This window comes from Cyprinus carpio, chromosome A2, assembly GCF_018340385.1.
Source record: "Cyprinus carpio isolate SPL01 chromosome A2, ASM1834038v1, whole genome shotgun sequence".
In the NCBI taxonomy this organism is placed as follows: Eukaryota; Metazoa; Chordata; class Actinopteri; order Cypriniformes; family Cyprinidae; genus Cyprinus; species Cyprinus carpio.
Window position 1 is genome coordinate 4,781,997 of NC_056573.1, and position 141,956 is coordinate 4,923,952.

Here is a 141,956-nt window from a genome sequence, read left to right on the forward strand (position 1 = left end):
CTGATTTCACTTCATCGCTTGAACATTTTGTAATTCTCTGTTGGCTCTCTTTTATATTTCTTTTTGGTTCCAAGGATCCAGATATGTAATAAACACATTTTCTACATGTCGAGTGTAATACAGAACTAACGCGCAGTGAATTCACGAGCATTTACCTACTTTGAGGAAAATCAGGAAGTGGTTTAGTTCAACAGAGAGGAGCCTCCCATCTCGTGGATTTTCAAAGATTTATTGCACATCCAGTTCTTAAAGCTCCACTTCTTTCACATTTTAGAAATGTGTTTTTCACAAAGAATGTAGTAAAATCAGTCATTTTTATATGCATTATGTCCTTATTCTTTAACCACGTTGTTTTTAATCTTCTGCCTTAAAGCAGCTGATCCAAATAATGCAACTCATTTTTTGTTTTACTGCCTTTTATCTCAAGTTGTCTGTTGGATTTAGAGGAGTGACACGGTCAGGTGATTACAATAATGTTCCTCGGCTTTCTCGAAAAAGAGAGATAACGAGACTGTAGACAATGGGTGTGCCTGCCAAATGATTGGCCTGTAAATATTAATATCTAGTGGCTTTGTTGTGTCCTTGTCTGCCACATGATCTGTCCTGACATTAATGACAATGAATGTCAGCAGTGAATCACCAACCAGTCTCTGTGAAAAGAAAAATCAACAGCATTTAAGTTTTAGGTTTCATATAATTTGTTAGATGTTTAATGACAAAATTTGTCTGAAACAGCAGATTCTATTGTATAATTAAGATGAATCAACAGCATTTAAGTTTTAGGTTTCATATAATTTGTTAGATATGTTGCACTGCACATTCACGAAAAAAAATTCCTATATGTGTAAAAATGGAATAAACTGACCTGATGGGGAAAGTGGTAATTTTTTATAATTTTGTTATTCTGTGTTTTATATAAAACAAAAGTTAGCTGTTTTGAAAAGTTAAATGGTTGTTTTTTTTTTTACTGTGTTTTATATTATTGAGCTTAGCTAATGAAATGGAATAGAGTTGATGATATTTAACATTTTATATTTAAAATTTGCCTATAGGCAACGTGTATAGGCAAATGAGAATCAATTTTGACCCATATTTGGGGTATTAAAACAAAATCCCTTTTTTAAAGTTCACCCAAAAATGACACGTCATCGCAAACTTGTATGACTTTATTTCTTTTGTGGAACGTAAACAAAGATATTTTGAGGAATGTATAATGGGGGTCCATACAATGGACATTAATTGTACCATTAGAGTTTATATCAATATTTTGAATTAGTTTTTATTTTTACATAACATTGTGTGGGTTTCCATATTTATTATTAATTTTTAAATGTCTATATAGTTTTCATTTTATTTAATTTTTCAGTTTTCGCTGAATCTATCCCTTTAATTGATACTTTCCTGAAATATCAGAACTCATCATGTGCAAAAATAATACAAAAAGTAACTAATTCATGAGTCATAACGATGAAAAAAAATTCCACATTTTATCTTAAAAACTATGCGATGCTTGAAAGCAATTACATCTTGATAATGAGACTGATCTGGCGGTTTCACATCAGAGGGTCTATTTTCGTCCAGCGTCGCAGTGGCGGTGGTGAGTCGTCTGCGCGGAGGGATATAGCGCGGGACTACACCCAGGCGCTGTCTGAGTCCGTCGGCTTTCTTTCCTGCCCGAGCTGAGATTTCACACAAGCCGACGAGCCGGACAGCACAGGAGACGCCAAAACCCTCCATCCGCGCAACCCTCGCTAGACCTATAGCACTTATAGCGTTATATCCACTCCAGTGGGTGTAGTTCGTCCTATACATCCTTTCAAAATACAGAAAAATGTCTTGGCAAAGCTACGTGGATAATCTGATGGCCGATGGCAGCTGCCAGGATGCCGCCATTGTTGGCTACACGGACGCCAAATACGTCTGGGCATCTTCAGAGGGTGGTACTTTTAGCGGTATAACGGTAAGATTTTGCTAGATTAGCACCCGTTGTGCGGTTAACGCTTCGTTTTCATTGAATTCGGGGTGTAATTTGTGTTGTACGGCGAGCGGAGGGATTCGGGTGTTAGCAAGCTAGTCAGCTTTAGCACGCGTGCACGGGGAGCCGGTCTCGTGCCCAGCGCGAGCTAACCATTTCAAGCGTATATCTTAATAAAATCAACACACGAGTTATCGTGTTTATCATTAGCAAAGCTGCAGCGGTACAACAGAACCTCGCTTTTTTCCCACAAAAGCGAAAGAATGAGTGAAAGAAGTGTTTCTGCTGAATGGATCGAGGCCCAGATGAAGCACAGGGCTGTGGCCACGGCCTCTAGACTTCATTACTCATATCACAATCAACCACATTATGCTTATCTAACGACCCTAGTTACAGTGCAACCGCGGTATAACCGAGCGCACACAGCACGTTTTCTTTAGATTTCGACGACTTTCACTGGATGCAGACGGGTCCGGCTCTGATTAAATCACACATTTCCTTTCGCATTATTCAGCAATATCGATTTCCACCATATCTACGCGGTGTGCATTGTTTTTATATGTCACAAGTCCTTCAGATGCACAGATCCCCTCGCTAGATTCTCCCAGAGGTCGGACTCGCTCTGATCAGTCTTGAGATAAGCTGCAGTCTTAGGCCACGAGAGGAGAGCAGAGGAGGAAGTTCAGACAGTGGCGCTCGTGCTTCAAGTTTTCCCTTCAGGAGCACAAAGATGGCGTCCCGTCGCCTGTGAAGGCTCACTCAGTGTTTGAGCACACAGAGCCTGAGTTGTGCTGTTATCATTGTCATGCTTTAAAAAAACAAACAAAAGGTGCCTCAACCTAAATTGCTAGTTTGAATGGGTCAGATTGCTTGCACTCATAGCATGCTGATGCATGCAAATAATCCATTCAGGTTTTCTACAAAAGTATTCCCATCTTGTGTGACCTGCATGATATTAAACCTCACTTAACGATCTGACTATTTAAACAAGTGTCTTTTTTTTAATTTTTTTAATGCTTCATTTTCAGCCTGATGAAATCGATGTCATCGTCGGCAAAGACCGAGAGGGCTTCTTCACCGGTGGGCTGACTCTCGGGAAAAAGAAGTGCTCTGTGATCAGAGACAGCCTTCCGTTGGAAGGGGACTGGACGATGGACATCAGGACAAAGAGTCACAATGGAGAGCCAACATACAATGTTTCCATAGGCAGAGCTGGCAAAGGTAAACTATGAGTATTGTGTTTAATTTAGCACCTCCGACAGGCATTTCATTAGATATGTGTCTGCTCAGAACAAGTATTAGTGTAGATTAGCGTGGGAGAAACGTCTGATTCCTTACTAGTTTTTAAATTTTTCACATAAGCTAATTTAGGACGATGACCCTTAATGCTGAGATGTGCCCACTCATACAGTCTGCCTTTGTGGTCCTCTCTTTGAATGTAAGGAAGGTATAGTTTCAAGCCGGTGTAATCTTCTGTCCCCCACTCCTCCTCTTTTCTGAAAAACACCCAAGTGCTGGATTTCAGCGCTGTGCATGTACAAGCTTTTCTTGATCTAACAGGTTCCTTGAACCGCGTGTGAGGTTTTCCTTCTCCCTATCACTGTTTAATGAATTCGGGCCTGAGCTATCAATCATCCGGTTGTGCGGTAAACACCCCTCCACACCCTATTATCTAAGTTAGATAAATCAGCAGGGCGCAGGTCGAGTAGAAACTTTGTACAATCCCTGTGGTGAGTTTTAAAGATCTGACATTCATAACCAAAGTTGGGTTGCTTGTATTACACCACAGCACACAGTGTGTTTTAGCACACATTCAATACACAACATGGTGTCAATGTGGGTCCTGTGAAAGTCTCTCAGAGATATCGTAGAGAGGTAACCGTTTCTAAAGGATTTAGTGTGTGTGGGGCGGGTTAAAGGTCCTTTGGAATGTGGCAGCGTCAAATTCCCCTTCCTATTTCCTCTTTCCTGTACACTAAAATATGTCACTACAAAGCTCAAGCAGCCAGCTTCAGACCTCTTTGTCAAATACTCTGAATAGCTTTCCTCTACTTGGTTGCTTATAATGGTGAAGCGCATGTGCATGCAAACACTTCTGATTGCAATTGTGATTCTCTTTCTCCTCTGTTTCATGATTGTTCCCTTTTTTTCCCTAACCACGGCACTTCTCAACTCTCCCCTTCTCTATTTCTTCTCTTTCAGTCTTGGTTCTTGTAATGGGCAAAGAAGGGGTCCATGGAGGTGGATTGAATAAGAAGGCATACTCAATGGCAAAATACTTGAGGGATTCAGGGTTCTAATGTAATTAAGCTTGTTTAGTTTCACTTGAGGGACAGAAAGAAGAAAGAAGTTTGCTGTTAAGCTTTCTCCTTCAAGCAGTTAATGTCTTGAAAAAATTTAATAGCAATCAAGGAAAGAATGGTGATAATATCCTATAATGTCCCCGTGTCATCGGGGGGAAAGACTTTTTTTTTTTTTCCCTTTTCTTTTCAGTTTTGTTCATTTGTGGTCTTTTTTTCTTTCCTTATGTACTCCAGTGTTGGTTATAGTCATGGGAAAGGAAGGTACCCACGGAGGATCGCTCAACAAGAAAGCATTTAGCATGGCTGAGTACCTGAGGAAAGTTGGATACTAAAGCAGCCCCTTCCCATCCATCCACACAGCAGCTCACTTTAATACACCGCACCACACTTCCCACCCACCCCTACCCTCATCCTCGCCCCCTTTTTGTCAACTTGACAGCACTACCAGAACCCGTTAGTAGATGCATCATTGTCTTTCTCCAAATCTATCTGTCCATTTTTTTTTTTTTTTATGAAGTTCTCCTTTTGTTTAATGCTCCATGTCCTTTAGTTTTCCAAGTTCTGACATCCGTTTTGTGCCACAGTAAATCAAGCATGTTGGTTTCATGAAGGTTCAATCACAAACACTACTGTACATAACCGATGTAAAAAAATGAAGATTTTTTAAAAAAAATTGGACGACCCAAATTGTGTAAATTCACAAGTAAAGGCACTACATTGTCCAATTTTTTTCCTTAGGCACTGCTAATGAACAGCTTGAGATAGATTGATGCCTCTCGAGTGCTTTGAGCCCTTGCTGAGCTCTCATGGTCTTCCTTGTATACAGCATGTCCAGGATGGAAAAAGTGCATGCATATCTTTTAGGTCAATATCATCGTTTTCCAGTAAGTAACTACACCACCTTGTCTCAGCTTTGAGAATGAAGTTAACCAGTCATGTAACACTTTTTATTATTATTATTATTGTTTTTCTTGGTTTGATCCTGAATTCATTTAGTAAGCGCCCCTGCCCTTGTGAACTGCACCACCTTCGGCCCAGCTTCTATTATATGCCCTGTACCTTCTTTACTTTGAAAACCTTATATCAAATGCTTTTGCTGTTGTATTTGGATGTGGTCTTGTAAGTCATTGGTCTAATGTTGGAATATTTTGAATGTGGTGGCAGATCAGCATTTACAAGGTTTGGGTTAAGTTGTTCCCCAAGAGCCTTTGCATCCCGGACTCTGTATGGACATTCCATCGCTGCAATAGCTCAGGCACTTATAATTGTTGTTTGCCAGCTCCTGTAAAATGTTTTTCTGTTTGTTTGTCCTTTTTTTTTTTTTTTTTTTTTAGACAAAAAGTGCTGCCATCCCAATGTACCTCTGGTTCTGTCCATTTCACTTTGGGTTCTCTAATAGGACCAATTTTTTTTTGTTGCATCCGGTGGGATTAACAGAATTGCTCCAAACTATTGTTGTGAAGGATGACTGCTAGCTTCATCTGTTGCCGACTTTGTAACACTACATTTTCAACACTTCAAATACACAATGTAACACCAAGCTCATTTGTATTAAACACTATTACTGGCTAAACAGTTTGAAATTAAAAATCAAATGTATAACTACCTGAGAATTCCTCTCATGAATGTCTTGAATAGATGAAATGGCAGTCTTATTGTTAACATGTCACCTTAAACATTTTTGACTTTTAATCTGTTATTTTCAAGAATGAAATCATCTGGAAGTCATTGCCTTGTAAACTACTTAATTGCGATGTATCAAACTGTCATAGCACGGTACAAATGCTTCATTAAATAGACAAAAAAAAAAAAAAAGATACTGAAGTAAACTGTGTACACTAACTTTTTCTGGGATATGGTGGTATTAGTTGGAAAAAGATCACTAGTTGAAGTCAGTTGTATTGTGGAAACTTGTTAAATAAAGCTGTGTATCCTGTGCCATAATGTAGATCTGATCTGTTGCTACTGTGAGACGGATTTTAACTCCTGCCCTGTGAGGAGTCGATTCTTCAGTGGCACCTCTGGGATATTTGGCATCAATTCAACCTCCAGGGCGTGTGGAAAATGTACAGATTAAAGAAATGATAAAATTGTGTAATTCTCTCCCTTCTTACATCTGACCAGCTGATATTCAACTCAATTTACGTGGAAGGAAAGAAAAAAAAAATGCCATGATTTAACCACCTTGTTTACAGACAGATCAAATAAACCTATTCCAACCAGAAAATTGATTTTGTTCACTTGTGTGTCTTCAAGCATCTTCCTATCAATTTGTAGAAAATGAAATCTACAAACGACGGTGTAGTAGGGCATGGTAGGTATCTTTTTTTTCTAAGCAGTTATCAGTTAGTATGTGAACTTCCAAGTTGATATTAAAGAATATCTGTTTGCTTTCAGTACTCACTAAGCTCATTAATTTGTAATTGACATTGGTAAGCCTGAAGGGGTCACTATAATCACATAAACATACACAACCTGCTGACTCGGTTTAATCTTAATGTTTTATCTAATGTAAAGAGTTTGAGTATGTATTACACGTCACAACTTAATTTGACACTAGAAGATGCCATATAGTTTAAAAACCAGCCTACATATACATTATTATAGGCTACGTACATGCACGCACACTACTTAGAGCTGTAAGACTGTTTAATGTTTTTGAAGTAGTCTCTCGTGCTCACCAAAGCTGCATTTATTATAGAATATGTGGTTGAAAATAAAATTATTACTGACTCTAAACTTTTGAACAGTAGTGTATAATGTTACAAAAGCTTTCTAAAAAAATCAACAGAACAGTTGGTCAACAGAAGAGACTACTTCAAAAAAAAAAAACAATATATATATATATATATATATATATAAAGAATACTAATAATAAAAAATAATTCTTACTGTCTAAAACTTGACTGTAGTCAAGTCTCACACACACAAAAACAGGTGGATAAGTTCACATACTCATGCACACTGCACAGCCCTTCTTTCCCCTCACTAGGCTTTTCAACAGGTGCCTCTGATTTGCCAGACGTGCCCTAATTGTAGACGTAAGATCTTGTATATTTCAGCTGCTCGAGGTGGCCCGGGGTTTCGCGACACACTACAGTGGTGTGGTGCGTGTGCAAAACGGCCTTGTCGAATGGCGTTTAAAGAGAAACCAATCCTGACGTGTTGTATATTCATTTGGCTTAGTTTTATTAAAATTAGTGGTTTTGCGGTATTTAATGAGGAAAAACGTTTCGATTCAGCGGGCTCTTTTAATAAGAATGCACGAACAAGAGAGTCATTGGATCGAGGGGAGCAGAAGCCGAAATCTGGAGCACAGGTTGGGCGCCTTCTCATTTGGCAAGACCAAGCTTCAAAATCACAGGGTGGTGGTAGTGTCCGGTTTTCTTCGGACTTCAGTTCTCGCAGTCAACCCGATGAGAACGCAAACCAGTCAGATGATTCAGGTAAAGATGTCCTTGTGATTTTCTGAATGCATATGTATTGATTTAGCCTAAGTCACTAAGTTATAGAATAAAAGATTAGGTGGTTTCTGATGAATACTTGTAGTTGTTAGTCTCTCAAAACGTCTTTGTTTCTTGCACATCCTTGCAAAGAGATTTCGTTTTTAATAGCATGTTAACTATTCCAATGTGGCGTAGTCTTTCTGTTCACATTTTCTGTATCTTCTTTCAATAGGCTGGATGAGGCTGCAACCTCTTTGGGAACAGGTTTATGGTCTAAACACCTTGTATACTCCAACAGTGGAAAGGCTACTTGGAATGAAACCCAAGGTGGATTGTGTTGGAGATTTGATGAAATTGACAGTTCATGGACGAGAGGCTCCTTTTGGGTCCAACTTTCTTATTGATCGAGGTTTGCTTCGTCATTGACTGATTTTTATTTTTTACTTTACATATTATTTACCTCCCACCCAAAAAATATTTTTGTTCTTCTGTAGGAAGCATCCCACCGCTTCCATTGGTACAGTTGCCCTCGGAATGTGACCATATATTTTTGAGAACATGGAGAGACTTTGTTTTCATTATACCATATAATGGATGTTACGTATCACAAGAGGTTTGTTTATATTTTAATGTAAATGGAATATAGCATTTATGATCACTTCTGACCCCCCCCCCCCCCCCACCCTTGTGATTTCAGAAAGACACTTATGTTCTTCCTTTACTTTGGTGGGGATTGCCTGTGAAAATGTCTTGTTCCTCCCTGACTTCGGCAGAAAGTGAGCCAATGGTCTCCTGCTACAGTAATGGCATGATTGTGAGGCTGAATAAAGGAGTTTCTGAAAACCTGAAGATCAAAGGTAACGCAAAGGTTCATGTTTGTTTACATAGATTGATTTGAGCTTTACAGATCTAAATTTCCTTAATTCTGCTTAAACCCAGGAATGAATGAATGGCAGCCTCTTCTGAAAGTGTCAGCTAGATGTGGATACAGCCTGGTGTCACATCCAGAAGGTGTTGTCATCCATGCCCCATATATGCCATGCATGGAGCAAAAGGTATTCAACTTGTTCTACATTTCACCTGAATTTCATTCAGTCACTCATCTTGAATACACTAAGCTTTTGCCTTACTTTACAGGATGGGATGTTCACTCTCAGCATGGCAATAGAGAGCGAGTTTAATCTGTCCTGCCCAGCACTTTCGCATAGTTTTCCTATAAGTGCACCTGATCTTGTACGTGAAAATGAACGCATTTCTGTACCTCATGCTCTGATTTCAACAAAACTCCCTCCCACCACAATTACTACAACTACTAAAACCACTCAGCCAAAATGGGCTCATACAAGTTCAAGGACTTCCACAAGTTCAGTTCAAAAGTTGGCTACTCCTCCCTTCCCTTATTACATCCCTGGCCAACCTGTTCCTCCTAATTACCCTTTCCTCCTTTTTCCTCCAAACATACCACCAACGATTCTTCCTCAAGGTTCCAAAATTGTGGGTCCCCCAACTGCTATTACCCAGAGGCCACAAGCACCGGTTTACACAAAACGTCCTCAAACTTGGTACCCTTGGTACCCTAAGCCCAGCTTGGTTCTTACCCATGACCCCAGTCATCAAAGTGTAGCTGGGCCACATTATCCAAGAAAACCTCTGGTAGCCCCAATCACTCCCCGACTAAAACCCACAGGTAATCCTCAAGATAAGTTGACTTTCACCACTCCCATTGCCCCTCCTTTGCAGTGGACTTCACCTATGTTTCCTCCCAGGAATATGGTATATCCTTTATATCCTGGAAAATCTGAATTTGTGTCTCCCCCCTCAGCGGTCTTTCCTCGAGTTCCCTACCTACCTCATCACTCCCAAACCCTACAAAGACCGTCTGAACCACATTCTCCACCAAAACCAGAGTCTAAACCACCTATACCTGCCCCTACAAGAAAGACAGGACCGCAGCTCCTCCACTCACTGTGGTACAAACCCTTCCTGCCACATCGTTCAGAAATGCCATCTGTTCCTACAAAAGTTCTGCGGAGTAATACAGTTTCCACCTCTGGGGCTGTTACTTCCAGTTCAACCACATATTCAGAAGAGTCTGAACAAGCTGTAAAACCACGAGCTTTTGGGCTTCCGTACCAATCAGTTGTAAAGCTTCCTCCTAAGAACTTTCAATTTGCTTTAACCCCAAGCATTAATTCTACCCCTTCACTTCCCAAATTTCCTCAAGTTGTTCACACCCCTACCCCAATAAAAGCTGCCTCGACTCTAATTAGTTCATCCCATGCACATTCTTTTCACTGTCCAACTTTCTGCCCTAGACCCCCTTCAATTTTCTACCACCACCACAACCATCACCATTTTGCTCATCCTGCTCAAATGTCTAATCTTGACATTTCTAGTATGATCAAAATTAAAGGCCAAATGTTGTCATCTCCTGTTGAATCTCCTGGTTCAGCCCTTCTTCCCCTTATTCAGGCTATGGGTTATAATTATGGCCCACTTTCCTCAAAACATACAGTTGTATCACCAGCTTCAGATTATACAGCAATGCAATATTTGGTGGAGAATCCCCTCATTAAGGATACCGATGCCCCTGGTACTTCAAAGTATTTGACAGGGCCAACCATGTGGCCCTACATTTTTAGGAAGATGGAATCAACTGCTGCCTCTCCACGGTCTACAATGAAACCTGCGAATGTTGCTCCTGTTATACATCCTTCGGGACCTTCTAAGCTGCATTCTAGACTCTTACAAAATAGACCAGTTGCTGAACCTCTTGCTTATTCAGACCGAAGCCCAGACCCTGCAGTCAGCCAGGCTGAGATACAGCAGTATTTCTCCCTGTGGGGCCATGACACGCAGCCAATGTTAGTTGCTCCAACTAATGCTCCCTCTTTTGAGAAAATGGTCCAACATGACATTTCTTCCAAACCTACAATGCCTCCAACTCATGGCAAAAATGTATTTATGAATTACTTGTATCAAGCTGCTAATTCGAATGCTAAGTCCCCCATGTCTAATTTTCCCACAAAAGACTTTTTTTCCCAGATGCTGTTGCCTCAGCCCTCCAATAATCACAATCCATCTGAGCCGTCAAATCAGCCACCTCAACCAGAGCAAAGTCTTGGTAAGAACCCTCCACTGCAGCTGAATTTTCATCCCTTGAAGCAGATTCACAACTCTGTGCCAGTAATTAGCCCTCAGCGGCATTTCCCTCCAAGTGGAGAATCTGTGGTTCCTGCGTTTAGGAGCCCAAAATTATTTGAGACTCGCTGGGTTCCTGCGGTTCAATCTAATGAGGATGCATCTGCTGCACACTGAGAAATGTGGGGAGCTGGAAACAGTGCTAACTTACAATAAAAGAGTTTAAGTGGAAAAACTGTTGTTGGCTTTTCTTTTAGGTTGTCACGCTGTGATTTAATTGTGTTATTCATCAGGCATAAGAAACGTGTACAAGAGGTTGTGGGTGGGTTGAATGTTTATAGCAGCGATGTCCAATCCTGTTCCTGTAGAGCCACCTTCCGGCAGAGTTTAGCTGAGAAATGTGATAGGAATGGTCTGTATATTCAGTGTCATCTCTACCAGAAACCCTTCATCACTTTCTTAGATGAGAAAGCTACAGAAAAATAATTGATGCTTCCATACCTCCGTTTGCCTTACATCTTTAGCTGTTTTTATTGTAAAATGACCATTTAACAAAGAGTTAATACGTTTTGAATAGGCTCAGTATTAGAATGGGTATATTACCTATGATACACAAAATGGCATTGTAAATCCAGCATTTATAATAAATACTAGAGAATCTCTGTCCCACTTATTTGAAGGTTGTACAGGCCTATTGAGAAGGGGTATTTAAAATATTCAGTATTCATGAACAGACTTTTTCCTCAAAGCCATTTCTGTGAAGAGTGTGATAAAGATATGGCCACCATCCTGTGACAGAATGACATCATTAACTGATCATTCCTTATGCGAGATATTCATTGAGATCTTATGATGAAAATCTGCACTTGAACCTTTCGAACTATTTTCACAATTCCATAAGGTGAAAACACTACTTATTAAAAATGCACTAAACACAGACTCATAAACATTTACATTTTATTACAGCACCACAGTAACAGGCACAGTCTTTATTCCTTCCTTAACAAAAAGGTCCGTTTTGTTTATACATGTGACCGACTGCACTTATGAGTTTGGTGGCTACCTCAGAACAAGATGAGTTAATGTCATCTGTATATGGTCATGAAATTTGAGCAGGTCAGAAATGTTTCTTTTTTCCTGGACAAATGGGAGCAAGGAGAATCGGCTTTGAAAGAACAGGTGTTTTTTCTGACACTGCTGCATCTACTGCTGGCCCTTGTGTTTCAGCGACCTCCCTCTTTACAACAGGAGCTATTTTTGGCACCATCACCACCTCGGCTGATTCAGAGGATTCTGCCGAGAGCAGACCGCTGGCCGAGGGGTCATGAAGTGCTGTCAGCTTGTGATGTTTGAGGCCGTGGATGGCAGGGTTGTGCTGAGGTCCAAAGGTGTGTGCATGCAGAAGTTTTTGGACTTGTACTGTGGCATTGCTTGCTGGATCCACAGCTTGGGTCTGTCATGAATAAAGGAATTATTAAAGTTGTATAGTGTGTCTAACTTCAGCTTAATCTGAGTTTAAGGTTTAAAGGTGAAGGATGTCATTTCTATGCCAATAATGGTGCCAAATGGAAATGCAGTCTGTTTGGTGGATGACTGCGCCAGTCATACACACTCAGAATTTTTTTTAAAAAGTTATCACTGGGATGTTACCCTTTCACTACATGATTAAGATTTAACAACATCTTTATTTGCATTCATTTAACTTGTCCCAGTTACTTACGTCATGACTATTAGATTTAATTTTTGATCAGTAATTAAGTTCTGATAAAGAACAAATACAATAAACTTACCACTGCAGGTTGTGTCTCTGATTTAATATAAATCAAATTACTGATTAAAGGCAGTCATTGCATTTTCAACATTTACAATGATTTACATTGTAAGTGCACATTGTGTCAATGTGAAATAATAAAGAGATATTTACTGGGCCAAAGATTTTGCAGTCAACATCATTCAGTTTGGCAGAACCTTGAGCTAGACAGAGGCCATGGATCTAAAAATAGTCACAAATATGGATTAGACATCAACATGAAAGACGGTTCGACTCATTTTGCTTCTGTAATCTGATGTTATTTCTAAGCAAAAGAGGATATTCAACAGGAAAAATGTAGGTTGAGGCTTGATTTTATGCGTGGGATTTGACTGGATCATGAAAAGCGGGCATGCAGAATGAAGAGAGGCAGTTGGACGGGGTGGGGTTTAAAAATGAAGAGGACTTGGTGAAATCACTGAAAAGTAAAGTCGCTTCAAAGGTTTAGCACCAAGGTCTTATGCACAATAAACCAGGAAAGTGTGTTCAGAAATTAAATAGGGTCATTTGGTTTCATGATGACTTTGAAACAAAGCCAAAGCAGTCTCTTTCTCTCTCAAAGATTTTAAAATTTTCTTACAGCAACATTGTGATTCTGAGGGATGCATATATCATCATCTTGACTTGTGCAGTTTGTCCCAATAATGGCATATTCTGCAAAGTACCTGGGTCCACCACTGACAATCTGCAAAAAAAATCAGAAAACAGCACCATATTGTCTATTGGGAGCTTTATCGTCTAAAGATAGTTTTTAGTACTCCATGTACATTACCTGGGATCTTATGCGTCCAATTTCAAGGAGAGCAAACTTTGTGTTTAGAGCATTATTTTTATTGAAATAATCTAAAGAGGATTCAATGAGTTGAAGGCCATCGCTGTCATTTAAAAGAACAAGTTGAGGGCAGCCTAAGCATTCATCTGATTCTAGATACAACAAAAAAACAAAACATCTCCTCTCTGTGATCAGATGACATGTGAATTTGTTTTACAGTGCTCTTTTGTCCTCTTACCTGTCTCAGTTTCACACTTGAATGCCACAACAGACAGACCTTGAGTTGTATTTTCCAGTACAAAATCACAATCAGCCTCAACTGCCTAGAAGAGAACCAGAAAGATAATTAATTAATTGCTATATAACTTTTCCGAAAGTACACATAAATAAAGTTAGCTCTCACCATATCAACTTTTTGTCTGACTGGACAAAGGCTCACTGGCGTTGGATCCAAGACATGACACGTAGTTTCCAGCAAATCCAACTCCAGATGATACGTGTCCGCTTGAGGTGGCTTCAGAAAGACATTTGAATCTTAAAAGCCCCATTTATACCAGGAGTTAAATGTGCTAAGTGATGATTTTGATGTAAAAGAAACCTTTTTTGAATTGTAGTTTAGATATAAAAACATTAGTTTGTAGAACAAATTTGATCACAATGTTACATTTTCAGAAGCACATCACAAGTGTGCAACAAATACTGTATAAATTCCATAAACTGGATGTTATGTTTCATCCATTTCAGTGGACGAAATAATCATATAATATAATATCTATATATTTTTAAAGCCAATGTTACCAACTTGCATACACCACATGACTGGTACAACCACCATCACACAAGCATTATTCATGATCATCCATTATCTTACCATGGAGATGAACTTGATTTCGTCAATTTGATTGAGGGCATATTTGTAACCGTGTGTTTGCTGAGCATTGAGGAAATCCTGTGCCACCAGAGCCGCTGCTTCAGCCTCCGGGGAATCGCAGGGAGGGAAGCTAACGGTGGGCATCACCCCCTGTGCCTGTGACCCCATTACCAGGAGCCCGAGAACAGTGAGCGTAGCGCAGAGCTGCATGCTGAACAGTAATAACCCGAAATCCTAAAGCGAATATGCGGACAGAAGGTAACTGCGTTTGGTTTGCTGTACTTTGGTCTTGACTACATGGTCAATGTTAAGACATGCTGGCTTCTGTTACGTAAATGAATCCAAAGAACCAACTTTGGGTGCCAAAGTAAACAAGACTGCAAGTGGGTGTTCAAAATAAAGTTGGGTTTGGGGAAGCAGGGGTGCTTTTAAACTTTGACCACGTCCTTGATGATTAAACTAACATGAATGGAGCCTGAATGAAAACCCTGCTTCCCATCCAGTCAAGTTTTTTTTAGAATGAGTTCATACATTTTCAACAAAAATAATCAGAAAAGTGAAAGCCTTTGATTTGACTAACTTTTTTGCATAACCCAATCCCTACCCCAAACCTAACCCTACCCATAATTTATTCCTAAAATCAGTGTGAAATGATAGCTGATTAACAAGAGTGTAGAAGCACCTATCCCTGATCATAAGCCTAAAACAGATATTTCCTGAAAAGTTATCTCTCAATTCTGATTGGTTGATTGGAATGTTGTTCCAGGATCAACAAGGAACATGTTGTACTTGGTGAAATCACGCTCACCTTATCGAACACCCAGCAATGCAAAGCAAACATAACCATGCAAACTTGTTTTTCTGAAGTGACTCTTTGCTGGACTATTGTGGAAATCCAGTTCAACTACTGCACAGTGGTCAACAATATATCAGATGTTTGCAAACCTAATTTGATCAAGAGTTCCATAATTAATATGCTATTTTATGGCCTATATTTCCCCATAATTTCATTTTAAGAAAGAACTTAAACTCTCATGCAGTTTGAAACGTCATCAGTCTCAAATTCATAAAAATATACACAGCTGCTGGCTATAAAAATATGATTATGTTTGTTAGTTTATTGCATTTATTACAAAAATATTGGTGATGCTCTTATTTTTGTAAATAGTTAGATTTGCAAAAGAAGTCTTCTATATAGTTTTGATAAGTAAGGGATAATGTACATCCAGCCGCTTTGCGTCGGGGTCCTGATTCTGAGATAACAACCGGCTGGATGTACATTATCCCGCTTATTACATGGCTAAAAAAGCGTACAAAACAATTGTAGCAAAATGGCAGCAGCTGCATTTGTATGAAACGAGAGTGAGTCCAGGATGACTTAAATAAGTGTACACCATTTTGAATCGAGTTTTAATATTTTATTAGCTAAACAAACGCAAAGCTTGCACCAAGAAAAAATAGTTCAAGCAAGAGTACAGCGGATGAGCCTGTGTTATTAGCTTTTACAGGTTGTTATCAAGGGATAACATACCTCGGAATGTCGCAACTGACCAATCAGAATCAAGTATTCCACAGAGCTGTGTAATAATGGAAAATAATAGTAAAATAATGCAAAGCTGAAGCAGTCATTTGATCACTTAGGTATAAAAGTCCAGGATTAAATATTGACTCCAGAAAAAAAAGAAAAAAGCATTTAATGATGTGCAAATCCACGCTTTCCTTATCATCAGAATATGACAGTATTTCATAACATTGGGGTTATATACACATTATGATTAATCACATTTGTTCTAGTGTTGTGCACATGTTATGAGAACATTTTCAAAAATAGATATTTATTAGGAAAAGGAAGGCACATGTAAAGCTTTTCACTATCAGATGCAGCAATGTGTACAGATCTGAGATTTAAAAAAAAATAGTATTATTCTAAAATGTTTCATTTTCTCCGAATTATTATTCAGAATATGCTGTTTATAGTGCTCCACTAGCAGACAACCAATCACATTTTGGTATTCTCAATGAATGTTTCTTAAACTACATTATTGCGACTTCCCATAATGACCTTTAATAATATTTAAAGGCCTTCATGTATTGTATCCATCAGCCCACATCTTCCTCAGAGTATCTGGGAAGAAGCTGCTTTTGGTCCTAGTCATCATTGGCTGCATTCCACTCAACCTCTGGGTCATCATCTAAACGCAAAATCAGGTATGACAACAGCTGGAAGATGTTCTGCCACAGGAGCAGGAACACATAGACGTAGAAGTCACTGACGTCGATCTGACAGTGATCACCTGCAAAGCTCATCTCACACACACACTGGAACCTGTTGATCAGGTTGCGGCAGAAGCCTCCATTAAGGCAGGGGTCAGATGCACATTCATCCAGCTCCAGCTCGCACCTGTCAAAGAAAATCAGTCATTTAGATGGAAAGAAGACCAGTGAAGGGCAGTGCTTGAAGGCCATCTCATGGCACATTCCAAAAGTAGGCAGAAAAACTAGATGATTACATTTTCTGAAAAAAGTTTGTAGCTTCCTCCTTCTATACTAGTCTATGGGATTTTTTTTTTTCCTTTATTTAATCAGCTGCCATTAAATCTGACTGCCAATAGCACACTTCTCTTTGATAAGATGCACTTTAAAGTCTGTGTACAAATAGTGCAGGACTAGTTCTGTGTTTATTCAAGTATTATAAATAATAATAGCTTTATTATAGCTAATGTTTCCTGGCTCAGACAGAACCACTAAGATCATTCATAAGATCATTTTGGCCAAATTTTCAATGCACTCATTCAGAATGGGACATAAGATAGTCCTTAAAGTGAAATGGACTATTACAGTCAAGATCTGTGTGTGCTAGGTATTTTTATGCTAATCATATCTTTTTTAGTATATTTATTTGTATGTGTGTGTATATACACATTAACCTTCAAAAAAAAAAATATATATATATGTATTTTTTTTTTAAAGAAATTAATCATTTTATTTTCTGAAGATTTTCATCCTGTTCACTGTGGTAACCTCTGTGGGTTCATATTCTTTCCAGTGAATCCAGGTAGACAGTCACAATTATCCTCTACAGAAGAGCAATTCCCACCATTGAAGCAACTGTAATTCCATCTCTCATTCCCACAGAAAGACACAGGAAGTTTAGGGTATCTAGAAAAAGGAGAACACTTTTTAAAGACATGTTCCTGCTAATAAGTAAGATACTACAATATAAGCAAAAAAGATTCTAATAGAGAAAAGCATATATTACAGGTTTTTATTTTACTTCCCTATTTAAGAGGTGAAAACAGTATGTGAAAAGACTAGTATGTCCGAATTCACAGTATTCAGAAAACAGCAGGCCAAAAGTCCCTGGATGACCGCATATCTGAGCGAATGTTTACTATCCCATGAGGTCACGGGAGTGGAGTTGTGAGTGGCAGTGAAGTGATGCAACTGTGATGAACGTGGATTACAGTCTTACTACACACATTCATACTACATAGAACATTTTTTAATAATTACCAGACATTGGCTTACAGTAGGGATTTTTAAACTTGTGGATGCCAAAGAAATTATGATCAAGTGTGGGACCCTTGCTAACATGTAAAGAGAGCTATACATTTAAATATTAATTGATAGAGTTACAAGAACGACAATATATTGTCCCCTAAATAAAATAACTGCCTTTTATATTGTCATGGTACTAAAATCAAACAAAAGAATGAAAATAGCATCATAATAGAATTTAAAAAGTTGTGATTAATACCATTTGTGATCTTTAATAAATCAGAATGAAGCCATAAAAATTAAGGTTTGGTAAGTGTTTGTTGCCGTATGTCCGTCTTGTCTGAACTTGTTCGTTGGTCTATGCACAAAGCCATTTGTGAGGAACTGTTTTGTTTTTAGGAAGTGTTTGTTTTAAGAAGTTTTGAGTTATTTCAATTTAAATCAATATTTCATGTCTAATTATTTACTGATGTAAAATGGGGATGCAATCACCATGTGAGGGTTTATTCTGCAATAACTACTGGTTGGATGTACATCCCTTTACTTATTACTATATTAAGTACATGTAACATGCGTAACCATGCTTTTTTAGAGACTTCCAAGAATCTCCTTCTAGCCCCCAGTTTGATAATTAATATATATTGTAAGAAGTCAGACTCACGGAAACCTGTCGATATACCATGGAAGCTCTGGAACTCTCTCCCTGAAACAGAAATGAAACATTACATGCATGCACTTCTAAAGAAGTCAGCATTTCAAGACACTGCTGAAGACTTCATCTCTCGAGATGCATTGCATTGGTGAGCATAGAAAACATATTCACCTGCAGAAAGGACCCGTCGTGCTTCTTGGACAGAGACATGAGTAATGTTTCAATCCTCTTAGGCATGTTCCGCCATTGCTGCACTTGTGATGGGCGCATACATCCACCTCCGTTTCACAGCGCCGGCCGGTGTAGCCTGCATCACACGAGCACTCGTATCCAGATGAGATCGCTCTGCAGGCTCCGTGAACACACGGGTTTGATGCACAATCATCTACAGTGAATTCACAGCGCTGGCCATCCCAATCAGATGGGCAATGGCATTTGAAAAGGTCGAACAGATCTTCACAAACCCCTTCATTTTGGCAAGGGTCAGGCTCACAGACATTAGATCCCCAGCAGCCGAAGTAGGGAGTACCAGAAGTCCTCAGAAACTGCTCTTCCTGGGGTCTGGGCAGGTTCATCTCCACTTCACTGTAATGTGGCAATGCAAGGCCTCCGATCTCCACTGAACCGAGACAGCCAATGAAGTTACCCTCTGAATTGGGTCCCAAGCCCCCTAAGATGATGTCCACATCTTCTCTGAGGAAATCCAGATCTCCTGAGGATGTAAACGAGATGGAGGGTTTCTCCCAGCGCTCGTCCAGAACTATTCTCCATCTGGATGACTGGAGGACTGGGCTGTCCATGCTGAAGTCTGCTTTGTGCCACTGACCATCACTCACCAGATCCAGGCTGTGGATATATACATAGGAGGTTTGTTTTTCTCCCTGCAGCTCTAAAACCAGGTGTCCATCATGGATGGAAATGGTAATGAACTGAGAATCCCGCTCAGCATGCAGTAGAGTCGCATTCTGCTGCCTGGTACGGAAATGCATTGAAATGCTGCTGAGGTATCTCTGTATTTTTCCATTGCCACGATATGTGATTATGTGGCTGTCGCTGCGGAGGCTAACATTGACCAAACCTGCAAAGTGGTCAGGAAACACGCATCAGTGCATCACATGCATACTACTCACAAATAGAAGATTAAAAAAAAATATTATCTTTTTCGTTATAGCTCATTATCTGTTAACATTTATTTTAATGTTTACTTGATGTTTTTTAATGGTTTTAGTTGTAGTTTAGTTAACTATAAAATCCTGTTCAGTACTTTAATGTACTATTAAAGCATTTATTTTCTATATGACTCAAGTTTAAATTTAGTAATTGTGTCTCAAATTTCCTTCAGTCCGTGTTTTCCAGTCCATTTTCCTAGAAAAATCATCTTAAAGGGATACTCCACCCCAAAATGAAAATTTTGTCATTAATCCCTTACCCCCATGTCATTCCAAACCCGTAAAAGCTCTGTTCGTCTTCGGAACACAATTTAAGATATTTTGGATGAAAACCGGGAGACTTGTGACTGTCCCATAGACTGCCAAATAAATAACAGTGTTAAGGTCCATAAAAAATATGAAAGTCGTCGTCAGAATTTATCAAAGGAATTGTTGAATAAAGCCATTATTTTTGTTTTCTTCAATTACAAAAAGTGTTCCCGTCGCTTCATATAACCCAGATTGCACGTCTGATGGCAGATGGAGTATTCTGACGACGACTTTCACATTTTTTATGGACCTTGACACCGCTATTTGTTTGCCAGTCTATGTGACAGTCTCAAGCCTCCAGGTTTTCATCCAAAATATCTAAAATTGTGTTCTGAAGATGAACAAAGCTTTTACGGGTTTGGAACGACATGGGGGTATGTGAATAATGACAAAATTTTCATTTTGGGGTGGAGTATCCCTTTAAAGTTACATTGTCACTTTCATGCAAACTATTACTCAGGTGATGTGCAAAATCTTTAAAAAAAACAACAAAAAAAACAAGAATTTAGTCTGGCATTCTTGTTTTCATTCACACTCCAAACAAGTATAAGAACAAGTATACACATTGAATATATGAGGAAACCTAATTTTAAAAGTCTAATTTTTAGATCCGGAAAAGAAATGTCAATTAATAAAATCTTATAACTCAGTTGGCATATTTATTGGGTACAAATTATGTGAGTTAAAATTTATTTTTAAAAGTCCGTATCCTTAATCCTTATTCAGCAAATAAGATAAATCAGACAAGTCTTTGCGCCTTTCTGTAGAACTTGGAGTTTAAAAGTTTGAGAATCATTGCAGCAGACCTCCAAAGTTCCAAATTCCTCTAGTTATGTTTATTCACATGAATGTTCCACAGGTCTAAGATCTCAGATCTGGAAGACTATATCAGGTGATACATGTTTCAGCAAGCGTGAACAAACAGACCCTTATTTTCTTTTTACTTCCAAAGTGGAACACCATATTAAATTTCTTCGCTGCAACATATGGTTATGTCATTAACATGCTCCAATGCACTGTCTCAGGACAAGCACATATGGCATGGCAAATCCAACAAAGGATAATCTTTCAAAGCTTTCATAAATCCCCAGTATAGCTACACATGACTATTATCAATTATATAACTGAACTGAGGATAGGCACTATAGTATTAATGCTTAGACATAATCAACCTTTTCTTTACCGCTTTTAATTAGAAAAATTTACATCCAACTTACATTCAAACCCCTGAGTGTGGGCTTGACACGCAGCAGAGGACGGACATGGAGACAGTTCACACCACCTGACCTCCTCACAGCGCTGTCCCGCTATATTGGGTGGGCAGCTGCACGTGAAATCATCCCACAAGGAGTAACACACACCTCCATGTAAGCAGGGATTATTCTACAACAGATACTCACAATCACTCATTACAGTACATACTCTCATTTTAAACATTAAAGAATCGTCTTGAAGAAGACTTATTAAAATATTATTTTGTTATTTAGCAGTGCTTCTTAAACTGCTGTCTACAGACCCATGGAATCTGTTTCAAACAGAGAAAGGGTATGGAAAACTCCCTGAATTATGAACATTGTGACTGATGTAATAATCCATAATATACAGAAATTTATCACATTTTTAATAATATTTAATAATATTTAGGAAGTTTAGCAAATGTCTAAATGTAATGCAATCATTCATAAAATATTTATTAATATATATATATATATTATATATATATATTATATATATATATATATATATAATATTAATATTTATAATTTTTCCAAAATATCTGAAGTTTGCAATATATTCAAACATATTAAACATATTTAGAAAGTTTAACAAATTGGAAAAAAAAACTATGGTTCAAGCCAAGCATTATTATTCCAGAATTGTGAACATTGTAAATGATGCAATCATTCATAATATTTGATTATTAATCAGATTATTCAAACATACAAATATTGATGCTGATAATGTGATTGCAAAGTTTAATTAAACCCTTAACTGTCACTCACATTTTGAAACAGACTTGTAAAGTGCATGACCAAACTTAATTTTTTATAATTCTTGATCGAAAACATTTTGTAACATGATATTGATGTACCATTTTCATGGTAATGCAATGTCTGATTTTAAAAATGGGTTTCAAAGGAGGAATTTTAAGATTTTAAGGTTTCAGTTGATATATAATTTCTGATTATTTCTAAAGTGTGATAGAGAAAAAGGCAACGAAAAAGTCTTTTTTTGACAAAGGTCAGAACTCCTGTTATGATGTACATTGAGGGTGCACTCTTGTCATAAATTAAACTATTACTTTTCCTACATAATTTTTAACAAAAAAACATTGGTAAAATATCTATTTAGTAGTCTCAGACCTTTCCAACGATATATAGTTTGTCGTGATTAGATTAGGATTTAATTGTAATATAGTGAAGTAAATTTAGGCTCCCGTATACGGTTAAGAGAGTGCTATTTGTTTCTGCTGTGAAATTGTCTGAACATCTGATGCACATTTCATGTCAATCAGATCAATCTTTCCTGTCAATTGGGCATTTCATGGCCAAGAATAACATGCAAACTGAACAAAATTTTATACCAGTACCATAATCATGGATGTGTAAATGCTTACAGTGCAGGAGTTGTCGCCTGTACAGCCATGCGTGACTTTCATCAAGCTCTGGAGCTGGTAGGAGCCCACCGGGACACTGACGGGGTAGAACTGCAGGCGTCTGCTGTTTATACGGAGGTCTTGGATACAGCCCTTAAAGTAGCCGCCGAAGGCTAGCGATGCACGGCGATCCGGTAAACCCCCCACATACACCGCATCTCCAGCCTGGACCAGCACACTGCGGATGGGGACGCGGCCTTGGCTCTTAGCAGACATAAACAGGGACAGGGATTGTGGCTCCACAAGCACAGTTATGAGATGAAAGTGACCATCACTGACTGTTTCCATTCCTAGAAGGCTTTCAAAGTTGTTGATCTGAACTTTGACCTTTCCATCCTCTAACCAGACACGCAGATACTGACTGGTAGTGTTGGAGAGGACCAGGAGCAAGCCCTGTGAGCGGCGCGTGCGAACGAACATGGACACGCTGTTACTGTCGCCTGGATTGTCTTCCACTGTGAACACAGCATAGCTCTCCAGATCTTCACTTCCAAACCTTGCAGCTACATGCTCTGAGAATACAAAGTGAACAGCAGTGTAAGAGAAAGGTACAATACAGAGCATGCACAAGATAGCTTTTTTTGACCAAGAAGATTGTTTCTATGATTGCTGTAGTGTTTATGTGTTCAATAAATGATATGAAAAAAACTATTTTTAGAGATATTTTTCTGCTTTTTACACAATTACTTATTAAATCAACAAAAATGCATATACTACAACAATAAAAACATAATATGCATTATAAATATTTTGAATATTATGAATAGTATTAACAACAACAATAACAACAACAACAACAAAATATATGCAATTATAAAAATATGTGACAAAGTCAAATATAAAGAAATTTAATATTTCTAAATATGGAGTTATTAGTAGTAGTAGTAGTAGTACTAATATCAAACAAAATAGTATGTGATAATTCATATATGGACATTCATTACATTTTCATAATTGTTTTAACTATATATTCAAAGATATTCAACATATTTAGAAAGTTTAGCCATTTTTTTGTTCAAGTCAAGCATTATTATGCCAGAATTGTGAACACTGTGAACAATGTAATCATTCATGTTATTAATATTATTAATTATAATAATAAATAAATCTTAATAAAATCTGATAGTCAAATATAACAAAATATATATTTTTTATTATCAGGATTATTATTATAATATGTTTCATTACATATATATTATTTAATTATTGTTGTTGATGATGTAATACAATACATACAATAACATGCCATTGTAATAACAATAATTCAATAAATATGCTGGGTTGTCCACCCATTCCTAACAGAATATGTTTTGCTCTCTGACACTGAACATAAGATACGTCTCAAATAAATGACTGGTGGTTTCTTTCTTAACAGGATCTGTCTCATAAAGATAGCATGGATTAAATATGCCTGCTAATATCACGTTTCTTTAAGACACAGTTCAGTTGTGACTGGTTTTAACTCTCCGTTTGCAGTCGGTTTGCTTTTGCGTGAGTGTATTTCTGGGTGTTTGTAGATGCCTGTTTTCTTTAGCACTCTAATCTCATTTTATGTCTCTGCACTGAATTTGACCCTCTAAGGGGCACTAAATTTAGCTTCTCTGCTAAGCAGTTTTATCAATGACGTTGTGGTAGAGATAATGGCGACCAAGAAAGATGAATGTTCATTCTAAATTATTTAAAATTCTATCTTGGTTTAATCAGAAATAGGCTACTTTAAATAGTAAAAGAAAAAAAAAGAAACAAAAAAAGAAAGAACTTTCTGCTCAAGCACAAGATGTCATGAAGAAGTTTGTGTTGTTTTAAATTATAATCCAAGAGACATATTTTTCTATGTAAAGAAGCCTTTGGTCATCTTTAGGCTGTCAAACCTTAGTGGATCAAGTTCAGTTAATGTGAGGAACTACACGTGTAGTTATTCTGTTAGGACACCTATGTGAACTTGAGGAGAACATCTTCATATCTACTAAAAATCACTGCAACACCAAAAAAACCATTGCAAAATGCCTCAAAAAGCTCTCTTTTAAAACTCTTAAAAAACATCTACGGTTCCATGAACAACTTTTAACATCCGTGTAATCTTTCTATTGGACAAAAGGTTCTATACAGTGGAAAAGGAGTTCTTTAAAATATAAAATGTTCTTCATACTCAGAAAAAAAAATTTGTTTAAGGATTGTTTACTGAAAGGTTCTTTGGGGAACCAAAAATGGTCCTTCTATGGCATCACTGTGAAAACCCCCTTTAGAACATTTAGTTTTAAAGGTATCAGAATTTGTTTGCAGGTGACACTTGGTTCGATATTTTGAATCTACTGCAATGGCATTCAGACATTTCAGAATGTGACTTAAAGAGACAGTTCACCTAAATAAAAAAAAACTATGGAAGTCAGTGGCTACCAGCAATTGTTCAGTTACTGACATTCTTTTAAAAAATGTTATTTTGTGTTCAGTAGAAGAAAGAAACCAATACAGTTTTGGAACCACTTTTGATTTTGAGTAAAGGATGGCAGAATTACTATCCCTTTAAGGGTCTAAATCCATAATTCTGTTCATTCTATATGCAACTAACCTAAGTAGTATAATGTAAGAGCAATCATACCATCTAAACAGTGCTCGCCCTCATAAGGCCGATGGCATTCGCAGCTAAAACTTCTCCATCCAGTCTTAACACATCTGCCTCTGTTCTGGCATGGGTTTTCCTTGCAGCGGTCCCAGTCACTGCAGCCCTGTTTCACATTAAGTTGATTAGCAGGACTCCTCAGCCCCAGTCCGGGCACCACTATGTGTGAATCCAACCACACATCCCTCATACATCCCAAAAAGCCTGAAGCAGTCTCATTCTCTCCTCTTCCACCTATGTAGAGATTCTGGATCACAGTCAACTCAGACAGACCTGAACCCAGTTCGGGCTCTGCTCGATCAATCTGTACTTCCATATGACACATGTCCTCAAGGCAAGATGGTTCTGTAAGACTCAATCCGAGCATGTTGTTGCACAGCGAGGCCTTGACCGTGTGCCAATGGCCATCGGAGACCATCGGCGGGAGCTCTAGAAAAACGCTTTCAGTGTCCTGGGCTCGCTGCAATGTATGCCGTACTCTTCCATCCACTAACTCCAGCATAAGAAACTGATCTTCAACTTGGCACTGGAGCAGAGTGGCTGCTGCCTGCAATGTGCGGAAACTCAGAGTGACATTCAAAGGTTCGAATGCATTAGTGAGTTTGGTTTGGACCTGCATGAATCCAGTTTCTTCAAAGGAGAAGGTGGTGGACGTCTGGCATTTTGTTCCAGTGAAACCCTCAGGGCAGATGCAGCTGTATCGATGCCGTCCTTTGTCCAGGTACGGATAGCAAGTGGCACCGTTCTGGCACCAGTGACGTTCACAGCCGAGCAGGACTACTGTGCAGTACGGCCCTCCATAGAGATGTCCATTATAGCTCATTTGGGAACAGTGACATTTGTATTGTCCATCCTGATTCTCGCACATGCCACCGTTCATGCACGGGTTCATATCACAACCATTAATATTCTCCTCACTGCAGACTCCTGAGGCAGAGAAGAGAAGAGTTTCAAGACTTTTTACAGTGTTGTGAACCTCACTGACAAATATTAGTTAAAGGGATAGTTCACCAAAAAAATTTTAATCTGCCATTAATACTCACCCTCATGTCATCTCAAACCTACAAGACCTTCATTCATCTTCATAACACAAATTACGGTATTTTTGGTGGAATCCAAGGGCTTTCTGACCCTCTATAGACAGCAATGTAACTAAAGGCCCAGAAAGGTAGTAAGGACATCGTTAAAATAGTCCATGAGAGATCAGTGGCATAATTTTATGAAGCTACGGGAATACTTTTTGTGCGCAAAGAAAACAAAAACAGCAACTTTATTCAAAAATTTCTTCTCTTACATGTCAGTCTTCATATCACACGCATGCGTCATGGTACTGTCGTGGACACGCGTCACATGTCTTTTAGTTACATTGCTGTCTATGGAGGGTCAGAAAGCTCTTGGATTTCATCAGAAATTTTTAATTTGTGTTATGCAAATGAACAAAGGTCTTACGGGTTTGGAACAACATGAGGGTGAGTAATTAATGACAGATTTTTCATTTTTGGGTGAACTATCTTTCTAACTTTATATCTGTCTCAGATATCACATTCACTCAAAAATGAAAATTCCGTCATTTACTCCTCATGTCATTCCAAACCTGCATTACTTTCTTTTGTGGAACACACACACACACACACACACACACACGTATTAGATTACAAATGATGAAAAATGCTGCATTTTTTTTTGTATGTGTTTTGAGTGTGTGTGGTGTAAAATATAACTGTGGTTTTTTTTTGTGTGGAAAAATATTTTGAGATTTTTTTAAATATATTATTTTTTGTTCTATAAAAGAAAGAAGTCATTCTGGTTTGGAACAACATGAGGATGAATAAATTATGAAATAAATTTACATATTATGTACAAAACATATTATGTTTTTGATCATATCAATTTGAGTGAAATGTTTAAAAAATCAACAATAATTTCATAGTATGTGGTATGTTCTTCTTTTTTTAAAAAAAACAAACAAACAAACAAAAAAACCTTAAAATAGCAACTTAAAATATTAAACATCATGTATTTACAATGTCGAGTTTGTTGTTGAGGGTTCAACTAACTAGCTGCGGAACATGCTCAGTTTGCTCACTGATGATATAGCTGAATAATTTGTCTTTTGGGGCAAAATATGGGAACACTTGGCGTAAGCTTTACTTAGATTTTCACTCTGACATTTTTAGAAAAATGTACTAATAATTATGAAAATAGGCAATTAAATGTGAAATTTTGAAGTAGAATTGCTGGTGTCTGGTAAAAGACACTCCAATCTTTGCTTTATTTACAACTTTGAAAAAAAAATGTTTTACAATGAACTTATAAAGGATAAATATTTAAATTAGTTTATACAACTCATTTTGGTGTATAGAAGTACTTAACTTTTTCAGTTTGTCCAAAAATTCTAAAAAGTTCTGAACATTCTAAATCACTATTACATGATTTATTAGCTTAATTTAATAAGCCTAATCACCTTAATTTCAAATGATTGAACTTGGATGTACAAACATTAATATTTCTGAGTTTATATTAGTCCAATAAAATCACAGATCAAAGTTGATAGACACAAAGTATACTGTTAAGAATACTATTAAAGGGATAGTTCACCCAAAAATCAAAATTATGTCATTAATGACTCACCCTCATGTCGTTCCAAACCCGTGAGACCTCCGTTCATCTTCGGAACACAGTATAAGATATTTTAGATTTAGTCCGAGAGCTTTCTGTCCCTCCATTGAGAATGTATGTACGGTATACTGTCCACGTCCAGAAAGGTAAATAAAAACATCTTCAAAGTAGTCCATGTGACATCAGAGGGTCCGTTAGAATTTTTTGAAGCATCGAAAATACATTTTGGTCCAAAAATATCAAAAACTAAGACTTTATTCAGCATTGACTTCTCTCCCGGGTCTGTTATGAGCGCGCCGTTCACAGCACATCCGGTTCGCGAACGAATCACTCGATGTAACCGGATCTTCTTGAACCAGTTCACCAAATCGAACTGAATCGTTTGAAACGGTTCGCGTCAACAATAAGCATTAATCCACAAATGACTTAAGCTGTTAACTTTTTTAACATGGCTGACACTCCCTCTGAGTTCAAATAAACCAATATCCCGGAGTAATTCATTTACTCAAACAGTACACTGACTGAACTGAGCCAGATAACGAACGAAACATTGACTCGTTCTCGAGTCAAGAACCGGTTGCATCGGTTTTCGGATCACCGGTAGTGATGGGAAGTTCTGTTCTTCTCCGCGAACCGGTTCTTTTGATTCAATAAACCGGTTGCCGAAAACGGTTCACCAGTTCTTTTGCGCTCGACGTAATGACTTCATTGGCGATGATTGCCCTTGATTCAAGCCTTCGGTTTACCCGCGCTCATAACATTAGCACAGAATCAGTTCAGAATCAATCACCCAAAAGAACCAGTTCAGTTCAGACGCGCTGTGTGTCAGTCTGAATCACGCATGCGCAGTATCATCAGCTCCTCGGTTCTCGAATCGCACGCGTCCGACAGAAACGGTTCTTGACTCGAGAACGAGTCAATGTTTCGTTCGTTATCTGGCTCGGTTCAGTCAGTGTACTGTTTGAGTAAATGAATTACTCCGGGATATAAATCTAAAATATCTTATACTGTGTTCCGAAGATGAACGGAGGTCTCACGGGTTTGGAACGACATGAGGGTGAGTCATTAATGACATAATTTTGATTTTTGGGTGAACTATCCCTTTAAGTATACAGGTCCTTCTCAAAAAATTAGCATATTGTGAAAAGGTTCATTATTTTCCATAATGTAATGATAAAAATTAAACTTTCATATATTTTAGATTCATTGCACACCAACTGAAATATTTCAGGTCTTTTATTGTTTTAATACTGATGATTTTGGCATACAGCTCATGAAAACCCAAAATTCCTATCTCAAAAAATTAGCATATTTCATCCGACCAATAAAAGAAAAGTGTTTTTAATACAAAAAAAGTCAACCTTCAAATAATTATGTTCAGTTATGCACTCAATACTTGGTTGGGAATCCTTTTGCAGAAATGACTGCTTCAATGTGGCGTGGCATGGAGGCAATCAGCCTGTGGCACTGCTGAGGTGTTATGGAGGCCCAGGATGCTTCGATAGCGGCCTTAAGCTCATCCAGAGTGTTGGGTCTTGCGTCTATCAAAATTCTCTTCACAATATCCCACAGATTCTCTATGGGGTTCAGGTCAGGAGAGTTGGCAGGCCAATTGAGCACAGTAATACCATGGTCAGTAAACCATTTACCAGTGGTTTTGGCACTGTGAGCAGGTGCCAGGTCGTGCTGAAAAACGAAATCTTCATCTCCATAAAGCTTTTCAGCAGATGGAAGCATGAAGTGCTCCAAAATCTCCTGATAGCCAGCTGCATTGACCCTGCCCTTGATAAAACACAGTGGACCAACACCAGCAGCTGACATGGCACCCCAGACCATCACTGACTGTGGGTACTTGACACTGGACTTCAGGCATTTTGGCATTTCCTTCTCCCCAGTCTTCCTCCAGACTCTGGCACCTTGTTTTCCGAATGACATGCAAAATTTGCTTTCATCCGAAAAAAGTGCTTTGGACCACTGAGCAACAGTCCAGTGCTGCTTCTCTGTAGCCCAGGTCAGGCGCTTCTGCTGCTGTTTCTGGTTCAAAAGCACACGCCTGTGCTCGGTGTCTCTGGATGTTTCTACTCCAGACTCAGTCCACTGCTTCCGCAGGTCTGGAATCGGTCCTTTTCCACAATCTTCCTCAGGGTCCGGTCACCTCTTCTCGTTGTGCAGCGTTTTTTGCCACACTTTTTTCCTTCCCACAGACTTCCCACTGAGGTGCCTTGATACAGCACTCTGGGAACAGCCTATTCGTTCAGAAATTTCTTTCTGTGTCTTACCCTCTCGCTTGAGGGTGTCAATGATGGCCTTCTGGACAGCAGTCAGGTCGGCAGTCTTACCCATGATTGCGGTTTTGAGTAATGAACCAGGCTGGGAGTTTTTAAAAGCCTCAGGAATCTTTTGCAGGTGTTTAGAGTTAATTAGTTGATTCAGATGGTTATGATTAGGTTAATAGCTCGTTTAGAGAACCTTTTCATGATATGCTAATTTTTTGAGATAGGAATTTTGGGTTTTCATGAGCTGTATGCCAAAATCATTTATTTCAGTTGGTGTGCAATGAATCTAAAATATATGAAAGTTTAATTTTTATCATTACATTATGGAAAATAATGAACTTTTTCACAATATGCTAATTTTTGAGAAGGACCTGTATATACTAAGTACTCTCAACTGTCAACTTCTGATTTTTTTTTTTTTAGATTGTGTACTGCATGAATGATTTTTCACAATCATACTGGAATGGGATGAATGCTTTTTTGGGTAAAATCTTTTGATTTGCTTAAAAGCTCTTGCTATAATGGAAGCAAGACAACCACATATCTTTCCAATTCTATTAAAATCACATGTGTGAGGATTTATGGAACAAAAGCATTATGCATTCTAGGCTGCAATTAGTTTCATCAATGCCATTAATAGGCCTACTAACAAAAACCTACAAAAAGTATGAACATGCACATTTCTCATGTAATCCCACAAGACAACATTGTAATGAAAATTGTTACCTGCACAGAGCAACAGTACAATCCAGAAAGAAGTGCCCAGTCTTGACATGATTTTGGTTATAAACAAACTAAACAGACAGGAGACCTAAAAGCAGTTTTGTAAAACACCATTACCCTCAGAGAATTCCTTGGCTCTTTCTCATTCATCTGTGTTTAGGATGGACTGACTTCTCAGTGGGTTCACCGCAACCCTTGGGATTATGTTAATGCACTTACACGTCTAATGAACTGGTGTGAGGCCAGGGACAGGAGCCACGGCTAATCTGAGCGAGCTCACGCATCCTCACCGTATGGACCTCTGAAACAACACAAGACAGATCTGAATGAAGCTATTAATAATTCTTATACAGTAGAACTCTATTATAAAGGCATAATCCACTATTTAGATTAGGGTTAGGGTTAGTTAGGGTTTAATGCTGATTATTTTTAAATGTGAAAAATAGTGAAGAATAAACAGAATCAGAATAAACCAAGGAACTCGACTCGGCAGGAAACAGATATAAGCATTTTGGTAAAAAGCCTTATATCTTTGGAACATTAAGTCTTCAAAACTTCTCAGGCACCTTCAGTACAAACTGTTAATGATCCATAACCAATTTTGTGCAGATATGTATGAAACAATCAGGGTAATTACTACAAATTTCTAAGCAAAGTACAGGAAATCAATCCAATCCTGGAAAAAACTTGGCATTCATAGACACCAAGTATTTTACATATGAGCAAAAATGACTATTTTTCAGATTTCATGACCTAACTTGGTGCTGTCACCAAATAAGATGAACTAAATTCATTTATAGGACAAAGGTTTCAAAAGCTCTAATTTAAGGAAACAGGTGGTATAGAGCTATAGAGTTTGTCCTAAAGACCAAAATTGGTCAGAGTACAATTACAGTTCAAGCAGGCCTATGTCGTTTTCCTACTAAGGGTTCAGTGGGTGATGTTATTGGTATTGTACAATAAAAATAAACCATTCACAGGCTCAGTGTTGGATATTGACACAGTGACAGTAAGTGAAAACAAAACACTTTTTTTTTTACCTTCTGCTACAAATGCAAAAAAAATATTTTGTGTTGAAAAAAAGGCCTATGACACAAGAGTGGGACACAATCATGCTGGAACAGGATATTTCTGGCGGGAAAGTTACATATATAATGCACACACAACTGCTGACTCTATTCACCAAATAGCTGACTACATTACCCACAATGCTATGCGTCAGCAGGACGACTTCGTGGCACGTTTGTTGTTGTTATTGTTGATGTTATTTATAAATTAAAACACATACACTATTAACTTTCATTAAATTTCATGTTACATAAATGTTATTTTCGGAGGATTAATAAGCTATTTATTTTAACCTATGAAACAGGAAGACGTTTCGCTTTCAGCCAATGACAAAACAGCTTGTTGAGACGCGGAACCCTGGACGATGGAAAAAGGACACAAGCGTCTAATAATCCGAGAAAAAAAAAACTGTGTTTTGTTATTTGTATACAAAGGCTAAATAAGTGACCTGTTTAAAACCCACCGCATGTTTATTCTCTTCAAAGGTAAGACTGGAACTGGGAAATAAGTCACTGCGTGCAATCCGCCACGGGCCATTTTGTGGTCGTTTGTCAACGCACTCCTGTTCTGGAGGGGCCCTGTGGGCGCACGACCATATAATGGGGGGCCGTAAGGGGTAGTTCGCTTCAGATTTGCATTGTCCTCTTTCGTAGGGCGCTACATTTTGGAATCGCGTGTGCAGTGTAATTAATTCTGAGTGTGTTATAATGCGTTTATTTCGTTGTGCCTCTCTCCTCGACGCAGTGTGAAACTGCAAGCCAAATGTCATCGAATATGGGACTGTCAATTCTTCTCTCTCTGAAGTTACAGGCTGCATGTCACTGACTCCACACACAAGTTCATGCGTGATAATTTGCCTTATTTAAGAAAGTTGCATTAGTAGTAACACCACAAAAACAAAATGGCAATGAAATTAATGTGTGAGACACAAAATATGATTTTGCCAGCACCGTAAACTCAACTCCAGACAGCTCGAAACCATAATGTATTCTCAATTAATTCTTAAATGGACTCGATTTATCCATATTTATAATAAACTACACGCCAGCACACATTTGTACTTTGTACTCAAACATAATACAATACCGTGTTGAACAAACTGATGCAAAAACATTGTTTTGCAGTTTCTCTTCATTACTGAATATTCAGTGTTTGTGTAACAGTGCTATAATGTTATCTCACGGACTCTTTTCAGTGGAGTTTTTGTGTTGAAAACCCTAAACATGAAGAAGAAAGTCAACGCACCTCAGCAGACAAAAGTGAAAGATATCAGCAGCAAAGGAGCAGCATCTGATGGCAGCGGCGATGTGGACGGGGACACTGCAGACTCTTCACAGGAGAAGAGGCATCTGATAATATCCCAAACTGATGGCTGTTTCCTGAAGTTCTTGAACGAAGACCGGCAGAAGCTGCCATCGTTCTGTGACATAACCGTCACGGTCTGTGGGAAGATGTATCGTGCACACAAGGTGGTTTTGGCTTTTGGCAGTGGCTTTTTTCATGCCAAGTTCAGCGAGAACCCTGAACTGCAGCATGTTACCATCGATAACATCGAGGTCTTTATCTTCGGACATTTGCTCAGCTTCCTGTACACGTCTGAATTTGAAGTTACAGAAAGCCAGATTCCCGCTTTGGCCGAGGCTGCCTGTTTTCTGGAGATGATGGAAGCTGTAAATCTTTTAGCGAAGTGGGCGACACCGGCTCACGCTGATGAAGAAAGTGATGTTCAGCAGGTTCCAGCGGAGACTCCGGACGTCCAGACTTCAGCGGGAGCTCAGTGCTCGTTTTGCAGTCGTAGCTTCTGCTATAAGAAGTCTCTGGAGAATCACCTGGCTAGGTCGCACAGCGGTGCTGGTTGCCAAGTTGAGGACGAGCAAAACATGGCGAGCACATCTGCGGTCACCACCCGGAGATCTGCCCGCCAGAGGAGGACCCCTGCTAAATTTGAGAGCGAAAGTGGCCATGTCCTGTCTGGAAACTCTGGTCAAAAAACTCCAAAGCATGATGCCGCCGCTGCTTTTGAGGAGGAGGAGGAAAGTGAGGAAGAGCAACAGTATGAGCAGGAAGAGCAGAGTAGTAAAGAGGGGCGAGAAGAAACGGTCGAGGAGGAAGAGTGTGAAGACGGTGAGAAGCAAGAGGAGGAACGTGTGTCTGCACAGCAGACTGAAGCCCAGGAGGAAACCGAACCGACATCCAGCCGTGCTGCCGAGGAGCACAGCCAAACCACGAACGTGTTTCCAGAAGGACTGGCTCCCGTTATGATCCAGAGCGCTAACAAGAAGACGCTCAAGTGTCCCAAATGTGACAAGACCTTTGATCGCATAGGTGAGAACTATGAAGGCTGGCGGATGGATCAGTGACATGCCCAGCATTTCCTCTTATCTGTTTATGTATTAAAAAGTCTATTAATAGTGAAGTTCATACACTACCAAAAGTCTGAGGTCAAATTTTAAATGTCTTCGAATGAAGTCACCAAGGCCGCATTTATTTGATCAATAAATACAGTAATATTATGAAATATTATTATAATTTAAAATAAGTGATTTCAATTTTTTGTGTTTTAAAATGCAATTTATCGCTGTGATGCAAAGCTGAATTTTACTCCAGTCTTCAGTGTCACATGCTCAAGAAACATTTATTATTATTATCAATGTTGAAAACAATTGTGCTGCTTAATATCTTTGCCAAAACCATATTCAAAATCATGATTTTTTGATAAAAAGAAAGCATTTATTTGAAATAGAAATCTTTTGTAACAATGTAAAAACTTATTTTAATGTGCCTTTGCTGAATAAAAGTAATAATAATAATAATAATAATAATAATAATAATAATATCTCACTGACCCCAAGCATTTGAACATGCTAAGACTTGAATACACCTGTTCAATGATGAGCATGTTTTTATTTCTGTATTAAAATCAGTTTTGATATTTTTGGGGCGTAACGTCAAAAATATCATGCCACGGTGGTACATCTGTCCTGATTTCATTAAGGAAGGGAATGCCTTTAAATTATTTACATTCCTGAAAAGAAAACTTTATTAAGCAGTTTGGCTTAAACGTTTTTATTATTATTCCTTACAAAAAAATTAAAAAACCAAATAAATGCTGTTTTTTGTTGTTGCCGTAATGGCATACAGTTGTCTCTGTCTGAGTCACTGCTTTGCTTTTTCCTGATTTTGTAGGTAAATATGAGAGTCACACCAGAGTACACACGGGAGAAAAACCTTTCCAGTGTGACATCTGTCTCCAGTGCTACTCCACCAAATCAAACCTCACTGTGCACAAGAAGAAACACGACACTGATTCACCCGTCCAGAGGAAAGAGCACAAGTGTCCCTTCTGCAACAAACTCCATGCCAGCAAGAAGACTCTCAGCAGACATGTCAAGAGGTGGGCTTCACAAAACCTGTCCACAACATATCCAGCTCATATTCCACACAGAAAAGAAAGAAATGTAATTTTGCATTTAGAAAATCGAGCCTATTCTATTAAGATTGCTTTTGCATTGCGACGTTAATTTCATGAGCTTGTTTCTCAATAGCATGATGCAAAAAATGTATACTTTAATTTATACATTCATGGCCTAAGATACTGGCAAACTAGTTAAAAATATTTCTATTTCAAGCAAGTGATTCTTGTGTACTTCGGATTAAATTCTCCGGTTGCATTTCCAATCACATATATGTGATGAGCCAGTTTGAATAGAGAAAGTGGCTCATTCTCCAATTTTGTGACATTATGTGTACTGCAATGAGCAAAAAAAAACAAAGAAAACCAAAGCATTATCTGAGGCGCACAGACACAACATTATAGCCAGGCATGGACACTCTCAAGGCTACTTGATGTTCCTGTGTCCACCGTGCATAATGTTATCAAGAAGTTTCGTGGCAGTGTAGACAGCCTCACTTGATGTGAAGGGAATGCAGTGCACCCCCAACTTTAATAATCATCATTGAGATATATTAAAAAAAATAAAAAAAAAAGTACAACATATGATTTTTTTTTTTTTTCGTGTAAAATATCATTTTGGTTTTCACAAGTTAAAGCAATGTCAGGGTCATACCATCTTTGGAGTTTTTTCTTATGTGGAACACAAAAGAAAATATTTTGAATAATGTTAGTAGTCTAACAATTGACTCTCTTCCATTATATTTTTTGACCATACACTAGAAGATATTGGGAACCAAAACTGTTTTGTGTTCCACATTTCAAAGTCATACAGGTTTGTAATAGGGCTGTCAAAATGACAAAAAAACTAAATTTGAATTTTGGACTTAAATATTATCAAAATTCTAATTATAATTGAATTTAAAATGCATAATTTCAGTAAGGGTGAAGAAAAGCTTTTTGCTTCTCTCCTGAGGCCACAAGAGGGTGCATCGAGCAAAATATTACTGCACGTTTATTCAAAGCATATGATGATATGACTATCTATAAAGGAAAAGTGCATAATGTTTAAAATAATGTTTATAAACCAATTATAATTAAGTTGCTTAAACAACTCTAAACAAAACAGCATGTATGCAGCATAGTTTAATACAAAGGGCCGAAAGCCAATCACACAGAATACATTTTTCATTTAAAAACGCACGTTGCAATGGAATGAGGAAAAAAACTGCCATGAAGTCATAAAGGCTGCCTCCTTAACGCACACCTAAAATTCAAATGCAACAGTTTTGCATTCGAATGTGGATTTTTATTTCAAATTCGATGAATATTCGAAATTCGATTTTTTTTTTTTTTTTTTTTTGACAGCCCTAGTTTGTAATGACATGAGGATGAGTAAATGATGACAGAATTTTTATTTTTAGGTGAACTGTCCCTTTAAGAGACGGCATTTATGTACTCCGTGTCTACTAAATTAATAAATGGAACATTTTCACAAACAGTGATTATATCTTTCCACAGTTATTAAAATTTTAAATTTAGTACATCTAAAGTTTTTGTATATTTTATATTTTTTTATTTAATACACATTTATTATACTGTACTGTGTGTCATTGTACTCTACTTAATATATTATCTTACATTACTTTTATATTACTTAAACTTGATGTCTTTTTCAGTTCTGACTGCTATATTAAATTTGTCTATATTTTTCCTCTTTTGGAAAGTTATTCATTTGCTTTCACTCCGATTCCTGGAAATGTCAACCGGGTCCATTCTTCTGTTTTGTTTACATTATGTTTCCTATTCAGTGTTTACATGTTCCTGTAGCCATCTATTGTTTTGCTAATGAAATATTTTGTTAGCTTGCCTCAGTATGTGATCACAGTCCGACACATTGTCTGCTAACAGATTTCATCCCGACCACCTCCAGGAGTTTCTCACTCAGAAGAAGAAGAAGAGTGAAGGCTGGAAATGTGACGTGAGTTCTTTGCCTTGTTATTTATTTGATTTATTTCATGCACTACATCCAAAAACAATTTTACAGTTGTTAGTATTAATTCTTTCCTGATGCTGCTTTTGTAGATCTGTCACAAGTCCTTCAGTCGTCGCCCACATCTGGAGGAGCACATGATCTTACATTCACAGGACAAGCCCTTCAAGTGTGCCTACTGTGATGACTACTTTAAGTCACGATTTGCTCGGTTGAAGCACCAAGAAAAATTCCATTTAGGTAAAGCTTCACCAAAACCTTTATTGTTAATTTAACTTGCACTGCAGTTGAACTTGTATTGAGTATATCTTTAATGTTGACAAAATGCCTAATATCCAGGACCCTTCCCTTGTGACATCTGTGGACGTCAGTTTAATGACACGGGCAACCGCAAACGTCACATAGAGTGCACACACGGGGGGAAGAGGAAATGGACCTGCTATCTGTGCGGCAAATCAGTTCGAGAGAGGTATGACGCTGCTTTTAGGCATGTGCAAATGCAATAATGGTTGGATGTTTTATTCAAACACAAGCTCTGCTTATATTTTCAGGACAACCCTCAGGGAGCATCTGAGGATCCATAGCGGGGAGAAACCTCACCTGTGCAGCATCTGCGGACAAAGTTTCCGTCACGGAAGCTCCTACAGGTCTGTGAGAGTGTTGAACACGCTGTATGTTAAGATGAAACATGATTTATTTCCAAAAAACTAAATCTGAGAGAATATGTACAGATGGATAGGTAAGCAAGCAACATATAAAACTTCAATCAGGGCTATACACATCTTTACTAGATGTGTTTTTCTTGAAATACATTACCATTCAAAAGTTTGGGGTCAAAGTTTGACTGCTCACCAAAGCTGCATTTATTTGATCAAAATACAGTAAAAACTGTAATATTGTAAACATTATTACAACTTAAAATAACGGTTTACTATTTGACATAGAAATGTTTTGAAACAACATAAATATCTTTACTGTCTGTTTAATTGAATGCAGTCTTGATCAGTATTTAAGTATTAACCCCAAACATTTGAACAAGATTAAAAGTAATGGGACATGACATGTGATAGCGTTGTTTTTTTCAGGCTTCACCTTCGCATTCATCACGAGGACAAGCGCTATGAATGTGACGAATGTGGCAAAACGTTCATCCGCCACGATCATCTAAAGAAACACAAAAAAATTCACACAGGTATATTTCAGATTCAACTTGCATTTTTGTTTGTCATCTCAGAAAAGCCATATATTCATTATGAATGAATGAAATCAATTTTAACATGCTATATCATATGCTAAGTTAATTTAAGGACGCGTAACTGTTTGACAGCCATCATGTCAGGAGCGCTTCTGTTATGCTTTAAATGTCTATATGGAGGACAAGCTTTTAAAATTTAGATTTAAAGGGGCCATGAACTGAGAAATCAAAATTCCTTTGATCTTTTGACATATAAGAGGTCACTGTACAACGCCTGCTTCTACAGCACTGTCTGTTTAGCCCCGCCCACCGATTCACGCATGTAGTGTAAATAACGAGACGCAGTGCCAAGCTGTCTTTGCATCGCCTTCCTTCTGTTTTTATTACGTGGTAACTATTGCTTTGTCTGTTATTACAGATCGTTTGATATGTGCTGAGTATTTATGTGTTTTTAACCTAAATTACAGCAGCGGCCATCTGTGAAGGATGTAGCTGTCAAACACACAGCTGTTAGCCAATCATAGCAGTGTGCGTTTACTTCCGAGTGGACAATCCGCCACGCCTTATCAAACAGAGCGTTCAATAGCAGAAAATAGCCTATTACTTCTAAATTATGATGTTTTTTGATGTAAAATTTTGATAAGATTATAAGTGGACCTCAGAGAAAGGTACAAAATAATAAAAAAGGCAGTTCATGACCCCTTTAAAAAGATAGTTCACCCAAAAGTGAAAATTCAGTCTTCATGTACTCACCCTTATGTTGTTCCAAACCTGTATGAAAAAATTAATTTTGAAGAATGTTGGTAACCAAACAGGTTTCCATTGTATGGTCAAAAATATAATATAAAATCAATGGGGACCAAAACTTGGTTACTAAAATTTTAATTTTTGAGTGGACTATCCCTTTAAGGCAAAAAACAGTAAAATCCAACTAGAGAGTTGTTAATAGTTCAGTATTAGACTCTCCATATGAGATGCTTCATCCTTCTCATGACTGCTTAACGTGTTCAAAAAGTGCATTAAAGAGCATTTATGAGAAGTCTTGTAACATTTGTGTGTGTGTGTGTGTGTGGGGGAGAGAGCACACCAGTGTGAGGAGTGTGGAAAATGCTTCCGACGTGCTGATCACCTGACTGTCCATTATAAAAGCATTCACCTGGGAGAGAAGATCTGGCGAAGGTATACCAAAACCGACTTCAGAAACAAAGACACACATTGGGTCTCAGTCTGTAAGCATGTGTACGCACACATTTGTGAGGGAGGTTTGCATACACACATTTTCACAAACAAATCATGATTAAACTCTCATTCTAAAATTTACTCTCAATTTACAAAAAATAAAAAACAACTGAAACCACACATATGCAAAAAAAACACATATTTTGCCTTATAAATGTAAGATAAACAGTTCATCTAAACTTTATATGTAGTTTAGATTAAATTTATATTTCAGTTTAAATATATTTTATTATATACAGAGAAGGAGTAAGAAAAGCTGTTGTAATTCCAGCTGAGGGTTCTCTGAATAAGAATGTAGATATACGTGTATGTACAGCTGACTAATGTAATCGGGGTCTGCATTCAAGGTATTTCTTGTGTTTGAACTGGTTTTGAGGATGCCATTTCTCAGGGTTTTTAGAGACTGTTGTGTGTTTGCTGAGAGTGACCAAAGGTTGTGTGCAAAGCCCTTATATGGAGATGGTTTGGGTGTGTTTAATGCAAATGAATAGTATATCCCAAACATTAGTACATGGTTAAAAACAAAGTACACGTGTTGTGAACTGAGACTTGTTTTTGTGAAGATGATGACATTCAGTCTTTGTTATGCTGCAGTTGGTGTTGAGCATGTGAGATCTGTGATTTCATGATCATGTAATACATTTTGACAGGTATAAAGCAGTGGTGCATCAGTGTCAGGTGTGCAAGAAAGAGTTCAGGGGGAAGACCAACCTCATGTCGCATTTCAGAACACATTCAGGTAAAATACAGTAGCATTCAAAAGATTTTTGTGAAAGAAATTAATACTTCTATTCAGCAAGGATGCATGAAAGTGACAGTAAAGGCTTTATGAAAGATTTATGTTTCAAATAAATATTGTTCTTTCGAACCTTCTATTCATCAAAGAATCCTGTAAAAGTGTATCATGGTTTCCACAAAAATATTAATTAGAATAAATATTTCTGGAGCTGCAAATCAGCATATTAGAAGGATTTCTGAAGGATCATGTGAGTAATGATGCTGAAAATTCAACTTTGCATCATAGAGAATGGTTTCAATTGTAATATTTCACAATATTACTGTTTTACCATATTTTTGTGAGTCTTTGTGACATCAAGCTATTAAATGAAATCAACAAAAATAAAAATTCTAACAATAAAATATATAACTAATAGATATCACCATACTTCCCTAGTTGAATGATTACATTAAGAATTGAAGTTTTCTGAAATGGTATGTTTAAATATGCATTATCTAATTAAAGATGTACTCATTTGCATACATTTCCAGAACAGAAATTGTATAAAGCCAGGTTCAAAATTTGTTTAATTTTGTTGACATATTAGATTTTTGATCTCATGATACTCCTTAAATCAGAAAATACTTTCAGCAGCCAGAATTTTTTATTTTATTTTATTTTTGCAAGGTTTTTAATAATGAAATATTGTGTAAAATCAGGCAAACACATATATGAACAAAAAAAAAATCTGAATTAAACTATCAGGTTTGATGTAAGCGCTACTGAAGTGCAGATTAATGGCTCATTAGAAAAAACTCATTTTGACAAAATACCTCTTGAAGATAAAATAGTAATTGAAATCTACAGAGTGCAAATAGATAAAGTGTAATATTAAAATAACATTTTATGAAATAGACAAATAGACCGATGCATGAAATAACAATGGAGTGTCTTCTCTCAAGGGCAGATGATGGCATTTCTGCTCCACAGCTGTTTTCCTGATCCAGTATTTTGCTCTGCTCAGGTGAGAAACCCCACCGGTGTGTGATCTGCAACCAGACCTTCCGCATCAAGAAGACTTTGACCAAACACATGGTCATTCACTCAGATGTACGTCCTTTCAGCTGCCCGCACTGCAGCGCTACCTTCAAGCGTAAGGACAAGCTCAAGTATCACGTGGACCACGTGCACAGCGGACGCCCTCTCGAGCAGCAACAGCCCAACCTGCCTGCGGCCCCCGCTAGCAAACTCACCGAGCCGCTGCCGTCAAGCGAAACGCCCAAACCGTACCACAACACACCTAAGACTGTGCTGCAGAGTGTGGCGGCTGACGTTTGTGTCCCTGTGATGCTCGTCCCCGTCCAGATGACGGAGGAACCCGATCTTGCTGTGCACAAGACGCCACATGGGGTCCTTCCAGCCGTGAGCCAGCAACAACAGACAGGCTACCAGTCCGCCACTGACCTAGTGTTCTTAGAAAAGTACACCCTCACGCCTCAGCCGGCCAACATCGTGCACCCGGTGCGGCCCGACCAGATGCTGGACCCTCGAGAGCAGTCTTACTTAGGAACGCTACTGGGACTGGACTCGACTACATCTGTGCAAAACATGTCTAGTGCTGCTGAACATACTCATTAAATCAGAGCACATCAGTGCTGTTATGTACACGCATGCATCTGTTCATCACACAAATTAATTTTTGCCATTAGTCTCTTTGTGCTGTTCTTAAAGGCATAGTTAATTCCAAAATGCTGCATGCTGGTTCTACAGAAATTAATTTTTGTAATTCAAAGCAAAAAAAAACAGTTTGGAAGGACACGAATGGGAATAAATACAGAATTTAGATTTTAAAACTATTGCTTTAATATCTAAGGGAAAACAGTTAATAATGATATTATGACTGTAAATGAAATGTGTGTAAATTTCTAATAATTCTATCCTGTGTAACCCGTGTGTTCAGATAGCTGACAGAGGAAATAACCTGCGATGAATAATAGTCTCAGAAACTTCTGAATTCACCACCCCAGACCAAAGTTTGCTTGTGTTTCTCTAAATAAAGCACTCTGGAACACTGAGCTCAGGAAGTTATTTCATACTGCTTGTTATGGGCTGCTTTATTTTGTCCGGCTGTTCAGTCACATGGTGGGATGTTGGAAAAAAAAAAAAAAAAAGTCATAACAATTTCAACTTTCTTAGAGAAACAGCCAAAAAGTAAAATGAAATTCTGATAGCTTGTAATGTAAATCCATGAGATCTTTATAACAGTATAACAGAGTACTTATATAATATGCATAATGTCAGATGTCACTCTATATCTCCAATAATGTGTCTTAGTAAGATGATAATTAATGCATAATTGCTTTATTTGTGGGGGGCGAAACATAATTGCTGTGCAATATACATTTATGATTAAGAGATGAACAAATAAACATTGCTCGAAGCCTGATGTATGACATTTAATATTTGGCTTTCTAAAGTATGATACATGGATAATTAAGTAAACCTAAGTTGCTTCAGTCCAGTAAGTGTTCATCTTTAAACATAACATCAACAGAAGTCATTTAGTAGATTGTGTACAACAGGTTTTTCCATGTTGATAATTTAGAGGCCCAAGAAGTATGATACAGTATGCTTTACAGGCTTAAAGATGATTTTTACTAACATAGCAGTTTTGTTCATTTGTTTAGTTGTATATCAGCATTGCATGCATAGTTTTTGACATACTGATGTATCTGTTCAGAATTAGTTTTGCACAGCAACCCAGCTTGAACAAATGGACAGCTAAATCTAACTGTGATACAAAACAGAATAAACTGAGCGATTCCAAGAGGGTAATAAATAGTGGCTAGAGCTGTACAGTAAGGTCAGCAGTAGACCAGAGCTTGGCCACTTCATTTGATGGGTCACATCGCCTCTCTGTGGTCAAACACCAACAGCTCTTACACAGTTTAGAACGGGGGTTCTCTACCTTTTTGATTTGATCATTTGTAGCGTCTGTCGCCAATCCACTGTTTCTTTCTCACTACAAAATTAAAGGTTTGATTGTTCTGCCCCACATAAGATCGTGTGAAAGCAGCAGTAACACGATACACGTTGACTAGTTCGGCTCAGGTGCAGTACATGACCATGATTTCCGTCCTGGAGTTTGATCTGTGTGTTGTTAGTCTGTATATTATTCTTCTCACCCTTGGATCAGAGGTTAAATTGATTCAAGGTTTCCATTTGAATCATCTGCACTGTTTGTGTCCACACTGCTGCTGTCTGCCCATATTTCTCTTGGTCTCATTTGAGCTTGTCACTTTTCCATTTTTCTGTGCATTTATCGGCAAGAAGTGATTAGGTGTGAAAGGTGTTTGTTTAAAGGTGCGCTTGAATGATTGAAAGTTACCATCAAAAGCTTGGAGGAAAAATATATAGGCCTACCTATAGATGCATTATAGTAGGATTTGCTGATAGAGAAGCATCTCTTCATCAGTTGGCCATTAGAAACTTCTTCAGGTGTTCTTATGCAGTTTCTGATCTGCTATGGGAAATTACATTCCTTTGAGTTCTGTACTGGAGTTTGAGCTGTATGTTATTTATCTGTATATTATTTTTCTCACCTTTGGATCAGAGGTTAAAATTATTCTATTTCGATCATGTTGCTATCTGTCCGCAGTATTGTGACTTAACTTCATTTTGTCGGTTTTCACTTTTTTGTTTTTGAGATACTTTACTTTTTTTCCCTGGTTGGCACATTCTTCTTGTCTATTGGGCAAAAATATTGGGTGTTATTTTAGTTCCCATTCTGTGGTGCTTGTAGTGTTTCTTCGTCTCATGGTTAGTAAGTAACAAGAACAGAGAAAATAAATATATATCTATGAATATCTTATAGTAGGATTTGCTGATATGAGTCTATCAGTTGCAGAACATCCAGTATCCATCAAAAACATCTTCAGATGCTCCTTCAAGGGCTGTTGAGTTGTTGTTCTGATCTGCATTGAAGAATGAAGCACAAGCTAATTGAGATATTTCTATTAGAAGACGCTATGTGCTAGCTGTAGTCAGTCATGATTGAAGTTGTTTTATACATACAGATATGTAAATATGTAATGAAATAATGGATAAAGGATATAGAATGATATACTCAGTCCCGTCCTCGTCGAAAATGACTCAGTGAGAAAACTGAGCTTTACTGAGGAAGACTACTAGATCGTACTTGGATTGCAGATTAATAATATATTTCATTTTGTGGATATTGATGCAGTCTTTTTGCTAGTGCGATTATTTTTCCTGAAATATTTTTCTTACGGAAAAAAAATAAAAATATCGCAAGTAAATAAAATAATTCCAACTCAAATCTCTGTGTATGTTCATGTCCATATATTTAATAGATTAGAAATATGCAGGATAATATGTATCCATGCATATTTCTATTAGAACAAATGTCAATAAAAGACCAAACTTACTTTTATTTTAGATTATTAGATAAAAATTAATTTTAAAAATGAAGATTATTAGACACGTGGCATTGACACCGATTGAATGAACACTCTAGAAGGAGTGTTTAAAAATGTGTAAAAAACACTTACATACTAAGTGGTCGGTCCCTAAATGTCTCCTGAATTTTGACGGTTTAATGCTGTTGATGGCTGCACAAAACACATTGTGGTTGACACCAATCGAGTTCACACTTGTTGCATGTGAATCTGAGTTCAGTGTAGCATAGTTTCTATTAGTTTTGTTACTGGTTTTCAAGGATAAGGTCATGCCTTTGCTGCCATTATTCTAATTTGACTAGCTTTTAAATTAATTTCTGACAATTTGGAGCCAAAAGAAAATAATAAATAAAATTCTTCTGCCTTCCAAAAGATCTCATTTGCAATCCTAACGCTGCATAATTAAATGAAGAGCACTGTTGTGGCAGGTTAATGGAGAAACTGAATATATTCAACTCATTTACTCATCGTAACACCTGTAACTTTATGTTATCCAGAAAACACTACATATTAGCCTGCAGTGACTTCTTTTAAAGACTTCCAAAGCAAACTGTACCAAAATAATACCAATACTACCGTTCAAAACTTGAGAGACGACCTTTTTAAGCTCTTAAAAAAGGTTGGTGAACATTAGCCGGTGAACAATGGAAGCAGATGTGGACGGAGACATAAACCCAGAAACATCTGGATTCCAGATGAAGACGAGAACCTTCACATTCCACAAGCTGAGCCCATAAAACACACAGAGACAAAAGTGTACTCCAAGCATGTCACAATAAAACTATATTTATAAATTAAAAAAAGAAATCTCCTTAACATGGTACTTCAAAAAATTCTCCCAATACAATATTGCTGACGAACACTGAAAAATATATTCTTCCATGAATAATGAAATATCTGCATGAGACATTTACTGAGAGTAAAAATTTAAAAAGGGCAAAAAAAAAAAGTTAAGAACCTCCTAATATGCTCTAAAACAAGGCAACAGAAATTTTGAAATCTGACATTTATGTCCTTGGTTGGACTACATTCACCTTGAATCTGCACTCCCATATAGTCTTGTAACTAAATCCCATTCAATTATTGCTATTTCTCTCAAAAACACTTTTTTTGTCCATAAGAGGAATCCGTTCCATTTTCTTCAACAGCACATTTCCCAAATATTTTGAGGTGATTTTGTACATTTAGTAAAACATCTTAATCTGTTATCGTAAGCATGAACGGTTTGCTTATGCTTTAGTAGACTCATTTCTAAGACCTAAGTGATGTTGGGGCTCACAAGCTACTGAATTTTAGGTCAGCACTAATCCTAATTCTAATCGGCTGCACTAGTAGGCCACTTTTTTTGTAATTTATAAGGCAAAAAATAGTTTGGGCACTTCTGCTCGCAACAGTCACATGATGTCGACGAAGAACTCCCCGTTGGCTGTGTTGCACGAGCGTCGGGAGCCCGTGAGTTCGGGGGGAATGCTGGCGAGGTGGCGGCCGGACGGTGACCCCGGGCCGGCTCGTGCTGATCCCTGCTTCAGGCTGTAGCTGTGAGATCGCGAGCTTCGCACACTGCCCTCGCTGGGCGGCACCGAGCGCTCGCTGGGGGCTCTGTCTCTGCGGAAGTCAAACTCATGTGCGTCTCCCATTTCGCTTCCTCCTCCTAACCTGAAGTCTCCAGCTGCGGTTTTCCCCTCAGTCCGGCTCCAGCTGCAGTTTGAACCGCTGCTCCCTACGGAGAGTGACACTAGCGTAAGTGAGCCGCTGTTTGAGATTGTTAGCAGCGTGATTTGAGGCGACTCACCTTCGCTGTGCTGGCTGCCTGCGCTGCCTCCTCCGGCTTCAGAGTAGTTGTGAGCTGCATCCGGGAGGGAATGGGCAGGTGGGTACTGGTAAGGGAACGCGGTGGGCCAGGGAGCTTCAGCAGGGTGTAGCAATGGAGCGAGAGTGTCCTGATCAGACGCCCCGCTGGATCCGTCATGTTCATGCAGTGAAAGATGGGCCATGTCTACAACAAATCACAGTGTGTCAGCACAGTGTAAAACCGAATGTACAGCGACTAGTGTTCATTACATTAATGAAAATATTTGCTGATGACCATTTAAGTTGAAATGACAATGAAACCATTAAAATCTCTGACTATATCAACTTGCATTATTGTTGTCAAAAAAAGAAGTTAACACTTTCTTAAACCAAATAAAGAAGAGAGAAAAAAAAAAGTTTGGGGTTGCCAGATGTCAAGAGTTTAAATCCCCCATCAGAGCTTCCCTCCTAAAAGGGTCACATTTTCTTCCTCTTACACTACGGAAAAAGCGCTGACAAATTTGTATGTTGAGTTTAGTGATCCATCAAAATATTCAGCTCAAATGAAAGTGTCTTCACACACTCTTGTTGTTTGCTGAGACTCCATCTGCCATCAAACCTTCTCAGTGATGAACTGTGATAAATCCAAACATGGATCTTGACTATAATGTTTGCGATTGAGGTTGCTGAATTAATGCACTTATGCAACCTCTGTGCCAAAAAATAGAAAAACATGAATATAATTTGGAATTATTGGAATTAATATTAGAAATATCACTGTTTTAGCTTTTAAGTTTGAACAGTTTTCGTAATGTGTGTTTATATTAACAATATAATAAATCAGGAAACTAGATGAGGTCAAATAAACCATGTGTATGCATAAAGACGAAAGCGCAATAATTCTGGTGCATTTCTCAGATGACAACGATCACGATCAGTAATTGCAATTATAATTCTGAGTAAAATAATTGTGATTTAGTTGAACAATTTAACAACTGTGCAATCATATGACTAAAAGTTTTAATCAACTAAAACTAGACTGAAGTTCCCAGACTTTTAGTCAACTACAACTTGACTAAACCAAAAACTGGACAGAATTACTAAATATGATAAAAACTAAAAAGGACATCTGACACAGAACAAAGACTAAATATATATATATTTTTTAAAAAACAAAGTACTTACTGCCAGAAAGATCTCCAAAGATGTAGTAGCACTGCTCTGAGAAGGTGATTTTGTTGACAGTGTGGCGGATGAAGCCAGCTTTCAACAGGTTGCTGGCGTACTTTCGTGCTTCACGGCGATCTGTGAACCCCTCCACGTGATGAAACAGCCAGTCAACCACATCAGAGCCTGTGAGACAGCATGTGCACCAATTATACACAGCAGCTCCATCAAGCAGTTTGCTAATATTTATTTTAAAATTACAATAATAATAATATAAAATGTGTTTATTTTTCTTCCCTATTGTGAAGTAAGAGTAAAGCAAATTATGGAAGTGTAACAAATTATAGAAATGATCAGAAAAATGCAGGACGGGGGCTTGGTTCTATCCATCAGTTGTTGACTGGATTATGAGATGTGGGCGCTGCACTAAAAGTGAATGGGAGCTTGCAGTCAATTATAGAGGGACGGCGTTTAAACAGACAACTGTAAGTCATCGGAGAAGTCTGGCATACATCACCAGAGAGAAGTTTGTCATTTTACAGCAAGATAAAAAATAAATACAATTATATGTTGGATTGATCGCTCACAATAAGATCAATAACATGCATTTACAATCGTCATTTAATGCAAACTTTACATACTTGGCAATTACAATAATCCCTCGAATCCAGGAACTTGTCACTCAAATGAGATCACAGCAATTAGCAAACAACGGTGATCAAATATCCCATCAATTCTTGATGGACAAAAACATTTTCTCTCATTCTTCATTTTTTCACTCAGATAAATGTCACAAATGGACAAATCAAATCAAAGTTTCATTTCCATGCTGACTTTTAGATAACATCCAGGTAAAATGGATAAAACTATAAAGTGGGTCTTGACCTATGAAAGCACTGGCTATAGTGATCTTCAGCCACATTCTGTCTCGAACTTCCAGTCCTGAGTCTGGACAGGCCATTGCTTTTGCAACTGTTGCCATGTCGCTGTGGACGGACAGGTGGTAGTCATCAAATCCTGCGAGAAGAACAACAGACAGTTAACAAGAGCACAAAAAACAAAGCATCTGCCTGGTAGCGAGAAACCAGGACCTCCCACGTTCCACACCCAACTATCTAGATATGACTCAAGTCCTCTCAATATAAGTCAAAGGGATTTATTATTTTATTCACCCATTTTCTCAATCGCCAGGTCAACTAGTAAGTCTGATCGCTTAGAAAATGGAACACCTTTCCTCAACAAGCCACAGGATTTAAGGGATCATTCATGCCCATAACAACAAAATGTAGAGGTCAAAATTTAGCTTTAGCAAAGAAATTTAAAGCTGTGTGCAATGACATGTGGAGAAGAGTGAAGAGCAGATGTCTCACTCTCAGTCTCTGGGATGGAGCTGGAGATGGAAGAGCTGGTGGAGGTGACTGTGCTCATTGAAGGGCTCATGCCGTAGGGAGGATAGACGCCCGTCATGGCTGCCGTATGGGACACCCAGGCTGCAGGGTCAATGGGACGGATGGGCTCACCTGGGACAGAAGGCAACCAGTTTGACAGAGAACTAACTAAACCCTATTGTTCAAACTACCACAATACACTGTAATGGCTATTTGAAAAAAAAAAACTTCTTCTTTGCAGGACTTAACATGTAATATGTTTTTGAACATTAAAAAGGACAGCGGGTATATAACTTCAAATCTTACCCTTCTATGTAGCATTCAAATCTATTACAGATTTGTAAAATGTGTAAAAATGCTAATTAAATTTGAGAGCTTATCAGTGGAAGACAAAATGCAATAAGTAACAAAAGTTTGGGGTCAGTAAGATTTATTGTTTTTGAAAAAAGGCCTTTAATGCTCACCGAGGCTGCATTTATTTAATCAAAAATACAGTAAACACAGCTTTTCTATTTGAATATATTTTAAAATGTAATTTATTCCCGTGATGCAAAGCTGAATTTTCAGCATCATTACTCCAGTCTTCAGTGTCACATGATCTTCAGAAATCATTCTAATATGCTGATTTGCAGCTCAAGAAATATTTATTATTGTTATCAATTTGGAAAACTTGTGCTGTTTCATATGTTTGTGGAAACCTAATACAATATTTTCTGAATTTTTTTATCAGTAGAAATTTTCGAAATGGTAATCTTGTGTGACATTAGCATGTAGTAATTTATATTTTTTTCCAAAAAAAAAAAAAAAAAAATGCCTGTCTCTACTGATGGTCGTGTATCTTATGGTGCATCTATGTGTAAACCAGTGTGTGAGGGGAAAAAATAAAAAATTAACACTCACTCCTTGGCAAAGCAAAGCAACCGTTCGGGTTTGGGTCCCAGCATTTGGCAACAGTAAGTGACACGGGTCTGCAAAAAAAAAAAAGAGGAAAAAAAAACCTGGTGGTGCAGCTGTTGATGAGCTAAACAAGTCCCATAAACCTTGAATGTTTTGTAATGTGACTCACCCAGGCTTGTGCACGATCTCCCTCAGCACTCGTACAGCATCATCGTTGCACATGTTCTCAAAGTTGATGTCATTCACCTGTGAGAAGAAACCCAAATCTGAACTGAAACAACCAGCTTCTGAGTCAGATTCCTATCCCGAACACGTCTTCCTCCAGTCCTCACCTGCAGCAGCATGTCCCCGGGCTCGATCCGCCCATCCGCCGCCACCGCTCCGCCCTTCATTATGGAGCCGATGTAGATGCCTCCATCACCTCGCTCGTTACTCTGACCCACGATACTGATGCCCAGGAAGTTATACTTCTCTAGATGAGTTAAAGCAAGTGAGACTTCAGGCAACTAGTTGACATTACCTACGTATGTGTAATATCATCCTTAAATTATAAATCAGGGTCTTTAGGGTCTTAAAGCACTCAATGTTGCGCTTTATTGTTCATATAATCAAGAGTTTAATTAAAAAGCAACAAATCAAACCGTATAATGCAGACTCACCCATATTTAAAGTGACAGTGATGATATTCAGAGACATAGTAGAGTCAGTGATGCTACTGAAAGATGAAGACTGGAGAAAGCAAGACAGAGATAGTTTTAAATACAGTATGTTTTATATATTGTATTAGTCACTTAAGAGTCCTGCCCACTGTCTCACCCTCTCCATTTGCTGGGCTTTGGGTCTGCGTCTCCGCCGGCGGTGTCGTCTCATTAGCCTGGTTGAACCGCTTTGCTCCGTAACACTGCTAAAACTGCACAACGGATGTCACAATATGGTGATTACATGAGCTTCCCATTTCAGTTTGAGTCACAGGCAATGTGAAACCTTACTGATCACTAGGAAAAGGAATCAGAAAGACTTTATACGGATAGTTCACCTAAAAGTGACAATTCTGTCACCCTCATGTCATCACTAACAGTTATCTTTGAAGATATTTTAATGAAGCCAGAGACTTCTGTCACTCCATTGAAAAAACATTGACATTTTCTTATGAATCAAACAGTTTAAACCAAGTTTTCTGAAGCAGAATGATTCATTTATGAAAAAACGATTTAATTATGCTGTCGTTTTCTTTCAGTTGAGAGATATTAATCTCTCAGATTTCATTAAAAATATATTATATCAACAAAAGTCATACAGGGTTGGGACGGCATTACATTGAGTAAATGATGACAGAATTTCTGAAAAACTTTAACAGCTCTGAGTCAGCTTCTGATTCAATGTAATGACTTTTAGTGCTTTTCAGGGAGCAGCTAATAAATACTCTACAAAAATACTTAAGCAATACCAAATATCACAACAAATTAGGGCTGCATGATAAATTGTATTTTAATCGTGGTCACGATTTCTGCTTCTCTGTTTGTTAGGCATAATCGTCTGCAATATTTGCCCACTGGTTGTTTATCCGGCATATGTTCCATTTTAATTTGGCATTTGCATTATCTTGCATTGGTAACAAGCCTCCACAAGCTTTCATCGTTGCCAGATTACAAGAATGTAAGTCCCCCAATCAGAGCTTTTCTCTTAAATACATTTTCTGCCTGTGGTTTTCTTCCCAACCTGGCAACCTTGTGCACATGCTCTCTCTACATTACTGAAAAACCGCTGATAAGATGAAACCACAGGCAAACACGTAAGTTGGAGTTAAGCGATCTCCACTGAGATATTCTGCTCAAATGAAAGTGCAAAACAGCCAGTCTGTTTTCATGAGGTCTTTTGTGCTGCTGCTGAGACTAAATCAGAAACCAAAGTATGAAAGTTGACTTTCACTTGATTTGTGCTTATGTAAAAGTGCAATCATTTTGATCAAATGTAAACAACAATAACTGATTATATTTTTGCGCACATTCATCATGATTAATTATTGTGCAGCTCTACTCAATACTCAAAACATTTTTAAAAAATTGTATTTCTTAATCTTTTTTTTATTATCATTAAAGCTACATTTACACGACAACGGTGTAGTAAAAAATGGAAAAGTTTTTCCCTTGCGTTTTTAAAAAGTTTCACGTATACACGACAACATTTTCGAAACGATTCGCATTTACACATATCCATGAAAACGTCCAAAAACGCTGTACTATGTATGCCATGCCAGTAGTAGGCGCTGTCACCTTGTTAGTAAACAGTACCTGAAGGGAAGTGATGATTATATGTTGTATATGTTCATCTCTGCTGTTGGTTGTAATATTGGTGAAGTAAATCCATACTTTGCTAAAGAAGCGTTAGCAAACTCTTGAGCAGCAACAACAGTACCATGTACTCCGCCATTGTTGTATATGTTTGTTCGCACTTGCCTTTAAAATCAGCACGTACTGCGCATGTCAACATACCTAACACATACTACACACGAGCATGTAGGGCTGTGCAAAAATCGAATGCTATTTTCATGCGCATCTCCTCAATAAAGGCGCTCCTGTGATTAGTAGTATATCTCCAGCACGTGCGTTCAGATCAGGGTTGCCAGGTTTTCAAAACAAAACCTGCCCAATTGCTTCTCAAAACTAGTCCAATCGCGTTTCGTTCCGGGCAATAAAAATACACGTTTTTGGCAGGGTTCCCTTGGTAATATTCACATTTTAGGGGCTTAATATCACGTTATTGGTATAGGGGTCACTTCAACCTGCGAACATGAAAAACAACCGCAGACTTGGCAACACTGGTTGGCATTTACTACACAGAGCCGTAATTCACTGACAATCTACACAAAATCGATTTTAAAATCGCAGGTGATTCTTTGTCGATTTTGTGTAGCTTGTCAGTGAATTACGGCTCTGTGTAGTAAATGCCGCTCCACCTGAACCAGTGTTGCCAAGTCTGTGGTTGTTTTTCATGTTCGTGGGTTGAAGCGACCCCAAAACCAATAACGTGATATTTAGCCCCTTAAATGCGAATTTTACCAAGGCAACCTTGCCAAAAAACGTATATTTTAACCCCGGGATGCAATTTTTATCGGGGAACCTCCTGGAAACGCGATTGGGCTAGTTTTGGACTAGTTTTGACATGCAACTGGGCAAGATTTGTTGTGAAAACCTGGCAACCCTGATCTTAACGCACGTGCTGGAGATATACTACTAAGCACAGGAGCGCCTTCACTGATGAGATGCGCATGAAAATCGCATTCGATTTTTTGCACAGCCCTACGAGCATGACGTCACCGTTTTCATAGATTCCCGTATTGGGTGTTTACATGGAAAAGATAACCCGTTTGCACTTTGAAACCCATTTTCAAAAATATGCGTTTGCAGTCCCCAAAATGCCGTTGTTGTGTAAACAAACTTTAACCCTATCAAAATAAGATTCCCAACCCTATTGATAACATTAATCTACATTTACTTCAAACGATTTTCAAAACCTCCACAAACTATGATTACCCCCAAATTGCTCAAGTCAGAGCTCTGAAAAACCTTACTAAACCATGTGACTGTAATCATATTGAGCGCAGTGGTTTGGGAACGAACAAATGCTGTGAGACTCACCGGCTGGTGGAGCCGTCATCCGAGTCAAAACAGCTGCTTGATTCTAGTTCACTGCTCATGAGGGAAGAACGGCTGTCACAGATGTCATACCCTCCCAGATCCATGCCTCTGCCGCCCCGTGAGTGGCCATTCAGCCTTCCTCCTAGATGATTTACCATTGATATTAATGTCGATTTGTGCTTAGCTGTTCCAATTTTTAAATATTAAGAAGTATTCTACTGATCTGATTAAAAACCATGTTGACACGTACCAGAGTGTTCATGTGAGTGTTTCCTCCGTGATCTGTCTCTCTCCCTCCTGTGTGACACGACCGAATCTGTCTCCGTCTCATCGTCCACACCGTGCCGGCTGCCTGCAACCTTGGGACTGTGTGGGAGAGAAGGTTAAAGACTGTGTGAACATGCTCCTTATTTTGAGTTTTGCTGCCAACTTGTGATTTGATCTGATCATTTGTATAACACAGCAGAAAAGCGTACTGGAAGGATGGGGGTCTGGAGTCTCCAATGCCTTGGCTTCTCTCGTAGGACGGCGGCCGCTCGGAATGACTCTCAGCCACTGAACATCCATCTGAGTGAGAGCCGTCTGATGACACCAGCTATCAACACACAGAGAAACAATGACATGCACTTCACAATAACCTGAAGTAGTTATACATTTGAACAGAATAGAATTGCTTCTCATTGAAAAATACTCTTTTTTTAAGCAAAATGCACATCCCAGTCTAATATACCTGTACTACAAACTCCTGTCACTGATCTCTCACCTTATAAACTCACTATACAATCATATTACAATACCCTAATTAGTAGTCGACTGATATTGGTTTTTTGACAGTCGATGCTGATATCTTGGAAAGCAGGGGGGCCGATAGCCAATATAATTGTTTTATTTATTATTATTAATATTTAAGAAATTTGAAATCATTTGACAATGGATTAAAAAATAAATGTGTAAAATAAATATACTTTAGATGACAAAGTATTTTTCAAAGATAAATAAATATTTAATAAAAATATAATTAAAAAGGAAGTAAACACTGTAACCAACAGGGCACTCTGTATTCTGGGAAGTTTGTGTGCATTGTGTGCATTTTCAAATAAAGCAAGGGTAACACTCATTTTACATACAGCACACAGAGAAAATGACATGAATATGACAGTGGGCAAATGCATAAAGTGCAGCATAATTTGAAATCACAAGTTTAAAGTTTAAAGCATTCAATTTACATGGACCGACCGTCACACAGAGCACATGTGATCATGCTGGATACACATGCACACTTCACAGCTGGATTCGACTAAGTTTGCAAGGTTTGTGAAATTAAACGTTCATTACACATTCAAAAATTTATATATAAAGTATATAAGTATATAAATGTGTATTTGCTTAATGCTGACAGCAAACGAGAAATTATTATAATGTTTGCCTTTCTATTACTAATAATATAAAAGCAATCGTTATAATACTTTCTGTATACATTAGTTCCTTTGTTTAACTGTTCTTTCTGATTATTAGACAGACTTCTATCCGTATTAGACAGAACTGTTAACAACGACAGTAAACAAGAGGGAGAATGTGAGCACTGTGTGCTCAGGCGCTGCCGCTTTCTGTGAGGTCAGTAAAAATTTCCCGCCTCGAACACATCGGCCAAGCAGAAAAACTTATCGGCCGATATATCAGTCGACCACTAACCCTAATCTTCATACATGGTCTATAAAATGGTTCTAGATCCCAAGAGGACTTTTACTATGATGCGACAAGCAACATTTAAAAACTGCAATAAGAATCGCAAATTAAAGTGATTGTAAATCTTCTTAAAAACATCTAGTTTAAAACGGACCATAGTGTATTCTTTGGAATCATGTTGGTTTCATATGGCTTTAAAAAACTTTTCTCCCATTTTCAACAAAAAGTTCACATTTAATGACTCTAAAAATGTCATGCGGCGTAACCGTCAAGTGAAATGTTAGACCTGACCATTTGTGTGTACACATCGTAATCATTATTTTCAGAGAAATTCTATAATTAAGTTTTAAAATATATTCTTTAGGGTAAAGAGTATTTTTTACAAAATCATGAAATAATAATGCATAAATAAAATTATGTTTTTTTGGGGGGCTGAGCCACATGACATTACACGACCTTAACTAACCTTGTCTTGTCATTAAAAGCTCAAAATATCTGATATTTTATGAGACTTTTGTATATGTATAAGTATTTATATCTTCTGTGGAAGGCGCATGACCATAATATATTCATCCAATCAGATCCCTGGGTCCGAGGGCAACAATAGGCTGTCCTACCTGCCCGTCAACATATGTATTTGCATACCTCAGAACATACATGATGAAATTGGTGATCAAAATATATCACTGTCACATGGAGTTCTGTTCATGTTTTTGAAAACTGCCTGGATCACTGCCTGTTACTTTTATTGCTTTGAGGAAATCGGAAGGCTATTTGTACTTTCCCCAAAACTGCAGTGTTTAAATAGCAATATAATAATCTGAGTGTGTTTGTACGTGCATATGCTGTAATTCAGAAATGAAAAAGATGTTCTTTGTAGTTGCATGCCATTGAAATATTAATGAGCTGCTCATAAAACAAAGCTTATGCAGCATACCAAAGTCTCTGATTAGCTGCATTAGGCCGAAGTGAACCTTAAGCAGGAATGACTGGCAGACTCTTAGAAAAATACAAATACAGCAAAGCCAGCACTCAAGAGAAACAGGAACGGGCTGAATTAAAAGGCTGATCTATTATGCAAGGAGCACCGGGGAATTAAGATGCAGGGATGCATTTGTGTGTGTGTTTCTGGTCTCACCCAGCAAATCACACGGCCGTTGTAACAGGGAAGTTTTGCATTGTCGTCAGTGATTTCCTCCTTGACCACCCTGCAGAAACAGAGAAAACAAATCAGAACAGACAGTCTTATATTCCAACCTCTGCTTGTGTGTACTGTAAAAAGAAAGATCAGCTTTAGAGATCCCCAGAGTGTCTGGGAATAAATTAGAATAGGTAAATGAGACAATGCCATTAGATGAAAGAAAGGACGGGCTGGATCAGAAATGCATAAATCAGATAAGCATGCACACACATGTGCTCACAGAACACACAAAGGACCGAACGCAGGGAGACTCCAGCAGATAAGATCCCAAACTCATGAATTCAAAGACATTTCGGCTGTACAAAATGTCCCACTAGTATTCTGATTTCGCAAGTCTGTGTATGAAAAAACCTGTTTGTTCAAATGCTCATATGTAAAACAAGTACAAGCTCACATCATTTACAACCAAAAAGACTGTAACATGACACTGAGAAACAGATTATTTAGATTCCGCTATCAGTTTGTAAAACATACAACAAAAACGTGTGTACAGAAATGCCTACGAGGCAAACAATAATTCTTTATGACCATTACATTTCCATGACTTTTTAATTGTATTGTTGTTGTTTTTTTTACTATTTCATTGCGATTCCTATACAGGATATCAGCCCTAATATTAAAAATTAAATATTCCTGTGGTGTGACAAATACATTTTCAAAAGCACAAATGTGACCCTTGAGCATAAAAGCAGTCTTAAGTCGCTGGGGTATATTTGTAGCAATAGCCAAACATTCATTGTATGGGTCAAACTTATAGATTTTTCTTTTATGCCAAAAATCATTAGGATATTAAGTAAAGATAATGTTCCATGAAGATATTTTGTAAATTTCCTACTGTAAATATGGCAAAACTTAATTTTTGATTAGTAATATGCATTGTTAAGAATTCATTTGGACAACTTCAAAGGCGATTTTCTCAATATTTAGATTTTTTTGCACCCTCAGATTCCAGATTTTCAAATAGTTGTATCTCGGCAAAATATTATCCGATCCTAATAAACCATACATCAATGGAAAGCTTGTTTATTCAGCTTTCAGATGATGTATAAATCTCAATTTCAAAAAATTTACACTTAAGACTGGTTTTGTGGTCCAGTGTCACAAATATTCCATGCTTGCTCTGAATTATTCATATACATTCATATTCTTTTTTTTTAAATAGAAATTAATTAAATTGATTTATTCAGCAAGGATGCAATAAATCGAAAGTAACAAAGGATTTTTACACTGACAAAAGATGTCTATTTCAAAGAAATGCTGTTTTTATGAACTTTTTACTCATACAAGAATCCTGAAAAAAATTACCATGGTTTCCAAAAAAATAAAAAATTCAACAGTAAGAATCAGGAATGTTTCTTGAGCATCAAATCAGCGTATTAGAATGATTTCTGAAGATCATGTGACACTGAAGACTGGAGTAATGATGCTGAAAATACAGCTTTGCATCACAGAAATAAATAACATTTTAATATATTCAATTAGAAAAACACTATTTTGGACTGTAATAATATTTCACAATATTACTGTTTTTAGTATATTTTAAATCAAATAAATGCAGCCTTCTATATTTTTAAAATCATAAAAATAAATCTTAGTGAACCCAAAGTTTTGAAATCTAGTGTATTTATTACTGTAATATGTATAATATGTGGAATATCCTTTACAAACCGAGGTTGTAATATTTAAAACCCAGATTACTTCTTTATTCTATCCTACCCGTTTTTAACATAAACTACCCATTTACGATGTGCATATAAAAACAAAACCTTCATTCATTCATTCATTCACAAACACTTTAATCCAATAACGTCATTTAAAAAATGTTTAAAAAGACTCTTTGTTGCATTGACAGACGTGTAAATCCTCAAGTGTGACAGATTCAATTGAGCTATTCGTTTCCTTTTGGCAGAGATCTGAGCCTGTCCTTCAACGATGAACATCTTTAAGCTTGTAATGAACTTTTTTTGAAGGGAGGGGAACGGGACGATCAAACTGCGACATATTTCACTGGAGAAGGTTGTAAAGCTGCCAGCGCTGAAGCGATCAGGGCATTCCAGTCCCTGCCTGCAGTTGTTCCAAGACAACATTCTTTGGCTTAATGCAACAGACAGACAAGACAAGAACACTAGCCAGTGCTCCAAATGAGACCTATTCACGAGCTAGGGGTTAGTTTAAAGATACAGGTAACACTTTATATCACACACTTTTAAACCTGAACACAAATACCAAGCAAAGTTTCATGTTTCCAAGTGATCTGTCGAGGAAAATATATTGTTATAATCCTGACATATGTCCAAATATATGTCTTCATATGTCTTCACGCTCTTTCTAACTAGTCATGATGACTGAAAACTCATTCCACAGATATTGCTGACCAGATTTTAATTCATCTATGTAATGATCATACTATGACATCTCCGATAAGACATTTCAAACACTGCCTTGCAAGCAGGTTTTACTCTTTACAAGCACTCACAGTGAGTAATACCCAACTAATTAATACATATTGAAGCAAGGCTTGAAAAATTATATTCCCTAACTAATTTCCATGCTGTACTTCACATTAAAATTAATATTTCCCGGTTTTCCATGACTTTGCAACCCTGTTCTACTTAGCCAATTATGTGTACAAGCTCTGCTTCTGAAGGCCTACAGAAGAGGTCAGAGAGTTCACAGAAACTCCAAAACGCTGAAAAAAAGTAAGTCTATGGCTAATGACCAAGACCACATCATAAATAACATCAAACGCGTCCAAATTTCCATCTAAACACACTTCGAATGTTTTCATCATTTGGGGGGACATATGGGCTCTGAACTGCGCATGCGCACTGCAAATTCGAACAGATTCTACTGTACTTCTCTGATGTGCTCTTGAGTCAAGGTGGAAAATTCCTCAAAGTGTTAGTTAAACGGTTTAGTTTCTCGCTCATAAATGTGCTATGTGAAAAAAGAAAAGGAAAATACTTTAGGAATCGGATCTGAACACAATAAGCGTCAAGAAACCCCCAAACCAAGAGCGGTTTTTGTGTAGCCCTGTTAATTTAGACTGAGAACATTTAAGAAGGAAGGATACTAACTACTCCCTTCTTTGCCTGTGGTCACTAACCATCCACTAACTGCATCCAAAGCTGGTGTCGACAGGCCAAAAGCCATATTTGAGAGTAATCCAGCCTTAAAATGGATGCCGTCGTCAATAGAAAAGGACCCAGCACTCACCCCTGCTGAACCCCGCACACACACACCGCGCGTTTTCTCCTTTCACACACAGCTGCGTCCAACACAACTAATAAAAGACATTGTATCAGCCTCTGAAAAACTAAGGCAGGCGATCCACAATCCAAACGAGGCCAAAAACGAGCGAATTTGTGAGAACTACATGCAGAAGTGCGAAGAAAGCGAAGGTACGGCGGGCTCACCCGAAGTCATCGTCCATAGATTTAAAGAAAAACTTGTAGTTTGGTTTCTTGAGAGCGTTTTTCAGGTCCAAAAGGGTGACCCTTTCGGCAGGGATGGGCAGTTTGACCAGGTATGGAGTTTCCTGGTCGTCGAGGTGGTAGATAACTTTAGTCTCCCCCATTGCAGACCGCTGGGGAGAAGTGAACGGCGGGCATCCAGCGCAGGGGCCCCTGATGCCCCTCCAGAGTGGGCTTTAGCTCGCTTCCACCCGCCAGCTGACTTTTTGATTAATCCCGTTCTTTCTTTGCTTCCTTGCCTTCCTCCGGAGATCCCAGGAATCTTCTCTCTCTGGGTTTGAAAGGCGATTAATGATCCATACTCTTATTTCACTGTATCGCGCCCGTTGATAACGGAGAATAGCGCGTGAAATGCGTGCTAAAGAAGATTATTTTGGTCAGGAATGCCGAGGCTCCTCGGAGAGCTTCCCTGAGCTCTCCTTCCAGAGGGTTTTGTATTGCTTTCATTGATGCCGAATGCCCGGAGAAGCGCGCTCCCTCTAGCGGAGAGGGGTGGAGAAAAAGTTACTTGGGGTCATTCTACTGAACGGGTGCCATTTGAAGAATGGGGGTAAATTGTCCTCAAGTTAAGGAGAAATGCATCTATTTATAGATGTCTAATATCAAGTAGAGTCATATACAGTATAAAAAAGAGCACCAATAAAAATAATAATAATTGGTCCAGTGACACACCATGCCAGAGTAAAGTGTCATGTCAGGAGAAGTGTCATTGAAGTATATGTGAATAATATATATTCCAAATAAAGATGGGAACACAATAAGCGTTTAATACAAATAATAGTAATAATACTAAAGTCTTATTTTACATATCATTCAGTTTTATTATAAAAGAAGCAACTAAAAAGCAGAGAGAGTTCATTTCTTGGAATATTTCAATGTAGTGAAACTTTTTTAATAGATTAAACATTTATAAAATCCTTTATTGGACTAAAATAATAATAAAAAAAGACATTATTGTTCCACGTATTCAAAATTTTAGCGAACAGTGCTTGGGTGGATTACTTACAAATTGTAGTTTGTTACTGATTACAAATTATGATGAAAACTGTAGTCAGTGGTGTGATTTCGATTACTCATTTTAGATTAGATCTTTTAGATTACTCATGACCTAACTTGTTTATAAATTTGAATTGGATTATTGTTATAAAAGAGAAATCGAATATATATTCCATTCTTTGTTTTCAGCATCATGAAAAGCATTAAACATTATATTACTTCAAGGTTTAAAAGTAACCGATGATGAGAATTTTCAAACTAGTACTACATCTTTGAGATCTGTTTACGTAATCCAGGTTACATGTAATCCGTCACTACCCAGCACTGTTAGTGAAATATGAAAAGTAATGAACGTAATGTTTAATCAAAAAATTATGTGGAGATAAAAGCTAGCATTTTGTATTATTCTCTCTTTTTGCATTTTATTGGTGCACATCTATTGAAAACATTTATATCTCTTGATAAAACTCAACCTGTATATAGTTCACATTAAAGTAGGTTAGATAAAATTAGAGACGATGCAATCCCTTGACCTGGTTTATAATTGCTATGGTTTGCAGGCAGATCATTTAGCACCGTTGAGTCACATGACACCAGGGAAATGCTCTGGGTTTAGACGATGAGGTGCTCATAGTCATCAAATGTTCATATCAACTCTCAGAATGTCCTTTAAATGTCATGTTTTTTTGGATAATTCATAAGTTTATACCAGTTATGCCTTAGTGTATTTCAGACTTACAGAAAACAGTCAGACCTTTGTACACTGTAATGCTATTTCACGTGTGACATTTCAAATAAATTTACTTGTGCATGTAGTGTGCACTGAGTAAGAGACTGTAGTACTATGTACCATATATTGAAAAGATCAAAGCAATCTGAGATATGCACATGAGGAAAAAAAAAAGTTTGGATTCTTTGCTTTTTATGCCATGATGTACCACAAAACTGAGTTTCAAAAGACCATAAAACACCCACATACAAAAGACAGACAGTTAAACAGAAGGTTTTATTTATAAAAGTATGTCATGCATATTCACACATACAGAAAACAGCATCTGGAAGAGAACAGGGAGAAATATTAAACCACAGAAACACTTGGACACAGCATGAACATATAAATGCGGAAAATTATAAGTTATAAAACAGCGGCCAGCCCTTACTGAGCTCAAATTTATGTACACAACACATTATACCATACAAATCATCACAGAGCAGCAAAATATGAATCAAGTCAAAACAAACCAAGTTCGTCTGAGAGTCATTCTTAGTAAAACTAACCTCTAGTCCTTGAATTCTGGGTAATTTACAGCCGCTGGAAAGAACCACTCTTCTGTGACTATACACCCTTTATAATAAACAGGATGAAATGCAATTAGCACTAAGCTTTGCATTTTATGGATTGCATTATGATAGTATACAACGCATCATCGATTGTTTAAAAAGTTGATGTCCATAAGATGAAACTATTGAAAGGCACAGATGTAAACCCTTCTTAACAGCCACCTCATGTGTTAATATTTGCCCTAGCTGACACCACATTCATCTGAAAAGTGATGAACAGGCAACACTTTAAGGCATGACTGGCTTCACTAAAACTTAAACAGCTAAGAGAAGGGAAATGTTCACAGCTGCATACCAGGTGTCTGTGACCCTGTCCACGCTGCTCACCTGAAACGATAGAACATGATTGTTAAAGCATGCACAGAAATGTTCAAGTCATGGATATAGCTTATTGTGAATGCTGTTCTTGTCATAGCGCAAGCAAGAGGAACAATGAAGAGTGTTCTCTCATAAATGTGGCTATTTCAAGATTTATTGTGCGCCTTAGAAGACACCACATTCATCTAATGGAAAATGAATGGGCAACACAAAAAGGCAAGACCGAGAACTGTACTGTGTCTGCGTGGATTCAGTATAAACAGCATTTTAATTGAACTAGCTTCACTTTTTTCTTCTGTTTTTACAATAAATAGATTTAAAGTCAGCTGTTGTCATTTTTGGAACTACTCACGTGGAGCAATCTAACGTATGCAAATTAATATAAATGTACATTCACACTTGTCCTCATGGTGTCGTAAACATTTACTATAAAACCCGATCAAATAACATTTAACTCACCCATATGCTGTACAACGAACCCGTCTACCGCTTTAAGAGCGCATGAGCTCCACGTGGACACACTACAGGAGGAGCGAAGGACCCGGTGTAGACGACTGAGAAAGTGCCTGAGTGCAATAACTTGAACTAGTTTCCTCAAACTACACAACCGGTCAAAGTTGGACACACCTACTTATTCATCATTCTAACTATTTACCACATTTTATAAATGTCTAGATTACAGCTCTGCACACTGTTCGCTTTCTCAACCCACTAATAAGGTCGTTTTCTAAACAGTAGGCTACTGAAGAACTCATGTATTCAGATTTTCCAGTATAATGAGAATGTGAATTTTGGTTTAGCTGATTTTAATGTTAAAGGAAAATTAGGTCAAGAGTCATATTATATATTATATATATATATATATATATATATATATATATATATATTATTTTCAGAATTCATTCTTAGGCACAATATATATATATATTTATATGTTTGTATTGTTTGACACAAATTCATACAAGTTCATTATAACAAAAAAAGTACATTAAAACAATTTGACTGCAAAAATAATTTTAAGGCTTTAGCCCTTAAGATCTTGAGCATTCAACAAGGGGTCTGTGAAGGAAGACCACTGAGAAGATACGATAAAACATTTATTATTATTATTAGATCTTTAACTTCTAAATCTGAATAAACATTAAAGGCAATGTAAGTCAGTGGTAACATTCTTCAAAACACCTTTTGTGCTGCACAGAAGGAAGTAATTTATTTATTTTTTAATTTATTAAATAGAATTTTCTATGGATATTGCCACCAATTAAGCCCCTTGAGGGTTTTTCGGCAATTCTCCATCACATTTTTTTGTGAAAGGTATAATATTGTGTTTTATGCTTTAGTAGTGAAAAAAAAAAGTAAGTCATACACGCTAGGGTAAATAATTATTTATTTTATTTTATTTATTTTTGGCCAATCAATGCCTTTAAGAAATGTTCAGAAAAGCGTTATTTAAAGTAGTAATTTAATTATTATTATTATTATTATTATTTTTTTTTTTTTTTCAAGTTTCTTGTGAAGTGTTACCAAGAAAATCTAGCTATTTATAGTTAGTTGAGGTCACTGTGTTGACTGAGTCACGGCCAAGTACGGCGGGAATCGTGAGAATCACGTGTGTCCAAACATTTTCCAGTTATATTAGCGAAATAAAAATAAAAATAAATTAATTGCATTCCCTCAACGGCTGAATAGCAGTCCTACTTTAACCCGCGGGGGCGACGGTTGGACTCTTATTTTGAAATCCTCATGGTGTGGCCGCCATCTTGGAGCCGAATTAAGTTGGTCATCATCGCAGTTTCTTTTGTGGCTCCTGTCAGATCTGAGATCACTAACAGAGACAAGTCTCTTCCGACTCTGACTCTGACAGACTTCGACCTGAAGAAACACAAACCTTCAAACACCATCTGAGCGAATAACTGCACTAAAAAAGCAAGGGTAAGCAGCTCCCGACTGTGTCCTAAAGATAAACAACAGGAACCAGCTAACGTTAAGTTAGTGTATTATCTGTGTCAGCGTCTCGCGAGCTGAAAAACATTGTATTTATCAAGTTAGTTGTTTAGGTACGTTAAATATGTTAAATTAGTTGAACTACTGACACTTTTTAAGACACTCCCACTGTTAGTTCATAGTGTATAAAAGACCTTCCTTCTGTTTTGTGTTTATCTCAGAACTTGAAATCCAGCAGTTAGTGCTAATTTACATGATAGGGATGTGGAGCATTATAACGGTTGCCCTCGTCTCTGAACTAATTGTTACTGGTTTTGTTATACTTGCAATATAACGTTATACACAAATAGTGTGCTTGCTTCAGAAATCATTCGGACTCTGCTCATAGATATAGACTGAAGTACTGGGATTGTGTTTGTATTGTAGCCTGAAGTGCGGATCTGTCTGCAGCTCATGCCAGTGTGTGCTCTGAAACATAATCTTGCCTTAGTTTAGTTTGTCTGTCAGTGCCAGATCTCTAAGCAGGGTCGTCTCTAGTTGTGTCAGTTATGAGTGTGTTACAGTGGATGAAAGTAATGCTGTGTTCGGGTCACATTTCTCTCCTTTTGCTTCAGTCACTCCTGCATTCACCCGGATGAGACTCAAGGCTTGTGTTTCACTTTAGATGAAGGAATGTTCAGAATCAGGAAGTTGTTCTGGATGGAAAGCTGTGTTGCTGTTTGCCTGAGCTCAGTTTTAACCCTTTAGCGCGCACGATCACACCGGTGTGATTAGAACTTTCAGTGCGTCACGTCATCAACTGCTGAATTTAAATCCGCTTTCGCGCTTTGGCTGGCTCAGAGCCAGAACGGATGCGCTGAGCGCTGGACATATTATCACCAATATTCAGTGTTTTCAACCATATGATGCTTATTTTAGGTTTCAGATATTTAAAAACACATAAGTACTAGCAAAAACATACATTTACAGTTTGTAAAATACACGTTGGTGTCTATGGAAACGGCAATAATGACCCTTACAAATCTAATCTGACTAATTGTTTTGTTGATATCATATAGAGATTGTGTAGGTAACTATAAAGTTTACTGTGCCCTTCTCCGAGTTTACCGGAGACCTACTTTAACGTGTTTCGGGAGGAAAGGATGAATTTGCGTGCAGCTCGGATTCAGCGCGAACTAACATGGCGGCGCCCATCACCCGGTATAGATCAACTAACACGGTCGATATAAAAGTGTTTAAACTACCAAATATATTTACTTGCACATATTTCAGAATCGGAATATCAGATATACCATAATATAGTGAGCATGTTTGTGAATATTTTGAATAAAACAGGAAAAACGAAATAAAAGCGATCCATGTGTCATGCAGATCTATTTTGGCTTTGGTGTGTCACATGACAAGGATGACGCGTCGCCATGGAAACAATAAGGCCGTACACCACTGATCTATAATATAGAATTAAATTATATTATAGAATTAACACTCTAAATAACGGTCGTCTGAAAAAGAAACTCTCGCCGGGGTCTCAGCTTGAATATTTTAAACTCACGTGCGGAAGGGTTAATGTACTTATTTTCTGTTAAGATGAACTTTTTTCCTCCGCAGTCTTGACTGGATGAGCTAAAACCTCGTTTTTTTTCTTTCTTTTCATGAAGAAATGTCTTATTTGTGTGGAAGCCTGTGTCGCCAATGTATAAAATAATAGTAATAATAATAATTGTGACTTATCCTACAATTTAGACTTTCTTTTCTTGCAATTCTGAGTTTATATCTCACAATTCATACTTTTTTTTTTTTTTTTTTTTTTTTTTTTGCAAATTTGAGAGAGAAAAAAAAATCAGAATTGTGAGAAAAAGTTGCAATTACCGGCTTTTATTCTAAAATTCTAAAATTGTATTCTGTGGTGGAAAAAACACACAATTGTGAGAAAAAACTGCGAGTTGCGAAATGTAAACTCTGAGAAAAAAGGTAGAATTCTGAGTGTATATCTCGCAATTATAATTCTTAATGTCATAATTCAGTCATCTGGAAGAACTTCAGACTTCTGTCTGGTGACGGATGTTGGACTTTCCCGATCATTTAGTCTGTTTAAACCCCGCTCCTCTTCTACGATTATCACAGTACGTAAGAAAATGTCTGTCACTACTTCAGTTTCATTGGGACCTTTAAATGTAATTTGCATTTTGCCTTCATTTTATATACAGTTAAGCACATTTTCACCACGAATTTCAAATTCTTTTTAATGCAACACACGAAAAAATGGTCATTAATGTTATCAAGTAATGAAAACCATTCTGTCAACAGTATTTTAATATTAAATTAAAACTATTTTAATATTTTATTATATTTAAATAATTATTTTTAATTATTTAAATTATTAGATTTAGTGCATTAAATTCTGTGTTTATGTATATAATATGTTTTTTTTCTTTCAATAATAAGAGTGTTGTTGTTGGAGGGGAATTAGGAATAAATAGGAAATTATTTTCTTTTAAAATAGCCCTGTTTCCTAATGCAGAATGCAATTGCATCCCAAAATACTGCACTTGGTCATGTTCTTGGCAGGTTTCATGAGATTCAGCCCTTTAACTTGACCAGTGAAGATCAGATAGACGCCTGGACATTTATCTTCTACATGGCCGAATAGTTTGCACCACAGCCAGATCTCCTGACACAGTGATATTTCATCTTTTCTGCAACTTACAGCTGTTACAAAACACTGTTTGCAGTATCTGGGGTCACGCTTCTATTGATTTCTGTATTTTTCTTGTACCACCCAGTGCACAACTAAATGCCTTTTAATTATGATCATCATTCTTGTTTTTTTTTTGTTTCTGTAGCTTTCAGCAGAGCCTGAATGGAGGCCCACGGTTCAGCCCGACTGTCCAGGAAGAGAAAGAGAGAAGGTTCAAATGGAGAGGCAGAGGAGGGCGAGAAACTGCTGAAGATAAAGCGATGCACAGTGGTGCGTGAGATAGAGGTGTAAGCGTGTGTACAGATGAGAGATGGTATTTGAGCCCAAAGGCTGTGATTCTTCTCGCCCCTCAGGGTCTGAAATACCCGGCTCCGTATGCAGATCAGCTGGAGTCAATGGAAGAGAAGCCATATCAGCGCGTCACCATGGAGGAAGCTCGCAAAGGCACTCCACGTAGGTTATCTGTCTTGTGTAGCGAATCCCTCTTGCACACCCATTCAGATATGCACAATGCACACGTTACGTGTTACTTTCATTCACTGAGTGCATGACTGTATTCAGGTCAATGGCCTTTATATACGGTCCTGGCCTGAAATAATGCATATTTGTACTGCAACATTCTTGCATTATTTCAACATTGTATCCACACAGACTGACCTTGACAATATTATTGGCACCCTTGATTTAATGTCTTATGTTCTTTGGATGATTTAACCATAATCAAGTGTGTCTTATAAACATTCTTGACATTCCTTCACCTCTCTAATGGCATTTTGGCCTACTTTTCTTCTTCCATTTGTTGCTTTCAGACGTGGCTGGGCATGCATATCTGGACTTGTTACTTCTGAATAGTGTAGTGTTTTGTTTTCAACAATTTCAGGTTTTTATCAGATGTCATTGTTCTTTCCAAGGTTATCGTCCTGTGGAAGACCTGTGGACCATTTCCACAGACTATAATAATAATAATGACACCTTTCCATAGTTGTTAACATTGAAAATCTTGTTTTTTATATTTTAATAAAAAAAAAAAAAATGTAATGTAGATTTATAACACTATATATTGTGTTTTATTACCTTGGCAGTAAGTACAGAACAGTGTGAACAGTATATTCAAACCCTGACTTTTTTTTTTCAGGATTCTTTTATGAATTGAAAGTTCAAAAGAACAATATTATTTTGAAATATTGTCACTTGTGATTAATTTTATTGAGCCTTTGCTAAATAATTTTTTTTTCTTAATAAAAAAGTCTGCCACTAAAAAAAAGTTTCTGCCACTAAATAAAAAAAATAAAGCAGGGTAATCGTGACTTTTTATCTCACAATACACATATCACAATACACACATTTTTTTTCTCAGAATTGTGTGTTATAAAGTCACAATTGCAAGATATAAACTCGCAATTCTGACTTTATAACTCTCAGTTCTGAGAAAAAAATTCAGAATTGTGAGATATGAAATCGCAATTGTGAGGAAAAAAAGAAAGTCAAAATTGCGAGATATAAAGTCACAGTTGCGCAATTCTGACTTTATAACTCCTAATTTTGACTTTATAACTCATAGTTTTGACTTTATAACTCGTAATTGCAAGTTTATCTAGCAATTCTGAGAAAAAAAATTCATAATTGTGAGATGAAAAGTTGCAATTACTTTGTTTTATATTTTATTCGGTGGCGGAAACAATTTTCAACGGTACTGTTTATTTTTACATAATTTTGTAAAATTCTAAAGAATTGCACCTTTCATACTGACTTGAAATGTGTGTCTAAATTAAGTAGTTCCCTTGATGCCATAAAAGCTGATGTCCTCTTTCTTGTTTCTAGCTGACAGACCTGTGCGGGTGTACGCTGATGGCATCTTCGACATGTTCCACTCAGGACATGCCCGCGCTCTCATGCAGGCTAAATGCCTTTTCCCAAACACTCATCTTATTGTTGGTGGTAAGTAATCCTGAGCAGCTTGGGCAACTATAAAGAGTCCTGAGGACACGGTGTCTGTAGAGTTATTGAACTGTTTATCATTCTGATCATGTAGCACAGAGTCCATCTTAATGTCAGAGCTGTATTTAGCACCTCTCTCGCGCGCCTCTCTGCAGTGTGTAGTGATGACCTCACACACAAGTTAAAGGGCTTCACCGTCATGAACGAGGATGAACGCTATGACGCGGTTAGTCACTGTCGCTATGTGGACGAGGTGGTCCGGAATGCTCCGTGGACTCTCACGCCCGAGTTCCTCACCAAGCATCGGGTAAGATGAGAGAGAACGGAGCAGTAGTATAATACACATATTTACATGAATTAGTGTTGGAGGAAGAAAGTAAAAGAAGAACCAAGCAGTGAGCCAATTAATTGTGTCTTTATGTAATGAAAGATTGTGTTTTTTGATACCTAAATCGACTTTGTGGCCCATGATGATATCCCATACTCCTCAGCTGACAGTGATGATGTTTACAAGCACATCAAAGAAGCAGGTGAGGACAACAGCTTCAGGTTTCAGTCTCTGCAGCTGAAATTTCGAGTATGAACCATAATCAATGAAATCCTTTTTATTTTAAAGGTAAAGTGTGGAGTTTCTGCGCAAATAGCGACACCTAGTTGAATTACAAAAATAAAGCACATTTGCAAATGCCCCTCCTATTGATTCTTCAGATTTTTTTACTATTTTATATGGGGCTTTTACAGTAAATAGCTAGCATCTGTGGCAAAACTGTCGAGAAGAAACTTTGCTAGTTCGGCATCTCGATTGAAACCCGTAAAAGAACCACAAATGTTTGCCCTTGTTTTACCCCGTTGTCTGTCTCTGTGTATTTTGGGTTGCATTTCTGTAAACAAATCCAATCTAATGCCTCAGTCTTGGTCCCACACTGACAGCTGAGTAAACACCCTCTGGCTCAGCCTGCTACAGTAGCCACGCCCCCAAACTCTCGCTATTGGTTGAGCTGGAAAGAGATTGACTGATCTTATTGGACCACGCTGAATGTTTCCATGGTGCCTGGGAGGCTCAATATTTAAACTTTTAGGGGAGATAAACCCATGAACGGCATATTTATAATAGTCCGTAATCAATAAACTGGGTTAAGCGAATGCATTTTGACAAAAAGTTGGTTGGTTAAAAAAATGCACGTCCTTGTTCTTAATTGGCATGCTAATCTTTACAACAGTTTCCTTTTAATTTTGGGTTTGCACAGGAATGTTTGCACCAACCCAACGGACAGAGGGCATTTCCACCTCTGACATCATTACACGCATCGTACGTGATTATGACGTGTACGTCAGACGGAATCTTCAGCGTGGCTACACCGCAAAAGAGCTAAACGTCAGCTTCATCAATGTGAGCCTTCATTCGTTTACTAGTAGAGCATGATCTCAAGATTAAGACTAGTTACCAGAAATGAGATTTTCCTAGACAGTCTATGTTAGTTATTGTGCATTATTACGACACACAGGAAAAGAAGTACCACCTTCAGGAGCGTGTGGACAAAGTGAAGAAGAAGGTGAAGGACGTGGAGGAGAAGAGTAAAGAATTTGTGCAGAAGGTGGAGGAGAAGAGCATCGATCTGATCCAGAAATGGGAAGAGAAGTCCCGCGAGTTCATCGGCAACTTCCTGCAGATGTTTGGACCTGAGGGGGCATTGGTGGGTATCTCTTTACCTATAGCTCTGTCCCAAAACTTCAAAGTCAGCATCATGTTTCTAGAATTCCCGCTTTTAAAATCCCCTCATACAGTATATCCAGTTGGTCCAAAATCATGAGAAGCCTAGTTCTTGAATATGGCAGTTGTTAAGGGAATGAATTAAAATAAGAAATAAGATCTTTGATTCCACTCAAGGTCTTATAATGGCTTGTCTTCCTCTCTAACAGAAGCACATGCTGAAGGAGGGTAAAGGGCGAATGCTTCAGGCCATCAGTCCGCGGCACAGTCCCAGCAGCAGTCCCACACACGAGCGTTCCCCGTCTCCAACCTTCCGTCTGCCCTTCTTCACCAAAACCTCCCCCCCCTCCTCGCCCTCCTCACATCACAGCAGAGCCCTGTCCAGCTACACCTACACTGCCCGCGGTCAGGCCATCAGCGAAGACGAGGAGGACGACGAAGATTAGAGTGCCACAGCACACCACACGTGTCTTCCAATACCGGCAATCCAACCTCAGAAACAAAACAATCCTTTCACGACTCATCGTTTTCGCTCTCTGTATTATGAAGGGTTAAAATTGAGTTTTTAAGTCATTGTCAGCGATGGGATGTGAGTATTCAAACTTCAGCGTCTCGTCTCGAATCATGCTGGATAGGCAGGGCTTTTATGTGTTTTAAAATGAGTGCACATGCATTTTATTTTTGATTTAAGTTCGCTTTTAATGTCGTAATCTATAATTGTTAGACATCTCATAAGTCATGTGTCTCTTGGAATGGCCGAGATCTGATGTCTAATGTTGAAAACACTCTAAATACAAGAGATAAAAAAAAAGAGAAATCTATTTGTCTGTATTGCAAGATGCATAATCAGTGTTGTCGTGGTTAATAATTTTGCAAATTAGAAAAACACGCCAATGTTATACAGGCATGACTGAGTGGAAAATGATAGTTTGCCTACTTGAATTTGGTGTGTCATGCTTTAGTAAAGGTCAGAATTCCAGATTTGAACACTGTATTTTAAATATATTTGCTTGATCACATGAAGAGTTGTTTGTTTTTACTGTAAAAATGAAAGTAGATTATTTCTTCACTGCACAATGCCCTTTTCATCTCTCACTGTGATGGTTCTCTTTCAAAGAGCTCTTACTGAATATCCTAAAACTTAGGTTGAAGGGCTAGTTTTCCACGTTCAGTTTAGATCTTAGTCTGGACTCAAGCTTGATAATTACATAATTAGGTTCTGCAAAATGGGTATTGCACATTTTGAAGGCAAACCAACAGAGATGTTGATAATTGTTAATGAATGAAATGAAACCACTTCTGGGTTAAATACAACTTAAAATCTGGAGTCGGTGTCCAGTATGACAGAAAATCTTTTTCTAACTAAAACCTGTTGAGATTTACACAAAATGCAAGTTTCTGTCATTGTTTTAAGAGTTGTACTGTCAGTTGTTGATCAGTTGAGGGACAAAATGATGTTCTGTGGTGAATGACATCTTTAACTTTTATTTAACCCTTTACATTCACTTTGAAGAGCCATTCACCATTTTTTATGTACATGTATGGATATGCAATGGTCAGTTTTAGTCATGTTTAAATTGAGATTGTACCACCAGTGATTATGATACCCATGTTCTGTTTTCATTTCATAATTTGATGCGAGGCAGAGGCTCAACAAACTGCTGTCCAGACTTGCACTGATGTCAGAATTCAACTATTGGTCTGCTTCATTTTTATGGTAATGTCTGTATTTTTCCAGCCTCTGACGTTTCCTTTGCACAAATTAAGCGAATCTAGGAGAGATTATTTTATTAACTTTGCCTTCCCTTGTCCTGTCAGCCTTTGATTGTACAGGATGTCAACAGAGACAGGAAGACAAATAAATAGTGTCTAATGTAAAAGATCTTGTTGTATTTTTTTTTTTTTTTTTGCAATTTAAATAGCTACAAAGATGCAACATATTTACTTACGATATTTAGGTAATATTATCAGATCCCCCCCCCCCCCCCCCCCCAATATGTTTATTGTCATTTTCTCACTTTATAACCACAGAACAAGTACACATGCTTACACCTTTTTTATATATATATATATAAAGTAAACAATAATATATGAATTTGTTACAGACAATGTTTACAAAGTCTTTTTCTGTAAGGTCTACATTCCAGTTTACATGATATTAATGTATGACTCCCACAGCTGATCAAAGTTTTCCTCTTGCATTTAGCAATATATGTTAGCCTTTCCAGTCCGATACAGTTTGTTATCTCCTTTATCCACATTTTCATGGATGGAGCATCCATACTCTTCCAGCATAATGCAATAGCTCTTCTGGCTTGAAGCAGACCAAAGTCTAATTTTAATCTAAGTTTAATCTGTACATTGGATATATTCCAAGAATGCAAAGTTTTACATTCATAGGAATTTTAATGCTAAACATATTTGACATACATTTTAAAACCTCCTTCCAGAAGTTTTGTATGTTTGGACATTCCCAGAGGCAATGATATAATGTACCTTTGTTATCCAAGCATTTAGAACACACATCTGGAATATTACAGGACAAGTTTGACAGGTGTTAAATAGGTTCTCATTAACCATTTATATTGAAGTAATTTCAACTTTGTATTTATTGTCTGTTTGTGCTTTAAGGCATGCATATTTCCAGTCTACCTCATCTATATATCAGATTACTTTTTGATTACTTTTGACAGAACACATTTATCACATTTAAATAGAATAATCATGAAGTGCTGTCAAACATTATATTATATCAAATGGGCTTCGTAAAGGAACTTAAAGGTTCATGACTTAAATGGTAAACTACTAAAAGATATTATAAAAATGTTATAAAATAAAATAACAACAATCAAAACACTCACTAAATAAGATGAAATGTTTAATTTGTTTACCTGCATGTCATGTGACCATTAACCAATGTCAGAGAACCATGAACATGCAAATGTGTTAATTATTAACTTATTTAAATCTCAGGGGGTACTTTAAGTAAATACATTAGGTGAAACAGTTTGGCAATCCCTGCATTACGTGTAAATGAGAAATGAGTGAATTTGTTTGAAGGACAAAAGCCTTCCAGACAGTAAAAAATGGTTAAATATAATTCAAATAAAATCTTCAAATAAATGTTTTCATCAGTAGTTGATACAAACAAAATGAAAATGTTTTTTGTAAATCCATTGGTTAAATGCGGTGTATTTTCTGTGCAATTATAGCCACCTGACTAGTAACAGGTCTTTGCATGAATGTTTGCAAAACCCGAAGACTTTCTGAATGTATAAGCTGTAGGCTATTTTAAAAGTGAAAATTTCAAAGATGAAAAAAAAAAAAATAGGGCGACTCAATGAATAATGAATAAATTATAGCTGTTGAGTGAATATGCAATCAGTGCCCAGGACTGGACATGTGGTATGTAAACTGAAGAAAAAGGAGTCTTCAGAAGGCAAACACACTCAAACACAATGTTTTTTTCCCATTATATATTTATATTGAACTAAACAGTCACAGAGAGATAGCAATTAGATACTGAGAGTATGACCAATGGGAGAATAACCAACGACAAAATGGACAGTGGTCCCCGTGAGACTGACTACAGCGAAACAGGAAGCTGGGCTTTGACTGACTGACAGACACACACTGCACTACCCACGGCCCTCCACTGGATCGGTTCATTACAGCACTCGTACAAACACTTACAGATAACTACATTTCACATTTTGCATAATTTTTGTAATTAGCCTTTTTAATTCATCCACAAATCTTGAGGAGAAGGAAGGAGGGAAACATAGTATATTTATAGGAGAGTAAGAGCTGGTCCCTCTGCTCAGCGGCTCATTAGCAGCGCGTCTCGTAGATTCCGCTGCGTCCGATGTACCGCACCCATTTAATCACATCGTGGTCACTGTAGTTGAGTTTCGACTCGAACACTTTCAGGTAGCGCACCTTCAGCCCCGAGGGTGCAAACGGAACCTGAATCAGAGGAAGACAACGCAGGAAATACATCAGAAATGTGTGCCAGGAAAAGGGTACTAATTGTTGACAACCGGATAGGTCAGACAAACTATTACTTTACATAAAATAGACAATAATAATATAAATATGAGTGCTGTCAAACTATTAATCACATCCAAAATAAAAGTTTTTGTTTACATAAAATATGTGTGTACTGTGTTTATTTATTATGCATATATAAATACAAACACATGCATGTATATATTTAAGAAAAATCTGTTGTTTATAAATTAAATATATTTATATATATAATATAAAATATATGAATATAAATATGCAAATGTTTTCAAAATATATACTATATGTGTGTGTATTATACATAAAATGTACACAGTACACATACATAATGTAAACAAAAACTTTGTTTTAAAAATTGTTATTTTTCTTACAAAAATTCGCCACAGGAGGCCTTTGTTCACCCCCTGGAGCCGTGTGAGACACTTTTTTTTATGGATGGATGCTTTTTATTTCACTTCTTTTGGACTGATGCACTACATCACCCACTGGGTGCCATTAAACAGCTTGAAAGATCAAAGACAATTTTTAATATAAGTCCCGACTGGATTCGTCTGAAAGAAGAAAGTCATATACACCTAGGATGACTTGAGGGTGAGTAATTTATGGGCTAATTTTCATTTTTGGGTGAACTTACCCTTTAAGCACTGATCATTTGTTGAAGAAAAAAAAACACCTTACTGTGTACCATTTATGTAGAAAGTGGGATTTAACAATGTGGGCCTGGTCAAAAACACTCACCTCAAAGTTCATGGAAATGGGTGGACGGGCCCACTTCTTCTTATCATTAGTGGGCAGCAGCTCGATCTCAGCACTGATCTGAGACTCCTTCATTCCTGCCATGCGTTTGATCCTGAGCAGAAAGGTGACATGAGTATATACACACAAGCACCAACCACAGAGAAATCTCTAGATGTGCGTGGCACTTACTTCCACACGATGGCATTCTCACTGGCCTTGTATTTAGCTTTTCCTTTCATACAGATCACCTGCACTCCACTAGTGTTCAGAGGTGTAGGAATACGCACCTGTTCAAAACATTCATAGATCATCTGACAGACTCTTTCACAAACAAACTGCATGTGAAAATTTCATGTCTATATATTCTTTTTTAACTGACCTCTATTTTCTGTGCCAGGAGCGAGGGTTTGAAATTAGATTTGATGACAACTTTGACCTCCAGCTTTGTGCGACCAACCTCTCGAACCAGTGGAATGACCCGGAAGGGCAGGATTATGTCCTTAGTGGTGCGATACCTGCACATGCAGATTGAAAATGAGCTAAGACAGAGTCAGAATCTGGAGTGTGAAGACAGACGGATGCTGAACTGACCTCATGAGCTCATACTCCCCATCAGGAGGGATGAAACTGATGCTGCGCTCCGAGTCGAACTTGCTGAGACGCACACACTGATGGAAAGTGCAGTCGTCGATGGCTATGGACTGTTTCCCACTGGCAGAAATGGTAGAGAAATGAAGATGATGAGAGTTTGATATCTGAATCCAACATTTCTAAGATATTTGGCAAAATTAGCAAATACCAGAATAAACGGTACTTACAAATGACATGATCATGAACAAAATACAATATCAGAAATCAAAGAGTAAAATCACTGCTAAAATGCAGTGTTTTCAAAATTACTGTGAAAATGTCATACTTCTAAAACTAGGGATGTGCTGATCAATCTCATTTACAGAGATGAAACCTATGCTACTATTCAAAAGTTTGAGTCAATAAATTAATACTCTTATTCTTTTGAAGTAGAAATTTATATTTTTATGTGACAGTAAAGACATTTATAATATTTGCTGTTACTTTCTATTCATCAAAGAATCTTGAAAAAAAAAAAAAATTATCACGGTTTCCACAAAAAATAACAAATATAATAATAAATGTTTCTTGAGCAGCAAATCAGTATATTAGAATGATTTCTGAAGGATCATGTGACACTGATGACTGGAGTAATGATGAAAATTCAGCTTTGATGAATCACAGGAATAAATTAAATTTATAAATGTATTAAAATAGAAAAGTTATTTTAAACTGTTATAATATTTTACAATATTAATGGTATTACTATATGTATCAAATAAAAGCAACCTTGGTGAGCAAAAGAAAAAACCTTTGAATGGTAGTGTACAATGCTTTATATGTGGTTGAAAAAAACTGTTTAGAATAAAATCTTTCATTGAAAATTTCAAGCAAAATCAGCTGTCATAACAATTAAGTATATTAATGTTCTTCTGTAATCTGGCATTGAAAGAGTAGTGAGATGGAATTTAAAAAAAAATGCCCTGAATTTATAATGATACAATAATTTAAAAAATGCTAATATTGGTCAATGTATATAATATATAAATAACTACATGAAAATAGTAAGAAGAGACACTCATATGTTGTACTGTAGAGTTTAACATCACAACTAACATAAAACTGAACACAGAAATATAAAAATACAATACCTTCCCCCTAACTCACTGTGGGAGCACAGAGAAAAAGAGATGCAACAAAAACAGACAGCTTCAAAACTCAAAATAAACCACACACTTTACAATCAAACATTTGCTTTTCAATTCTGGATCGAGAAACACAAAATCCAGACAAAAAGACAAACAGAACTTTCAAAGCAAATAAGAGAGGAGACAGACATGCAAAAACTCTGCATAAACATGAGGCACTTTGAAACCTTTTCCCAGGATCGTCAGTAGTTCCTCCTTTCCCCTGTTTGTCAATGACGATTTTGTCATTCATGCCAAACTTGCATTCAGGCATCCCACTCAGATAGCTCTTCATCACCACACGCCCGGAGACGTGAGCGCTCAGGACCTGACCTGTCGGGACGACACACAGCAGCATGTGAATGGTCTGCCTCTGATAACTACAGTACAGGCACACAATCAGCATGAGATCTCAGACAGTGCGGCCTCACCCTGTGGAGACATGAGCAGGTTGACGCTCTCCAGCACATCCAGGAAGAGCTCATTGCGGCGGTACTTGATGCCTTCACGACGCCAACCGATTTGCCCGGTCACCTGGCTGGTGATCTGAGACTGCTCCTCCTTGGTCTGAGGACAATGAAGGACCACCAAAGATTTAGGAAGGTCATAGACTACTTTGAAGTGTGGTAGAATGTCCAAATACTTTGGGAACACTAGTATACCCTGAGAAGGACTTAAAATGAAATACATTTACACATACCTGATGCTGCAGTCAGACACGTCCAGAAAAACAAGGAAAAAAAGAGAAATGTTTTATATTAGAATCTGCACAGACAAGATGGACAGAGCTAAAAATAAATAAATACAACAAATAAAAAACTACTTAAAAATGAAAGAAAAGAAAAATAAATAAAAAAGAAAAAGAAAAATGCAGACCCACAGTTTTCTGTAATATTTTATTGAAAAATTCTGTCTGTCAACTTTCCAAACTTGTCAGCAAAATGTATTTGTAAAGAAAACTTATACTTTTATAAAAACAACAGATTTATGTGTGAATTTTTTTTTACACACAAGAGTATATAAAAATGAAATGTTTAAATGTTAATTTTAGAAATTTAAAATGTGTTGATAAATTATTTGTGTGTGGAAAAGAAATACAGCTTTATATATCATATTATATTACATATAATATGTTTAAATGTTCGTTTTTTTGATAAAAACATTTGTGTAAAATAAAAAAAAAAAAAAAAAAAAAAAATATATATATATATATATATATATATATATATATATATATATATATATATATATATATATATATATATATAATTTTCAAAATTTACATACAATATTTAAATGTTCATTAAAAAATATAAAAAACTAAATTTAATTTATAATTTTAAATGTAATTTTGTGTGTGTGTGTGTGTGTGTGTGTGTGTGTGTGTGTGTGTGTGTGTGTGTGTGTGTGTGTATGTGTGTGTGTGCTAGGGACAGTAAAAATATTGGAAAGGCAAGTATCTAAACTACTGGCCTGACTTTCAGGATGTCAACAAAAAGAGGTTCCCCAATGTAATTCTGGTGTCACATTAGTGTTTTAAAAATAGAAATAATAATTATTTTATTAGAAGTAGTCTTTTTTAGCATACTCAGCTGGTGCTTACATAATACTACAATAATACAATACAATTTAAGTCTTAAAACGTCTTTTTTTTGGACTCAAAAAAAAAAAATGTGTAAATAAAATGTGATTTCTTTTTTTTATTTTTTTTTTGTTGCCTTTGTTGGTATTATGGGTATTAAGTGTTTTGGTTTCTGAGTTCTGTGGGTATCCAAAGTCCAGGATCTCTGCAAGCACACACACAAAGAAATAAATGAATCATTATTCTGGAATGAGACACCTGACACTTCAAGGATGGTTTTAAGCAGACTTTGTTAACATGTTTCATATGTTTAGGGAACCGTTTATTTTTTCAGCTGTTAGATAAGGTTTCCGGGCCAGCTCACGGTTTAAGACGCACCTTACCGCTAACAGCACATGACTGCCAGGAAAGCATGCCATTTAGAGGAGGGTGAGTTTGGTTTGAGGTACTGCAGTTAACACAGGCACACGGATGATCAGACAGAACGGACCGAGAACAGTGTCTGCAAATGCTTTGTGTGCTTCTGAACCAGCCTTACCATCCAGCAGCTCGTAGATCAGCACAAAGTTGTTCTTGATATTCTCCTCGCTGATCTTCCCAAAGTAGGCGGTCATGACGTCACACATCTTGTAGAGGAACTCGAACACCATAGCGGCGTTGACATTCTGCTTGGTGACAGCAGCCAGCCAGATGTTGGAGCGTTTGATGTGGAAGAAGCTGGTGCGGGCGATGTTGGTGACCGGGGAGCGCACCTGCTGACGGGCGTGGATCACGTTCACGCGGAACGCATCCACAGCATTGCGTCTGTGGAGGAGATTTTGAACATCAGGTCAAGGTAGAAATAATGGAGTTGGGCAGGAAGAGTGAGCACATGGTCACCATCTGCCAGTAAACCCTGTAAGACATACATTCCTTCTGTCTGAGAACAAAGCACTGAAAGGATGTTCCCTGCTGACCCAAACCTTCATGAACCTCAAGATAAGTACCAAGCTCCTGTAGACAAAAGAGCTCTTGCCTGTCTAAAACAAATAAGACAACTTCTTATAAAGAGATTTATACAAAGAGAGTCCAATAAAAGTTCTTCTTTTTCAAATATTTTTCGGCAGATATTCTTACTCCATCCAGGTTAATCTGCTGCAGCTGCGATCCAAAAATCATGAAGGCCAAGTTTATTAAAGAAAGTTTTAAGACAAACATTTCATTCAAAAAAGGTGCATAATATGTCAAAATACCCAAGATACACAAAACTCACTAATAATGTGTCATCTCATGCCTGAGTGCAATCAAAAGGGAAAGGGCATCATAGTAATTTCAGTCTGGTGCTGATGTACTTGCATATCTCCACAATATTTAATTTACTGAAGTATGTCAGGTGACATGCTTGCAGTAGAGCTGGGCAATATGAATATTTACAATACATTCAAAATGCTATAGATCAGGGGTCTGCAACCTTTTTGGCATGACGTGCCATTTTTTATATTTCTGGTTAACCACTGTGCCAACAGTGCATTTTTTTTTAATGCATTCTGTATGTATACAGTACCTACACATTTTTAAATGATACGATAAAAAAAACAAAAAAAACAATAAGCCTATTTGATTTTCATACAATATACAGTGTCACCGTACTGGACACCACTGTATGTGTGTGTGTGAAAAGGCCAATGCATTTAAACCGTTCAGTTTAATCACTTCTATAATAATAATAATTCTATAATAATGCGCAGTGGTGCACACACACACACACACACACACACACACACACACACACACAGACTGAAGAGAGACCTATTGTAAAAAGAGATCTGAGATACAAATGTGCACAATGTAACATTCATAAGGTAATAAGCTTCTTGTCATCGCTGTCATGCGACTTTTATTAATCAATACTGAATCGCTACATTGTATTTCTCATAATATTTAGGGGTTAGGGGGGTTATTTTTGATTATATTTAGTAATGTTGATTTTTTGTAAAGAGAGACATAGACACAGACAATTTACACATCTCTCTCTCAAAATGACCATATTTGAGGAAAAAAAACGAGTAGTTTGCGTCACTGAATATAGCTGTCGATCATTTTCTATCGTAAAATGTATTGTTAGAAGTTGACTAATATTAAATGATTTGCAGCTTCATCTTACCTCGCTCTCTTTAACGTTATACTGACGCTTCGCGCTCTGCTGTCTGTGAACAGTAAACTCCGCCTACTTTGATTTGATTGGCCATCTCAGTCATTTTGACATTGACGAGTGCTGTTAGACTGTTGAGGCTTTGATCTGAAGTGCCTAGTATGTGCAGCGGTTGTGCGCGCATCTGTAGACTAGCGCAAGTTAATTCTCACACTTTAATAGTATTTATAGTTCCTAACAGGTTGTGTGACTATGAGAAGTCATTAACTCAAAATGTGCCATCAGTAGTTTTCCCTATTGCTCGCGTGCCAGCGATTATCCCTCTGCGTGCCACTGTTGGCATGTGTGCCGTAGGTTGCTGACCCCTGCTATAGATGATACAAATTTAACAAAAAATCTTATTCTTGCAGTGTTTTATTTTTCCAAACTTTTCTAAAAAACATGTTACTAGGACCTTTTTGTGCCCATTATGAAAGCATCACAACTTGAACCAACTGTGGAGTCTATAGTCGATGGCCAAATAGCGCAAACATTCTGCGCCTGCATGAGAACTGGATTTGAATAGATTTGAATGCTCAGGTAAGATGAGTGTAAAATTAGAACAGCCTTCTGTATGTGTCCTCTTGACATGCCATTTGTTTTGCTTTTCCTCTCGTGCACAGAATGATCTGTCTCACTGACTGCCCAACACAGATTCAACATGCTCAGTGGGCCAAAAGACAGCAAATGGGGTCCAAGTAGTGCCTAACTAATGCAGAACAGACTGGAAAAACTGAACTGATGGACATTCAACAATGACCCGATGTTCGCTGATGGCTAACTGTCAGCTTGATGTGTCAGGGTCTTAATGGATATAATATTATATCTATCTATACATCCATCCATCTCTCTCTCTGTCAAGGGGCTTTCAAGCATCAAAACAAACAAAAAAAAATTAATGCAGCTTTATTTTTGAATTTTGTGGTTTATAGATTAGAATGTGTCCTGTTTAATTTATTTTTTTTCTAAAAATAAATAAAATAAATATAGTTGCAAGCAGTGATAACAGGCCCAAACCACAGCAATGAAAGGGTTACACTATAACATCTTGAGTGTGAAACAGACACACACATAGAGAACAATATACAGGTGCTGGTCATATAATTAGAATATCATCAAAAAGTTGATTTATTTCACTAATTCCATTCAAAAAGTGAAACTTGTATATTATATTCATACATTACACACAGACTGATATATTTCAAATGTTTATTTCTTTTAATTTTGATGTTTATAATTGACAACTAAGGAAAATCCCAAATTCAGTATTTCTGAAAATTAGAATATTGTGAAAAGGTTCAATATTGAAGACACCTGGTGCCACACTCTAATCAGTTAATTAACTCAAAACTCCTGCAAAGTCTTTAAATGGTCTCTCAGTCTAGTTCTGTATGCTACACAATCATGGGGAAGACTGCTGAATTGACAGTTGTCCAAAAGACGACCATTGACACCTTGCACAAGGAGGGCAAGACACAAAAGGTCATTGCAAAAGAGGTTGGCTGTTCACAGAGCTCTGTGTCCAAGCACATTTATAGAGAGGTGAAGGGAAGGAAAAGATGTGATAGAAAAAAAGTGTACAAGCAAAAGGGATAACCGCACCCTGGAGAGGATTGTGAAACAAAACCCATTCAAAAATGTGGGGGAGATTTACAAAGAGTGGACTGCAGCTGGAGTCAGTGCTTCAAGAACCACTACACAAAGATGTATGCAAGACATGGGTTTCAGCTGTCGTGTTCCTTGTGTCAGGCCACTCTAGAACAACAGACAGCGTCAGAAGCGTCTCGCTTCAAAAAGGACTGGACTGCTGCTGAGTTGTCCAAAGTTATTTTCTCTGATGAAAGTAAATTTTGCATTTCCTTTGGAAATCAGGGTCCCAGAGTCTGGAGGAAGAGAGGAGAGGCACACAATCTACATTGCTTGAGGTCCAGTGTGAAGTTTCCACAGTCAGTGATGGTTTGCGGTGCCATGTCATCCGCTGGTGTTGGTCCACTGTGTTTTCTGAGGTCCATGGTCAACACAGCCGTAAACCAGGAAGTTTTAGAGCACTTCATGCTTCCTGCTGCTGACCAACTTTATGGAGATGCAGATTTCATTTTCCAACAGTACTTGGCACCTGCACACAGTGCCAAAGCTTCCAGTACCTGGTTTAAGGACCATGGTATCCCTGTTCTTAATTGGTCAGCAAACTCGGCTGACCTTAACCCCATAGAAAATCTATGGGGTATTGGGAAGAGGAAGATGCGATATGCCAGACCCAACAATGCAGAAGAGCTGAAGGCCACTATCAGAGCAACCTGGGCCTCATAACACCTGAGCAGTGCCACAGACTGATCGACTCCATGCCACGCTGCATTGCTGCAGTAATTCAGGCAAAAGGAGCCCCAACTAAGTATTAAGCGCTGTACATGCTCATACTTTTCATTTTTATACTTTAGTTGGCCAAGATTTCTAAAAATCCTTTCTTTGTATTGGTCTTAAGTTATATTCTAATTTTCTGAGATACTGAATTTGGGATTTTCCTTAGTTGTCAGTTATAAAATCAAAATTAAAAGAAATAAACATTTGAATTATATCAGTCTGTGTGTAATGAATGAATATAATATACAAGTTTCACTTTTTGAATGGAATTAATGAAATAAATCAACTTTTTGATGATATTCTAATTATATGACCAGCACCTGTATAAAACCAATAAGGTTTCATTTGTTAACATTAACATTATATAGCATTTATTAATGTCAGTTAATAATAAGTTCAAAATGTACTAATAAATTAATACATTTTGTAAAAGTTGTATCTGTTAAAATTAGTTAATGTACTGTGAATTAACATTAACATTTTTATTAACTAACATTAAAAAAGATTAATAAATGCTGTAAAATATATATTGTTCATTCCTAACTCATGCTAGTTAAAGCAATACTAATGTTAACAAATGTTATTGTAAAGTGTTACCAAACCATTTAATGATCTATAAGCATTAGTGAAATAATTATATTAACCTATACCAATACAGTACAAATTAACTTATTTTATGTATTTGTTTGTCATTCTAACTAATTTACCTGAGCAGTAAGGGATCAGGCTAAAATCCCTTACTGATTTTAGCCTGATCCCTTGTATTACAGCCTTCATCTGTCAGCTGAAATGTCTGATAGTTTTCATTTTTTTGTTGGCCCCTGAGAGTTATACATTTATAATTCTAAGCATGCTTCCTAAGAATGACTTGTTCTCCATATGTAAAAAGTTTTGAAGGTTTGGATAATGCACTTTAAAGATATAAGAAAATGACTGTTATCTTTTTTATGACTACCATTAAGATAACCAAAATCTGTTTGCAAATTAGTATCTTGGCATCATGTTGACAAAGTTTGGTGTGAATTGCATGTATGCGCTTTTGCCAGTGTCTACCTCTCATTAATACTGATGTGTGTTTCGAGTTTCATGAAATTCTGAGCATATTAAGTGCTTCAAAAACACCGGAAAAGAATTTAAAGTTTGATGAATTGCCATGGCAACAGCATTTAAGATATCAAGAATATCTCAACAGTTTTACATCGGCCATGTTTTGATGTTATTCTGATGAAGTTTGAAACAAACCAGGTAAAAATAAGAGGCTGATTTCCAAGCATTTTAAAGATGTCACTTTCTGCTGCCAGTTGGTGGCGCCTTTTTGTGGGACGAAGTTAATGACATTCAGTGAGAAATTTGTTGGGGCTGATGAGATCTATATGTGTGTGCATTTTGATGACTGTAGGTCAAACAGTGTGTGCTACAGATCCCCTTGAAATTGGCCCTATAAAGCAGTGTGCCACGGGCCAAACCTACTGAAACTCTGCCCTGCCCTGATGGCCGCAGATTCCAATGTGTATGCCAAGTTTCAAGAGTTTTTTAGCATGTTAGGGGCTCCAAAAGCCCCTGAAACCTTAAAATTAATTAATAGTAATAACAGTAATAATAATCCATAGAAGAAAAAACTAATAATGACTATCATAGATTTTTACCATGATTTACAGAAAAAAAAATTATAGTGTAATAATAGTTTGTATACAAAAAAAAAAAAAAAAAAAAAAAAAAACTTGTCAGGCATATTCAGAACCAGAATCATAAGATGACAATAAAAGACCATTTAAGGATCACAGTGCAGCAACAATATATTCAGCAATTGTAATTTTAAATACATTCTATTCTTAAATCTATTAAATACATTTTTGCCACCATCCTTCAATCCACAAGGTTTTACAATTTGTCAGCTAAAAGTTTTTAATAATTTAAAATATATTTAATTGTATGTAGTATGTATATTTTTTTTTTTTTTTTTTAATTAATAATAATTATTTTGTTTTTTGTTTTTTTTATTATTTTTTTTGTTATGAATGACTTAAATTATTTTAATTTGATATGTACACCAAAATGGGATGTCTTGTATGTGTATAGAGAGAGAGAGGGAGAAAGACTGTATTTTAATGTTTTTGCTGTTTGTTCTTTGCCCGTATTGCAAAAAATACAAATACAAAAAAACTGAGATGTATTATTAAAAGGCTAAATACACGAATATATATTTTTGGCTATATTGCCCAACCCTAGATTGGGGGTGACATGCGTCAGAGTGATTAGTTGGTTGTTCGCTGGGGTCTAAAAACATGCTTTCGGGTCACTGGTTGTAGTGGGATCGCTTACCTAGTGCTACAGTAGCCACAATGAACATGGAGAAAAACAGTACACAGGACAAAGAGCATGAGGAAATAATGACAGGGAAAAAGGAGAAAGACAAGCATTGGCTTCATGTCTAAATGGACAACAGTACTGGAAACACACCAATGAAATCTTTATGAAAACAAAAACTTGATCTGGGGTAAAATGGAGGGGAAAAAACAACACTTCACCATTTATGGTTACAAAAAATGAAATTTAGTTTGTTGTAGTAATGGAATGCAGCAATGCTTCCTGCTTTCTAACATCCTGTCACCTTTCCTCTTCCCTAACAGGATAACCCTAATGGTATGGAGTTTAAACTCTGCTGAGCTTGCACATTAACAATAAGGTCAGTCTATTTGCCGCATTGTATTCTAATATGTATTCTAATATTTCTAATAGTAAAAATAAATACATTTAGAGTTTTAGAGTAGTTGCATTGGTAGGATGATGCTCTGTGGCCACTAAAGCCAAGTTCACACTACACAACTTTAAACACTGGCAGATCGCTGTGCTGTTCAGACTGCATGACTCACTTGGATGTCTTGAAGTCGTTATGGTGTTCACACTACGCAACACTACGTAAATGATCCGCAACAGGAGGTCACACACTACATGAGCTGACAACAACTCACCCGACTCTATCCCGTCCCCAATTCACGTTTTGTCATGAAAACACAAGTGAGAAGTGGAACGGAAAATGATTAGAAACAACACGTGAAACAGGAGTTGTTTATTTGAAAATGGACGTCGGAAAGAAATTAGTGCTGCAAGCTGTTTGCAAGATGATATGTTCTGAAAAATTACGCACCATTTCTTGCATGCAAACTTTTCTTAAAGCCATGTTGCTGCTACTGTCTTTCTTCCGCTGACCTCAACCCATGCCGTGCTCTCTCATTGGCTGTAGCTCGTCGCAACACTTGATACCTCAGGATGTTGAGTCAGCTGACTGGTCCAGATATTTAGCATGCTAGATATTGGTTTGGCGTTGATGTGTCGTTGAGTAGCTCACACATAAAGATTGCTGAGTGTTGATCACTTACTGATTTCCCCCCGATCACAGCCCGACCTGTCAGCAAGCTCAGGCTTAAAATCCTGTAGTGTGAACTAGACATGTGCCGGTATTCGGTAATGTGATATCACCATAATGAACATGTATGATGTTGTTATTGTGGGCACTTCAAAATACCATGAAAAATTATTTATTACAAATTATTCAGATTTTTGAATGCATTTTAAGAATACTTTTCCCATCAACTGGTCACAGTGCACAACACTGCTGCACACTCATTTAACAAGCACGTATGAGAAACGCATGAAGGCTTATTTATACTTTCGCCTGGCTCTGTGAGACGCCGCAGACTGCACATGCACAACCCCAGATTCTGGAGGCTTTTATACTCAACGTGCATCAGAATGCAATGTTTTTACGCCACAACATGTGTGAAGTGATAAGTAATATGAAACCCTCAATTATGAGAATTTTTATTCATTAATTTAGAAAACAACACAATACACTTTCTGTAGCATTAAAATTAGCTTTTGGGTTAACAGTATAAAAATACAAGTATAAAAACGTATACAGTTTCACAGTTCTTGCTTTCAATATTCTTAATAAAAATAAAAAATTTGATTCTGCAACTGCTTTATGTAAATGTTTTTGTATTTGGTAAGGTGCTTTGCAAGTCTTCACAAATTTAAGTGATGTACTTTTGATGTGTTTGTGAAACGATTTCTCGACAAGAGTTATATCTCTATGATCACGCATAGACGCAAAGGCATACCTGTTCAGCCAAAACAGCTTCAAAATCATTCATGTTCTATGTGGCGCCGTGGGAAGAGTTCGCTCGAGATGCCGTGTAAGGTGTCGCGCACTTCCGCAAACACCGCGATGGCGTCATTTTTGCCGTGCACACCCAAGCAAACTTGCGGACATGTCAAGTATAAATCAGGCTTGACGCGCTGAATGAAAGCACACATTCACTGTCTGACAGCAGATGGCGCTGAACAGCAGAAATACAGCCGTTACCCCAGAAACACTGAAAACAAAGCAGCTGCGCAGCCCTACTTTCTGAAACGTATTTAAATGATTTAAACAGACATTCAGATTTGTGTGTTCACTATGGTGTTCATCTCAGCGCCAAATACTAAAATACCTTAGACTATTATATACTTAGGCTATTTATTTTCAAACTTTTTTACATTTTTATCTGGAGAGCAACAAGCCTAGCTATTGTTTGAAAATGTTTTAATTCTTTATTGTTCAGCCACACTTTACATTAAGGCTCCATTAGTTAACATTAGTTAATTCATTAGTTAACAAACTGCCAATGAAAAATTATTCTAAACATTCATTAGTCTTAGTTAATGTCAATATTTAATAACACGTTGATAAAATCAAATGTTGCTACGGTGCACACGTTGCACACTCGTGGAGGAAGAAAAACAAAGTACTTTCTGAATGGCAGGATTGCTTGTAATAAATATTTAACAAAAGGAAAGGCAGTAGAACTGACTATTTCTGTCAATGGTAAGTTTTTGCTAACGTAAGAAAAGTAGTTCAAATGTTTTGCCACTTGCTTGAGCAAATTAATATATAAATCTGGAAGTAAATGCAAAAGTAAAAGGATTGAATAATATGTTGCTTATATTTATTGTGTTTAAACATGTCTTTTAAATATTTTATTATTGTACTGTGTAAAAAAAATTATTGCAATGCTGTAAAAGCATTTTCAGTGACAATGTTTGGATTTGAAATCAAAATAATGGATAAATGTTGTGTTTGTGCCTTTTTTTGGTAAACAGTCAAGGATCAGTAGCAGACTCTTCTGTGAAACCACATTCTTAATTTCTAAAAATCCTGATTGGAGTATCACTATATATAGTTATAAATAAGAAGAAGCCTTTAAAAAGATCGGTATCGGTGATCGGTATCGGCAGATACTGCTTTCTGTGATCAGCTACTGGCCTCAAAAATCCTGATCGGAGCACCCCTAGAAAGAGCACAAAGCCTTATTTTGTTTATATGAAGAGAGTTACTTACTTATTTGATTTGGGGCTTGTTTTAAAATTTCAATTTAGTTTTGTTGTTTACATTTACATTATATTTAAATTTTGTTATTTAGCAGACACTTTTATCCAAAGCCAGGACAAAAGAAGCAATCAAAACCAACAAAAGAACAATAATATGCAAGTGCTATATTAGTATATTATTATAGTGTTATATTTCAATTTCACAAAGAAACGTCCAGCATTTTGTCCAAGCAATAATAAAAGGACACATTTAATTTATAATGACTTAAATCTCTCTCTCTTTTTTTTTTTTTAAATAAAAATTGTGAATCGAATCGTTAGTCGAGTGAATCGTTACATCGGTACTTATTGTAAAATGCTACCTATCGGTCTTTATAAATCTTTTGCACTTTAATCTGTGTGATCTTATTTACTTTATTGTATTTAAATGTTCAGTTTATTTTTGTTACAAGAAAAAAGCTATTAAACCTGTTATACTTCATTATGACAACATTTTTTGGCAACTAAATTTCAACACCGTGATAATACCATATACCGTGATAAAGCATTAGCAATTAATCGCGACATGAAAATCTTCATGCCTAGTGTGTGAACTTGGCTTAAAAGGTTAGTTCAGCCAAAAAAAAAATGTAAATTATGTCATTAATGACTCACCCTCATGTCGTTCCAAACCCGTAAGACCTCCGTTCATCTCCGGAACACAGTTTAAGATATTTTAGATTTAGTCCGAGAGCTTTCTGAACCTCCATTGAAAATGTATGTAACGGTATACTGTCCACATCCAGAAAGGTAATAAAAACATCTTCAAAGTAGTCCATGTGACATCAGAGGGTCAGTTAGAATTTATTGAAGCATCGAAAATACATTTTGTTCCAAACATAACAAAAATTACGACTTTATTCCGCTTTTTCTTCTCTTCCGGGTCTGTTGTGAGCGCGTTCACAACACTGTAGTGATGCCGCTGACGTACGACGTTACTGACGTGTTTTCTTTGTTATTGGGCGCACCAGAAAACACGTCAGCAGCGTCGTACGTCAACAGTCGCGTTCACAACAGACCCGGAAGAGAAGAAAAAGCGGAATAAAGTCGTAATTTTTGTTATGTTTGGAACAAAATGTATTTTCGATGCTCCAACAAATTCTAACTGACCCTCTGATGTCACATGGACTACTTTGATGATGTTTTTATTACCTTTCTGGACGTGGACAGTATACCGTACATACATTTTCAATGGAGGGACAGAAAGCTCTCGGACTAAATTTAAAATATCTTAAACTGTGTTCCGAAGATGAACGGAGGTCTTACGGGTTTGGAACGACATGAGGGTGAGTCATTAATGACATAATTTTAATTTTTGGCTGAACTAACCCCTTTAAGGTGTTCTGAGGAGCTTTTAGTGGTGGTTGTGTGTTCTGGAGCCGCTTACCGTCCCATCCAGAGATCAACTGGCATCAACATTTTCTCTAACATAGTCTATCTAGTCCTTGAGATCAGAAGCCGGTTTAAGAGCACTGATGAACTCACTCACCCTATATCATCGCGGTAGACGCGGGAGATGAGCACCTCCCCTTTATGGTTGTAGATGAACAGTCCTCCAATCATGGTGGCTGACCCTCAGACCTCACATTCCATGGTGGGCCCTCACTCCTGTAATTCACAGGACAATGACAATGAATATGACGCTCACTGGCTGATAGGAGCCCTGTAGGACCCCGATAAGATTTGAGAGGCATTCAGCCCTACAAGTGAGACTAGATAAACCCTCAACAGTTTGACCTTCTGTGACAAACCATATAATGAAGTTTAGCAGACAAAAACTTCAGTTGACTACAAAATAAATCCATATTAAAACCACATAATATCTTGAACCTAAAAAGAGTATATCTGCTGGTGCAAGGCTAGACAGACAAAAGGCATAGTCTTCACCTACAAAACGTCGTGATGTCGTCAAAAATGCGCATTTATGTAAATGTAAGTGTTAATGGTGTTAGTATTCACTCAGTGCACAGGCGCCGAACAGGAAGTGTTCATCCAGTGTGGTTTAATCGCATAATTAGTACAAGATGTCTGCCATCTGAAAGACATGTTCATTAAACGAGCGCGCTTTTAATTCGTTGGCCGCGTATCCGTCCTCTTGTAACTGATATTAATTATTAAAATAGACGAAGAGTCATTAATAGTAAGCGAGCTCGTGACCTGCTCGAGATCTGTGGCGATGATCGTTTATTTCGATGACGAATACCATTTTTCCCGGTCGAAATTCAAACGCTGTCTGTCCTCGCGTAACCTTATTTTTAAAATGTGCCCATACCTGCTTAGTGTCCGCACGAATAGGCGCGGAATGGACCGTTCCCTCTCCGTGGTATTTTTCGGGATCTGAAGGATTAGCGGGACACTAGCCGCAGCAGTCCCTCCCTCGGTAAGGAAGTCAGCTGACAGAGTTCACAGTGCGCGTGCGCGTTACGAGCGACGACGTAACCGAAGGTTTTGGATGTTGGTTTGTTTACGTTTTAAAGATGGTCGGCATTTATAATTTTTAAATTCATTATTGTATAAATAGTTACACTGCATTCTCCTGCGAAATAAAAGCGCAGGTCATTAATATTAATAACGTTACGTGACGTTGCTTAGTAACCCTCTGGAAGCGCCCAATAACGTGCCTAATTAATATTCATGAGCCAAGTCTTCGCCTCATTGGTGTGATGTGGATGAATGAACGCGCTCAATGTCAGAGAACAGGTCATGGACCAACACAATTCTAGACTTTATATTTATAGAGTAGAGCAGAATTAATAGTAACACAATTTATCTAAGGTCAACACATGCATTAACGCACATGATATAAGAGTGTTTGCCTGAGTCAGTCAGAATCAATGGTTATACACATTGCAAATGTGAACGAGCTCTTTGTATCATCAATGCTGAAATTAATATTTATATTCATTATACGAACCGACTCATTTCCAAGCGATCATATGCACGCCTCTGTTTTCTTCTTTTAGCAATTGCTTCCTATGTGCATTACATCTGCTTTTTTAAATGTTGTACTCTGTAAAAAAAAAAAACTATCTTTAAAATAAAATATTTGATCATCTGCTGCAAGAAGGAAACATAAATGCCATAAATATTAGTATTCTGGTAAACACAAAGTCATGCAGGGAGTAGGCTGATGCTGCTGGAACACAATTAACAAAGACTTTCTTGTCTTAAATCAAAGGATTCTGCGCACTAAATGTTGTATCAGCCTACGCACATTTGTTTCATTCCTGCTGAATGAAGAAAGATCTTTTTTATTTATATATATAATCTCATCAGTTAAATAAAAATGGGCATTTTTAATAAACTTATAACGCTTTACTTTTCTGTTGAGAACATGGTTAGTGATTAAAAAGAGAAAACTGTAGATTAAAATCAGATAAAAATGTAAAGTGTGCATGACGTCACCGACCGTGACGTCAGGGACGCGGAGTAAAAGGATGCGTCGCCGGGTGGAGCGAGCACGCGCGCATTCAGAGACTCGCATCAGCATCACAAGATGGGCAACGTTCAAGTGAGTAAAACAAGTGCAGTTTGTTCCTCTTTCTCACTTTTCTCACTTTATTTCACTACATATAACGGCGTTAGTTGTTATTAGTTTGTTTCACAGATGCAGCAGATAATTAGACTAGGTAAATAAAAAAATACTTACACCCAAACGAGTTCCTCGCATGATATTTTGATGTTTTATTTGAATGTTTCAACATTTTTAGTACACGTTTATTATTAAAATGTCAAAACTAATTTTTTTTTTTTGAAATATTACTTTTTTACCCCATATAGGCTACACATTTTATATTTACTGTTATTTCTTGTGTTTTACTGTGATTTGGGCAGTGTTGTACTCTCTTAGAGGAAAAGGGATGTTTATAAATGAATAACTGTTTCTGTTATCAATGAGTGCACATTGTTATTATGGCAGTGGGCGAGGCAGGGGACGGCTTCCGCTCTTCCTGTCCCTGCCCAGAGATGCCATGACTCAGCTGTGTGTGTTAGACACAGAGCCCTCCTCCCCCTACAGACTCTGCTGCAGTGATCTCATGCACAAACCCTTCAAAAACATGCTGATGGATTCACCCATCACGTCTTTGGACAATATAACAAGGAATTAATTGCTTAGTCTATTTCAGAATCTCTTGATGCAAAGGTCATTTAAACCTGTAGTTGTTTAATTGCATAACACATGATTTTTATTACACAACCTTCATTTCAGCCCACGATAACTCCTTATGAGGACTTTGATGTGATGGCAGACATCAAGGCAATCCGTAAGGCCTGCAAAGGAATGGGTAGGTTCAATAAAAGTAATCACATGGAAAACACTGACATCATAAATGGGTGATAATATGATGATATATTATATAGCACTTTTGAAGTCTGCATGAAACAGAATTTGTAATTTAAAAGACTAGTAATCTGCGCTTACAACGTAAATAAGGTCCATGTAGATTTTGTGCGGACTTTAAAGGAAAGGGCCGCCCAAAAATCTAAATTTGCTGAACATTTCCTCGCGCTCAAGATATAGAGGAGATTGTTTTTTCAGTTTAGCAGTCCACTACTTGCTCACCAGTGGATGTGCTGCAGTGAATGGGTGCCATCAGAATGAGAATCCAAACAAGCTAATCCGAACAATGTCTTGTGAAGCAAAAAGCTGTGTGTTTGTAATAAACAAAGATGTTTTTAAGTGTTGCTTCTGGCTAAAATATGAGTCCTATATCCATAAAATTGCTCTCTCCAGTGAAAAAGTCATCTGGTCTGAATCAGGAGAGAAATATGCATGGATCAAGCACACTTTATGATTGAAAACAGTCCAAAACAGTTCTAAACAAATATGTGGATGTGAGAGGACAACAGAGGACTGACTTTATCACTGGAGGACGCACTATTGTGGATTAAGGATCCATATTTTGTCCAGAAGTGACAGTTTAAAGTTAAAACATTTCTTACAAACACTTAGCTTTTCACTTTACAGAGGATCTGCAGAGGATCCACCGGTGAGCAAATGATGCAATGCTAAATTCCTGCAGATCTGTTCCCATGAAGAAACAAACTCATTTATACGTTGGATAGTCTGGGGGTGAGTAAATTTTAATTTTTGGGTGAACTATTCCTCCCTTAAGGAAGTTTTTGATCTTAAACGGTGAGTCTGCTGGAGGAATGACTGACATTATGAGGTATGAGCTCATGTGCTGTCTCACACAGGGACAGATGAGGAGACCATCATTTCCATTCTAGCAAACCGCTCTGCAGCCCAGCGGGTGGAGATTAAACAAGCCTACTTGTCAAAATATGACGATGTGAGTCTAAAATATCAGCTCACTGACAAATGCAAGTGCATACTTAATCAATGAAAACAAGGAAGTTTTGTACTGAACCTTTAGTGTTCTTTACATAACATCTTTAGTATTAACTAAACTGAGTTAGTATCAAATTGACATCGCATAAAATCCTTGGAAAGAAAGCTGTAATGCTTTTTTACAAGTTGATTTTTTAAATAATATGTACTGCATATCATAATTCATCGATATTTTAATATATAGTGACTCAGCGCACTGTACATCTATTTGAGTTTGTTTCGTTTTGTTCTCTCTGTCTGTGGTCACTTTGTCAAGGAGCTGGAGGAAGTCTTGAAGAATGAACTCACAGGAAACTTTGAGAAAGCAATTATGGCCACGCTGGACCCGCCTCACATCTTCATGGCTAAAGAGCTGAGGAGAGCCATGAAGGGTGCCGGGACAGATGAGGACGTGCTGGTGGAGATCCTCTGCACCAGCACCAATCAGGTTACTCCTTATTAGATTCGGAGAAAAGTCCCTTAAAGTTCAAGCATCGAACAAAGCTGAAAAGAAATCATTATCTCCCTACTTATAAGCATCACTTCTGTAATACCATATACATATATTTATTAACAGGATATTCTGAACTGCAAAGAGGCGTATATGCTGGGTAAGCTTTGATCAGATATAATGTTCAATTTATGACGTAATGAAATATGAAGAGACATGATTTATTGTTGAGTCATTATCGTGACTGTAATATTATTAGTAATAAAAATAATACATGATTGTAGTCATGTAAGAGATGTTTTGATCATCAGTGCATGAGCGAGATCTGGAGGCTGATATTGAAGATGACACTAGTGGAGAAGTGAAGAATCTTCTGGTTTCTCTGCTACAGGTAAAATATAAATACACCAATGAGCTTGTGTCCAGTAAGTGTGCTTGGGCTGTTTTGCATTGATTTATGGAAGCTTGTTTATGCCATGTTTGAATTATTAACTTTTTTCTCACAGTACTGAGAAAACGTCTCACAATTTCCGAGAAAAAAAGAGTAATTTAAGGAAACTTTCTCAATCTTAATTATGATTTTTTTCTCAGAGTTTACATGTTCTTTTTTTCTCAGATTTCTAAGTTTACGTCTTTAAAATTTTGTTTTTGTTTCCACCACGGAGTAAAAAATGTAATTGTGACTTTTTATCTCACAATTCTCGCAATTGCTTTTTATCTTACAATTCTTTTCTTTTTAGAATTGCAAGTTTATATCTCGCAATTCTAAATTTATATCTCATAATCCTGACTTTTTTGCTCAGAATTGCGATGAAAAAAGTCTGAATTAAATAATATGATGACTATAATATTACACATAATTTTTTTTTTAATCTCATGGCAAAAATGTTTTGTACTAATTTCATAGTATTAGTAATTATATTGAAAACATAGGACACCATTAATAATCTGGTGCAGAATTCCTTTACTTAAGGAAGATGTGTTAGCAAGCTACAATATCTGCAGTTATAGTGCAAAATTAACCAGGAAAAATGTATCAGTTGAAGCTATCAAGTAGTTAATTGTTATTTGCTATAAAGAACTGACCTTCACCTGCAGGCCAACAGGGATGAGTCTTATGAAGTGGATGAAGCACTGGCAGAACAGGATGCAACGTCATTGTTTGAGGTGACCTTTGTTTGACCTTTGTCTGCTGTTACATAACAGTTCTATATTCTTTTATATAAGTATATAATTATTGGGTTGCCAGGTACAAGATTTTAACACAGAATTGGCATTATTCCACAGGATTTCTTTCTTTCTTTTTTGTTCTGCAGTTTAAAGTATATATTATATTATATTATATTATATTATATTATATTATATTATATTATATTATATTATATTATATTATATTATATTATATTATATTATTAACTGCCTAAAGCAGTCTCAGTCTTGCCTAGATACTTTGTGTTATTGTCATGAAATAAAACTACAACTTTTAAAAATAATTTTTTGCTGAAATAAAATAATATATAAATATTAGATGAAAAACTTAACTTGAAATGAAAATGTAATAATCTGCCTTGGCAACTAACCAAAATAAGTATAAATCAAAGTACTAAAATTACTTAAACAGAAAAAAGTTGAATAAAAATGACAAAAGCACATAACAAATGACTAAAACTAAAATTAAATTGAAAACTGAAAATATTCAAATATAAGCAATAGTAATAAATACTGTAATAGTATTTAAATAATACAAAAAATGCATTAGCATATGTTTATTGCTGCTACATACAAATAAAAGGAAATTTAAAAATACATAATATCCAATACTGTGGCATATTTTGTGTTTTGGTATTGGGATGGTTTTGAGCTTGTTTGTATTATTCATTGGGCTGGTTTTGGGATTTATTTGATTGGCTTTTTGAGTGTTTTTGTCAAACATACCTGGCAACCCAGGTTATAATGATGACTGAATGAATGACCACCAGTTGTTGGTTTTTCACAGGCGGGTGAAGGCCGCTTTGGAACAGACGAGTCCACTTTCACCTACATCCTCACGCACAGGAACTACCTACAGCTTCAGGCCACCTTCAAGATATATGAAACTGTACGGTCAAACGCCAAATATACCTATCACGGCTGTACAGGAGCCATTCTTTCTGAGTTTCTGGTTTTTCTTCTGTTTTCTTTCCGTAGCTCTCTGGAACAGATATCCTGGATGCGATAGACAGTGAGGCTACAGGAACATTAAAGGACTGTTACATTACTCTGGGTAACTAGAACCATTCAAACGATTCAAAAGCCTTTAGGAAATTTGCTCTTTTGAATCAGAGTCATATTGCAGTGATTATAAGCTCCTAAAGGAATAAAACAGGACTTCAAGTATTTGATATTTGAGTACCACACAAATTATACAGTGATTTGTTTTTGTTTGAACAGTGCGATGTGCTAAAAACCCGCAGCTGTATTTCGCCCGTCGTCTGAACGCTGCCATGAAAGGAACCGGGACAGACGAGGACACGCTCATACGTATAATTGTGGGACGCTCTGAGGTAGGGATTATTATGGGCTTGATATCACAATAAAAAAATGTCATGATAGTACTATAAAGGAAAAAGTATATTTTCTACTCCACTTTCACGTTCACTTCCAGGTGGATTTGGAGACCATCAAAGACATGTACTTGGAGAAATATGACATGACCCTGAAGGATGCCCTGAGCTCAGAGTGCGGCGGTGACTTCAAGCGCCTCCTTATAGAAATACTTCACTGAGTCACCATCAGATGGAGCCAATAACTAACCCTACTGATGAAAGAAAGTTCTTACAACACTGCCTATAAAAACACGTATACGCTCGTGTTAGCTCATTTTGTCTTCAGTGCAATTTCAAATCGGGTTGTAATTACTTAATTATCGGTTAACAGTTTCCCAAAACTAAAGAGGTGCTCCATTTGACAGTTTTAGAGTTTTTATTAAACTTTTCAGTAAACTTGACCTCTGCATTAATCACTACACACGTGCCTTGACAAAGTCATGAGTAAAAGCTCAGTACTTCATCATCTGTTTCTTACAGGACAAACCATGGAGCACCAAGGGTGATCCTTTATTTAGTATTCTGTCTGTTCACACACAATGTTTGTAACTTTTCACATCTGTAAACCAAATATGTAGATGTATGGCTGATGATTTAATATTGTACTAGTTATATGCTAATATTAAAAGTAGCTTGCTTAAGAGCTAAGGTGGTTAGTGCTTCAGTCCTTGATAATGCTGTGTAACTCTGGGCATTTCTTTTTTGAACAGCAATTGTTATACAGTGGGGACTGTTCATATTGTAAAGCAGCGGTGTGAACATATTGTCGCAGTGCTTCAGAATATATCTGTTTTTGAAAATAATGTGAAAATGACTGTGGATTGAAGAAACTGATTAATATTATAAGGTTAGAGATCAATATCTCACTAGTGGTCAAAGAATATTGAGAGCACATTATCAATAAAGCATGCTAAAGTAGATTAAACACACCCCTGCTGTGCACTCTTTTTTTTTTTTATAGATTACTAATAGAATAATAAAAATTTTGATTGTTCTTGCTATACCTGAAGACAGGAGATTGCAAAAGAAAGCATATGGGCCATATAAAAAACACAGATTTTCTTTTAAAAAAATTAAAAACTACGAATTGAAAACCTATATATGTATATATATATATATGTGGACACATTAATTAAATATTAATTTTTCATTATATATTTGAATGCTTGTTAATGAAAATTAATTAATGCTTGTTAATTTAAATTAAAATATTACTTTTTTTTAATATTAGGATGGCTGAGAGTTTGACTAGATAATCTCTGGGAAACCATTTATGCACTTTTTGCATGCACATTTTCTGCCTCTGAAAGAAGATATTTTGAAGTTCAAATAGCAAAAGTCAAAATAGACAAATATATATATATATTTGTGAAAACCATGAATAACATGAGAGTGAGTAAACAGTTTAAACATTCATCTCTACTTTAAATACATCAAATAAAACTATATAATATTTGAATAATTTAACAATCTGTTCTGACACTTATAAGCTGAGGACACTTCACCAAACCCTTAGTGTACAGGAATAGTGTAAAACTAAAGAATGCAAAACATTACGCTCCTCCAATGAAACTTAAACATTTCCACATGTTTCACTTCAAGTCAATACAGGCTTCGACACAGCTGTAGTATTATCAGATCTTCTAACACTGAACACCTGTACCATCACTTCACCAGACATTTAACCCTCGCACTCAGAAAAGGCCACAAGGTTCACGTAAGCTGTCCTGACAGAGCACACTTGATTCATATTTCACGTGTAGTCTCTAAATCTCTACACATTATGTTACTAACATTTTACACTATTCAAAATTCTGTAGGAATGAAGATTATTAGTAGCTAATTAAATTTGAATGCCTTTCTAAATCAATGGGATCTGAACAAATTACAGTTAAATTGAATTTTAAGCATCTTTTTCTTTTCTTAAACACTAATTAATTTCTATCTGTGTGAAGTTTTGGAGGGAGCTGTATGGTGAGGGCTGTTAAAGCAGCCAGAATTCAGTGCTTCACGTTGGCCCTTTGAAGAGTTCAGTCTATCTTCTCCTTATGGAATAACTTTAAATCAACATCATCTCCTGCTGCCAGTAGAGCTTTTAATATTTACCATATGTCTTGGAAAACCGCAAGTTGCTTCCTAAGATTATAAACCTATTTTCAGTCCTATAGGTTCAGGATATGGTTTCTGTTATGGTCTTTTTATAGAAACATTAAGAAACTGAGGATGTATTTGATTTGGTGTTGCTGATGTTGCTTGTAATGCATGAAGTGTCATAATTTCTGCAATAAGAATAACAACACATTTATAAATGATGCCAGAGGGATACTTTTATTCGGTTTTATATAAAACCTGCATATTAAAGAACACAATCAAAGCCATCTGGCTCTGAGTGCCACAAATTTATAAATGATGCCAGAGGGATACTTTTATTCGGTTTTATATAAAACCTTTGTCGTGACAGAATCTATTGACATTTGAGGCAATTGAAATTAAATCTAAAGATGTAATGAATGGTTTATATAAAACCTGCATATTAAAGAACACAATCAAAGCCATCTGGCTCTGAGTGCCACAGAATTAAAAACAGCAACATACTGTATGGCTACCACTGAATGTTTTATTTAAAGATACAGGCAAGATACAAAACATGCTGTATGACGTACCCTCACTTATGAGGAAAACAAAGCAAATAATTAATGAAATACATTGGGAAAATGTAGAATAGAACTGGCAGGTGCAATTATTTTAATAAAATTAAACCATACAACAACCTATCACACAAAGATTTGTAAAAAAAAAAAAAAAAAAAAAAAAAAAAAAAAAAAAAAAAAACTGTTTATTTCATCATATTTTCCAAAATTTTTTCCTCAGCAAAGTTTTTAAAAAGCATGCGTGAGGACACAATGCAACTTAGATCAGAAATTTACTCTGAAGCAAACTTTTCTTTTTGTGATATTTGGTTCCAAATCAATTGCACCTTAATAAAAACATATGTTAAAATGAATAAAGAGTGTAAACAAACCAACATGTTAGCTTGATGTCATGCTAGCTGAATCATGCTATGATCATGCAACTGTCCAGAGGATAGACATGCTACTTCCGGCATCATGGGAAATTTGGTTGATGCGGCCTCTCACACAGTCCACTGTAGCAAAGATCACAGTGCCGTTACGCACCTGGAATGATGCCCTCAGTCCCACACTTGCCCATACGCTTCCCTCTGGCATATGTCCACCAATCTGTTGAGCTACAGGCGCTGGCTGAACCCCCTGAGACCCACTCTGTTGGAGCAAGGTGAGTTTGATTTGACTGCATGAGTGGATAAGACGCAGATCTAAAGCCACACTTGCTGTCCCTGTTTCCCGAAAGATGAAGTCTCTGTGATCTTTGGTTCCAGCAAGTGCAACTTGTGGAACCGCTGGACTTGTCTGATGGAAGAACAAGGCTTTATTCCGCACTGCACCAGAGGGGAGACCTCTCCTGGACAGGGATGCTGACAAGGCAGTGGACACGGCTGAAGGGATCCACACTAGACTGAGCATGCTAATCCCAGAGTCATCACCGAAGTAGCGCACATTGCACTGAGCAGGTGCAAGGATCTCAAAGGTGAGCATATCCCCAGAATCCACAGTGGTGGCTGCCGACAGAGATATAGACGTGTCTCTGTAGTGAACACCGGGCTTGAATGCACGGGTCAGCTCAGCACTGCTTCCGTTGTGGTTCACGTATGCAAGCAAGTAGAAGCCCTCAGAGATACAGGCTTGACCCATGGAGTACAATGCTTGCTGGAGGACAAACTTTACAGTGCCACTTTCTCTGAAGCGCACCCCTCGATTGTCATGGGTCAAGCCGACCATGTAGGGGTCAGAGATGGATGACGTACGGAAAGCAGGGCGGTAGTTGGTGTGGTAGTGTGCAGAAGCAACGGCCTGAGCAGTCATTGCAACCGCACCTGTGTCATGAGACAACCAGAGCAAGCTGAAAGGTGAGATTATACTGCTCTGAAGTTGCACATTGTCCTTGTCTTGGCTACACTGGTTGGTGGCGCTTTGGAGAGTAAGGTAGAGTACATGACCTGGCTCCACAGCAGCTGCTCCACTCACACTGACACTCTGGAGAGATTTCCCCTCCCGATGCTCCAAACGCATCCCACTCAGATCCCGGCCTTCATCTTCACTGGCATTTAGTCGTAAACATGCTTGAACAAAGCTGCGGCAGCTATGTTTTAAAGCAAGATTATGGTCAACCCAAACAAGACCATGCTGGTGAAGCACTATCCAACCATCAGTGCAGGAAAGAAGGCTTATGTCACTGTTACCACGGATGTGAAGTTGCATTTCAGGAAGCTCACTACCCTTGGCCAGGTCAACGTTACCAGACCAGGAAAGAGAGAGCTTGCTTTCAGAGGGGTTGGCGCAAACCGCATCACTCAAGGCCAAACATGGGGACGCCATTGGTTGAGAATCACATTCTGTACAGGCTTGACACTCTTCCATCTCAGAACTGTAAAAATAAGAGTGCCCACACATCCCGGCAGCTGCTTCCCTCTCCGACATGCCAGTGCAGCGAAATCCCCCTGAAACAATGCATTGTGCTTAATCTTTTAAGAAGTAAACCTTAAACAACTCTGGAAGTCCGGTAGCCAGCTTACCTGGTGTGTTGAGGCACTGGTTGCGTTCCTTACACAAGTTCGATATCTCTAGGCATTCGTCTCTGTCCTATTGGACAATTCTAGTCGTTACCTTGTATTTGTTAAAACTGATTATTTGACTTCAAGCTGTGTTTACATAAATAAAATCAGTTCTATTTGGCTGCACTATGATCAAAATGATCCTTTTTAAATTCACAACAATTACAGTGGTACAGCAATAGAGTAGAAGACGTACCTGGCAAATCCTGTCAGCATGAATTGAACACTGAGCCACTAGAAAGAATCCCGGAGGGCAAACAGTACATTTCTCACAATGTGGCCGGTCTGCGCTGAAGTCGCAGTATTCATCTGCTCGGCAGGATCCACAGCCAAGTAGAGGTCTCTCAGCATCTGCAACACTAGCATCCATGTTCATCTTATGCATTGCAAAGGCCTCCTGGGAAAAGGTTCTAACCTGGGATTGGAGACCATCTAAATGGCTCTCTATGTTGCCCTGTGGACCTCGTACAGATATCTGTTTGACGCTGTCAAGAAGAATGTTGTATTGGGTCTTGACTTCCTCCATCTTTTCAAACATAATCCGTTGTTGGTCCAGTATTTCTCTTTGGTGGGCTAGTAGAGCGTTTTGCTGTTCTCTCAGCGTGTTCTGAAGTTGCTTAACTTCAGCTTGCTGCCCCTGCAACTGTGCCACCAGTTTATCCTGACCTTTCGCCAAGTGCAAATGCAACACTAATGCATCTTCAGAGTGGACTTCATTTGTGCCTGGTCAAAATGTAAGGAAAGTATGACTTTTTTTTTTTATTTGAAATGAAGCTTTAGATTTGAGACACATTAAATTATTGATAACATGCATGCTTTAATATTGTACTTAAATTGACATGCTTCTACAAACTGCCTGAGGGAGCATGCAACAATCCAACATGTAATCAATTTCGCATGGCCATGACCGCATGGTTTGGAATTTAACAAGTGTGTTACCATTTTTACAGAAATACAGGGCTGATATCACAACACCAAGCACCCAATCACTGTTTACCTGGTTTGATGTCGCATGTTAACTGAATTCCAGTTGATGGCCCCCCTCGAGTTCCCAGCTCTGGAAATTCCCCCAATACTTGCTCGGCTCTGTCCTGCATATGGACAAAAGAAAGTCTGCTTCTTCCAACATCTGTCCCTGTGGAATGCTGTTTGGGATCTTGTCGCATCCTTACAGGTAGTTTACATCCGATTCCCTTGCAATCATTTGTATCATTATTTGTTGGTCTTGGCAAGCTATGACAACCTCCTCCCGTGCATCCCTGTGGGTTGAACACCTCAGCCGTGATGGTCCTTGGGTTTACTTTCGGACTGGCAGCCCTACTGTGCTGTGGATGTATTACCGTGTAGGGAACCGATGGGCGTCTTGGAGCATAAATTGAAAATCTGCTCTGGTGATCAGGTGATCTGGACGGAGACCTTTGGCAGTGCGCTCCTTTGCACATTTCAGGTGCACTTTCAGTGTCTCCTCCACACATCATCAGACAGATGAGAAATAAAAACCTCTGCGTTTCCATCGCAGCTTGTGCACAGTGTAATAGAAAAAATGCTAAAGACACATAAACTTGGGTCTCTTGTAATCCATAGAATGAATCAGAGCGGAGCCAAACACATTGTCCACATGGTCAGTTCTGACAATTGTTTCCAAACTGTGAAAGCAAAAATGTGAATAAAACAAACATTTTAAACGGTTAAAGCGGTTATATTGTCTGTCTGAAAGGGAACGTGTGCTCTGAAACCTGTGGTGGAAGTTCTGAGGAAATGTCTATATGTGGCATTCCACACACTTAATTGGCAACAGGTTTCCCCGAGCCTCAGTTAACCCATAGAGTTCCCACATATGATACTTTTTCATGTCAGCTTTAACTGGCAATTATAAAGAATTTTAAAATCTGCTCCATAGTAGGAAGTAACTAGCTTTATCGTGGCATTCAATGGACACAGAAATGGGTATTATAATTCAAACTGGAATTTGAATCGTTACCTGTCTCATCAATTATTATTATTTATTATTGTTGTTGTTTTGGATTTGCATTACAGCCATAGCTTACCCCAAACTGAAAATTCTGTCATCATTACTCACCTTCAAGTTCTTCCCGTTTTTATTTCTTCTGCTGAACACAAAATAAGATATTTTGAAGAATGCTGGTATCCAAAGAGTTGCTGGTCCTCATTGACTTCCATATGATTGCTAACAGCAACTGTTTTTTTTTTCCACTTAAATTTATCCTCCTAATTCTATGTTTCTTTGTATGTAAAGAATATGTTTATTATATATATTTAACAGTTTTCTTAAAATACATCAATGGCAATATGTCATAATTTAAGCTCTTTCACATTCTAGTACAGGGTTAATTCTATGCTTAAGCATCTGTAATTACAGCCAACATCTTTAATTACAACAGACTTGTGTTTGTTTTCATCTGCCAGCCATAACCTGCTGTGGGATCATTTAAAGCTTCTGGTGTTACTTCTGACAACCACTAGAAGCAGCTCCTCACACCTCTTAAATGCAACTGATGTGTAATTACATGTTTGTCCTTTTTATGTCCTTTTACGTAACAGCTTCTGTTTGATTTGCCAGATGCACTACATTTAGACCATAACAAGCACACTAAATACTGAATACAATGACATAGTTTTTAGATATAATAATATTTGTATTAATTTGCATTTTTATTTTTACATTTTTAAAGCTAAAGGCCTCTGTTTGGTCATTTGAATTATTGTGTTTGAATGTTTCATATTTCTTCTCATAATTTCTCTGTAATAGTGCATGCATTTTATTCCCAGAGCATGTGGCCAGCAGAGGGTCCAAAACACCTCCGTCCAGGATCCTGAAGATTCCCCACTAGAGCAAACAGATGTTGCTGCTGAGCTCTTGGCAACACAGGAGAAACCAGACCTGGCTGTTTACATCCACTGTTTTCAGTTTCCTATGGTAACAATAGATGTTGTCCTCTCTCTTCAAAGTACTTATTAAATCCTAATGGATGTCTGTTTTTACCTTGCATTCTTTTTTATACTGCTTGTGTTCTTTGTATGACTGCATGGTTAAAGCAACACACAGCTCGAAAGCAGCGGAACTTTTATTAGGCCACAGTTGACCGCTTCTGCTCCTGCATGAGTATCTGGGGGAAAAATGCAGCGCTGTTTTATCATACTTAATACATTTGAGAGTTATGTTATAATGCTACTCTGTGCGGTTGTCACTGGTCTATTAAAATGCACAACATATTAAGGCGTCTTCTACAAAACAAAACCAGAAATCGAGGGGTTATGACGTCATTGGCAGGTGACACAATGACACTATGGACACGGTCTGTGTCACTAGTTAAAATTGCTTATTTCTCTGGATTTAAACATTCTTCCAAACATTTGGGATAATATAAGTACACAAGTCAGCAAAATATATAACACTGTTCTAGTGGTTTCTGGATATTTGAATAAAAAAATCTTACATATCAGGGCTCCCAAGTTATACCAAAAGTTTGGAGTGAGATTGGGGGGGGAGCCACAAAAAGGGGAAGATTCACTAAAAATGGAGGAGCCATTCAAATATTTGCAGCACCTAATTCTCTCAAGTTTTCGCTAGCAGTGTAATTTTATCTGTTGTTCATAATTGACCTGAACAAACAGAAATGATGGTAAATCTGATTTAAAAAAAAAAAAAAAAAAAAAATTCATCCAAATAAAATAAATAGTTTTATCTATTTCAAAAATGCAAATGTATCAAAAATAAAAAGATATTTGGCCACAAACGAGCCAACTAAAGAGCAGTGCTCATTGTACATACTGTACACATAAAGTAGGATTGCAGAATTTGCCCTGCAAATGTATGTCAAGCTATGTGTGTGTGTGTGTGTGTCATATTGTGCCTTTAATGGGACAGTCACAAGCCTCCCGATTTTCATCCAAAATATCTTAATAGTGTTCCGAAGACAAATGAAGCTTTTATGGGTTTGGAACGACATGGGGGTAAGTGATTAATGAGAAAATTTTGGAGTATCCCTTTAATCTTGTGCAAGTTTTGCTCATAAGACTGGAACTTAGGAAAACAAGCTATGAACACAATTAAGTCTCTCTCTGAATCAGCTGCCTGTACAGTACAGTGCATGTTTATGTTTATACAGTATATATGCACACACACATTTTAAAGTAATTTGGTTTTTCTCTGAATCAGCTATTAGACCTGAAAATGTAAAACAGTCAAACTTATTAGACCTAAAAATGTACAAAACTAAAACTGACAAACTTATTAGACCTAAGTTGGGAATCAGTGTGAGGATATATTTCTGCTTAATAATGGGCACATCACCCTCTGCTGTCCATTTAGATGAACAGACGCTGTGATGATATTTAAAATGATATTTTTATGTTTGCATTGAATTAAAAGCTAAAAATTAAAATCAGATTGATTATTTTGTCATCCAGGCACCTAAACAAATCTAGCACAATGTTGCACAGGAGAGTGCTTTATTATAAAAAGAGACTGTACATAAAAAGAAAAACAGATTATATATACAAAACAGTAATAGAGATTATATTATTTGCAGATAACCTGCAAAGGAACATTTAAATTACAGATCACTTGCACATCATATGACAAGGCCTTGCAATGCTTAACATTAAGTGGTCATTGTTCAGACAGCTTCTATGTGAGTTACATCCTCACAGATATTTCATTTGATTAAATAAATTAAAACACTGCTCGCCTTCAACAGCAGTTTGAGACACTTCTAAAAACCAGCAACCAGAATCATCATGATGTTTGTGCCATGCTAACAGTTATGAGCTCACATTCATCAGTACTATACACTAAACTTGATTTTTTTTTTTCTCCATGAAATCTATGGATTATCATCTAAATTCAGCAAAACTTGGTCAAAACAGAAAGACAAATTCAGCTTTGCATGGTCAGCTCAACATGAAATCTACAATGACAGAAACTGATTTCTGCTACGTTATGTAACAAATTGGAATCTGTGGGCAATGCTAGAGACTGGTTCAGCTAGTGAGCCAGTGTCGCCCGCTCAGTGCAACATCATAAAGTTCACAACACTTCAGCAGTTTCAACAAAAACACCATCAAAGATCAGCTTGGCACAGTTTAAACTCGCAGCAATTGGGTGAATCTCATGAAAACATGTCTAGGTCACAAAAGAAAAAACTGTTTTGCATAAAAGGAAACGAAGCCTGTAGGACCATCAAGAATTTTTGCATGTAATGTATGCATTTTCCTTTTTTCTTTTTTTTTTTTTATAATTCCCATTATTGATTATTATTAATGTAATACGTTTTTCATACTTAAATCAGCATAAATTAATTGCAGTACAAAAAAAGACTACCATAATGCATACAAAAAAATTTAAATAAAATATTATATTGACACATTACAGCAATGAGAATGAGATTTTTTTTTTTTTGCATTATGATAAGAAGAATTTTGGGGAAAATGTGCCGGGACACTAATGCCGTAATGCAAAAAATAGGCATCACTGTCTGTGAACAAAATATAATTTGTAATAATTATCATTTCTTTTTCCATTTTAGGGTGGAATATATAAAGTGTGGACATGTTTTTGACAGGTTCATGAAGTTAATCTGATTTGCAGGAGAATCTCTGCACATTACTGCATCGGTCTTTTCCCTCACCTTACAGCCACGAGGTAAAATTATTAGCAAATCCTGAAGGCGAAACATAGGTAAAGACATAATTGTCATTTTTATATTGTCGCCTAATTATTTTCCAGGCATAATAATATTCCAGAAATGACATTCAGATATTTCTTCCTCACGTAGAGGAAGAGCTTGACAGTTGAATTAAAAAACAAAACAAGAAAAAACATTTTGGGAGAGAGAGAGAGTGAGAGAGAAAAAAATCTAACTAGCCCTAGCTGACACTTGGCAAATACGGGTCTCTATACAATGACAAAACACGCACAAAAACAAACACTAGCAATAGCCTACAGGCGACGTCTCACTGTAATATATGTACAAAATGTATGAGGCAACCTAACCAGAAAGTAGTGCGACTTATATTCTTTGTAGAGGCAATACGAGCCCCGTCTCCTCAAACCTTGAGCACTGCAGATGCTTGGATACATTGGCGGTTGGACAAAAACAAACATTCAGTCATATCCTAATGCACTTTGTTTGTAACTGATTGGCTGCATTGTATGATGTCTCTGGGATTTAGCATTAGTCAGCATAGTGCATGATGGATTCAACGTAGTTGCCAGGAAACAGTCCGGTCACACCATTAGACACGCCCTCGAACCAGCCGTCATCATTTTTCTTGATGATGTAGATGATGGCGCCCTCCATGAAGGACAGCTCATCATCTTTGTCCTTTGTGTAGTCATAGATGGCCACCACTGAAACAAAGGAGACAGGGTTAGAAAGTCTATTTCTATACATGAATACATCCATCCATCTATCTGCATCTTATTTACAGTCACACATTTACAAGCCATTCTCAATTCAAAACTCTTTAAAAACATTAAAAAGAATAAAAAATGAATTCAAAAGAACTTTGAAGAAGGAGAAAATGGCAACTCTCTTACCCTTCTCTATGAAGGATTTTGGGGCCCAGTGCGGGTCTCCGTCAGCATAGGGGTCATTGTAGTGCACCAGAGCTGCGTCGTCTTCATCATAATCCACAGGTGGAGGTGGAGGGGGCGGAGCTGCTTCCTCAAACAGGGGCGTGTCCTCAGGTAGAGGAGGAGGGGGTGGAGATGGGCTGTCTGTTACTGGAGGACAAAGAAGGGGGGAAACCCTCGCTATGACATCATCTATGACATAATTAAATTTTAAAGTCAGAATCCTAAATTTCTCTTAATATTGGAGATGGCACAAATCTACTTTTAATGCAACAAAGAAATGTTAAGAAAACATTTTTTTATTGAATTTATAATTTTTTTAAACAATGCTATTTCACATGCCTATACTAGAATTCCTTAACTGGTCAATGGTGGTTACATTCTTTCTAAGAAATAATAACAATAGATGCCAATAATACTTTACATCTATTCAAGTCATTCTATGTGTGGATTGTATTTTTAAATAAATTAAAATCAATAGATTGTCACTGAGCCTAAATATGAGCAATAGCATCAGTGATTTTTATTTTGGAAAACACCACCAATAAAATGCTATATTATATTTGATAAAAAATATCTACATCTTAAAAAAAAAAAAAAACACAAATATTTTAAAAAATGCAAAATTTCAGGTTGAGAGAATAATTCAGAGTGCAGGCTATGGGTAGGTGAACGGAGACCATATGTGAAGGACTAAGCGCTATGCTTCTGTGTGCATTACTCACTGTTCTCCTGAACTCTGGCCACAAAGCCAGTGAGAGGAATCTGGGGCGTTTGCTGCGCCATAGGAGGAGGTGGTGGAGCGACAGACACTGGAGTCACACAGAGCGCAAATACACACACACATTCATACACATCCAGCCCGACAGACAGATGATAATAGGCAAAAAAAAAAAAAAAAAAAAACAAGCCCAGAGAGTTAAACACAGGCAGATAAACAGACAAAAGGTAAGAGCCGTTGTGAGTTATTGTGACATGAAGAGATGAATAGCAGAAAAGCAGGCAGATCATCGGTTACTAGTTCTGCTAGTTACTAGTAACCTAATTTATTATCAAGATGTGATTGGTGCAGCTAGTGGCTAAGCAATTACACGCTTGAGCTTGACATTTATTATCTAATACAATGGCATTCAGGCCTTTAAAGAGCAAATTAAAGGTATAGTTCACCCAAAAACTAATATTTGCTGTTTAAGGGAGACTCCACTCCAGAATGAAAATTGTGTCATTAATCACTTACCCCCATGTCGTTCCAAACCCGTAAAAGCTTTGTTCATCTTCGGAACACAATTTAAGATACTTTGGAAGAAAACCGGGAGGCTTGTGACTGTCCCATAGACTGCCAAATAAATAACAGTGTCAAGGTCCAGGAAAGTATGAAAAACATCATCAGAATACTCCATCTGCCATCAGTGATTCAACCGTAACGTTATGAAGCGACGAGAAAATATTTTGTACGCGAAGAAAACAAAAATAACGACAATTTGTCTCCTCTCTCTCTCCGCAACACCATAGCGCCATTTTGGAGAATCTGGGCTGTACGCAGGCAGCTTACGCTCTTCTGTGTCAGCCACGCTGCACTGATGCGCTGTTTTCATTCAAATCAAAGTGTAAATACACGTAGAAAATGTATCCTTGTGGCGCGGCTGACGCATACACTGCTTGCGTCATGGTGATGTGGAGAGACACAGAGGAGACAAATTGTTGAATAAAGTCGTTATTTTTGTTTTCTTTGCGTACAAAAAGTATTCTCGTAACTTCATAACATTACGGTTGAATCACTGATGGCAGATGGAGTATTCTGATGACGCTTTTCATACTTTCCTGGACCTTGACACTTATTTGGCAGTCTATGGGACAGTCACAAGCCTCCAGGTTGTGTTCCGAAGACGAACAAAGCTTTTACGGGTTTGGAATGACATGGGGGTAAGTCAACATTACTTGACAACATTTTTATTTTGGGGCGGAGTATCCCTTTAATTTATTCAACCTCAAGCCATTCAAGATGTAGGTGACTTTTTTTTCTTCAGTAGAACTATAAAGAAGTTTTTTGGCTGAAACCGTGGTCCTTGTTGAGTCATATAATGCAAGTCAATGGCTATTGTCACTTTCAGAGTCAAAAAAAAGCATATCAGGCTACACAAAAAAATACCTGTGGCTCCTGACCATATATTGAGGTCTGATGAAGTGAAACGATTGGTCAGTGCAAGAAACTGAACATTATTTACAACATTACCTGTAATCCAGAGCCTCAGGTAAATAAGGAAGTTGGATTCTTTTCAGTGAACTGGTTCTTTTGGACAGTTTTCTTCAATGAACAGGTTCAAATAACTGATTCACCCGTTTGTGAAAAAATATGAGTATTAACATGCAATCAAGTAACATATCTGCAATTATGATATTAAAGAACCCAGTAATGAAGTGAAAGCTAATGTTTTACATGTTTAAAGCATATGAAGTTAACCAACTCACCTTTTTACAAAAACCATGAGAAACCATAAAAACTTTAATTTTGCCCATTCCAGACATCACTCTGGATTGTTTGCCTGAGGCTGTTATAAAAAAAATGTTAAATTTCTTTCACTTCATAATACTCTAATATATTATCAGGAGCCATGAGTATTAATTTTGTGTTGCCTGATATGCTTGTTTTTGACTCTCAGTGTGACGGTTGCTGCTGACTTGCATTTAAAGAATTACCAAGAACCACCGTTTCAGCTAAAAATCTTCCTTACTGTTCTACTGAAGGCAAAAAGTCACCTACATCTAAAATGACTTGAGGGTGAATAAATTGACAATAAAATTTCATTTTTGGACAAACTAGACCTATAGTTGTCCAAATAATTTTTAGGGTCACTAAACATGTCCCTAAGGTGGAACTGAACTCACTTGTGTTCTGGGGGTATGTGGGACCCCCGTTCAGATGGGGTTGAGGCACAGAGAACTGGGAGGAGCTGGCAGGGGCGCGCCGGTAGGTGCCGGTGGCTGACACCATCGAGTTGGAGGAAGAAGTGGTGGAGGAATTGTGTCTGGAGATCTGCCGGGAGATCGTTCCAAACTGAGACATCGGGATCGGTCCCAAACCTGGACCAGGAGGAACCACTGCAGAGAGGACAGAAGAAAAGAACAATCACAGAAGATAAGTCCAAAAAAGACTCAGTCAAGGGTGGGAGGAATAACCAAAGTAACTTGTTTCAAAACTAGCATGGCCACTAGGGCTGGGTGATATGGTCAAAAATATTATCACAATATTTTTTTCCATATTGATTACACTTAAATGTTATCACCTTGATGTGAAATTGTTCATTGCCCAGCGCTAATGATCACTGTGAAAAATGTGAGTGGTCACCTGGTGCCATACTGGGAGGGGAGGGTGTCGGCACAGCCAGAGGGATTCCCATACTATTACTGCTGTTCTCTCGACCGCCACTGCCCCCACTACTGCCACTGAGACAAGGAGAGACAATCAGGTTACAAAGAGCTGTTAAAGCAACAAGCATTATTGCCATACAAGTGGCATCCTTTATTCAGCGCATCAAAAAAGTCAAAATCTTTTACAACTCGAATCTGGAGAATACATGTGATAAATAAAAGGTTAAGAAACCGTTTACTGTTATCTCTAATCTTATTGACCTTCAGCTTTCTCAGTGAGTATAACAAGCCCGCTGGGAAAGCAATGACAGCGGTGAATCAAGTTTATAAGCAAAGAGATGAAGACCTTCAGATTTATTCTTGTATTTAAACAGTGCAATAAAATAAAAAAAAATGACCAATGAACAAGTATAATGAATGTCATAACTTCACTGACACTGTTTAGAGTGAGGAAAGGGAAATAAAGATGGAGACTGTGATAGAGTTTAGGGAAGTTCCAAAGCTGCACCAACATAAATCATTTATAGAGGTTAGAAACATACGGAAGCTAATTTCCCTCACAATCACTGCAACTTTTATCTCACAACTGCAAGCTATATATAAAAAAATAATACTAACATGAAACCCAACATTCAATGTTCAGTGCATGCTCTGATGGTGTTTTTACATTCTAGCTCTTGTAAAAGACTAAATAAATTAAAATTCACATTTATGACTCCAGGATACATTACCATTTAAAAGTTTGTGCTTGGTAAGATTTTTAAAATATTTTTGAAAAAAAGTCTCTTATGCTCACCAAGGCTGAATTCATTTGATTAAAAACACTAATATTGGTAAATATTCTTACCATATAAAATATCTGTTTTCTATTGTAATGCATTTTAAAATGTACTTTATTCCTGTGATGCAAAGCTGATTTTTTTCAGCAGCTGTTACTCAGTGTCACATGATCCTTGAGAAATTAATCTAAGAATCATTTCCTATTATCAATGTTGAAAACAGTTGTGCTGCTTATTCATTTTGTGGAAACAGTGATACATTATTTTCAATATTCAGTGATGAATACAAGGTTCATAAGAATACCTGACATAGAAATCTTTTATTAAAAACTCTTACTTTAGATCAATTTAATGCATCCTTGCTGAATAAAAGGATTAATTTCTTTCAAAAATAAAATTAAAAAACCCTTTTGAACTATTGTATATTCCAATATGCCCAGCACAGCGTCTCAAACCATCAGAAGGCCTGCGTTGTTGTGAGCTGTACCTGTGCGTTCGGGGTCTCTGATTGAGCGAGGCAGTGCGTCCTGGGCTGTTCTGGCTGCCCAGACGTGCTGGACTGGTCATGTAATCATTAGGCACCACAGGAGGTTTGACTGGCTCCAGCGTCTTATATGGTGTGTTTCGTCTGAAAAACAAAAAAATGATGACAGGATATTTTATAACATTCTAATAAAGGAGGTGTACAAAACAGCATGGACACATGAAATACAGTGACTTACCCCAGGGTACCTCTCCCTGCCATGGGTGGGCTTGGGGGCTTCTGTGTGGGTGGGTTAGTCCTGGATAATGTTCCTCCACCTCCCCGAGCTGGCTGGTTATTCCCTTGCTGAAAGACATTCGACAGGGAAAACAACATTAAGACAACTTGCACAGTCATGATAATACCTGATTATTCTAAATGCTAATCGGTTGCAAACATACAGCATGATGTAAACTACAAAGAAATGATTATACTGGACAAAACAGCAAAATATGATGGTTTTTATGATGTGTTGTATGCAGGCTGAATCCATTACACTCTTATAATGGCACCGGTTTTTCCTCAAATATATAAAAGATATTTCTGATCTAAAGTCTACTCATACTGAATTATGAAAATGTGCTATAATGTTTATTACACAATATTGTACAAAAGAAAATAAAGAACCAAGGCAGAGATGGTAGTGATACAGGAGCCAGAATAGTGGGTTGTGTCAGGCTGTACTTACCTTTGCTTTAAGCCACTAAGTGAAAGCATTAAGGAAGAGAGAAGATAAATCACGTTATTTAAACACTTGAACTTAATGAAAAAGTGAGAGAGGAGAAGCAAAACAAAAGACCTTTGAATAAAGAACAAACAAACAAACACTGATCTAATTTTACTGATAGGAATCAAGACAGACGGAGCAGAAAGTCAAAGCTGCTTCAGAAGACACATACAACCAAAAAAAACCAAACAGTTAACGGTAGCCATTAACTTCAATGGCATGGAAAAAAAATTCAAATGGAAGTCAATGGCTACCGTCAACTGTTCGGTTACCAACATTCTTCAAAATATATATTTTTTGTGTTAAGCAGAAGAAAGAAACTCTTACAGGTTTGGAACAACTTGAGGCTGAGTAAATGAAGACAGAATTTTAATTTTTGAGTTTGAAAACATTAACATCGTAGAGGTTCTCTTATATCTTGTTGTATATAACTAGTCACATTTTATTCTAACATTGGATTCCCTTACCCTTTTTCTGTGTGCTTTAACTTTTTTTAGCAAAAATGACTATATGTAAAGTATCTATTCACTTGAGGTCTTGTTTTTTTCTTGGTTTATTAATTTTTTTTTATTTTGTGTCTCTAAGCTAAGAAGTCAGTAAAACTTCTAGGTGTAATTTTTGATTTATAATTTATTTAAAAACCCTAAACCTAAGTAAGATTAATAGTAAGAATGATGCTTGTTTAGTAAACATCAAACATGTGACATTAAAATGTCAAACTTACTTTAACACCGTGACCCACATCATCCAGCAGGGTGTAATCTATGGGTTTCCTGATGTAGCGCACGGGGCGCTCCATGTTGCCGGGGGCGATGATTTTGTGGGTTCGAGATGTGTTTTTGTTGGTGGTGAGGATCCCGATCTCTCGTCTGGCAACTTTTTCTTTATGAATGTCCACAGTCTAAGTGAAGGAAAGGGATGAAAATGGGTGAAATTTTAGAATGGTAAATAATATTATATTCCAGTATAAATGGGTGAAATATTTTAGAATGGTAAATAATATATATATTCCATATTATATATAATATATAGGTATATATTATATATATATATATATATATATATAGATATATATATATATTGTATATATGTGTATATATATATATATATATGCCTCATATCTATGGGGAGATATATATAACATATCTATATAACACATATATAGCACACTCACTATAGATATATAGATATAACCGATATATAAAACAGCAAACAATTTAAACAATAATATATATACAATATATAGATATTATTTTATTTACTGCCTTTGAAAAATAGCATTCTCAAACTGCGAAAGACAGCAAACAATTTAAAATAATCTTAATAAAGGACCTTTACAAAGTTAAAAGCACTTTACTCTTAAGAGGATACAAAAAAAAAAAAGGTAAACATTAAAAACAATGCTTTACTCTTAAGAGGATACAAAGTTTTAAAGCAAAAGAAAGTAGAGAGGTAACAACACAAAACACATATAAAAAAGTGAGGTTTTTTAGAGAGGATTTAAACACATTCAAATATTCTGCATGTCTAATATTACGAGGGGGAGAGTTCCAGAGTTTTGGAGCAATGGAGGAAAAAGCCCGGTCACCCATAGAGCATAGACGAGCTGAGGGAACAGTCAAAAGGCCAGAATCAGAGGAACGGAGATCACATCTAGGAGAGCGAACAGTTAAAAGTTCCGAGAGACAATAAGGTGCCAAACCATGCAAGGCCTTATACGTAAACTGATCATTTTGAAGTCAATATGAAACCAGTTTCAAGATGAAACCATCTACAGTAAGTGTTAAGCCAATAAGCATATCCTCCGTCTCATCACTGTTAAGGCAAAGAAAATTTTGAGACATCCATATTTTTATCTCAGAGATGCAATGTTCCAGAAAAGTAACAGCTGGATAGTCACCCGGTTTTGAATGTACACCTGGGTGTCATCTGCGTAGAAGTGATAGTTAAGACCAACAGATCTAAGGAAATGACCAAGAGGTAAAATATACATACAGAAAAGTAATGGACTCAGAAGTGATCCCTGGGGTACCCCAAATTTGACTGAGCCAATTTTAGACTTGTATCCACCCATGGAGACAGATTCTTTAGGTTTAGATCCTTACACTAAAGTTCAGTAAAAACTTGCTAAATTTGACGTTTGCTGATATTTACTTGTCCATAATCCCTACACAGGCGACCCAGATAGCAAGATACACTCAGGCCAGTTTCAGTTAAATTCTCACCTGCTGGAGACTTTCGCCTGGCCCTGCTCCTGGATGCCTCACTGCCCAATTCTGGGCTGTTTTAACTGGACTACACCGCCGTATCCGAGCCGGAATCGGTCGTATGTGCACAGCGTTTAGAATTCTACATCTACTGTACTGTTCATTAATATTTCATTTAAAATTATTATCCATTTCTTCTTAATTATATAGATTAAAATATTAATACCATGACAGAAATATATAAACATCGCATTATTATGAATGCAGTTTTAAGATCCATTAAAGAAATCACTTAAGGTGGCATGAGGAAAATTTATTTACACAACTTATTTACAAAACCATGCATTTACAGAAAAAAAAAAAAAAACAGCAGTCATACAATAAGTGCAGATAAAATATTTAACACATTTTGAAAATTACCCATGTATTTGGTTATACTTGGATTGTAAAATTTAAGTAAAGCTTAAAACATTAAAAACTTTGTTGTTTTGAACAACATGTTTTTGGAATTAAACATTTTGTACATGGCAATATGATTTAAATGATTACCTAACTATTACTATGGATCATTTTTGAGTGAATCAGGGACTACTGTTCCTTGGTTGTTGCTCATTTTCCAAATCTTTTTTCAGGAATTGTAGTCCTTGTGTAACATGTCTTTCCACGTCTTAATCTGGTGTGTTCTTTGCTTGGGAGCTTTCATTTCTGCACCTGTAAAGAGCAAATAATATACAAGTATCCATTACTAAAGATCTAACTTAATGCACCAAGCTGAATTAAATTAAATAGATATTGTAGTAATTCACATGCTGTTTGACAGACTATTTACAACACTAATTGCAATGCTTGCCCAGCATGATTAATATTTAAAGAGTGTATCATCCTAATTAAAGGGATAGTTTGTCAGTTTGTCTAGAGTGTTTATTGCAATGCTTGCCCAGCATGATTAATATTTAAAGAGTGTGTTGTACTGTCTTGCACTCCAAGCACTGCTCTGTGTTCATTTTGTGCCATGTTAAGAGAAATAATCAGTTATTCTCATGTTATTCTACATGCTGAGTGAAGAAGCAACGGAGGTGATAAACTGTGATTCTGTGTTTGTGTTGTAGTCAGTTACATGTTTTGGCAGAGGTGAGCATCTGTACATGTAAAGTCTGCTTATATTCACTGTAGCAACTGTTAAAGCAGGACAGAGCTATTTCAGACATACTGATGCACATTAATATGATTGCAGTACATTCTCATCATGAAAACAGAGCATCTGTACAGTTTGTTGTGGTTATTTTTGTGGTTATTTGTAAAGTCTTTGTAGAGTCTTTGAAGAAATATGAAATACAAACATGTTTTGCTTATTAGAATGACATTCATAAAACAATAATGTGGAAACTAAAAATACAAACCTTTCTCCTTGTATACGCTGGACCGTCATCCTCCTCCTCTTCTTCATCGATTTGTTTGCGGATCGGAGTGTTGCTCTCAATGTTTAGTGCAGTAGAAACACTCTAGACTCAGATAACTATACTTAGATCAAAGACATCTCGTTCATGTATTAGCTTTAGGTGGTAAGCATACTGAAAGTTTTCAGGCAAATCATTAAAGCCGCGTTCGCTGCAGTCTCGCACAAGTTGTTAACTTTTTCAAGTTCCTTTATGAGCGCCTGCTAAGTAAAACACTAAAAATGTAAATGCACATCGATGCTTCCCAGACATATTTTATCAAAATGACCCCATACATCTTCATCTCTCAGTAAATAAGACATTGTGATTTGCTGTCATCACAGCCCACAGCACAGCAGATAGATGGCATGTAGGTCCTACAAATGGCGGCCGCACCACTGTGTGAGGTCACATGAAATCTACGAATAGATTTAAATTATGTATGAATGGTGTGTGAATACTAATGAAACAACTTCGTCAGTATTTGTAATATTTGCATTTGCATGTAAAGTGAGGATATATTTGGATGGGTACAGATAAATAAATTTAAATGGCATTAATTTTTTTAATAAATCTAATTTTATATAAATACAGTACTTCAAAGAATTTAGTATCTATTGACCCAAATAGAGGATTTATCGAAATCTGTCCATACATAAAATTATTTATATTTTAGAACATTTCTAATAGCTGATACATTTTAAATTTGTATATACTGTCCCAAAGTTGGGGTCTGTAAGATTATTATTATTTTTTTTTTTTTTTTTTTTAAGAAATTAGTACTTTAATTCAGCAAGGATGCACTAAATTGATCAAAAGTGACATTAAAGACAGCTACAATGATTTATATAAAAAAAATCTAAATAAATGCAGTTCTTTTGAACTTTCCATCCATCAGTTCAACATTGATAAGAAGAAATGTTTCTGCATTTTAGAATGATTTCTGAAGAATCATGTGACACTCAAGAATGTATTTATGGCAAAAATTTTAACAATATTTCACAATATTAGTCTTTTAATCAAATAAATGCAGCTTTGGTGAATATAAGATACTTTTACAAACATTATGTATTTTAAACGTACAATAAATATAATTCAAATAATTTTTGAAAGTTTGTTTATTATGTATTATATAAGTCATTACAATTTTTGTACGAATGTACATTTTACATACAAATTTGATTTTCACACTTGTCTTTGTTTTGTTTTGTGAACATATGAGGAATTGGCATTTTCTCTAATATCTCTGATTCAGAATCTAATATTTTAGAACAATTAATTTCTCACTAGATCAAATTTTATTGCCATTATATTGTCACAGTCATTATATGACTGTGAAATGGTTTATTAGTCTCTTAAATACTTATCTTCTGTCACTATGTGTTTGGTTTTATTTTCTATTATCCCAAAAACTCTAATTTGAAATAGCTTCTTCTGGGGAAGGAAGGCACTTTCATGATTTTGGATGAATTGTCTCGTATATGATCAAAATGGCCCGCTCTTATCCGGTTCAGATGTCTGTCTGGACTCTAACGATGGGATCTGAGACTTTGCCATTTTTGACATCATTTGCCTGCCATTTGTTCTTATCTTCTTAGAGACAAGTGGTGGTAAACTAGTTCGCAGGAGCCTTTTAACATCAGAAGGCGGTAAATCATTAGATCTAGTTTCCATTAAGGCTCTGCAAATCTACTCTAGCACATAATGGGGAATGGGATCTCTTCTTACCTTCAATAAACACACACCCTCTCCCTCTTTGGATGAAAGAATTCACGCCGACATTTTGTGTTCAAATGGTGATGCGTGTACAGAGAAGACTAAACGTGCCTGAGATGATCTTTACGAATCAGGGTCTAGTTATTATAGCAGTGTCAAACGTTATGATTATTTAATTTACAACATATTCAATGCAGTTAATCACTCTCTAGTCATGTAAATCTAATTATTTATGCATATTACATAAATAAAATGCAGTTAATCACTCTCTAGTCATGTAAATCTAAGCATTTTTGCATTAGGTGCTCCTCTCCCACAGCAATTATGAGATAATAGCTAGGGTTGATATATTAGGTTTTTTAATTAATTTGTATAGTATGCTTCACAATATGCATTGTTTCAAAACTGCTTTATTGAAAGTTGCATGGTTATATCAATAATTTTTGTGTTCATTTGAAGTTTTGTTGTAAGCAAGAGTAAATATTTCTCAGAAAGCATCAATGAAGATACAAATGGTTGTCTTAAGTCAAAACTAGTTGCTTAGCAAAAAGTCTGATTTGAGTTTAACATTTTCCAAATTTAATCAGAAGTCATTTAAGCGACAATGTTGAAAAATACAGGGTATGGCTTTAATTTCAATTAGTAGCAGCTCTGATTACAGGCAGAATTACTATAACAAGATGGCTTTCCTTGCTGTGGTGAAATATTTACATTTACATTTATGCATTTAGCAGACACTTTAATCCAAAGCGACTTACAGTGCATTCAGGCTACACATATTAGATGTATCACTGTAAATATTTTGAAAAATTACTAATATCATGTAAAGGATTTTGTACATATCGCCTACCTCTAAGAAATTTAAACAGGGATCTGTCAGAAGGTTAACACATAATGATTTAATAAAATTTACTAGTCACATTTTATTTGATTTCCAACAACTGAATGAATGAACAAACAAATGAATGCCAGTTGAATTATATAATAGTTTTTAACTTTGCACATTTGCGGTAAACAGTGTGTAAAATTGGAGAATCATGTTCAATCCTGTGTATATTATAGATCATATTTTTGTCTCTTTGTTTTAAGATTAAACATTGGTTAAAGTTCTGGTTTTACAATAAATAAATTCAGCTTAAACCCTGATGCTAAACTTTCCACTGTGATAAAAGTAGTCAAAAGATAACTGCTCTTTTTTTCAAAGCATGCTGGATGTTTTTTGTTGGAGTTGTGTTGCCCATGGCTGACCTGAGAGATATGGTTGATGGAGGACTCCATCCTGCGCAGCTGTGAAGCCTGAATATCCAACAGCTGCAGCACATTGTTGGCTAAGGCGTTGATCTGATAGGCCACGCTCGCCAGGGACTGGGTAGTGTAGGCTTTGGTCTCCTCGAGGGCTTTCCTCTTGTCTTGTGCCTAAGCATAGATTTAAAAAAAAAAAAAAAGATCCCACAAGTTTTAAAGATATGGTTTGCACAAAAATTACAATTCTGTCATTATTTACCCCTCCTAATGTCATTGCTTGTGAAATATAATTTCAACCCAGTCATCCACAAGAAATGATTTTCCAAACTAAAAGCTGTTGTGCCTTTGTGAATGATGATGTAAAAGACTGTCATGTGGAAAAAGTCACTGGCTGCCCAATGAAAGGTCAGTGATCCTCAGAGCGACAATGGGAAGTGATGGGCACGTGACACACTAGATGCAGGTTCTTCCAGGATTGTCTATTATAAGTGTACTACTAATCAAATATTTTGGGGTCAGTATGATTTTCTAAAAGAAATTAATGCTTTTATTCAGCAAGGATGCATTGTGTGACAATAAAGACATATAAAATGACAAATAAATGCTGTTCTTTTGAACTTTCTATTTATTGAATAATCATGAAAAAAGTGTACCATGGTGTCCACAAAAATATTAAGTAGTACAACTGCTAGCACAGCATCGATAACAATAAAACATGTTTTTGAGCAAATCAGCATATTAGACTGACTTCTGAAGGATCATGTGACACTGACGACTAGAGAAATGATGATTAAAATTCAGCTTTGATCAATGGAATTAATAAAAAATAAAACAAGGTAATTGTGATCTCACAATTCAGAATTTTATTCTCAGAATTGCGAGTTCATATCTTGCAATTCTGACTTTATGACACGCAATTGCGAGTTATTGGCCTGGTTTCACAGACGGGGCTTAGCTTAAGCCAGGAGTAGGCCTTAGTTAAATTAAGATATTTAAGCAACTTTTATAAATATGCCTTAGAAGAAAACGTTACATGTGTGCATCTTGAGACAGAACAATAGAACTGACATATTTTAAGATATGTCAGAGCAAGATATTTTCAGTTGAGACAGCTCAAACATGCATTTTAGTCTGGGACTAGCCTTAAGTCATGTCTGTGAACCTGGGGGATAAAGTCAAAATTGCGAGTTATAAAGTCAGAATTGTGAGATACAAACAGTTCAGAGCAATTCAGACTTTCTTTTTTTCACACAATTGTGAGCTCATATCTCGCAATTCTGACTTTTTTCTCTTAGAATTGCGAGTTATAAACTCACAACTCTGAGAAAAAAAGTCAGAATTGTGTGAAAAAAAAAAAAAAAAAAAAAAAAAAAAAAAAAAAAATCGCAATTACCTTGTTTTATTTTTTATTCAGTAGTGATGTAACGATTAACTGCGGCCGGTTGGAAGTCGATTCAAATCTGGGACGATTCAAATCGGTTGAGATTTTAAACAAATCTATTCAGTAGTGATGTAACGATTAACGATTCATTTAGGTGTAGGAGTTTATATGAGTATGTCTGAGGGGAACTTACTGTCTTTAGAAAAGTTTAGATGGTATTTTTTCTTTTCATCTTTGTATAATGCATATTAAAATTCATAAGTGCAGTGTTGCTTCGTTTACAGCAGAAACCAAGGAAACGCTTTAGCGCCACCTGAGTGAATCTACATCTCAATTAGCTCGTCCGCTGTTTCATGCAGATATTTTTATGATTGGTTTCACAAAACTGAAGTCAGACCATTCTGTTTTTGCTTCAAAATTTCCAAATTATACAATCTTATTTAAATTAAAAACTGCTCATGTTGCATGTGTGCAGCATCTTTGTTTGGATCATGATTAAAATGAAGTGGTTGCCTCTAATTTTAAATAGAAAGAACACAGACAAAGCCTTATTTTGTTTATATGAAGAGATTTATTTTATTTGTGTTATTTATTTGCTTTGGGGCTTGTTTTAAAATTTCAATTTAGTTTTGTTGTTTACATTTACCTTCGATTTACATTTTGTCATTTAGCAGACGCTTTTATCCAAAGCGACTTACAAATGAGGACAAAAGAAGCAATCAAAACCAAACAAAAGAGCAATAATTTACAAGTGCTATATTAGTATATTATTAGAGTTATATTTAAATTTCACATAGAAATGTACAGCATTTTGTCCAAGCAATAATAAAAGGACACATTTAATTCATAATTTGACTTAAATATCATTTTGTTTAAAAAAATCGTGAATCGAATCGTGAGTTGAGTGAATCATTACATCCCTATTATTTAGTGGCGGAAACAGGCTTCCATACATATGAGACTTTTTTCAAACACATAAAAAATGTTTACCAACCCCAAACTTTGGAACGGTAACATTACTGTATACTGCTTTAAATAAACACATCTACTAATTAAAAAATGGGATCAGGACCCCAGTAATATAATGATTTGAGTTAATTTTATTGGGAGAAGAAAGTGGCTGCAGTGTGATTATGAGAGATGTAAGACAGGTGGTCAAATATACAATTTAGCAGTCATTATACAAAAACATTTGACAACAGAATGATGTGAATGACCAATAAGAAGTATTTCATAGTGATAAAGCAGGAGATTCTGTAAACTAATCTGACAAATGATCCTGAAAACAATCTGATGAAACCAACAGGCAACAGTAACAATGATAAACTCTGGTTAAACAGTTTTCAGACAAGAGCGTGAGGCGACAGACACACCATTTCAGTGAGGATCCATATCCTATTGTTGCTGAAATTCAAAACATTTAGCATTTCAAACAATTTCATGTTTCATCAATAACTTACACTTTAGCTTAGCATGACAGACATGAGCAAACATTAAAACTAAAGACATGTGGACTTCTCACTCTGCTTTTAAAGCCGTTAAAGGAATTAAACATATGGAAATAACATTTTGAGTTATTTTAGCATTTTTTAGCTTTGAGTTATTAGCTTTGGCATACTGATAGTGACCGTGTCAGAATGCTATGACATGAATACCAGTCACTGACTAGTATATACATGCATACCATAGCTGACTCTATTGTAAACAATTAGCCCTTAGACAAGCATGCAGCACTGACCGCAGGTCTGCTTCAAACACCACCTGTTCCTGCACGTCAGTCCCGCTCAGCTGTTCTGAGACCATGTGTCTGTCGATACAGATGAATGGAAGCATGAATGTCCTGGCTGTGTATTCCACATTGTCCTACTAGACTGCTACCCCAAAGCTCGAAAATAATGAATGGCGTTTTAATAATTAAGAAACATGATCATTTATCAGGTAATGCTTTCACTTATTATGTCCAAAATGTCATATGATTACTATTAACATTTATAGATGTACACCAATATTTCAAGTTTGGGGTTTGTAAATTGATTTAATATTTTATGCTCACTAAGACTGCATTTATCTGAATAGTAAAAACAGTACCATTTTGGAAAACTAGTATAATTAATTTATTTGATACATTTTAAATTCGATTTGACATTTTAAACGTTTTTAAAAATACATTTTGTAATTTATTCCTGCTGAATTTTCAGCATCATTACTCCAGTCTTCAGTGTCACATGATCTTTAGAAATCATTCTAATATGCTGATTTGCTGCTCAAGAAACATTTCTGATTATTATCAATGTTGAAAACAGTTGTGCTGCTTTATATTTTTGTGACAACTGTGATACATTAAGGATTGAAAAGAAAGTTAAAAAGAACAGTATTTGTTTGAAATACATATGACTAAATTCTGTCTAGTGTCAAATCCCTGCTCTGGACCTCTTCTCCAGAATGATACACCCACCAAAACCTCAAGAGAGACATTTTTGAATCATTTTAGTCCTCTCATGAGTCCTCTGTGAATATCTGAGAATGTATCATTGCTAAACCAGCTCGGGTTTAAAGACAGTGGCTCTCCACTAAATATGCAAAACATCATTAAATTCCCAACATTCTTGTCTCGTACTGTTTTCATCTTTATAAATGTTTTTTATTTATTTTTTTTTATTATTATAATTTTCATTAGCCAGAATATAACAGCGTATTATAACCACACTGTGAGATTGCACAAATGTGAAAAATGAGGCAAAAAGTTGTGAAATATTGGTCGTAAAATTACTTGTCATTGGGTTTATGAATTAAATGACAAACACACACCACATACATATACTATATATATATATACACATATATTACATATACATAATGATATATTATATATATATAGTATATATATATATATATATATATAGTATAGATATATATAGTATATATATATATATATATATATATATATATATATATATATATATATACACACACACACACACATTATTTTTGTATAATGTATGAAAATGTTAACTGGACAATGTATCATTTGAAAGCCTCTGAATCAAATCAAATCATAATCATATTGTATCATGGTCTAAGGTATCGCCAAATTTTGTATTTCTGGCTAAAATCATTATTTTTTTGTATCATGGTCTAAGGTATCGCCAAATTTTGTATGAATTGAATGTCCTGATTTTACACCCCTTTCATTTAATACATTTTATCAACAAAAACATTGCTATTTATTTCCAAATAAATCCAAAACTTTCCCCAAAACAATGCCTCATTTTTCATTTAATTTTGACAAAAAGTAGGGCAGAGCCAACAAACCACTCCCTCATACATTTATATTGCTTTTCCTAAGTTCAATAAATTTGAATTTATTTGAAGTATTGAGTTTATGGGTGGTGAGAGATTAACACGAAATATGAGATGAAAATTATGTGATGATGGTAATGTTTTAATGGTAATGTCTGTTATGAAATTATTTTCGACTAGTTGATTTTATTAATTTGGATTTATTTCAATTTTCAGACCTCAGATCAGGTACAGCTGTGTCTCAATAACTTGTGTATCATATTACTAGATGCTCCTAGTCCATATGTAGAGTACTGGGTGTTAAACAAATACTAAATAAATGTGGTTTAACTGAACAACTGATCATCATCAACCTACAGTGACACAAGACACTGTCTCACTCTTATTCCACTCATTATCACTGCAGAATTCCCTAATAAAACACAATACCCATATATTATATATTAAATTACGTTCTGTGATTCTCATTTATACCCTGAAAGAATACTATACTACATCATTTGGACACCTGAAGCAATTCTCCTCATCAGGCTCTCTCACTGGCCTGTGCTTTTAATGTAGGTGTGTGTGTGAAAAGGCTTGAGTGAGAGACAGACACATTAACACACAGGTGTGTGTGTCAGCAGTAACTAATTCACACCATCACCGACATTTCGCGTCTAGTCGTCTCGCCTTCTGCCTCACACGCAATACACATTTGCCACACACACACACACACACACACACACACACACACGCATAAATGATATTCACTGCACGTTCCACCGGCGTTTGATGTTTTGTTGTAGAGTACGTGGATGGTGTTCATTAGGTTTTATAGAGTTTGGAGTTTATATCAAATATCTGCGCTTTCATCACATTCAGAGGCATGACACCCGTCTGCGCCTCGAGAGAAACCAAACAGCAGAATCCAGTGGAGAAATGGAAAATTTGAGTAATTTTAACAATTGAGATGATGTCTTATTTGTTAGAAATGTGGTACTTGCTTTCTTTGAACACATTCTGCAGTCGATACATTGACGCTGCTTGACCTGCAATATGCTATTAGATATCGAAAAACTATTGGTTTCTAGCAATCTTTAGGACGTTTTTTTTTCCCATTAAGTCATTATATATATATCTTTCTCATTTTTTAAAGATTTGTCTCCATCCATCGTAGCGAAAGCGGCACGTCTCTGACACACCCTCTGAAAGTGAATTCGTGCATTGTGTGCATCAACGCAAATATCATCCAAATCCAAACGCTCGGCATTCATATTAAATGAAGATACAGCGCGTATCGTGACTCGACGCGCCATCGTGATCGTTTAGACGAGGATCCTGTGTAACGCTATATATGCAGTGCTTTGTATTTCTATATATTAAGTACTTATTATTTCAATCACATACACACTGATTCAGACAATACATGAAAGGAGAAGGTATAATTGTTCTCGCAATATTCCGCGACCCTTGACAAGTTTTTGGTAGCTCTCTACAAGGGCTTTTTTTCCAGCCCGGGATTTCTTCCTCTAACAACATTTGTAGCTCTGCCATCTTACATCCCTCTGCATTACTCCTCTCCCTCTGCTTTCATTTGAACACAGCGGAGCTTCACTCTCCGACAGGAGGTCCCTCGCCTGGCATTATGGGATTCCCGTTGGCTCCTCTTTTTCAGCAGGCCGACAATTCTCAACGCGGCGCTCTACGCACTGTGCTGTGATTGGCTGCTCGGCTCTGAGAATTCGTTATGGACCAATTGGAGAGGAGTGCGATTCTCTCAGCGATGAGAAATACCGCGGTTTTCTACAACAGCATTCTAACCAGAACGTGTGATATGGACAAGCAGCGAGGGCTGTATTAAGACTAATGAGTCTTTGTTTTTGTTTCGGGAAATGTTTAAGATAATATGTCTAAGACATTAAGTATGTGCGGCTGTTTTAAGTATTTTTTTATTTTTTATAGTATTTTGTTAGGGTTTTAAGATATGTTTTTATAAATTTAATGATTATTTTAATGTTGTGATTAATGGTGTGGATAATGATATACAAATATAAAATATAAGCACCATGCGACAGTAAATCATGAACAACTCCCAAAGCTACAGCAAAAAACATTAAAAACCTAGAAATTAAGCTGGTGGAGCCGATGTTTTTTAAAATAATAAAAATTATTGTTGTATAATAGAGACGCTTCTATATACTACTCGTGTGATATTGCTCATATATATTCTGAATGTTCATAACATGTATAAGTCCATCCAGTAATATAATAGCCTAGGTGTTGGACAGCTCCTTGCTAAAAATCTCAGCATGAGCAAAAGCCGTTTAAATATCCTTTCGCAAAGCATTGTGGATCATGTAGGCTAAAGGCGCGCTACAGTCTATTGATCACTATTGAGTCTGGCGTCATTGGAAACTACATCACCCAACTGCATCTGTTTCAGTTAAACCCTAGGACGCACCGAACAGTTTTTTTTTTTCAGATGGACGAAACACAGAAGGCAAGTAATAATATTTTATGTGGTGTTTTGCTTTTTGTTGTTTAGTTTAGCTATTCAGTGTCCTAAAATCTCGGGCAATTTTTTTTAAAGAGTTTACAATGTGATTTCTTAGTATGGCAAATGTTTTATTTTAATGTTTTTCAAAGATTAATTAATTAACCTGATATTAAACTAATTTTGTTTTTAATCTTAGAATGATCTCAAAGTAAAAAGCGGTGCTAAACTCTGATTTTGTGGTGGCTGTACTTTAAAAGTAAATCATTTATAATATTAATTCAAGTGATGGAGGATGTTGAAAGTCTGACAGGAATCAATGTTGAGTAGGATACTACTGTAAGGTTTAAAGTTTAAAAATGATAAACAGTTTTAAACATTCCTTCAAAATTTAGAAACGTAATCAAAAAGTAATGAAATATAATCAGTTACATTACTTTAATAAAGTAACTGAAATAGTTAAATGACTTATTACATCTGTAACCTATTACATTTCCAGAATAACCTTCCCAACCCTGGATATGAAGGACAATGGAAGATCCCAAATCTATTCAGAGGAGGTTTGAAGCGGCTGATCTGAAGTTTACCTAAAGATGGTATTACCTCTTTATTAAGGATTAAATATCAGTGTCAAGTATTGAACTACATTGTTTTCTTTTTAAATAACAATGAAAATGTCTTTTAATCAAACTTTCCTCATTTCACACAGGCTCCTTTGACCTGTCCGATGAAATGCTGGTTATGTTCTACAGTTACTACACACAGGACCATGTAACACCCCGAAACCCAACTCTTGGGATCTTATTGGTAAAGCTAAATGGTAACTATCATCCACTAAAATATTATTTTTTTGACTTAAATCTACATGATATTTTCAGTTGAATTTGGTGTACATTTCAAATTAAATGTTTACTTGTTGTTATATCTGAGAATATGCATATTAAATCCAGACACACGTGTGTGTTTTTTGCAGGGAGGCGTGGGAAGCCTTAGGAAATGTGTCAAAGGACCAAGCCATGCTGGAATATGTTCAGGAAATACAGCTGGTTGTAAAGATTGTAGAGATGAAGCTCTCTCACACTGAGGTATCAATAAAAAATAGTTTAAACCAGAAACAATAAAATGTTTGATTACAGATAATAGAAACCCTCCTGGTCACAGACAGGATGGCAGAATTAATGGACACTCCTGACCCATTTTATGAGATAGTGTTGGAAGGTGATGATGATGAAGAAGATGACGAGGCTAGTGAAGCAGCACCCTTATCCACAGGTACTTTTATGTAAAAGCATTTAATCATTTAATCTGAGCCCCTTTAATCAACATTTTATATTTTGATGAATTTTCAAACAGGAGACACTAATGCTGAAAAAACGGATGATGCTGCCGCTGAGAAAGTTAAAGAGGGGGAAAGTGAAATTAATGGGGAAAATATAGAAGATGACATGGAGATGGAGGAGAGGTACAGCAACAACTTTGTGTCTTTATGTTGTGAAATCGGCAAGACAGATCTGACTTCTCAGCTCTTTTCTATTCTGCAGATTCAAGTGCATTTGCAGCAGGGAGAGAAGATTTATCAGTGTTTAATGGAAGTGAGGAGAACAGCATGATCTTCTCAGCTGATGACGCTCATTGTTCACTGAACACTGAGGAGGAAGAGGAGGAACTGGCTTATGGTTTAGTTTTTGGTCTTTAGTTCCATTTCAAGGCCCAAGGTTTAGCCCAACTAGTACTTGTGTTGGAGAATAAAAAACTTGGGGTCCCAGGCACTCTGATTAAAAAAGATTTAGCAGTCATTTAATGAAATTACACTGGCAGAGAAAATAAACAGGTTGTCTGTTATAATCTGTGTGTTTGAAAAATATGATTTGATGACATCATTCTCACTAAATATCACACAGATGACTCGGACGATGAGATGTACAGTGACTCAATGGAAAATACAGCAACACAAGAGAAGGTACAGTTTCCAGTGATGTTTTTAGTTCTTTCACAGAAAGAAAGAAAAAATACATTTGCCAAAATTAAAATAAAGACTATTGTAGAACAATTATAATTCTCTAATATAGAAATTTTATTATGATTTAAATTAAAAAAAAATTGTATTGCAGTAATTTTATGACTCGAGTTAGAAAGATTTTTCAATGTTTCAATTTTCAAGTCTTTTATGCTTAACAAGACTGTATTTATTTAATCAAAAATACAGTAAATTATTATTACAATATAAAATAACTGTTTTTCATTTGAATATACTTTAAAAAGTAATGTATTCCTATTTATTATCAGTATTAATCCTCCAGTCTTCAGTGTCACATGATCCTTCACAAATCATTTTAATATGCTGATTTGCTGCTCAACAAACATTTCTTATTATTATCAACAGCTGTGGAAAATGTGATACATTTACACCTTTTTTTGTGATAAATATAATTAATTTAAATTTATTAAAAAAATTAAAAAAATATTTTGTAAGAATATAAAAGTAATTTTATATCAATTTTAATGCAAGAAAATCTAGTGTATATGAATACTTGGAACATCAAAAAGAACTAAAAAAAAAAGGTCCCATAATGGTCCTAAAATTTTAGGCTCAACTGGATTACTGCTTCTTTTAATTTTGATGTTCAGTGTGACCTGGACATGTTTTTTGTGAGATTCACCCTATAGTACAATACTCATACGTTCTTTCAAAGCTCTTAATAATAAGCTGATAAACTTATTAAACACTTTCATGTTTGCAGTCTTCAAATTCAGAAAACCCTTGAAACAACAGTCGTTAATGTGATTCATAAGTTGGGTTGAATCCATAGAATCCATCATGCTATGAGGTCACTCTGATGCATCATACATCACCAGAGATTTGAAAGTGTTAAGTGATTCTTGGCAAAAGAACTAACTATGACTTTAAATCCTTGGCAAAAACATGGATTAAGTGACATCAACTGCAGTCCATCAATAGATAGTTAGGACAGGCTTGTGACATTTTTTGGAGAGAAATAGAGAGAGAGAACTAAAGGAAGAAATGTATTTGTTTGTCATGTCATGTCAGAGCGATATAAATGGGAGTATGTGGTGTGTTCCCTAGGGTTCGGGAGTTCCCAGGGTCCATTTGGCAGATGTGAGTGTGACTGGGGCCAACATGCAACAAGGGGGAAACAGAGCGCCTCAGTGTGGGAGTCAGGATGGAAAACCACAGGGAGTTACACCCCCCGTCCCCCACCCACCGACACTTGGACCGGTCCAAACTAACAGAATCTCAGCAGGCAGTGGAAGAGGTTGGGCATGAATCAGTGTTTGAATGAGTCTTGAGCACCATGACGTCAACAAGCAATTATGTGATCAACAAGCCAATTTTCCAACAGCATTTGTCTAAACTTACAATGCGAGTGAATACTATTATACTACTGCTAGAAATCATTTCCTAAAAAGGCAAGACTCTATTACTATTGCATCGTGGCATTTATTGTAGTCTTGATATTTTTTTCCATTCATCACTGAGCTTGGTTTCATATAATAACAAGAAAAAAGTCACACTTTAGATACTTTGAACTCTGTAAAGCCTGACATGTGAAATAAAAGTCAGAATTTTTTTTTTTTTTAAATGGCACAGTTTATTGAACCTTAAAAAAAAGAAAAGAATGTTTGATATATTGATACATAAAAATCCATACAATTCAGATGTGTCAAATAAAATATATCAAATATACCGTATTTAATACATCTGGATTTTATAGCTCTTTTAGTATGATATAGTGAGAATATTGAGCTCATACTTGAGGAGTGAAAAACGCTCCAGTTACTAACAGAACCTCAGTTCCCTGAGATAAGGAAACAAGTGTTGCATTGAATGCTATGGGTAAACTCCTGTTTACTCTGAATACTGAAGCATCCAATAGTGTTGTGCTATAAGCAAGTGCAGAACGAAGCTGCCCTGCAAGTCCCACCCAGAAGCGCCTGTCCAGAGGGCTCCAACAAACATGAACTAATTTGAGCCTCAAGACATTAGGCTGGGGACTACATAACAGGACCTTCTCCACTCTTAGAGGGGATTAGGCAATTTAAACAGACAAAATCCAGAGGGCGAAACCCTTCCCGAAATAATAAACCCTGGTGAAGGTGGATGGCGATGACCAGCCGGCAGCCGCACAGATATCATCAATAGAAATCTCACTGGACCAAGCCCAGGAGGAGGCCATTCTCCTGGTGGAGTGGGCCTTTACTCCTATAGGACACTGTAAGCCCAATGAGGCATAAGCCAGGGCTATAGCATCGACTATCCAATCAGCAGCCCTTTTGAGTGACCTCCGAAGCATACAAAGAACTGCTCTGAGTGCCAAAACGAGCCAGAGGACTCCATACACTAAGAGTCAAGACCGGGCAGAGTGGATTGGGACCCTGCTCATCCTCTGAATTGGGAAGAGCCAGAAGGGTAATGACTTGTGCTCTGAACAGAGTAGAGAGAGTTTTAGGCCCAAAGAGCGAGTAACCTAGTTCTATGGTTTTTAGAACCCAGCTTGACACATCCAGAATGGCTTTCCAAGCCTGGAGCCGGATGGCAAGTGTGTACAATAGGTTTTTCAGCAAAGTTCTGATCATGTTGATAATTTAGAGGCCAAAATGAATTTGTGTATCAAATATAATAAAGTAGGATGATAAAGTTGGATGATTTATATTTCAAATACTCTCAGGCCATCAGTTAATGGGAACTATCCGACCAGACGAACATGATAACTTATCAGAGCGTGGTTGCCAAGGACATGGCTAGCGCTGGGAGACAGAAGAGAAAGCAGACAAGCAGGCATTTAACACACAGATCGTTGAGATATTGTCACAGTTACAGGACAATACGCAGGATGTGCTGCACAGACTGACCACACTAGAACTTCTCACAGCATCACCAGTAAGACCAGCACCAAAATATGGCTCAAAACAAGTAACCACAAGCCTAGACTGCTCACCAAGGCTGCATTTATTTGATCAAAATAGACAGTAATATTGTGAAATATTATTGACATTTAAAATAACTGTTTTCTATTTTAATATATTGTAAAATGTAATTTATTCCTGTGATGCAAAGCTGAATTTTTTAGCATCATTAATCCAGTTTTCAGTGTCACATGATCCTTCAGGATTCATTCTAATATGCTGATTTGCTGCAACAACAACAACAACATTTATTATCATTATATCAAAGTTGAAAACAGTTGTGCTGCTTAGTGTTTTTGTGGAAACTGATACTTTTTTCAGCATTCTTTGATAAATAGAAAGTTAAAAAGAACAGCATTTATTTGAAATAGAAATCTCTTGTAATATTATAAATATCCCATTTGATCAATTAAATGCATTCTTAATGAATAAAAGTACAGATTTTTTAAAGGGGTCATATGATGTTGCTAAAAATAACATTATTTTTGTGTATTTGGTGTAAGGAGATGTGTTTATGTGGTTTAAGTTTCAAAAAGCTCATTTTCCACATACTGTACATTATTGTTTATTACTCTATGCCCCGCCTTCTGAAATGCGGTGATTTTTACAAAGCTCATCTTTCTGAATGTTGTAAAGCGAGGTGTTTTGTGATTTGTCAAGTGCGTTGTGATTGGCTGAATACCTCAAGTGTGTGACGGAAATGTTACGCCCCTTACCATACTGTGATGCTGTGTGTCCCGGAGCGCCAAGACAAAAAACATTAAAACTCATTATAAATGAGCCATTTGTTGCATCCAGTGGGGACATAATTATGGATTATAATTACAATACCAGCCGTTCTCAATTTCAGTCCTCGTGCCCCCCATTTAGATAATCAGCTCGTTAGAAGTGAGCTCCGTGCATGAACTGTGTTCCCATTGACATGGTCCCTACACAGTGTTCATTGCTTCCTACTCCCTGAGCCGGGGCAATCTGTTGAAGTTTACTTCACTTCGGAACATTCATTCATGGACTTGCGGTGCGCAACATCTTCACACATGGACAAGTGTGACATCTAACACCTCTGTAAATAAATACAATTTAAATTCATGTCTCGCACACTTCAATGCACTTTGAATGGAACATATATACGTTCGATTCGAACTGGAATCATGGCGGAATATCCTGTGATGTCCACTTACATTCGAATAGAACAAACGTCTGAAGCCATAAGAGAAACATACAAAATGTGCAGAAAGGGGGGGCGCGAGGACTGGAATTGAGAACCGCTGACTTATACTGTCTGTTTACGCATTGTGTTGCATCGCGCCGCATAAACATAAAACCATGTCTGCATTTGTGAGAGGAGAAATCACAGACAACAAGCTCTACACTACACAGCTCAAAACTCTCGTTTGAATCGTCAGTGGCAAATTCTTTAAATACGTTCTTACAGACTGTGAGTCAGAACAGTCGGCATTATAGTCTACTCTCCCAGGATCAGGAAACAGTCCTCCATAAAACGCACTGCACACATCTGGATTGAACATTTGGGTTGAACTGTTCTGTAACAGTGTTGTAAATAGAACTTAACCACTGATTTCTAGTCGTGTCCTCTTTTGGAAGGCCAAACAAAGAAGTTTTGCTTTCACAATGAAAACACACAGCGTCTCCACAACATGGCAGCGGCGGCAGCAGCGAGAATAAAAGTTACGCCTGTTTTCTTTACGTGAACATTTGGCCGGCGTTATGCAAATCTTCCCACATCATGACGTAGAGATGTGGGGCCGTGTTAGAACGAGCCGTTTTAGGAGGACATGGTTGACTCAACTTTGATAAAGAATGTCTCTTTGGATTTGAGACTTTAGTCTTTGCAACTTCACAGATCTTCTTTATGTACCAAGAACTTGTAACACTCCAAAGAGAAAGGAAAATTTGAAATCACATCATATGACCCCTTTAAAGTAAATAAATAAATAAAAATCTTACTGACCTCAAACTTTAGAATGATATCATATGCGTATCATAAACATTATAGTTTCTATAATGTACGGGAAGCAAAAAATATATATAAATTACCAGCAAAATGTCAGCATTTATTTGATATAGAAATGGTAGTGTATATTTTGAATTAGGCCTTATAACCCATGATTCTTAACATTGTATGGTAAATACCATAAAATATTCACAATTCAATAACTGTATTAAAACCCTTAGTAAAGTTAAAGTTGATATTTAATCTTTTATTTGCTTATGTTTTGTTTTAGGCTGAAATCATTCCCCTCAAAGCTTGGCACACTTAAGTCACCAAAAAAGGTCTGTTTATATGACTTCAGATACATGGAATGTCATCGTCTGAAATATCACTTTGTAACAATAGAAATTACTAACTGTATCTGTATTTATTCTGTTTTTAGAGGTTGCCTCGGTGGCCTTTAAACATATCCCCTATCACTGTAGTGCTGACAGTTATCTGGCCCTTTGCTGTGCACTGGCGGGTGCAGTTTTACTTACAGAAAAGGAGGAGGTAAGAATTTGTTCATGTACTGTTAACTATAAACTATACGTTGATAAAAGTACCAATTTTCTTCAAATCCAACATGAACAAATACTGCTGAGTAAAACACTGTCTGTGTTGCATCTTTGTTGTTGTTTTAGATGGTTAAGAGTGAAGTGAAGGTTCAGGTACCAACTGCACAGCTCCTGAAGACTTTCACCCGGTCTGAATGTTGTGATGCCACACTAAGCCTCAGGACTTCAACAAATACTTAATAAGGATACACACTATTCAAAAGTTTGGGATCAGTATGATTTTTTTCTGAAAGAAATTAATACTTTATTCAAAAGTAACAGTAAAATCATTTATAATTTCTATTTCAAATAAATGCTGTTCTTTAAAACGTTCTATTTATCAAAGAATCCTGGAAGAAATGTACCATGGTTTCCACAAAAGCATTAAGCAGCACAACTGTTTTCAACATCGATAATAATAAGAAATGTTTCTCGAGCAGCAACATATTAGAATGATTTGGAGTAATGATGCTGAAAATTCAGCTTTGCATCACAGGAATGAATACATTTTGCAGTATATTAAAATAGATAATCGTAATAATATTTTACAAAATGACTGTTTTTACTGTATTTTGGATAGGCTTTTGAATGGTAGTGTTCAAAATATTGACACCGTTTCTGTATTGTGTATCGTGTATTAGGTTGTTTATATGAGTGCAGGTAGTTTACAGTCATATGAATATATCTCAGCTATTAAAGATCCTTTTCTGACACATTATGCACATTTTTACATTTTCCTCTGAGTTATTACATTTCAAACTAGAGGACAAATGCAGGAAAAATAAAGTCTTTTGACTTTTAAAATATGGACAGAAATCAAATGCCAGGGACTCTCGTCTGTAATAGCTTTTTGCAAATGGAGATTAATTATAAAAATAAAATGTGTGTGGACAGATTCACTGTATCGAAGTGAAAAGCTCAGACTGTCTTTCTGATATGAATGTCTTCCGGCATATATGTGGACCATTAAATCGACGACAATGTTAGTATATTTTTAAGCGGCAGACATACACTACCTATGTTATTGTAAAACAGGCAATCTTTCTGTAAGATGAATAAAGAATTTGAATGGATAATTGTGTTTTTGACTGCATAAAAGACAGATAGACAGACAGACAGACAGACAGATAGATAGATAGATAGATAGATAGATAGATAGATAGATAGATAGATAGATAGATAGATAGATAGATAGATGACAGACAGTGAACATGAAAGATTTGTGTTAAAATCAAAGACACTCAATGTGGGCCCATTGAGATACTGTAGTGTTTTCCACACAGACTCAAATAAAGGGACACAAGGACATAAACACTACTTAGGATCATAGACAGTAGCTTAGGATGGATAGTTTGTGCAGTCAAGATCACTGCCATGGTGAAGGTTTATGAATATTAATTACGTTATATGACGTTCGACCTGTAGACATCGCTGAGTTGCTGTTTTTTTTTTATTTTTTATTCAAGGAACAATAACAGACAATGTTATCAAGAAAACAAGATTAAAATAAAAGAAGAAAAGAAATAAAAAAAAGAAAAGACAGACAAATTACAACAAACAAAAACAGATGCCTGGGGGAGGATTTTTTTGTGTCATGCATTCATAAGAAATAAAAGGAGGACAGTTGAATATTATGGACGAAGCAAATCGATCGGATCGTCCGAACTGGATCCAGCAGCACTCCGTCGTAAGAGCGAGTCACATTCCTGATCATACAAATTGATGCACTGCATATTTGGACAAGTGTAATTTAATTCTGTCTTCTCTTAAGTAACACGACCTGATGCATTTAGATGTCGGTGACAGTGCTCAAGTATATGCTGCCTTCCTGGTGTACATGGATCTGACGGAAGGGGAGGAAATGGCAGCAGTACTTACATTTTAGTTAAAAGTGGAACGTAAAGTTTTTCAAAAGATTCTTAACGCTTTTGCCTTTTTTGGCAAAAAAAGGTGGTTGGTGTTTCCTGTCTAGAGCCACAGGCGGTTCTGCTGGAGGATCGAGAGAAGGAAGGAGAACCAGCTCAGATGATCTACCCGTTGCCTTCACACAAATCCATCACACACAGAGTAGGACGCAGTCAGGATGATACTATCATTTCTAAGCAGCTCTTGGGGCCGTGATGTATTAAAGTATATTCGGGATAAGTGTTTTACGCTGCCCCTAGCGGTACCAAACGGAATTGAATGAAGAACTGTTTCCAAACAGGTTTCCCAATGGGCTGATAACACAATGCATTTTCCATTACATTTTGATACTATTTTCATTGTTTTTCTATGTAAACACATCATAGACGGAAGGGTTTGACAGTTTGCTCACGTCTTTTGCAGTGTCTAACACATTAAAGGGTGTTCTAAAAGGCGCTCATACAAACACACACACACACGCACACACACACACACACATATGCATGGACACAAATATCGATTCATAGATATTGATCATATTTATGCATTGTTTTTAGTTCAAATATGTAATTCACAATGCTTCATGTAATGTAGCTCTTTCCATTCTCCTTCTGGGAAATAGTTCCTGAACCAAGGCTTAAAAAGTGTGTGTGGGCTCTAATGCACTCTTTTGGTTGAACAGACAGGTGGCCCCATCCGTAGCTTCACACTATTGGCTGAGAGCCACATCCACATTCTGATTGGCTAAAACACTCAGGCAGAACAGTTTTTTTTTTGTTTACTAAAGGGTGATTTCTCAGGAAACATATTTCTATGGTATGGGTTGGGTAGCATGCAGCAGCTTTCACATATTTGCCTCATAAAATAAATCTGTGACATGCAGAACTACACTGTTTACAAATAAAAAAAAAGAATGTAAGGTAGTGCTATATATTAACCTTTGACTAATAATGCTTAACAGCATGAATGTACATTTATACATAATTTACATTTATAAAGTTAAAAAGGTCATACAACAAATTTTCATGCATCAGAATTGCATGTACATCCCATATCGCTAACAAATATTTTACGAAGTGTTACCGAACATAAGGTGTTGTCAAGATGGTATCTGGCAAGGGCCCGGACCTTCTGTTGTACACTCGACTGAGACTTAAACAAGGTCTCATACCTGTTTTATAAGCCTTAATGTGATTATGCATTGACACATGATGCTGTGATTTACTGTAGCTCTCACAGGTTGAGTATATTGGACAGAGGTGCCCCGATGCTCTTGTGTGCAGTGGCTTCTGACTCCAGTCTTGTGTACCAGAGACTGTGTGATGCCTTCCTGACCCCCGACCCTCCAGTGGACATCCAAGGCCGTCGACAGCATCGCAAACGGAGGTTACAGACGTGACAGAAACACCCAGATGATACAGCCAGACTGTGACTCTTAGCTCTCCAGATGTGAGGATTGGGTAGTACTAACAGTTCAAATGCATTTATGAACTCCTATTATCTTTGAAGATGAGAGAGACTGAATTTATAAGATCAGCTTAGACATGGATCGTATTTGTGCGTATGAGTGGATCCATGCTGCTTTTGTCTGTTATACAGAGCATTACACAAACACCACTGAGCTGCTCTTCTTTACTCAAATACTTGAAATGTCAGATGTGTAAAATCACACATTGCCAGAGAAAGCTGAAAAATACATTGATATTTGTATTCTGTTTAAAGGGATACACGTATTTACATGTAAATGCTACATTCATCTTTGGAACACAATTTGATACAGAAGAGCATACGCAACATACGGTGAAATGGAGAGACACAGAGGAGACTGTTGACAAAGGAATCGTTGAATAAAGTCGTTATTTTTGTTTTCTTCGCATACAAAAATGTTCCCGTCGCTTCATATAACCCAGATTGCACATTTGATGGCAGATGGAGTATTCTGACGACGACTTTCATACCTTTTCTGGACCTTAAAACTGTTATTTACTTGGCAGTCTATGGGATATTTTATGGACTTTGGGTTTTTATCATAGATATCTTAAATTGTGTTCCGAAGATGAACGGAGCTTTTACAGGTTTGGTATCTTTCGAGTATCTCTTTAAAATCCATCTTAAAGGGATAGTTCACCCAGAATTCAAATTCTCATTATTTACTGACCCTAATGTTGTTCCAAATCCATTAAACTTCTGTTCATCCTCACAAATAAAGGTATTTTTAATGAAAGTGCAGGCAACCAAAACTTCTAACGCATTTAGAAGTTCATAAAGACATTGGGGAAAAGTAATACATATTAATCAAGCAGTGTAATCCAAGTTTTCTGAAGAGGCACAATCACTTTATATGGACAGATTTAATTTATTCACATATAAACATTTCCAAACACACTTACATAGAGCACATCAGATATGACCAACGGAAGGTCAACTCCAAATGTGTGACGCGTGAAATTAGAGAACAAACCTCACTGGTTCTTGCACATCAAATGAGTTCAGCTGAGCTTCTGTTGAATGTATTTAATGTGCTCAGTGTATGTGTGTTGATCAATGTTTATACGTGAATAAAAGCCTAAATTAAGTCTGTTCATCATATAAAGCTAATGTGTCTCTTCAGAAGACTTGGATTAATCATATGGATTAGTTTTACAATGCCTTTTGAAGCCTCAAAGTTTTGGAATAGAACCAGATATAAACCATAAACCAGATGCCTTTGCTTTTCCTTGGTTAGTTGGTCATTGTGTATTTATTTATTCTTTCACTCAGCATCACAATTGCAATTTTGGCAATATTGTTTGGCCCATCTGTGTACATAGAGAACTTTAGCATACATTTGGGATACTGTTCACTTTAGTGTGAAATTAATGGCTTACTGTTGTCTCTCATTTCAGAAAAGAAAACACTGTGCGCTTAAGGCTATTGCAAATGACTGTCACACTGTAAAAGGAAGAAGCACTTCCTGGTAATAAAAACGTATCTATGTAAAACTTTCTGAAGGCTGGTTTTGAAACTCGTACTGGTATTCAACTCAAGAATAGTGACTATAAATGCCAAGCGAACGTATGATATCCATCTGTTATATAGAATAAAATGAGTTATCTGAAAACTACATGACCTGTAGATGCTGTAACTGACGTCTCTAAACACGGCTAGATGCTGTGATCTATCTCCACCGCCCAACACTTCCTCAAGACCGGCTCTGAAGGAACTGCACTGCCCTCATCTAACAAACAAATCTAGTGATGATACATACAGCACTGCTGTCCTGAGCATTGTAACATAAAGAAAAAGGTCAAAAAGACACACATAATACACTGTGGGTGAAAAATACTTGCTCACGTCGTTAAAAAAAACAATTGGAATGCTAGAAATGGCCTTGCGTTTGTGTTCAAATGCTTTCACTTCCTGTGTCTCAACAGCATGACCTAGACAAAATCACGTTAAGTCTCTCGGTAAGTAAGTCCTCCTAAGGCGATATCATCTCCACCGCTGGTCCACCACGTGTAGTGTCCATGTCAAAGGAAGGGCGAAATCCAGGATTCTCTGCATGGCTCTCTCCACTGTATGTAGTCTATGAGTAGGAGAAGGCTTATGGGTAGTGTAAGGCAAGGGATTGAGGAACAGTCTGAAAATGGCTTTCCCATTCAAAACTTGGGCCAAATCCCAGTCTCCTTAACCATGGGATTTCCATGCCCCACCCACCGTTTAAATACTAGTCCTCATGAATCTCAAAAACTGACCTGTAAGACATTTGGGAGAGTGTGTAGATTGTAAACAGAGTGGATAACTGGGCTGAATGTCACTTGACTCCACACTCTTGAAGATAATACTTGTTGGGTAAGGAGGCATGGAAAGCAAGTGCAAGGAACTTTGGGACAGGAATGACTCAATGTTGGCGCGAGTCAAACGTCTCAGCATGCTATGTCATATCCTCATCCTCCGAGCAGTAGTCCCGTCCCTGTAAATATAAAAGGGAATAATCAACAATAATGACGCAGCCCTACTTGCCACCATAAGGTGTTCGGTTCTATGGGGTTGCTAGGTTGATATTCTGGTACCTTTGTCTACAAGGCAAAAATCATAATTAAAATGGATTAGAAAAGCAGAAACAGTGTGTGATGAACTGCGTGCTACAGTGTATTACTCATGGTTAAGCTGAAAGTGTACTTTTATTTTGATGCAAACACCTAAGCCCAAAGTATACTTTGGTTTTTGTGCAAACGCTTAAGCACAAAGTATATTTCAGTTTTTACTAGGGTTGTAATGGTACATGTATTTATCCTGAACGGTCACAGTTCGGTTCATGCAGTCAGACGACGAATACAGTCAGTAATAGGCAATCAATCAAGAAGGGGGCGCATACGGTAATGCAATGCTAACTGCAACAACAGGAATCGGAACCGTTTTTTTAGTTTTATTTTGCCCAATATCTATTCCATAATTTTAATCATTTCCCAAAATGTAACTTGTGTGGAATTTTTATAAAGTCTGTAAAGAGGAGAAAATACCATACTGGGCAGATCAGCTCACTGTACGCGATGCTTCAAATATAGCAAGACAAATATGTGGGGGTTTATATAAATGTATCTCTGAGAGGAACTAACCGTCTTCAGA

The 141,956-nt window shown here is 37.0% G+C and overlaps 12 protein-coding genes, 1 long non-coding RNA gene, 2 other non-coding genes and 1 pseudogene across 25 annotated transcripts in view; 6 read left to right on the top strand and 10 right to left on the bottom strand.

Moving 5' to 3' along the window:
* Positions 1 to 1,606: 1,606 nt before the first annotated feature.
* LOC109065105 (profilin-2-like) lies at positions 1,607 to 6,505 on the top strand. 2 transcript variants are annotated; one of them, XM_042769993.1, is made up of 4 exons: positions 1,607 to 1,960; positions 3,004 to 3,196; positions 4,178 to 4,276; positions 4,513 to 4,706. In XM_042769993.1, the coding sequence occupies exons 1-3, from the start codon at positions 1,832 to 1,834 to the stop codon at positions 4,273 to 4,275; spliced, it is 420 nt and encodes a 139-aa protein (XP_042625927.1). In that variant the 5' UTR covers positions 1,607 to 1,831; the 3' UTR covers position 4,276; positions 4,513 to 4,706. The 2 variants fall into 2 exon arrangements, with proteins under 2 accessions (XP_042625927.1, XP_042625923.1); XM_042769989.1 differs by lacking the exon at positions 4,178 to 4,276 and having other exon boundaries at positions 4,513 to 6,505.
* An 801-nt stretch (positions 6,506 to 7,306) lies between these two features.
* On the top strand, positions 7,307 to 11,100 carry LOC109065106 (proline-rich extensin-like protein EPR1). 2 transcript variants are annotated; one of them, XM_042770006.1, is made up of 6 exons: positions 7,307 to 7,724; positions 8,023 to 8,133; positions 8,219 to 8,337; positions 8,422 to 8,581; positions 8,664 to 8,779; positions 8,862 to 11,100. In XM_042770006.1, exons 1-6 carry the CDS (start codon positions 7,412 to 7,414, stop codon positions 11,040 to 11,042), a joined length of 3,000 nt encoding a protein of 999 aa, XP_042625940.1. In that variant the 5' UTR covers positions 7,307 to 7,411; the 3' UTR covers positions 11,043 to 11,100. The 2 variants fall into 2 exon arrangements, with proteins under 2 accessions (XP_042625940.1, XP_018937663.2); XM_019082118.2 differs by having other exon boundaries at positions 7,308 to 7,724; positions 7,957 to 8,133.
* A 705-nt stretch (positions 11,101 to 11,805) lies between these two features.
* Positions 11,806 to 14,645, bottom strand: LOC109065107 (alpha-2-HS-glycoprotein-like). The gene is made up of 7 exons (XM_019082119.1): positions 14,319 to 14,645; positions 13,851 to 13,961; positions 13,686 to 13,770; positions 13,448 to 13,599; positions 13,256 to 13,360; positions 12,790 to 12,858; positions 11,806 to 12,318 (listed from the first exon to the last, which is right to left on the bottom strand). The coding sequence occupies exons 1-7, from the start codon at positions 14,526 to 14,528 to the stop codon at positions 11,983 to 11,985; spliced, it is 1,068 nt and encodes a 355-aa protein (XP_018937664.1). The 5' UTR covers positions 14,529 to 14,645; the 3' UTR covers positions 11,806 to 11,982.
* Positions 14,646 to 15,833: 1,188 nt separating this feature from the next.
* On the bottom strand, positions 15,834 to 31,127 carry LOC109065082 (protein crumbs homolog 1-like). Its single transcript, XM_042770022.1, has 9 exons — positions 30,844 to 31,127; positions 25,202 to 26,149; positions 22,564 to 23,114; positions 21,164 to 21,329; positions 18,640 to 19,546; positions 18,478 to 18,519; positions 17,361 to 17,477; positions 16,758 to 16,763; positions 15,834 to 16,719 (listed from the first exon to the last, which is right to left on the bottom strand). Exons 1-9 carry the CDS (start codon positions 30,890 to 30,892, stop codon positions 16,467 to 16,469), a joined length of 3,039 nt encoding a protein of 1,012 aa, XP_042625956.1. The 5' UTR covers positions 30,893 to 31,127; the 3' UTR covers positions 15,834 to 16,466.
* Positions 31,128 to 32,205: 1,078 nt separating this feature from the next.
* Positions 32,206 to 42,519, top strand: zbtb41 (zinc finger and BTB domain containing 41). The gene is made up of 11 exons (XM_019082120.2): positions 32,206 to 32,393; positions 33,104 to 34,233; positions 35,095 to 35,302; positions 37,211 to 37,280; positions 37,385 to 37,532; positions 37,632 to 37,761; positions 37,844 to 37,939; positions 38,378 to 38,484; positions 39,561 to 39,666; positions 40,377 to 40,465; positions 41,469 to 42,519. Exons 2-11 carry the CDS (start codon positions 33,132 to 33,134, stop codon positions 42,080 to 42,082), a joined length of 2,670 nt encoding a protein of 889 aa, XP_018937665.1. The 5' UTR covers positions 32,206 to 32,393; positions 33,104 to 33,131; the 3' UTR covers positions 42,083 to 42,519.
* A 3,158-nt stretch (positions 42,520 to 45,677) lies between these two features.
* LOC109065109 (segment polarity protein dishevelled homolog DVL-3-like) lies at positions 45,678 to 60,684 on the bottom strand. The gene is made up of 15 exons (XM_042770040.1): positions 60,107 to 60,684; positions 56,628 to 56,697; positions 54,280 to 54,398; positions 54,054 to 54,169; positions 53,804 to 53,945; positions 50,982 to 51,075; positions 50,825 to 50,894; positions 50,498 to 50,637; positions 50,335 to 50,411; positions 50,169 to 50,236; positions 49,251 to 49,400; positions 48,766 to 48,897; positions 47,899 to 48,066; positions 46,715 to 46,918; positions 45,678 to 46,642 (listed from the first exon to the last, which is right to left on the bottom strand). The coding sequence occupies exons 1-15, from the start codon at positions 60,265 to 60,267 to the stop codon at positions 46,317 to 46,319; spliced, it is 2,037 nt and encodes a 678-aa protein (XP_042625974.1). The 5' UTR covers positions 60,268 to 60,684; the 3' UTR covers positions 45,678 to 46,316.
* A 1,462-nt stretch (positions 60,685 to 62,146) lies between these two features.
* On the bottom strand, positions 62,147 to 63,590 carry LOC109065085. Its single transcript, XR_006161628.1, has 2 exons — positions 62,438 to 63,590; positions 62,147 to 62,214 (listed from the first exon to the last, which is right to left on the bottom strand). It is a non-coding gene; the product is annotated as an uncharacterized LOC109065085 (long non-coding RNA).
* LOC122135367 lies at positions 62,604 to 62,736 on the bottom strand. The gene has a single exon (XR_006153473.1). It is a non-coding gene; the product is annotated as a small nucleolar RNA SNORA13 (small nucleolar RNA).
* On the bottom strand, positions 62,899 to 63,037 carry LOC122135366. Its single transcript, XR_006153472.1, has one exon. It is a non-coding gene; the product is annotated as a small nucleolar RNA SNORA13 (small nucleolar RNA).
* A 970-nt stretch (positions 63,591 to 64,560) lies between the features above and the next one.
* On the top strand, positions 64,561 to 72,989 carry LOC109065111 (choline-phosphate cytidylyltransferase A-like). 2 transcript variants are annotated; one of them, XM_019082123.2, is made up of 9 exons: positions 64,561 to 64,750; positions 67,606 to 67,730; positions 67,814 to 67,913; positions 69,282 to 69,398; positions 69,493 to 69,705; positions 69,850 to 69,928; positions 70,646 to 70,788; positions 70,904 to 71,092; positions 71,319 to 72,989. In XM_019082123.2, the coding sequence occupies exons 3-9, from the start codon at positions 67,836 to 67,838 to the stop codon at positions 71,553 to 71,555; spliced, it is 1,056 nt and encodes a 351-aa protein (XP_018937668.1). In that variant the 5' UTR covers positions 64,561 to 64,750; positions 67,606 to 67,730; positions 67,814 to 67,835; the 3' UTR covers positions 71,556 to 72,989. The 2 variants fall into 2 exon arrangements, with proteins under 2 accessions (XP_018937668.1, XP_018937666.1); XM_019082121.2 differs by having other exon boundaries at positions 64,562 to 64,750; positions 69,554 to 69,705.
* A 1,841-nt stretch (positions 72,990 to 74,830) lies between these two features.
* LOC109065083 (AP-2 complex subunit mu-A-like) lies at positions 74,831 to 91,579 on the bottom strand. Its single transcript, XM_042770085.1, has 12 exons — positions 91,425 to 91,579; positions 90,642 to 90,760; positions 79,751 to 80,016; positions 79,335 to 79,417; positions 78,062 to 78,203; positions 77,819 to 77,963; positions 77,595 to 77,609; positions 76,465 to 76,584; positions 76,253 to 76,388; positions 76,063 to 76,160; positions 75,874 to 75,985; positions 74,831 to 75,075 (listed from the first exon to the last, which is right to left on the bottom strand). Exons 2-12 carry the CDS (start codon positions 90,713 to 90,715, stop codon positions 74,941 to 74,943), a joined length of 1,326 nt encoding a protein of 441 aa, XP_042626019.1. The 5' UTR covers positions 90,716 to 90,760; positions 91,425 to 91,579; the 3' UTR covers positions 74,831 to 74,940.
* A 927-nt stretch (positions 91,580 to 92,506) lies between these two features.
* LOC109101800 (annexin A13-like) lies at positions 92,507 to 98,449 on the top strand. Of its 2 annotated transcripts, none has more exons than XM_042770079.1 (11): positions 92,507 to 92,663; positions 93,363 to 93,438; positions 94,352 to 94,446; positions 94,765 to 94,932; positions 95,062 to 95,095; positions 95,247 to 95,326; positions 96,034 to 96,102; positions 96,932 to 97,033; positions 97,123 to 97,198; positions 97,366 to 97,478; positions 97,580 to 98,449. In XM_042770079.1, exons 1-11 carry the CDS (start codon positions 92,649 to 92,651, stop codon positions 97,697 to 97,699), a joined length of 948 nt encoding a protein of 315 aa, XP_042626013.1. In that variant the 5' UTR covers positions 92,507 to 92,648; the 3' UTR covers positions 97,700 to 98,449. The 2 variants fall into 2 exon arrangements, with proteins under 2 accessions (XP_042626013.1, XP_042626002.1); XM_042770068.1 differs by having other exon boundaries at positions 92,508 to 92,663; positions 94,762 to 94,932.
* A 1,942-nt stretch (positions 98,450 to 100,391) lies between these two features.
* Positions 100,392 to 103,946, bottom strand: LOC122147449. Its single transcript, XM_042770093.1, has 4 exons — positions 103,208 to 103,946; positions 102,407 to 102,933; positions 102,172 to 102,238; positions 100,392 to 102,096 (listed from the first exon to the last, which is right to left on the bottom strand). Exons 1-4 carry the CDS (start codon positions 103,722 to 103,724, stop codon positions 100,586 to 100,588), a joined length of 2,622 nt encoding a protein of 873 aa, XP_042626027.1. The 5' UTR covers positions 103,725 to 103,946; the 3' UTR covers positions 100,392 to 100,585.
* A 2,710-nt stretch (positions 103,947 to 106,656) lies between these two features.
* Positions 106,657 to 121,001, bottom strand: LOC109101822 (abl interactor 1-like). 3 transcript variants are annotated; one of them, XM_042770103.1, is made up of 10 exons: positions 120,814 to 121,001; positions 114,931 to 115,107; positions 114,168 to 114,182; positions 113,679 to 113,785; positions 113,444 to 113,584; positions 112,155 to 112,252; positions 111,695 to 111,907; positions 109,534 to 109,620; positions 108,773 to 108,958; positions 106,657 to 108,583 (listed from the first exon to the last, which is right to left on the bottom strand). In XM_042770103.1, the coding sequence occupies exons 1-10, from the start codon at positions 120,841 to 120,843 to the stop codon at positions 108,408 to 108,410; spliced, it is 1,230 nt and encodes a 409-aa protein (XP_042626037.1). In that variant the 5' UTR covers positions 120,844 to 121,001; the 3' UTR covers positions 106,657 to 108,407. The 3 variants fall into 3 exon arrangements, with proteins under 3 accessions (XP_042626037.1, XP_042626045.1, XP_042626054.1); XM_042770111.1 differs by lacking the exon at positions 114,168 to 114,182; XM_042770120.1 differs by lacking the exon at positions 109,534 to 109,620.
* A 7,423-nt stretch (positions 121,002 to 128,424) lies between these two features.
* Positions 128,425 to 135,403, top strand: LOC109101762 (annotated as a pseudogene).
* A 4,666-nt stretch (positions 135,404 to 140,069) lies between these two features.
* The window catches only part of zgc:55943 (uncharacterized protein LOC406337 homolog), a 9,130-nt gene continuing 7,243 nt past the window's right edge, over positions 140,070 to 141,956 (bottom strand). For 4 of the 5 annotated variants that reach the window (XM_019115139.2, XM_019115115.2, XM_042770166.1 and 1 more), the window contains exon 6: positions 140,070 to 141,300. In XM_019115139.2, the coding sequence (XP_018970684.1) occupies positions 141,262 to 141,300 (39 nt within the window). In that variant the 3' untranslated portion in view covers positions 140,070 to 141,261. The remainder of the gene's footprint in view (positions 141,301 to 141,956) is intronic. The other variant, XR_002019783.2, reaches the window with a different exon arrangement.

Excerpts from the sequence above, each read along its gene's own strand:
- LOC109065083 (XM_042770085.1), bottom strand. The coding sequence starts at position 90,715 with ATGATTGGAGGACTGTTCATCTACAACCATAAAGGGGAGGTGCTCATC. Across the intron at positions 77,964-78,061 it reads CCTGCTCATGTCTCCACAGG|GTCAGGTCCTGAGCGCTCAC; the intron begins GTGAGGCCGCAC and ends TCGTCCCGACAG. Across the intron at positions 76,389-76,464 it reads GGGGAGTATGAGCTCATGAG|GTATCGCACCACTAAGGACA; the intron begins GTCAGTTCAGCA and ends CTGCATGTGCAG.
- LOC109065082 (XM_042770022.1), bottom strand. The coding sequence starts at position 30,892 with ATGTCAAGACTGGGCACTTCTTTCTGGATTGTACTGTTGCTCTGTGCA. Across the intron at positions 19,547-21,163 it reads CCACACTCAGGGGTTTGAAT|GTTTGGTCAATGTTAGCCTC; the intron begins GTAAGTTGGATG and ends ACCACTTTGCAG. Across the intron at positions 17,478-18,477 it reads TGGTATATCGACAGGTTTCC|ATACCCTAAACTTCCTGTGT; the intron begins GTGAGTCTGACT and ends TCCTTTTTCTAG.
- LOC109065111 (XM_019082121.2), top strand. The coding sequence starts at position 67,623 with ATGGAGGCCCACGGTTCAGCCCGACTGTCCAGGAAGAGAAAGAGAGAA. Across the intron at positions 67,731-67,813 it reads AGATAAAGCGATGCACAGTG|GGTCTGAAATACCCGGCTCC; the intron begins GTGCGTGAGATA and ends CTCGCCCCTCAG. Across the intron at positions 70,789-70,903 it reads TAAACGTCAGCTTCATCAAT|GAAAAGAAGTACCACCTTCA; the intron begins GTGAGCCTTCAT and ends TACGACACACAG.
- zbtb41 (XM_019082120.2), top strand. The coding sequence starts at position 33,132 with ATGAAGAAGAAAGTCAACGCACCTCAGCAGACAAAAGTGAAAGATATC. Across the intron at positions 37,533-37,631 it reads CCAAGAAAAATTCCATTTAG|GACCCTTCCCTTGTGACATC; the intron begins GTAAAGCTTCAC and ends CCTAATATCCAG. Across the intron at positions 39,667-40,376 it reads GGAGAGAAGATCTGGCGAAG|GTATAAAGCAGTGGTGCATC; the intron begins GTATACCAAAAC and ends ACATTTTGACAG.
- LOC109101822 (XM_042770103.1), bottom strand. The coding sequence starts at position 120,843 with ATGGAGTCCTCCATCAACCATATCTCTCAG. Across the intron at positions 112,253-113,443 it reads CAGAGACCCCGAACGCACAG|TGGCAGTAGTGGGGGCAGTG; the intron begins GTACAGCTCACA and ends TCCTTGTCTCAG. Across the intron at positions 108,584-108,772 it reads AAAATCCTTCATAGAGAAGG|TGGTGGCCATCTATGACTAC; the intron begins GTAAGAGAGTTG and ends CCTTTGTTTCAG.
- LOC122147449 (XM_042770093.1), bottom strand. The coding sequence starts at position 103,724 with ATGGAAACGCAGAGGTTTTTATTTCTCATCTGTCTGATGATGTGTGGA. Across the intron at positions 102,934-103,207 it reads AACATGCGACATCAAACCAG|GCACAAATGAAGTCCACTCT; the intron begins GTAAACAGTGAT and ends CATTTTGACCAG. Across the intron at positions 102,097-102,171 it reads CCAGTGCCTCAACACACCAG|GGGGATTTCGCTGCACTGGC; the intron begins GTAAGCTGGCTA and ends GCATTGTTTCAG.
- LOC109101800 (XM_042770068.1), top strand. Across the intron at positions 93,439-94,351 it reads TAAGGCCTGCAAAGGAATGG|GGACAGATGAGGAGACCATC; the intron begins GTAGGTTCAATA and ends TGTCTCACACAG. Across the intron at positions 97,199-97,365 it reads GGACTGTTACATTACTCTGG|TGCGATGTGCTAAAAACCCG; the intron begins GTAACTAGAACC and ends TTGTTTGAACAG.
- LOC109065106 (XM_019082118.2), top strand. The coding sequence starts at position 7,412 with ATGGCGTTTAAAGAGAAACCAATCCTGACGTGTTGTATATTCATTTGG. Across the intron at positions 7,725-7,956 it reads AAACCAGTCAGATGATTCAG|GCTGGATGAGGCTGCAACCT; the intron begins GTAAAGATGTCC and ends TTCTTTCAATAG. Across the intron at positions 8,582-8,663 it reads TGAAAACCTGAAGATCAAAG|GAATGAATGAATGGCAGCCT; the intron begins GTAACGCAAAGG and ends GCTTAAACCCAG.
- LOC109065105 (XM_042769989.1), top strand. The coding sequence starts at position 1,832 with ATGTCTTGGCAAAGCTACGTGGATAATCTGATGGCCGATGGCAGCTGC. Across the intron at positions 1,961-3,003 it reads GTACTTTTAGCGGTATAACG|CCTGATGAAATCGATGTCAT; the intron begins GTAAGATTTTGC and ends CTTCATTTTCAG. Across the intron at positions 3,197-4,512 it reads CATAGGCAGAGCTGGCAAAG|TGTTGGTTATAGTCATGGGA; the intron begins GTAAACTATGAG and ends TATGTACTCCAG.
- LOC109065109 (XM_042770040.1), bottom strand. The coding sequence starts at position 60,267 with ATGGGGGAGACTAAAGTTATCTACCACCTCGACGACCAGGAAACTCCA. Across the intron at positions 54,399-56,627 it reads ACGGCCGTGTGATTTGCTGG|CTGGTGTCATCAGACGGCTC; the intron begins GTGAGACCAGAA and ends GTGTGTTGATAG. Across the intron at positions 50,412-50,497 it reads CCGGGGACATGCTGCTGCAG|GTGAATGACATCAACTTTGA; the intron begins GTGAGGACTGGA and ends TTCTTCTCACAG.
- LOC109065107 (XM_019082119.1), bottom strand. The coding sequence starts at position 14,528 with ATGCAGCTCTGCGCTACGCTCACTGTTCTCGGGCTCCTGGTAATGGGG. Across the intron at positions 13,962-14,318 it reads AAATCAAGTTCATCTCCATG|CCACCTCAAGCGGACACGTA; the intron begins GTAAGATAATGG and ends GTCTTTCTGAAG. Across the intron at positions 13,771-13,850 it reads TCAGACAAAAAGTTGATATG|GCAGTTGAGGCTGATTGTGA; the intron begins GTGAGAGCTAAC and ends GTTCTCTTCTAG.